At 40.9% G+C, this 144,179-nt stretch overlaps 1 protein-coding gene across 1 annotated transcript; it reads right to left on the bottom strand.

Annotated features, from left to right (window-relative positions):
- Positions 1 to 31,513: 31,513 nt before the first annotated feature.
- On the bottom strand, positions 31,514 to 91,080 carry SH3BGRL2 (SH3 domain binding glutamate rich protein like 2). Its single transcript, XM_084889497.1, has 4 exons — positions 90,838 to 91,080; positions 50,014 to 50,199; positions 39,593 to 39,673; positions 31,514 to 35,712 (listed from the first exon to the last, which is right to left on the bottom strand). The coding sequence occupies exons 1-4, from the start codon at positions 90,880 to 90,882 to the stop codon at positions 35,701 to 35,703; spliced, it is 324 nt and encodes a 107-aa protein (XP_084745623.1). The 5' UTR covers positions 90,883 to 91,080; the 3' UTR covers positions 31,514 to 35,700.
- Positions 91,081 to 144,179: the final 53,099 nt, after the last annotated feature.

The raw sequence follows: 144,179 nt of genomic DNA, 5'->3' as shown, positions 1-144,179 counted from the left end.
TTTTCCCATTTTCTCTCTTCATCAACCCCAACATCCAGTTTCCATCACAGCTATTGGGACATACTGGCAACACAGTACTCTGCACAGCAGGAAAAGTTGGATCAGTGAGCACACTGACATTAAGATCACAGCTCCCCCCAAACAGGATGATACAGGCATTTCAAGAATGATGATTTGTTTTTGTTTGTAGGTAGGTTTCCATTCAACTCCATTAAAAAAAAATGCATACAACTCCCTCGCCTCACCACATTTTAAAAAATAATATTAAAAATGCCTATAAATATAGAGGGGATGTGATGACCAGTGTTTCCTGGAGGGTTATATGTATAGAGAAACACCCATACAATGGCATGTCTGCCACACCTTTTCTTTATAGGCATTGCCACATGAACAGCCTCACCAAATACAGAGCATCCACCCAAATTTCTGGCAAATATGTATTCCCATAACTTACAATAGCTGTGAAACACAGAAGCCTAAAAATAAGAGTGAATAGAAATATTTAATGGATTGCTTCTAATGACAGAGCTCAGGAAAATTTTTAGAACAAAATGCATAGGGCACTTTTAACACCACCAGAATTCTTGAAGTTCCAGATTCAGCTGACACAGACTTTAAAGTCTTCACTGTTATAATTTTTAAATTTTCTGTGTTGGTTGAACATGATATATTGGTATCAATATACTAAACGCACACATGAAATAGATGAGTCTGCCCTACAAAAAAATGTAGTAGGAAGTAATTTTGCCTTGTGGGAAATTTTGCCTCTGCTTTAGGGGAATTTTTTCTGCACCCCTGTAATGTCTTCTGTTCTCAAGTTTTATTTACTTACTTATAAAAATCTAATATTTGAAAATGAGCTAATAAATCCAATCATGCTGAGGTATAAGCCACTGGAAATTGTCTCCCAGGGGTTAAGCCTTAAGCTAAAAAATTCCAATACTGGAATTTTAACCCAAATCATGTTAGCAATCATATTTTAAACTTAAAAATATCAGAGACTGGTGGTTTTGCCCCAAAGCATAAATAATTTCCATGAATAAACTACCTTGGCTAAATTTCATATTTATAAATGAGTATCTAAAATTTTGCTTTGGCTACAGACGATGTGATTAAAATGGCCTGACTTACAATTTTTCCACTCTATGATGGTGTGAACGTGAAAAGCTTTCAGCAGAAATTGTTCTTTGAAAATTGACCGTTTCCCGGGCTAGAGATAGTGATACTCTCTCATGATGTTGGGCAGCAGCAGTGAGCCTCACTCCCCGTCAGCTGCCAGCACCAGGGTAATCAGTGGATGCTGTGCAGAGGACTGTGTTGCCAGTATGTCTAGGGTTCCGAGCATGTTTAAGGTAGCTTAGGCTAAGCTATGATATTCAGTAGGTTAGGGGTGCCTTTTTTGTTACTTTCAACTTATGATGGGTTTATCCTTATGTAACTTCATTGTAAATCTAGAAGCATCTATAATCATTTAAAAATTCTATCACACTTCTATGGTGAACCGAAAGCCATTTTAGAAAAATCTTTGTTCGCAGTGGGATGCATATGATACTAGTAAAATGCAAATGTGTGTTTAGGGCCCCTACAGCAGTGTTTATGATCACAAAAACAAACAAACAAACAAAAAACCTGCAAACAGCTGAAACCGGTTTGGCTCAGTGGTCTTAGCAGGAGTCTGGGACCCAAACAGAAAAGGTCTCTACTTTTTTGTGGGAGTTGGGAACTCGGCTTCCAGTATACCCTATAAAGGGGTTTACAAGTTTGAGGGTATTAGTATTATATTATTCGGTGTTCTAGAAGATATAGGTAATATATTTCCTAGAAGTTGTTTTATTCCCCGGGCTCCTGAAAAGGTGCCACAAGCCCAATTGGCCCTATCTATCTCAAGTCCCATCTGTGAGCAGCCGCTTTGTCTCATACTTATTTGTGAGGCCTCTCATTCCTCAGGGGTGTATTATGTGACCTAGTTCAGCAGCGGTCTGGGGACATTGAGGGAAAAATAACTGTGAAAAAAATCCAAGAGGGGACATCAGATGTGCTTTTAAATCAGGACACACACACACACACACACACACACACACACACACACACACCCCATAATCTTAAAAGCCCCTATGGAGTTTGGCTTAAGATGGCAAATAAGGAATTGTGATCTCTGTCTTCCTTGGGTCCTTCTCTATATTGCTAATCTAAAAAATATGTTGTCATGAGTATCTGAAATCCAAAAGAAAAACACTTTCAAAATCTTCCAAGCTAATAATGGCTATAATAAAATTTGCCTAGTATTTTTTTTATATCCTTGCAATCTTTGTCACAAAATATACAGTGCTCAATAGCTACACATTTAGAAAAAATAAGCCCCAAGATAAAAACACTTTTGAAATAGCATGGCTCTTTGTTTCTATACACACAGACAAGAAAAGCAATTTCTTAGCCCAATATAACCAAGAGCCTCGAAAGATTTTTAGTATTCCAATGATGAAATGCTTTATGCATACATAACTCAACTTGAACAATTTCTGGTTATTCATTATTTAAATGAGAGACTTGAGTGTGTTAACAATTTAGGAGACATTTACATTGAAAGAAATCATTTACGCTTTATAATTATCCAGTCCACAAGAAAATTATAGGGCACTCCTCTGAAAAATACAGAGCAGAACAAATGGAAAGATAACGAAATAGACTTGCCATGATTCGTGCAATAGCTTCTGACTGTTTTTTTTGAGAGGGAATTTTCTGCATGTTGGACGTGTGCATACATCTTTGGAAATGGCTCCAGAACAGTTCTCTCTTGTGATTCTTGAAACCTTACTGATGTGGGGATAAACTCAGAGCCCAAAGGCTAATGTCAAAGGGAGCAAATCTCTGAAAGAAAGGCATGGCCAGACTAGCGCAAGGACGAGGAGAACAGGAACTAGATGGAAAACAGTTTCTAGGTTCCCGCTGAGTAAGCAGTACAGGGACAATAGGGCATTACCCGTCTAAAGGTTCAATTTGGAAAATGAAGGAGTCATTCTTTTTTTTTTTTAATATATTTTATTGATTTTTTTACAGAGAGGAAGGGAGAGAGAGAGCTAGAAACATCAACAAGAGAGAAACATCTACCAGCTGCCTCTTGCACACCCTCTAGTGGGGATGTGCCCGCAACCAACATACATGCCCCTGACCGGAATCGAACCTGGGACCCTTCAGTCCACAGACCGATGCTCTAACACTGAGCCAAACCGGTTTTGGCTGAAGGAGTCATTCTTGAACTTCTTCGTTATTTCTGGGAAAATGTTGCTAAGCCCACAGAAGAGATGTTGAAACAACTGAATGATGATGGATGGGCATAATCACTTGTCATAGTCAGTGATATGACAAAGCTGAAACGATGACAGATACTCACACTGGTGTCAGGCACAAGTCAAAGAAATAACTCCCAATCCTGACACGTGTCCTGTGAAAAGCTCACTTTGAACCTTCCCAGGTTTCACTTCTTTCTGGAAATGTTGCTTTACCCATGGCTCTCTAGGAACTTTGGGAAACTTTTATTCATTCATTTAATTCTCTCCTCATTGATGGAAAACATTGCAAAATGTGTGTATAACAGTGAAAAGACTCCCAAGAGTGGTGGTGTGCTCATATGGAGCTGAATGGTCAAAAAAAAGTTTGAAAGGTTAATTTTAATCTTGAAAGTGCTAGGCAATCCAAAAGAAAATGTGGACCCAAGAGCGTTAGCTTAAAATTTCTCCCTGTTGCACGCAGATTTTCTTTTCTGAGTTGTGTTTTCTTCTGATGTGAAGTTTTAGGTGGGGCTAGTCAAACCCCAAAATATTTGCAAACAGCTAAAATCAGGCTTGAACAATGTAGAGTGAAGTAGCCAGCTTTAAAATTAGTGCTTGAAGATCACACAGAAATTCTGAAGAAGGCTGTTATTATGCCGCATAACAATGAAAGGACCAAAAACCCACCAAAACGGTATCCATGTGAAAATAGCTGAGCTGCAGGACATGCAGAAAGAAATCTTAACTGAAGTTCCCTGACTAATGCGGAGCCTTATGAGAATCAGCTGTCACTGAGGCAACTGTCTTGGGCTCTGGGATATTCCAAAAAAAATTGCATAACAGTTTTATCAGAACCTTCCATCCTTTGAAGCTGTAACTCAGTGCCCTCCCCCTTATTAAGTTTGTGTATAAACCTTTATTCCTGTATGTCTCTGTAGAGTACTCCCAGGTGCATAATCCATTCTTGTCCTGCTGTATGTCTGTTGTCAAGTAATTTACAGGTCCCTGACCATTTGGACTGAAGTTGGTAGGTTAAAATTTTTCCCTTTCAACAACATAAAGAAAATTAGCATTGCGGGGCTGTGGTAGCTCATGGGTTGAGTGCCACAGTTCAATTCCTGGAAGGAGCACATGCCTGGCTTGTGGGCTCAATCCCCAGTAGGGGCTGGGCAAGAGGCAGCTGATCAATAATTCTCTCGCTCTAAAATCAATAAAAATATATATATATTTTAAAAGAAAATGAGTATTTCAATGGAAAAAAATAATCAAATATTAAAGAATGACAGGAGAAATAACTAGAAATGCTGGTCTCACACTGCCAGCAGATATAAAAACAGTGAGGACAAAAAAGAAAAAAAAAAGTAGCTAGGACTGAACTCCTCACTTTTCTTACCAAGAAATGGACCTTTGTTTGAAGCAATGGGTCAATGTCTGTTTTTTTGCAGAAGAAAAACTTTGAGCATTTTTACGGAAAATGATAGAAATTTATGTTGAATTTAGTAGGAGAGACATTTTAGTAAAATTTTTCTGATTGGAGGCATTTGAAAGCTGCTAGAATAAATCCCAAAGAAACCATGCGCAGTACTGCAATTTCTGGAATTTATTGTGAAATTGGATTTTTATGTCTCTTCTGAACTTATACTTAAGACTTTTTAAAAAAAATATCTTTTGTTGACTTTTTACAGAGAGGAAGAGAGAGGGATAGAGAGTTAGAAACATCGATCAGCTGCCTCTTGCACACCTCCTACTGGGGATGTGCCCATAACCAAGGTATATGCCCTTGACCAGAATTGAACCTGGGACCTTTAGCCAAACCAGTTAGGGCTATACTTAAGACTTTTTACTACTATAAGTATAGCTTCATGTGATAAAAGCTTTTGAAATTAAAATTAATAAAAAGTAGTTTTCAACCAACCATGAGAGGGGATAGATTGACCAATTCAGAAAAACATGGATATGTGAAGATCTATTTTGTCATTAAGGTTCGAAAACAGAATGTAATGTTATTTACTACTGTGCCAGATCAATATGAAGAAATAAATATTCCTCATCCCCCGCCAAAAAAAAAATGCATTAACCTTATTAAAATATATTAAGCCATTACTTTTTAAAAATATATATTTTATTGATTTTGTACAGAGAGGAAGGGAGAGAGATAGAGAGTTAGAAACATTGATGAGAGTCATCGATCAGCTGCCTCTTGCACATCCCCTACTGGGGATATGCCCACAACCAAGGTACATGCCCTTGACCGGAATCGAACCCGGGACTTTTCAGTCCCCAAGCCGACGCTCTATCCATTGAGCCAAACTGGTCTCGGCAAGCCATTACTTTTTCTATTTTCTGCAGTATTTTGTTGACTTTTTATTATTTTTTACTGACCTGATTTTATATATATATATATATATATATATATATATATATATATATATATGCAAACAGTATGTGTGTGTGTGTGTGTGTGTGTATATATATATATATATATATATACACACACACACACACACACACACATACTGTTTGCATTTCTTTTGTGTTTATTATTATTACTTGTTTCAGTTTGTGATCATTACTGCAATAGTTTTGTTATGGAGGGGAAGGTGTATGGGAAAACTATTCTGGGTGTCACACACCTAAAGTGAGCCTCCAAATTCACCAGGGTTTCAGCCCCTTCCCCCACTCTGCCCTCCCTAACTTGCCTTCCACCCTCCCAGATTATCCCTCTTCCCTCTGGGCCTCCTCATTTCAATCAGCGAGGCTGAGGTTGGAATGGAACACAATTTAGAACAAGAAAGAGATTCGTTCTTGAATCACTTCTATTGGACTTGATCGTCCTAGATTGGCATTGCTTGATTATGAAAATAAATTATGTTAGGTTAATGGGATACTTTTGAGACTTTCCCTAAAAACATTTTTTTACAATCCTCAGATTTTTACTTAGCTATTGTCTATCTTTTAAACACATCTTATATGCCATATTTTCCGGTGTATAAGACGACCTTTGAACCGAAAAAAAGTCAACCAAAAATCGGGGGCAAAAGACCAGAATTGCACAAAAATTACCTGCAGATCTTGACGGCAAAGTAAGTCTTTTCTTTGAAGTGGGGGGTAGTCTTATACAGCAAATATAGGCCTAAACCTATGTTTTAACTGTAAAATTAGGGGGTCTTCTTATATGCCGGAAAATACGGTATAACGTCAATCTACAGACCCTTAGACACACTTCTAATTATTATTTGAACTAGAATATCAAGGGGATGGGAGTGCTTGGTACCATTTGTTCTCAGAATTGGCCTTTGTCTTCAGTTCTGGGAAACCAGAAAGATATTGATCAGCCCCTCATACCACAACACAATTTAGAGCAAGAAAGAGATTCGTTCTTGAATCACTTCTATTGGACTTGATCGTCCTAGATTGGCATTGCTTGATTATTATGAGTATAAATTATGTTAGGTTAATGGGATACTTTGGAGACTTTCCCTAAAAACATTTTTTTACAGTCCTCAGCTTTTTCTTAGCTATTGTCTATCTTTTAAACACGTAGCTTTAAATTAGACATGTAGAGAAATTTAAAATAAGTCATAATGTAATTTTAATGCACAAGAGAAAAAATAGGATGAATTAACTTCTCTGCAGCTGCTGCAAGATTGACAGGCTATTCTAGTAATGGGAAACTTTGCTTCCATTTCCAGCTGAAAAAAAGATAAAAATTGGTCTGATATGCACAGTGTTGTTTTGCAGAGATTTATACTTATTAAACTAGGTTTAAAAGCTTAAGACTGCATGACATAAATCCTCTCTGAAATCGTTCAGTGTTGCTCTCAGGCAAGTCATATCCCGGTTTCTCCCTCTGTCTGTGCGTCCCCAGGCTAGAAGTGTGAGAGTGCCAGGGCGAAGGATTCTCTTTGTGGTTCCCTCCTGGGAAGGAGGAAGTCATCGATGCAGGACTGCAGATGAGCAGCGGAGGCCGTTTCTTGGTCGATGAGCCAGAAGGCTGGGAGAATGAAAGGCAGCTTTTGTTTCTTCGTTTTAATCCTGTTACTGGGTGGTAATGCATGGACTTGACGTCAACGTGTATTTGATTTTTCTCTGTGTAAGCTAACCCCTTCAGGTGGAGTCCAGGAAATGACAGCGCAGAATGAGAAAGAGAAAAACAAGATAATGAAGTGTATGTGTCTTTGGCTTTGGAAGAGGCTTTATACGTTGTTGTTGAACAATTTCTTTATAACGTACACTGCCTGGGAAGAGAAAATTAGACTCTGTGTGTCTGTTCTCCATTTAAAGACTATGTTGGTTTTAGTTCACTGACACAGAGGCAGGAAAATGAGAAAGCTGAGTTCAATTATGATTGGTGGCTTCCTGAGAAAAACCTTGAAAATTATGCATCTTTTATAACAAAAAACACTATCTAAATTTGATTTTTTTAAAAAGAATTCCAAAATGTTTAAAGACTGATTCTTGAAAGGAAAACGCTTAATTAAAAGATAATATATCCAGTACGGTCTTTTAAAAAAAAAATGTTTACATAATTTTATTGATTTCAGAGAGGAAGGGAGAGGGAGAGAGAGATAGAAACATCAACGATGAGAGAGAATCATTATTTGGCTGCCTTCTGCATGCCCCACACTGGGGATCAAGTACATAACCCAGGCATGTGCCCTTGACTGGAACTGAGTCTGTAAGTTGACGCTTTATCCACTGAGCCATACTGGCCAGGGCCAGTACAGTCTTAATACAGTTGTAAATAACATTTTTTAATTTGGGCTGCACCACCAGCATTGGGCCCTTTCCTTTTTTATCACCTTTTGAAATATCAATGGTTGAGTGAAATACACTGGAACCTGAAATAAATATTTTCACACTTATTTAAGATTGGTTCACAGTCATACAAGTCACAAACATCTTGGATTGAGTGCCTCAAAACTGTTTGTGAAGTGGTTTTTTTTTAATGCCTTTAACCTGCCTTCCAAATCAGTGTTTTCCAAAACTGTAAAACTACAAATAGATGTTGAGTAGAAATAAAATACAAGTTGAATTACTTTTATTAATGTACTAGTGGCCCAGTGCACAAAATTCATGCGGGGGAGGGGGTGTGGTCCCTCAGCCCAGTCTGGACCCTCTCCAATCAGACATCCCTCTCTCAATCTGGGACATTGACTCCTAACCACTTACCTGCCTGATCACCCCTAACTGCCCTCCCCTGCAGGCCTGATCTCACCCAGTCTCTGACCCTCTTTGTTTTTCTCAGCAGTCCTCCAGACCTCCCTACCTCCCTGCCTCCCTCTTCCTCTTTCCTGGCTGAGAGGCGTCGGGGCCAGTGGGGGCCACTCCACCCTCTGCCTGCCCTCCCTTCCATCCAGGCCTCTTCAGGCCCAGTCTGTTTTATTTCCTCATTCTGAGAGAGGCTCTGAGAGCAAGCTCGGAGGGAGGGAAAGAAAGGGAGAAAAGGCTGTGAGCTGGTGGATGCTGTATGTGTCTGTGCGTGTGTGGGGTTTTGAGTGAGTGTGAGTTCCAGCCCCGCCTCCCCATCCCCATCTCTGCTACCACAAATGCCCACCCACCAGAGCCTGCTGCTCGTGCAGCCTGGGCATTAGGTTGAGCTTCCGGTTGTTGTTGATATGATGGACCCAGGGTTTTTAATATATTAGGACTAGAAGCCCAGTGCATGAAATTCATGCATGGGGAGAGGGGGTGTCCCTCAGACCTCAGCTCAGCCTGCATCTTCCCCAATCTGGGACCCCTCTCACAATCCAGGATTGCTGGCTCCCAACTGCTTGCCTGCCTGCCTTCTTGATTGCCCCTAACCACTTCTGCCTGCCAGCCTGATCACCCCTAACCACTCCCCTGCCAGCCTGATTGATGCCTAATAGCTCCCCTGCCAGTCTGATTGCCCCTAGCTGCCCTCCCCTGCAGGCCTGGTCCCCCCCCCCAACTGCTCTCCCCTGCAGGCCTGGTCCCCCCCAACTGCTCTCCCCTGCAGGCCTGCGTCCCCCCAACTGCCCTTCTCTGGAGGCCCGGTCGCCCCCAACTTCCTCCTCTGCTGGCTTGGCCACCCCTAACTGCCTTCCCTGCAGGCTTGATTGCCCCCAACTGCCCTCCCTCGCAGGCCTGGTCCCTCCCAACTGCCATCCACTGCTGGCTATCTTGTGGTAGCCATCTTTAGTTCACTGGGGGCAGCCATTTTTGGCCAGGTGGGGGCAGCCATCTTGTGTGTTAGAGTGATGGTCAATTTGAATATTACTCTTTTATTAGATGGGATAGAGGTCTGGTACATGGGTGAGGGACAGCTGTTTTGCTCTGAGGGAATCCTGGATCAGGGTGGGGGTTCCCTGGGACATGGAGTGCCCTGGGTGAGGGACCTGTGGTGGTTTGCAGGCCAACCATGCCCCCTGGTGACTCAAGCAGAGGCCCCAGTATCTGGGATTTATTTATCTTCTATAATTGAAACTTTGTAGCCTTGAGTGGAGGCCTGGGCTGGCCAGGGTGTGGGGAAAGCTTGGCTTCCTCCATCGCCAGGGGAAACCCAAGCCTCCTATTTGCTCCATGGCCACAGCCATCTTGGTTGGGTTAATTTGCATACTCGCTCTTGATTGGCTTGTGGGTGTGGCTTATGGTGTAGAAGGGTGATGATTAATTTGCATATTGCTCTTTTATTAGATAGGATGGCTGATGGAGTCAACTGAGCCTGTGGCTGGATTTTGTCTGCCCAAAAAGTTTTTCAATTTCTCTCTTCTCCAACAGATCCTAGTCCTCTGGCCACAGGGCTGGGATTAGCCAATCCTAGTGCTTTTTTCTGTTGGCAACAGTGATTGATCAAGGTGTGAGCCTGTAACAATGCAGTCATCATCTTCTCCTGGAGTTGATAAATAAACAGAGGGGGGGAAAGTTCTCTCTTTGTAGCTGGGTTAAGGGAACAGGTTTCCTGATACAAGAAGGTCACTAGGAGAGTGATACCATGAATATAAGACTTGAGAGCTGGGAGGGGGGTGAGGGTGGGGGAGTAAAGAATCCTGGCCTCAGTGATCTCAGGGCTCACCTCTTAGCCCTCACTGCCTTCAGGTTTGACATCCACCCAATTAGTTCTTCCAGCTAGCTGAGCAATAATCATCTCTTTTTTTTCTGTGTGTTTAACAATCATTTGAGTTACTTTAACTTGCAATCAAAAAGTCCAGATAATTATATGCACCATTTTGCAGCACTTATTTTTGACCTTTTTAAAAAAATTTAATTGACATGCAGGAAGATTCACTTTTTTTTTTATAAGATATATTTTATTGATTTTTTACAGAGAGGAAGAGAGAGGGATAGAGAGTCAGAAACATCGTGAGAGAGAATCATTGATCAGCTGTCTCCTGCACACTCCCCACTGGGGATGTGCCCGCAACTAAGGTATATGCCCTTGACCGGAATTAAACCTGGGACCTTTCAGTCTGCAGGTCAACGCTCTATCCACTGAGCCAAACTGGTTTTGGCACTTTTAAAAAAATTTTTATCAGCAGTTATATCAGTTATTTTTTTTTATCAGCAGTTATATCAAGTGCATAGAGTCATGTACAGTCACCATAGCGAGATGTGGAACAGCTCCAACACACCCCAAAATACTGACCTTTTATTAGTCAATCCCTGTGCCCGAACCCAACCACTAGGAACCTATGATCTGTTCTTCATTCCAGTAATTCTGCCTTTTCCAGAATGCTATATGAATGAAACCATATGACACTTAATCTTTTGTGTCAGCTTCCTTCCCTCAACACACGTGTTAACCTAAAATTAAAAAGGCCTTTCAAAGTGAGAGGCAATAAGCATTTATTTGAGATCAAAGAACAGCTCATCGGAACACACAGGGATTGACAAACGTTTTCTGTAAAGGCCCAAGTAGTAAATTTTTTTAACTTTGTGGGCCAAATGGTCTTTGTTGTAACTATTCAACTCTGCCATTGTTGAGTGAGAGCAGACACAGACAATACAGAAATGAATAGGTGTGGCAGGATTTGGCCTGCAGATTAGTTTGCTGACCCCTGACTTAGAGTCATGCATTTGAGATTCATCCTTCTTGTTGCCTGTATTAACAAGAGTTTGTTTCTTTTGGTTGCTGAGTAGTATTACCAAACAAATTGGACAAAATTGTTTGGCTGTACCAGAGTGTATCTGTCCATTCAACAGTTGAATAGTTGGATTGTTGGCAATTATAAATAAAACTGTTACTAACATTTGTGTACATGTTTTTGTATGAACTTAAGTTTCATTCTTTTGGATAAAATATCAAGGAGTGGAATTGCTGGGCTGAATGGCTGTTGCATGTGTAGTTTTAAAAAAAAACTGCCTAACTATTTTCCAGAGTGGCATACCATTTTTGCATGCCCACCAGCAATATATGACAGTTGTACACTTCTCTTTACTAGCACTTGATAGTGTTAGTGTTTTTATTTCCATTCCAATAGGAGTGTGAAATATCTTGCTATTTTAATTTTAATTTCCCTAGTGAATAATGAAGCTGAATATCTTCCCAGGTGCCTATCTCTCTTCTTTGGTGAAGTGTTTTTCAAATCTTTTGCTTATTTTACAGGAAGTTATTTGCTTTCTTTTTTGTCAAGTTTTAAGATTATGTATTTTGGTGCAAGTTGTTTGTCATACGTGTGATTTACAAATATATTCTCTGCGGCTTGTCTTTTCAGGCTATCCACATTGTTTTCGCAGAGCAAAAGCTTTACATTTTTATGAAGTCTGGTTGAACATTTTTTTCTTTTATAGTCATAACATTTAGAATCATAACAAAGACAGCTTTCCCTCATTCAAGGTCATAAAATTTTTCTGAATCTAAAAGTGCAATGACACTCTCAAAGAAATAGTAATGTGCACAGTAAGGTGCAAAACCAAAGGAAGACCTTTGGGCATCAGTAAGGTCTGTTACGCCACCTCTGATTTGTCATTGCGACGATTAACTTTACCATAAAATAAGCTTCATTAAGTAACACAATAAACGCTGGTACAGGGTGAAAAGTTTTCATTTGACATGCAATTATTTAACATGAATATAACTGGTAGTTTCCCATGACGGAAGGATAAAGTCTAGGCACCATAACCTTTCACATCTGGGCTCTTCTTGACATATCTCTAGCCACATTCCTTAGTATCCCTGTTCCAGGCACCGTAATTCTTAAACATTCTTAACCGCCCCCCCAAGCCACTTTAGAGCTGATATTTCTCCTCTCTCTAGTGGAGCCATGAAACAGGAACATCTGTGAGGTTACTATGGGTGACATGACCTCATCTATGACTTCTTTACCAATTCTCTCCTTTCTGTGCCTGCTTCTGTCCTGCTAAACTATTAGCGCCTAGGCAGGGGTCCTCAAACTTTTTAAAGTGGGGGCCAGATCACAGTCCCTCAGAGAGCTGGAGGGCTGGACTATATGAACTACTAATTCCTACTGTAACACCTTGGCTGCGCTCACTGCCCAAAAAACCTGGCGGGCAGGATCAGACTCCCCTGGGGGCTGCATGTGGCCCGCGGGCCGTAGTTTGAAGACCCCTGGGAGACTGGGTGTATTCTTTCTTGTGTGTGAATCCACAGTTCTTAGCACAGGATTTGGGCCATTCACAATGAGTGTCTATCATTTTGTGAATGAATGAATGAATGAATTGAAACACAAAAAGTATTCCTAGAAATGACAGTTTTATGAAGTATTACAGTTTGAAAACATTTTTATATGTCAAGTTCTAACCTTTTGTTTTCAAGCTCTCAAAAATACTAACTGCTGCATTCACTTCTATCAAATAAATAATGAACAGGTTAACTGATGAATTAGTTAGTGAATCCTAACAATAAAAATATGGAATACTTCCAAGTGTGTTTAATAACTACTCTCACTTTAAAATTCAATGAGGTTGCAATTAACTCTTCACCTTCGCTGACATTTTAAATCCATACGCTCACAAACTTAATCCTTAAAATAAATGCAATGTGAAATGTTTAAAAGGTGTCAGGGAATCTGAATGAAAAGGCATGAGCAAATGTAACTTCCCTGTTAGATATTGATTTCGTCATTTCTGACCTGGGGAAATAAAATCAACGTTTAATGTGGCCATGATGACGAATGGTGGGGGCTCGATAAGCTTCCTGGGTGCGTTAATTCTGGCGATAAGTGAAACAAAAGGGACCCGGTGAGGCCCCTCTGTGGCGAGGTGGGTTAAACCCGCCCGCAGCCACAGTGTGACTGGAGTAGCCTGGCATCCACGATGAGTTGCTCCTCTGGATGCCGTTGGCCCTGCGGGAGCAGCAGGCAGGCAGATCGTCCTCGGCTCAGTGATTTTACTGCGTCTATACAATTGCAGTCAAGTGCAAGAGAAAATGCTCCGAATAAGGGCAGCACCGAAAGATAACCAAGCCATAAATAACGGGATGGCTGCTCCAGAGAGAAGCAAGGAACAGGGCAGCTTGATGAGCATTAAGAAAGGAGCCAGGCATTCCGTTACACTGTCAGAGCCAGACTGGAGAAAATCACGTCTCCACTGGCTTCCCAAGCAGACAGGGAAGGAAAAATACAAGCAAATATTCAAGGAGAGAAAAACATGAAAGCACTGTTTTTACATCTGGCTTAGAAGAGGAATTTAAGAACTGTAGGGGAAGGCACTGCTACAGAGACAGAAGATTCAGTCATGTGCTTGTTTTGGTAGTTTTCTTCCCTTCCCCATTCAACAGATACTAATAAGGATCTGGCTAGGCTATGCAGAGAACACAAAGGAAACAGGTCACACCTGAGCTCCCCTGTCCTTATTTCATTAAAAATTCACTTTGCCATAGTGGGGCAGGCCTGGGAAGGGGGGAGGAGAAGGGTGGAAGAAATTAAGGGGGGGGGGCATCTATAATACTTTCGACAATAAAGATACATTAAAATTTTTTCATTTGCCATTATCGATTTGATTATAGTTGGAGGTTATAAATGAAGAGCATCTGGTTCTTGCAGGAACACATTTCCCCACAGAATCCAGACAATTCTGTATCGCACTGGATCCCATTATTGCTATGTTATTATGGAGATATTTACTTTGGGAGGCATTTAGCATCTTTTGGGCTGTAGAAATGTTGTTTAGGAAATTATTTCTTCAAGGGGCTGAGCGTTAGTATCTATTTCTGCAGACAGTAAGAGTTGGGGTGTTTTATTTATATATTCAAATTCAGCAATTTACTTATTTCCTAAGGCTTTTTATTAATTCTCCCAGGCCATTTTAGAAATCTCTTTGAGACATGTCCGTTCAAACTAAATTCTAAAAAAATAAAATAAAATAAATAAAAACTGAATTCTACTTCATCATCAAGAAGACAAGATATCAACATCAGGTATCAGTTACTTATAAAATCTTTTCAACTTTTATTCTAACATAACCATAAAAATAGACGTGAATCCATGAGCTCCTAAGCCCGTGGTCAGCAAACTGTGGCTCCCAAGCCACAAGCGGCTCTTTGGCCCCTTGAGTGTGGCTCTTCCACAAAATACCATGGCCTGGGTGAGTCTATTTTGAAGAAGTGGTTTTAGAAGAAGTTTAAGTTTTAAAAATTTGGCTCTCAAAAGAAATTTCAATCGTTGTACTGTTGATATTTGGCTCTGTTGACTAATGAGTTTGCCGACCACTGTCCTAGGCTAACTGGAAATGGGGGAGGCAATTTATAATACCTTTTGTGGGATCCTGCATTTGTGAGCTTTCAGAGCAACTGTGTGCAAACAGGTTAACATATTCACTTTACAAGTCAAATGTGAGAACCAGAGAGGGTGGAGGCAACATTAGCAACTGTAAGTACAATGCTTGAGGAAACATACCTAAAAAGTTATCATTCAGGCTGATGTCAAATAGTTTGCTTCCTATGTTTTCCTCTAGGAGTTTTATGGCTTTACGTCTTACATTTAGGTCTTTTATCTATTTTGAGTTTATTTTAGCATATGGTGTAAAAGAATGGTCTGCTTTCTTTTTTGCATGTATCTGTTCAGTTTTCCCAGTGCCACTTGTTGAGGAGACTGTCATTATTCCATTGTATATTCTTAAGGCTTCGTATCCAAGTGAACTCAGAGAGAGCCCCAGCTAGAAGCCAGTTCTCCTGGTTTCATGGCTGTATTTATTTATTTTTTTTCTTTTCTCACCATTCTATCCATTATTCTTTCAAGCTGATTGGAGCTCATGCCAAAATGTTGTTTAAAATCATCTCTTTTATTTTCCCAGCAAAGCAGCACTCCTGATCCTATGCTTCCACAGTAATGTACAGGCCCTTGGGGAATTGGACATGAGCTATTACTTGTGGGTGGGATTAGAAATCTCTCCCTGCACTACCAGCAACTATCTTCCATCGTAAACAGACGCAGGTTACAATGCGGTGTCCCTTGTTCGCAGGGGATTCCTTCCAAGACCTCCAGTGAATTCCTGAAACTGCGGGTAGTACCAACCCTTATTAAACTATTTTTTGTCCTATACATACATACCTATGATAAAGTTTAATTTATAAATTAGGTACAGTAAGAGATTAATATCAGTACTACTATTAAAATGTTTCCAATATCTAACCTCTATTTCTGCAGTTGGTCATTTTTGCTAACTCTTAGTTGTGGTGGTTTACTTCCTCTTGCATTTAGTAGTTTTTAATCTGAGTTCATGTTTTCTGGAACATTTCCCGAAACATGTTTCCTCAAGCACTCTCTGGAACATTTTTTTTTTCCATTTCCTACTGCTTGTGACCTTGTTTGGAGCAGCTTGGTCTTGGTCTGAGCTAGTCCCCACCTCTGTCCGGTCTCACAGTCCCTCCGGGTGCCGTCCAGAGAGGGAGATCATCTATCTGGTCACAGCATCCCTGAAGGAGGGCTCCTTTAGATGTGGCACCTCCCCAGGGACTACAGTCAAAGATCAGGGAGCAAAGTCGGAAAAAGGGAACTGACTTCGGTCAGGTGATTATTGTATGACAAGGTCCAACCTGGGTGTTTTTATACCTGATCTATCTTCTAATCTGCAAGCTAGTTATCAAGATCTCTTATCTTGAATCCTACACTCCCACTATTTAGTAAATGACTCCAACAACTAGGAAAGGCTAGAGTGAACTGGCCTTCTGAATATGCTGACCCTTTTAGATACCAACTTGTTTTAAATCATTATTTTGGAGTGAATTTCAACACTAATTTAGCCTCTGAGGCTGCAAGATCCAAGCTTCTCAAAGATCTGCTTATATTTGAATATTACATTATCTGGCAGAATGTTTCAAGTGGCCTGTGGCCATGATTTTAGCTTTGCTACACGGGTTAATTATATTCTTTGAAAATGCCAAAAGTTTGCCTTCATTGCCCAAGGGACTATGTTGATCTGCAGACACATCCAGAGACATTTCTGAGAAATGCCCTAGCACTATTTTAAAACCTTTCTAATCTGGCTAGACCAATCTCCTCATGTACAAACCATCAATATTTCCACAGGATAGTTTCCATATGGGTCATCCTCATGTTAACATATTAAAACAGTGTTTAAGATGAAATATTTGGCCTAAGTGGAGAGGCGTTAAAAACGAAGACCAGCTGCGGTGTCCATAGACTTGGTAAAGAAACAGCTGGAATCTATATACTATTTGGAGGCATGGTTGAAGATGTGCTTTTTGTGAGGAATTTGCCTATGGGAGGAAAAACACACACAAACCTTCTCATCTGTGTACAACTGAAGTGGAAAATAGGGGAGATCCTTGAAAGTCAGGGAACATCCTCAGTTACTCGAGAGAAGTGAATAGTGAAAGTTTTGATCATGGTGATTACAGGGAGCCATGATAAACCATGGGGTTTTAATTAAATCCTGCACATTGGCAGCGGGGCCCAGTCCCAACTTTGTACAAGTTTTAGAAATTGAGTATTAATAGAGCCACTTAGGATATCTAAGTGGCCTGCACATACTAGTATTAGATCTGTGCTTGTCCAGGGTGATAGCACTAGCCATTTGTGGCTACTTAACATTTAAATTAACTGGTTTGAAATTCAGTTTCTTGGTTCCTGTGAGCGCAGTTTAAGTGCTTAGTAGACACATATGGCTAGTGGCCACTGTATGGGACAGCACAGATGTAGAATATTTGCTTCATTTCAGAAAAATTTTTTTAATTACACTGTATTAGATATTCAATAAGCAGATGTTAAATGAATGCATGACTGCCCAACATTTAAAAGGGGGGGGGGGGTGTACTGCTTTTGTAAAATGTTGAACTGATCCTTTTAAAGAAGATGCTATTTGGAGTTCAAATTATGCAGTTCAAATCTCAGTGCTCATAAGTTTAGTTGGAATGACCATCTCGCTTATTCATGTGTTGTCTATTGCTGATTTCATGCTACAATAGCAGAGTTGAGTGGTTGTGACAGAGACCACAAGGCCTGCAATGCTTTAAATGTTTACAGTCTGGCCCTTGATAGGATAAGTTTTCCAAACCCTGTGCTATTTCATCAAGAGTGAGGAAAGGGGTCTGCATACCAGATCTCACAAAACATAGCAGCCAGGAATGGGTTGCAGTAAAGCACAGCTGCTTCCTGGGGAACCAGAACAAAACAGGTTTTAGAAGATTAGAGATGATGGGAGGAGTAGAGAATTTCTTAACAGGAAAAACAAAACAAAAAACAAACAAACAAAACAACAACAACAACAAAAAACCCTCTACATCAAATGTAAACTGCTAAACTTTTTATTGATGATGATGGCAGGAAACTGGGCAGATAAACTGAAAACTGTATGACTTAAGGCAATACAGCATTTAACCTTTCTGAACATCAATTTGACATCACTTGGTTTTTTGTTTTTTTTAATATAACTCACAGGGTTATTTTGAGGTTCAAATGTGTGTGTATTGGTTCTTGATATATAATGTATTTCTCAATGTGGCTCAATGCCAAAAAGTTGGAAAGCCACTGGTGTAGAACATAGTAGGTGCTCAATGTGTTTGCTAAGCAATACTTGCATCATCTGTTGGGGCTCTATAAGGACTTCTCTTCTTTTCACATTTTTCTGATATTATACTGTGATCAGTTAGGCTATGATTTTTGTTTACACTGTCATGCTCCTGACTCTGCCTTAAATCAAGTTCTGCTTTTCACAAGGTCTTATTGCTTCTTGATTTGTGTGGCTTCTGATCATTTTCAGAACATCTACAAATGGATAATGTCATCCATTAGTTCACTCATTTGCTATTATCATCTGCTCAGCATTACTCCTGCCATCTGGCACTAGCCCCCTGACTTTGGCAGGGAGACTACTTCTTCCTACTTCAGGAGGTTCTTGTGGACTTTATTTTAGGATGGACATGTAATCTAGACGGGCCAACATCTTCCTGGTATCTGACACAGGGTCCAAGAGAACCTGGGCTGTTTTTCCTTCAGCATGAAGGACCCTATGTGTGGACTAGATAAGCCTCAAGCAGAAAGCTGGAGAGAAAGACCCCTGGCAATGTGGCTGGAGACCAGAGATGCAGCCGTGCCTAAGGTGTTAACTTCCGTTCCCCAAATCAGTATTTTGTTATTATTGCTTGAATTTAACAAATCAGTTTGGTCCCACTTGCCTTCCATCCAAAGTTATCCTTGGAGTATAGTAGGCCAAAAGTGAGGATTTTGTGAGCTGATAATAGACCCTAGGTTCCTCAGTGAGGTGCACTGATACGGTAAATGAGGCAGGTTTAAGAAAAGACAATGGAAGTTGGATTCAGTACCGGAAAAAAAGACATATAAACTGGGGAAAACAACAGTAAACAAATAGTGTTACCTGAAGGAAAACCATGTATAGGAGGTCTCCCTGTAGGGCCAACAACTGAACTAAACCAATTAGCAGGCAATTTACAGATCTTTCAGGTTTATGGTGTTTTGTTTAAAGAGTAAATTATTATATATAATGATTAAGAATAAAGACTACTACAACTATAATAGTCTCACACTTTTAGTTTTAATTACTTCTTATAAAACACACAAAATTATGGAAACAAAGGGATAGCTTCATATCAATTCTCAGCGAGTTATTTTACAATAGGAGACAAAATCAGACAAAGCCAGTCACCAAGTGTCTGTGAGTTTTTGCCATTCACCTGCACGGAAGCCTTCCTGTGGCCTTTGCTTCCTGAGTAGAACAGATCCCTGGAAGCATGCATTTTGTTGAAGTCACTATAAAACATCTCTCTGTAGCTCACAGACTGTGAGGGATTAAGAAAGTACAAGAACTTGATGAAACCCACCCAGTTTCTGGTGCACCTAGCAGTGAAATGTGGAGCGGTGACAGGAGGCCGAGTGCTTGGAGAGCTTCCAACCCACGGAGCAGCGTGAATAGCCAACTGAGAAGATTAGTCATGGAAGACAATAGGCAGGATGAACTCCATGTACCTGCTCTTAATGAGATGGCACGAAATTGAAGGCTTTTAATGGCAGAGAGAGAGAGAGTCATTTTCTTTTCTTTCACTTATGTCCAACTTCTTCTCTGTTTTCCTTTTGTAAAAATCTTCACAGAGCCTCTATCACATCTGCTCTCCGTTTCCCATTTTTCCTTCTCATTTCTGAGCTCCCCTACTGTAGTTGGTTGTTATAAGATTTCTGCTGAAGCATTCTCCTTCAATGGCTTGCCTGCTCTCATGAGAGTCCTCAAAACCACACCTGCTACTATAAGTCCACTTGCCCCAACTTAGTTCTTTTTTCTTTAGTAACTTTCCACATGCATTTTCTGATCCTATTTCATTCTATTCACGATCTTCCAATTTCAACAATTCTTTCTCATACATTTTTTTTTTTTTGGCATGTAAATAATTAAGGAGCTCACCGCAAACTTCCAGAACGTCAAGTCTAAAGGATGCATTCTAGTGTTTGTTGGATCAGATCTTTCTTTGAGACGCTTCTCCCTCTCATCTTTCCATACAATGAATGCTTTTCCTACTTCTCAGGGCAATCCTTCATTTTCCATTCTCTGGGACTTCCTGAGCTATCTTATCACAGCTACTGTGCTGTTTGCTGGTAAATTTAACTTCCTGGGTATTTCATCTGCACCTCAAATTTACAGTGTACACTGGCAGCCTCATTGTCTTCCCCATTTTTGTCATCTACACTCATTAATCAAGCCAGAAAACGTGGGTGTCACCCTTTACTCCTCCCTTTCCCCACGAGCTAAAAGGACATCTCCATGGCCGTGACCCTGGTTCAAGCTCTCTTATCTCTGAATTAACTTTCTCATTGGTCTCTCAGCCTCAATTCTTTCCCTCATCATCCTTCCCCACACCCCATCTTCTTCTCTCACTGCCAACTCTCTGATTTTTCTAAACAGGCAAATATTATCCTTTGACACTCTTGCTTTACATCCTTTGACACCTTCTAATTTCTACACAGTGCTTCTCAACACTCAGCCTAACACTGAATCACCTGGGAGGCTATTAAGCACGATCTTGCTGCTACTCCTTGCACCACACTCTGAGTATCAGGAGTTCCAATTTCATGTCCAAATATTAAACAGGGACCCCCTTACAGTCTGCTTCCTGCTTAACATTACAGCTGCAGGTCCTGGCATTGCCCGAAGAACTCCTGTGATACCTGTCACTCCAAACCTTCACTCCCCTTCATCTAGAGACCCTCACAGTTTTCCAGCCACATGTCTCATAGCTTTTGTCAGTCAGTAAAATGAGCACCAGCTGGGGATTAGTCTATATTCAAAAGATAAAAATCAAATAAAATTTCCATAATAGCAGGGAAATACATGTGTTACAAGCTCTTTGTGCAAAATGGTTCAATAATATCACATTTGTTTCACATTTCTTAACAATTCACCTTTGAGTCTTTACCATGGTAATCTTTTTTGCTTAATGAAAATCTCACTAAAATTTTTATGAGACCAGTGGTGAGAGAGCAGAACTATATTAAGAGCCTTATGAAAAATATATGTATCTTTCTCTAGATATTGTCTTTTAATATCTTCATTCTAGCTTTATAGCTCGTTTTTCTTTTATCATTAGGAGTGACTAATAAAGAGGTAGATTACAATGCATTTGGCTGTTTGACCAGGGTTGAACATAATTTCCCACACCACTGGGAAGCAGTGTTTATGTGGGAGGAAGAACAAACTCATAATGTAGTTGAGCCATTAGGTTCAGGCTCATCTCCTATCACTTCCAGCAAGACAATCCAACATCTTATTAATCATGGGAACTACTGAGCTATTTTGCATATTTCTGTACTTTTGCATATTCTTTGTGCTCTGCTTACAACTCCTTTTCTCACTCCTGTAGCTAAAGCCTCCTCATCGTTCAGATTCAGGTCAAATGTTACTTGGATGAGGAAGCCTAAATTAATTGCCTCCGCTGAGCTGGCTCCACTGTTCCCTGCAAAAATCACCACCGTTTGTATTGCTTGAAAATCTTATTTATGTGCATGACCCCATCCCCACCCACTCAGAGGCAGGAACCTTCCGTCTCCTGGGCCTGGCGGACACAGTGTTGACTTACAAGGTGCTCCTGGCAGCAGAAGAATGCCCTCCTCCTCCCACAGGTGACCACATCCTAAGCCCCTGTGGCTGTGCAGTTTCACCTTGGCAAAGGGGACTGAGCAGATAGAATTGATGATGTTTACATGGAGGGTTTATTCGAGATCATTATCCCAATGGGCCCAAGAACCCTGTTAAGAGGAAGGCAGAGGTGTCAGAGTCAGAGGAGAAGTGAGTTGACCACAGCCTGAATGATGCAGCCTTTAAGACACGCAGGCAGCCTCAGATGGAAAAGGCAAGGAAATGGATTTGCTCCTAAAATCAACGGAAAGGAATGCATTCCTGACAACAACTTGATTTTAGCCTAAGACTCATTTTGGACTTCTTTTAAAAAAATTATTAGAGAGAAACATTGATTTGTCGTTCTGCATATGTATGCATTCGTTGGTTGGTTCTTCTTTAGGTGCTCTGACAGGAGATGGAACTTTCAGCCTTGGCTTGTCAGGATAATGCTCTAACCAGCTGTGCTACCCAGCCAGGGCCTCATTTTGGACTTCTGGCCTCCTGAGTTGTAAGGTATATTAAGGTTATTTTAAGCCGCTGAGTTCAGGTGATTCATTACAGCAGCAAAAGGAAACTGTTACAGCGCTCAATGTTCTTTTACAGAATCCCTGAACAGAAAATCCTCTGGGCTCATTTTTTCTGTCCATGTATTTTTTCATCCTCCTTTCTCCTTGACCTGCAGGGGACGCTGCAGGTGATGCTCTGAGACCTGGCTGAGGTACCTTTTAGACCCACAGGTGTTTTGCCCCCTGCGTTCTGCTGGTCCAGCTGGGTCAGGGCTGGGAAGGGCTGCCTACTATATCACTCCAGCAAAATGCAAAGTCATGCTTACTTATTTTCTGTCACCTATTGGTGCAAGTCTCTGTGGTTGATACTGAGGGAAATTTCATTTAGTCTATAGTTTAGTATAAAACTCTCCAGACCTCCTTGAAAATGAGTATTGCAATAAGGTAAATTCAAACATAGCACCTTTAGTGATCAGCTTCTGCTCTCCACCAGGGCTCCTGACTGTTCCTGGCTTCCCCTTAGAAGACAGGCCCACCAGTCTCCATTGAAAACCCAGGTTTTCTGACCCACTTAAGTAACTTTCTAAAAAATGCTTCAAAGATTCCCCATCTGTAGGCCTTCATTTCCAATTTGACCCATGAAAATACATACTGAAAAAGTCTTTTTTTTTTTTTTTTTTTTTTTTTTTTAAAGAGGTAGATTTCCTTTACAGTTAAAATGCAACACGAAGTCCTCTTTGTAATTTGTACTCAGCTATCAGGCCTCTAGGTGTCACCACCACCCAAGTCCTGATATCAAAGGGTTCCTGGCTCTGTAAACACCTGCTAAGCATTTAGTTTTTTTTGTTTGTTTTTTTAAGATTATCTAGGAAATATATATATATATATATATATATATATATATATAATCATATATTAATTTATATTTTCACCCATGTTATATATATAATATATATTTTTTCATTCATGTGTGTAAAATAATCACAGAACATGGACATTTTCCTCTGCTCCACTCTAACTAGTTTTATGTGCAAAATTCAAACTAAATGATGTAAATGATGTTCCTAAAAACTTTAAAATGTTATTTTTGTTGCATTTTCATAAAAGCACTGGACCATCCTGGATTTTGTTTGACTATCAGAATATTCATTAAGATACACCCAGTTCCATTGACACACAAGCAAATGGTTTTCCTTGTACAACACTATACCAGTGTTTTCCCTTCCTCTAGATTTGTATATTTTTTTTGAGGCTACTGTGAGTTTATTTGGATTTCAAAGCAGGAGGAAGGCAGCAAACATCTTCGAGTGCCTGCAGAGTTCTGGAAACAGTCTCAAGTTTACCAGTCAATGACATTAGATTCTCCCCCATTCAGAAACTTGACAACTTATAAATGTAAACATATGGTATATTGAATCTGAAGAATGTCAAATGGGAATATTTAGAAGGGTTCAGAAAGGTTGAAACCCTGCTCTCCAGTACTGCTCTTTTCTAATTTTATAAAGTTCTCTATACTGTTAAATTGCCTTGGCTTCAAAACATAAAGCACCAGTTCAGCCCTGGACAGTGTGGCTCAGTTGGTTGGGCATCACCCCATGCACTGAGAGGTGGCTGGTTAGATTCCCAGTCAGGGCATCCTTTGTGTGTGTGTGTGTGTGTGTGTGTGCGCACACACGCGTGTGCAGGGGACAGCCAATTCATGTTTCTCTCTTTCTCTCCTTCTCCCACCTTCTCTCAAATCAATAAAAACATTTTAAAAAATTACCAACTCAGTCATTCTTTTTCTTTATGTTAGAATCACCTCCTTTGTTCACATGTCCTTATTTATACTGTGGCAACCACTTCTGTGGTTCTACGCGTCACCCTTTCCTGAGATTCTTCTTGTTGCTGACATTGTAATTATTACATTTTACTTCTGATGGCTGCATTAGGTCACATCTCATAAGCTAGACCAAAACTTAATTGGCATAACTGGAAAGAACATTCTCTTTAAGGATACCCTTTGCCTCTTTTTAAAAAAAAACAAAATTTAGTAGAATTAAAAATTGAGGCAAGTCGCCCTAACCAGTTTGGCTCAATGGATAGAGCATCAGCTGCGGACTAAAGGGTCCCCGGTTCGATTCTGGTCAAGGGCATATATCTTGGTTGCAGGCACATCCCCAGTAGGGGTTATGCAGGAGGCAGCTGTTAGATGTTTCTCTCTCATTGATGTTTCTAACTCTCTATCCCTCTCCTTTCCTCTCTGTAAAAAAATCAATAAAATGTATATTTTTAAAAATTGAGGCAAGTCTCCATTAAGATATATGTATATATGTGTACACACACAAGCAAAAATGAAAGCTTTCTGAATCTTACATTTAATATGTATACAGTCATTTTCTGACAGCTCTGAATAGAATCAAAGCTATTGTTAGGCGGAGAACTTTGACTACAATCAAGGTTATTGTGAGGCATTAGAACATGCTGTGTTTATATCCACCCACTTGCTCTACCCAAGAAAAATACCGAACAGCAGTTAGCTCATATTAAAGGCTCTATCTGCTTATTGCTAAACTGGCAGAATTCTGTCAAGATTCTAAAAGCAATTCGTACGGAGTTCTGACTTTGGAGCTAAAATTAACTAGGGAACCAGGAAGGCCAGGATTTCCCCTTGAACAGAGAAGCAATCCCAGAGTTATATTAGTGACTAAATTGGATGTGCTAGTTAAGGTATTTTTTGTTTGTTTTTTAAATTGTGTACATAAAAGAATAAGAATCAAATTGAAAAAGTGAGTGGTTATATAATAAAAGTGAGCATCACGTTTTGGTCTGCTTTCATTATACACCTACAGTGACGCTTCCACTGGGCTCTGGAAGAAATTAGAATGCTTAGTGAACTAATATTTTTGTAAAATAGTAAAGAGACCCAAACCTCCCTGGCATATCTACTCACAGGTGAAACAGCCTGGGTTTGTGGGGTAAGGGTAATTGATTCCAGGAATTAACACCAATGTGACTACTGATTTATAGACACCTCTGAGACTCGTACCACGGGACCTCAGAGTGAGAAGGGTGCAGAGGCTGCCTCGCCTAGGTCCGCTCCACCACAGAAACCTCTGCACGTCGCTATGGTGCCACCAACACTGCAAACTCCCGTGACAGAGCCCCGCTGGAAGTTCCTCTTCTATTCCCAGCGCAGTTCAGAATGATGCGGGTGCCCTGAGTCTCCATGTGTTCCTCTTGATTTTGTAAACATGTCTTAACGGCACACAAAACCCTCAAATACAGATGAGAACATGGAGAAAGAAAATGGGCAAACTCAGCAGCAACAAGCCGAGAGGGCACTGCCGTGTCCCGGACTAGCCGTCTTTCGAAGCTAATTACTTTCTCAGTAAAATTAATTTTTCTTTCACTTCAGGCTCTCTACACAGTTAGTAAAGGAAGGATATCCGGCAGCACCATCTATCTCTCCATCTACACTCCCCTCCCCCATCTTAATCACTGGCCACCGCGGACCGAGAGTCTGGGATGCAGAGAATCATTGAATCTAATTGGATCTGGCACCTACCATCTCCTCCTAATAACTTTCTGCTTGTCTTGCATTACAGGTAAGATCTTTTAGGGTGAGTGAATAGATAGACTTTACAGAGACTGTCTTTTCAAGTTTCTATTTGTTAAAAAAAAAAAAAAAAAGATAAAAGAACCAATAGTTAAGTATACCTTTATAAAAGTATTGGGTCCTTGGTATTTATTGCTTTGGAATTAAACAGAAATTCTCCTGCTAGGATAAGACTGATGCTCTAAAAATAGCTTGGTGCATAGCCTCTGAATAACTGATCACATGGAGTCATTTCTGGAAGCTTTAAATATATATTTTAACGTCATGCTTTTTCCTTTGAATAACATCTCAGCAGCTTCCTAAAACTGAGAACCACAAAGAAGACTAGAACGAGCTTTGCATCTTCCTGTGACATTTACGTTTGTGACAGGACACTTCGCCAGCTTAGTTAACAACTGAGTTGCCAGCTCCCATAATGAAGTTTTGGATACTACGTACTTGAAAAAAGCAAGGCAATCAGCATGGTTTGCAAAGCAAATTTTCATTTAAATTACCTATACTCAATAAAATTACCTATACTCTTAATGAGCATGGCTAATTCCAGATGAGAAGTCACCAAGTCCTTGACAGCAGAGGGTGCTGGAGGGACAGTGTAGGAGCAAGGGGCTCTGCTGTGGGGCTTCCTGGGGGGTCTGATGGTGCTGCCTCATCTGGGGGGTCCCAGAACACACGGCTCCTCAGGGCCCCTGCAGCTGTGGCCTGCCCTGGGGGTAGCCTCTTGGTTCTAGGTGCCCTGTCCGCACTGGCACCTGACTCCCTTTCTAAGCACACGCACAGCCAAATGCTGGTCTGCCACTGCCTGAGCTCCAGAGGGCTGCTTCCTGTCACCAGTGACTAAGCCAGCCCCGCCCAGGACGCCGGGGAATGTCTCTGCCATGCAGTGGACTGCAACTACCACTTCTCCCCGGAGCCTGGCCTCCCGTCTAAGGTTGTCCTTCCTTGGGAATTCTTCCTCCATTCCAGGGGCAAATAGAGTTTTCGTCTATCTCACAGTCTTTCACCAGAGCTTAGTAAATCTTTATATTTAACTTCCTGCTTGTGTGTTCCTCTCCTGGTTGGTCACAGACTAATACAACACATTTCACACTTAGCAACTGGTAACTGCCAGCGGAAAAGACAGACAGATTCCAAGTTACTAGTGATACAATAAAAAAATAAATAACTTTTCAGCACATGGCCATGTAGTTAATTATCAAACAGACTATTGAACACATACTAATAGGCCATGTATATCATTTGTCTGTGACATTTATGTTTGTGATAAGACACTTCACGAGCTTAATTAGGGTCTGCTTTTATAGAACAAATCTGTTGTTGAAGTAAAAAAGAGAACATATAAGTAATTCCTCTTTCTTAATGCAAAGCTGACCCAGACCAAATAGTATAAAATAAAAAGCACACACACACACACACACACACACAAGCAGCTTCTGAGATACTGAATAGTAAACATTTAGGCTCACAAAGAGCACTACTCTGTCATGAACATCAGGCAGATATAAATATCAACACCTGGTGTCAACAAACAGAACTGTCTGAATACCGGCCAGGTAAGACAGGGCTTACTGTTCACCAGGTAAAATATACAAGCCGGGGTACAAGAAAAATGACTTAAATAGCACAGAATTCTTGGGCTTTGGTTGGACAGCTTATCTGGTGACTTCTGTGTCTACCACTAGCCACACAAAGGATGCTGTTCTGATCAGCAAAACCTCAGAATGTAAATTAACACTATGTATATTGAAAATACTATCCAATATAAGGCAATCTTCAACAAGAATGACTAATAAACAGGTTTGGTAATGATGAAAACAAATCTCCAACACTTCAAATCCACCCTCTACTAAGATGGCCCATTTTCAGGAAATGCTCTCTTTTGGCAGAAACCACTGCCACCCAAATTCCCCTATCGTTTTCCCTGCTTATCTGTGTGATTCCAGATAATCTGTGTGATTTCTGCCCATTCTCACTGTGGATGTAACTGTTTAGTTTTGGGGTTCCTATAAAGCTGTCCCTAGAGAACAGGGTCACCCTGGTATGGTCTCCCTTGAGGCCCCCTGGCCCCTAAATGAGTCCATGGCAAGGAAGTGGTTTCCTGCTGTTGCTCAGAAACTGTCCGCAACCCAGAATGCTGTGGTCATTTTACCCGCGGAATAACTGCTAAAATTCCGCTTGCCGGGTCATCTTGTGACTAGGACGGAAAACCTGTCAGCACCCAGTTTCTCATCTATGACGGGGATACAGTACAATAATAAGCATCTTTTAGACATGGAAAACACTAGAGTCAGGGGAGCTGCAGTCAGTGATTCTTTCTGGTTGCCAGTCTGGGGAGGAAAAATATCGCTATCGTCAACACTTTTGCTACCCGCTGTACTAGTTGGTTAGGAAGTGGCTAGCAGCAGATTACTTAAGAGTGGTTTACCACTAAAGACAGGAAGAGAGAAAGAAAAGGTCTAGGATAACACAATCATGCCAAATTGCTGTGTGCTCCCTTTCCCCCAGTTAATCGATGTCAAAGTCATCTTTGAGCCTACCCGTGGGCTGAGAACCCAGAATCTGTATGTCAACCTAGTGATGTTATTAGTACATGACATGAAGTGGATTGACAGGGGGAAAAGTAAGTTACAAATATTATCCCAACTTAACAGATGGGATAATAGCATCACTAAACTAAATCAAATTAATGTGGAAAATGTCTGTCTATAATTTATCTCAGACAAGTTGTTCCACCCATCCCCAAAGGCAAAATCCTACCTAGGTGTGGTAGCTCATTAGAACGACAAATAATGAGCCCCGAAGCAACATGCAAAGCAGCCTCAGGAACAGATGGCTGGCTTCTCAAGGCTTGCAAGGGCTGTAGCACAATCATGCTCTTATTTCGGGGAAGGGTCTCTCAACAAAATAATCCCCCCAAATTTTCTTCCACTTAACCCAGTAGTTACCATCAATTATTTTAATGACAAAACAAACACAGGTTTTCCCCCAAAACTGCTTTGCTAAGAAGAGTCAAAAAAAGGAAATGGTTAAACAGCCATGGCCGGGAAAGGAAGGCATTTTCCCTTAATATTCACATTCTGTTTCCATCTGTGGCAGTGAGATCAGAAAGAAACTTTTAAAAAGCAGATTATCCATATATTCTTAGGAGCTCAAATGGATTTCACAGACACAGAGAATTAGCATCTTAGGAAATCTAGGACAAAAATCCCATTAATATTCATCACTGTTATGCAGATTATAGATGGTATCTGTGTGGTTCATTAAATTCCCTCTGGAACGAAAGGAAAAACACAAAAATGCCACCATGACTTAGTTCACAGATGTGGGTCAGTTCAACAGGGGACATCGGCTTCCTAAGACAATAAAGAAATAAGAGGCTGGATGCATAGATGTCCCATATTACATACCATACACAAACATCACTCTTTATTCCAGGGAAACAAGAACCCTCCCCCACTACAAAAATGCTTTAATCTAAAGGGATGAAAAATCGAAAATGAGAAAAGCACTTATCTTGGCAAGCGATACTAGAAAATTATATTCTGAAACATGTTCACGTTTCCTTTGGTAATTACAAATGAAGGAAGGATATTTTGCCCAAACCCTACAAACCTTTTTGAAGGTATTAATTCCTCTGTTGTTAACTTTAGGTAAAGAGGCTGGTCCAGACCAGTACTGTCTAGTAGTACTATAATGCAAACCATAGATGTAATTAAAATATTTTTCTAGTGGCCACATTAAAAGTTTAACCCTTTGCACTCCGAACCATTCTGGACATTGGCTACCAGCTACTCCGAACCATTCTGGACATTGGCTACCAGCTACTCGACGCTACTTTGCGAAACGTGTGTTGAATTAACTCAATTCCCCGTAATCACTAATAAACTGCAATGTCCCCTGAGAGGGGACATCCGAGTGATATGCTAGAATTCCGATGTCCCCTGAGAGGGGACAGCGGAGTGCAAAGGGTTAATATTTAACTTAACCCAATAGATCCCTAAAACTAACATTAAAAATGTAATCGACATAAAAATTATTAGTGAGCTATTTTACATTCTTTTTTTTCATACTAATGCTTCAAAATCTGGAATATATTTTTACACTCACAGCACATCCCAAATTCGACAAGGCAATTTCAAGGGCTTAATAGTTCTTCACGGTTTGTTGGGACCATGCTGCGTAGCACTGTGCTTTACTATAGCTCTCATTTCCATAACATTAATCATAAATATTTGCACTAGAGTTTTTTTTACAGTGGGAAGTTTGGTTACAGTGAATCTCATTATAGGACCAAAAATGATGTATATTTCGAGTGTGGAGTGATGTTTTATAAAAAGGTCTACATCTTTGTGTAATTCATTATAAGCAGTGCCAGATTTTTAGTTGATATACTTTCAAATGCCAGGGTCTTTGATCTATTAAAAATGCTGCCCTCCGTTTAGCAAGGAGCCTCAGAAGACTGCATCATATTTTCTTGTTCTTTTACTAACCAATCCGTTTACATGCAAGAAAACCTACTACTGCCATAACTCACTGGCTTATAGTCACATGATGCTGGTCCTTCTTATTCAGATTAATGATTATTTAATGATGAGTACAGGTCCAGTTCAATTTCCTATGACTTAAATATGTAGTTTAAAAAATGTTCTTTTACCTATAATATCATTTTGGCCTACTGATGTAAGCCTGTTATGTGTTGACATACTAAGAAAATGTGCATATGTAAACAGGCAGTCTATATAAAGATTTCCTTCTGGTGAAATTCTGTAGCAGAAAAACCAAATTATGACATTCATTTCCTTCTGAATAACTGGAATTGATGAGCCTTAAAATAGTTTCAAAGAAGAAAAACTTCTGGAGTGTAGAGAGGTTTCCAAAGTGCATCTCCTGGCTGATAATGCTGACAAGCTGAAAATTAGCACACAATAAGCACACAATATATGCTTTTAACTTTATTTCCCTCAAAGAGAATAAAGTTTCATATGCTTTTCATACTTCTGGAAATGGCTTCAGAAAATTGTTCTACTCTGAGTACAAGTTCTCTTTAATAGCTAAATAAGTATTAACTGATAAGAGATTTAAGGGTAAAGCGTTTTTAAAAATTAATACTTAACAACATAATAGGAAAAAGGTGAAAGACTTGGAAGAGGGATTTCCAAGATGAAACAAGAATTCCCATAATAAAAATATTCAACGTACTAGTAATCAAATATATGCAAAATAAAATCACAATGAGGTATCATTTTGTACTCAGCTTGCAAAAATTTGAGTATGATGATCCTAAGAATTGGTGAGGATCTAGATAACTGGAAATTCTAGTATACCAGTGGGAATGTAAGTTCATACCACTGCTTTGAAAAACAATTTGGCCTTATCTATTAAAGTTGATGATGTGCTGTACTGTATGACACAGCAATCCACTCTTGTGTGTGCGCACCAGAAATCAAATAAAAAAATGTTCATAACAACATTTCCTTTTTCTGTTTAAAAGAAAGATGCAGTTCAAACCTGGCAACAGAAGAGAAAAACTGTGATACAGTCATACAATGAAATGAAATGTAACAGTGAAAAGCAGGAGACTAGGGTACTTGTTTCAAAATGATAATGCCCAAATGAGCAAAAAAGGAAGTGAGAAAAGAGGAATTCCATTTCTTTTATTATTATTTAAGGATACATACATGGAGGTAAAACGATAAAGGACAGAAAGACTATGATAACACAGAATTCAGAAGGGCTCCACCATCAAATTGGGACGGGACAGGGGCAAAGAGCTCACGGTGCTTGAAAGGAAAGGCAATAGCTGCTGGCAGGCAGACAGGGGTTTCTTCGTTACTCTTTACATTTCAGTGAGTACATACGTATTTTCTAGGTATGTACAGGTGTCTATGTTCCACTGAATGTATGAAATAATTTTAAATCGGAGTGGCTGTAACAAACACAGGCAAAGATTACACATCGTGTTTCAGATGATATCCATCACCAGGCGTGCAACTCCCTCACCTCAACTCTGTCCTTCTCCACTGGGCTGTCGCTGCAGCTTTTGTTCCTGTTTTTCTCATCCTTGGGGGTGGAGACTGCCCTGCTTAGACAGTACTGTAACATTCTGAGGCCTCCACGCCTGCTGATCACTGATCGAAAGGATGACTAAACTAACCTGACCTGCATTTCTAGAAGAACTGGGAAAACTCTGAAAGTCAGGGTTACAAGAGGGTGGCTTATGTGGCTTCATGATTTAGCACATTCTGCAAACGTACAGCCTGTTCTCTTTTATCTCCTCCTTCCTCCTCCCTCTGTCTTGGTGTTTAAGGTTTGAAATAGTTTGGTGATGAGGTCAGCTTTAGACACTGCCTTCAGAAATGCTTTCTTCCGCTTTCAGAGGTGGCTGCATCCAAGGGGGCCCCTCTATTAAAGGTGGCAGCCTCACTGTACTTGCTTTCTACCTCCAATTAGAGGAACAAATCTACCAGCTAGGGCTTCGGTGTACTCAGGAAACCATCCCTCTGTTATACCAACCAAGGGACCAAGGGATTTAATGCCATCCTGCCTGAGATGATTCTGTGGTCAACTCCCATCTCTCTCTCTCTCTCTCTCTCTCTCTCACACACACACACACACACACACACACACATACACGACAGCATGTGCATCTCCTCAAATGGTCATATGATATGTCTACATTTTTATAATTAATCTGTAGATATGGGGCTCATGGATGAGAGTAGAAACCCAGCATCCTAACTTAACAGGAAGGTTTCAACCAAACACTGAACTAACATTAAAAAAAGGTGAAAGAAAGGGAACAAACACTCCATTTTCAGAATATGTGTTTTCTGGAATTTATTCCTTTTTAATGTTGAATATAAAATCTGAGATGTCACCAATGCCTTTAGGGACAAATGCATACAAATTGAAATCTAAAAATAACAATTATGCAGATCAAAGTGGCCCTGACACTTAAGGAAAGCTGCTAAATGAAAAGCATTTCTAGGAAAAAACAAATCCCTCTGTAGCAAAATCAAATTTTAAAAAACCAAAACAAACAAACAAGTAAATAAACAAAAAGAGACTTTTGTACCTTTCAATAACAGGAAAAAATAGATTTAGTTATATAAATCCATGTAATACAAAAACATCTATGTGGGAATGTTGAATAAATCTATAAAACAGAAACAAATCTAAAATATATTAAAGTCTGAGAAAAAAAATCTTCCTTTTCTACTCTTTGATTTTTAAGAGAACACCATAATTTGGAGGAGAAAAAAAACACACATTTCTCCCCAACAAAATTTCCTTGTGGAATGCATATACCGCATATAACTAGCAGGATGGCACTGTGTATTTTATCTAATTTTAAAATGGCATACTTGGATTTCTGGCAGCACATTTCCTTTGTCCCAACAAGCCTTCTACAGGAAATAAAAATTCTGTCTTGAAATGCCCTTGATATTACCTCTATGCCTGCAGTCCCACCCACTTTTTCCCTAGGCTTTTAAGACTGTGATTATCTAAATCGAAAGGGAGCTAGGTAAAGAAGGGAACATGAAAACGATTCCATGTTTGAAATTCAGCTGGTAATATAGTACAAGTAAGGACCCAACATTCTCTGAAGACAGTGTGGTTCCACAGGGCAATCCCTCAGTACTCAGCAGAGCCTGGGTACTGTGGTACGGCGTCAACGCCACACAGTGTGCTTCTAGCTCACACATAGCAAGTACAGCCGAGGCTGGTCTCTCTTATTTCCTTGCTGACGAAAAAAGAAGAAAAAAGAAGGTAGGGTGAGGAGCAGATGATGTGTAACTGTGACAGTAATTTAGCACTACTATTCATCTAGTCTGTTTAGAAGAATCGCACTGGGCCTACAATAGCCATAATAATTCAAAAATTTTAAGACAAATCTGAGTAGCTTTCCCTGCCTAGCAAGTATTGTATTGACCCTAAAACCCCAGAACTTAACTTAGAAAGTCTCGATCTTCACAAGTTGGTTTTTGGTGCTCACTGGCAAGAGCAGACAATATATTAAATTAGATCATTGCAACATTCAAAAAAATTTTAATTGCTGTAGCTTAAAAAGAAAGTCTAAGTCTTATCAGAAGACTTGCATACTCAAACACAATATTCAGTTTAAAAAAAAAAATCCTGGATAGTCTCTGGGATTTATCAAATGGATTTGACCCGGACCCTTGTTTCACAACAGCTTTCCTTGGAGGGAAAACTGTGGGTCGTGTTTGTGTTCCAGTCCAGCAGAAATCTGTGGCATGCTTTTCTCCTGAATGCAGTCCTGGGCTACAAATCTGTCTAGGATTTTAGCTTTTGCATTCAACGAGTCCACATATAGCAAGTTGGAGGGTGAGAGCACATACGCAATAGGGCTTCAATTCTTCTGTTCTTTCAATTTCTTATAAATACCCTGCTCAGAATCTAAGCGGAAGGTCCGGCATCAGGATACTGAGAATAGCGAATATTTTAGGTAGCCTGCTGGTAATATGTCCTATTTAAGATTCTTCCCGTTTGGCAACTAAAAACTCTAAAGAAAATGTAAGCAGGGACAAGGATGTAGCCTCTGCCCTAATAAAACAGGCATGTTTAGTGTTTATCAGCATCCACTCCAGAGGGAGTAAAGATTTTGCATGCCAAGTACAATTCAGATTTATCCCCAACAGCCCCTTTCTCATATATGCTGCTCTGGAAACTCACTGAGCTCGTATATGGGATGAGAACATGTATTTACATTACTCTGAAAAATCTGAGACTGTGCATTGGCCAGAAATATGAAGAAGCAAAGTTAAAGAACCAAGGGAAAGTAAGTCAGAAAAAAATTAAATTGTGCAGCAATATTAGCATCTTTTAATATGCCTTATCAAGGGTTCACAAAATATATCTAACCAAGATCTTCCTTTCTCAAAAAAATATAATCCCTTCACAAAATATAATAAGCAGCTGTTAGTCAGGGTAGCTCCATTTAAAAATATATGTGCACATATGTATAAGTTGCTAGAACTGAAAATGCCTTCAGATATGAGTCAAGTACTTTTCCTATAAATTTACTATCTAATTAGTGCACTTCTTAAAATATACTTTTAAACAGTTTTATGCATGTAGGGGGAAATTTCCTCTTGCAAGAGATAAAGAAGCATCTATTTTCCAAAATAGTAATTATTTTCACCCATGTAATTTGATTCTGATCACACGTAGTTGCAACAGTGATTTTTTGGAAACATCTGTGGTGGTTCGAGGATTTATGAGGGTAAGAATTTGCACTACCAAAAGGAGCCTAGGACATCCAACTTTTTCGGTAGGCGTTATTACAAAGCGCTGAAAGTGACATTTGTGATTTTGCAGCAAAATCTTAATTCCTTTGTCAACCAACATTTCTTTTTTCTTTCTGATCCAAAGACTCTAATATCCTGGCAGACTAATTTAAGGATACAACCCAGGCAACTTAAAGAGAAGAAAGTCTGAGCAATAGTGGCATCAACTACAACCTAGGACAGATCCAATGTTTTCTCTCTGATGGTGCCACTCACTCCTCTTTCAGTCTTTAAGGAAGCACACACCTGTAACAGGTTTTAGTACCTCCGGGTGAGTGAGGCAACTGCAGGCAATTCTGAAAATAAGAAAAAAAACCCACCACAGTTCTGATTTGGTTTAAAGTGATCATGCAATCCCATTATACCCATGTCTTCCAAGAACACCTTTTCCAAATGCAAGCAGGGTTACTACTGATGATGCCTGTGGCTCTTGTCACAGTGATGCATTAGGTGAGAGGTGTGGCTGAGTATCCGGGGGCGCTCCAAAATGCATCTCCATCATCTTCCGCTTGTCTTCTCTAAGGTTCTGCCTGTTTAGTAATGATAATTCAAAACAGCCAGTTATTACTGACAACAAAATTCGTCCGGACAGTAGTATTTTAAATGCCAGGAACAGACATGTTGGGAATCCCAATAAATCACCCCCACATGATGGATAAGAACAAATCCTGAGTTTCAGGACGAGAGGCCAGATTTAAATCTCACACACCTGGCCTGCCAAATAGGAAAGCGAAAAGTTTCAACAACCGCCAAGACCCCTCTCAGAGGCACTGTTCCAGTCCCACCCGGGTGAGCAGGATGTGTGTGGCCCAGCCCCTCGGGGGGCTGTGGAGAGTGGCCCACGGTAAAGAACAGCACTGCAGGGCCATACCTCTTTGTAAATAGCGGCCGCCCCAATACCCCGGAGGGCTCCGTGCTTCACCCACCAGACACCTGGCATGCAGGGCCTCCGCCCTGCTCCAGCTCTGGTTGGTTGGTGCCCAGGGTCTACCAGTTGCTATCACTCTGGAAAGGCAGCGATCTCTGAAAGCAGAAACTTCTTCAGTCCCTGCTGTGAGTCTATAAAATAAGTGATGGCTCCAGACAGTCAGAGAAGAAAGTGGGTTTCCCCAGGGTTTCCCTGCCTTTCAACTTCTCTAGAAGAGTGGGAATTTGCTATTTTAAATATTAACAACTCATTTAAATTCTTTTAAAAGTCTTACCCTAAAGGCCACCACGGTGAGACCTCCACCTTCCTCTGCCTCCCACCTTGCCTACTTTGCGAACTGCCGGAGTCCACACTGCACCTGTGCAGTCTGAGCCATAAACGTTCCTTTCCTACATCTCTCTTCTGTCTCCTCACTGTGTAAGAGCAATTACAGATGCTAATGGTGCCTGTCTGTACTCCCTGGCAGGCTTTCTAGACCTGTGCTTTGTGTGTGCACACTGTATAGAGGGTAGGGAAGGAGATGAGAACAGGGGGCTAACCATCTTTTACTGCATTACACCTGTGAATGCTCTCAGGCCTTACAGTATAGACTGTGTAATGAATTACCACCACGGTAAAATGTAAGTAACAAGAAAAGAAGGAAATGCTGAACTGCTCTTAAAGATACTCCTATTTCTCTCCAATGAAGATAAAGGGAGTATGGATTGTTAATAACTCTTCTGGCCCCAAATGGTTCATGTCAACCTGGCCAGTGTGGCTCAGTTCGTTGGAGCATCATCCCACACACCAAAAAGGTTGTGGGTTCAATTCTCTGGCAGGGCACATATCCAGGTTATAGGTTCAATCCCTGGTCAGGGCTTGTATGGAGGCAACGGGTTGATGTTTCTCTCTTATATCAGTGTTTCCCTCTCTTCTCTCTCTAAATATCAAACTCTGGACCATGGGCTTCCACTCTGGTCCCATGTGCTCCTGCTCAGGCACCTGCAAATGGTGGTCTGACTGGGTGGGGACCTCTGAGCCCTCAATCCTTTGGAATGGTTTGCTGAAGTCAAGTAAACATCAATGGCATCAAGACCAACTTTAATAATAAGACTACAAGTCATGTGAGAATGCTTCTTTTATCACAGGTTTCTTGAGAAACTTCTGAGAGAATAAATATTTTTGAAGAGTAGAACAGTCAGCCTAAAGAGTGCCTAAGGAGCCGAAACCGGTTTGGCTCAGTGGTAAAGCGTCGGTCTGCGGACTGAAAGGTCCCGGGTCAATTCCGGTCAAGGGCATGTACCTTGGTTGCAGGCAACTGGTGGGGGTGTGTAAGAGGCAACTGGTCGATGTTTCTCTCTCATCGACGTTTCTAGCTCTCTATCTCTCTCCCTTCCTCTCTGTAAAAAATCAATAAAATATATTTTTTTAAAAAAGAGTGCCTAAGGAATCCAGATCTTCAGGGAAAATAAGAGCAAGGAAGGCAAGCACACATTATTTTCTTTTAAATAAACATACCATTTAAAAAATATACTTGATTGATTTTTTACATAGAGGGATAGAGTTAGAAACATCGATCAGCTGTCTCCTGCACACTCCCTACAGGTATGTGTCCGCAACCAAAGTACATGCCCTTGACTGGAATAGAACCTGGGACCCTTGAGTCCGCAGGCTGACACTCTATCCACTGAGCCAAACCAGTTAGGGCCAGTATTTTTTTTAAAAAGGCTTTTGTATAGACAGTGTTGTCCATTGGATTTATGTATCAGATTATTCCTACCCTAGTTTTTTCCAGTTCTTTGAAGGTACATCTGGATTGTTTAATATCCTTGGATAAAACAGGTTATAAAATACTAGTTTTTTCTAACAAGTATTCCAATGTTCCAACTTTATAAAAATAGTCTTAAGAACCTTTTAATATTATATATGTGGGTTTGCCTCTGTTTAAAATATGTGCATGGAAACCACCCACAACCATCTGTGGACTTACTGATGCAAAAACAAAGGAAGACTTCCCATCAGCTATAAACTACAAGTGCTGGTGTATAATTTATATTATTGATAGTCGCTGCCTTCCTCCCACAGGTGTTCCAAAAATGGTGCAAATCCTACGCAGCCTCAAAAGACCTATTACTTACAGACATCAAAGTTGCCGATAATGCACTTCTATTTCAATCCAGTGTTAAAAATGGTACTTTAGAACTCAGTCTCATTTGAAATACAGTAAAAACTTCAATTGCTAGGTATATAAAGATTTCAAGGAAATACACCAAAAATGTTAATGTGTTTATCTCTAGATGTTGGGATAATAGTCGACTTTTATTTTCTAACCAACACATTTTTGTATGTTCTCATTTTTCTAAATGAGCCTAAGCTACTTTCATAATCAGAATAAAACCAGCGTCACCCTGGCTGAGTGGCTTAGTTCGTTGGAGCATCATCCCACACACCAAAAAGGGTGTGGGCTCAATTCTCTGGCAGGGCACATATCCAGGTTGCAGGTTCAATCCCTGGTCAGGGCTTATATGGGAGGCAATGGATTGATGTTTCTCTCTTATATCAGTGTTCCCCTCTCTTCTCTCTCTCCCTCTGTCTAATTACCAATAAAATAAAATAAATATTGTCTTTAAAGGGTAAATAATCAAAATATTGTCTTATTTAATAAGGAAATGCTATTTTTTAAAAACATGTTTTATTGATTTTTTACAGAGAGGAAGTGAGAGGGACCGAGAATTAGAAACATTGATGAGAGAGAAACATAGATCAGCTGCCTCTTGCACACCCTCTAGTGGGGATGTGCCCGCAACCAAGGTAAATGCCCTTGACCAGAATCAAACCTGGGACTCTTCAGTCCACAGGCTGACGCTCTATCCACTGAGCTAAACCGGTTTCGGCAGGAAATGCTATTTTTTATTTTGAAAGTGAACCCATGTGCTTCACAAAGTTGTGATAATATACATCATTTCTACACCTAAATATTTAAAAACTTGAGCCTTTTGTTCTCTAAAAGACATATGACACACTAAAGCAGCTTTGAAAACATTTTGATTAGTTTAAGAATTGTAGGGTTGTTTTCAATGTTGACTACTTGCTAATGCAGTCCATCTCTCTTTTAAATTAAATGAATTAAACGTGCAAAAGACCTTAAAAATATGGCTTTTATGCTGCAATTAAAAAAAAGCATAAATTATTATAAGCTTGCACTTTAAAATAGAAAGCACCTACCATTTTTTGCTATCTTAAATTCTTCTTGGAAGAAGGGGAAATAAATTATAAATAAATTAAATTATTAATTAAAAACAAACTAATATAAACAATTGAAAACTGAAAAGAAAAAAAAATATTAGGCATCTTTTTATATTTTTTACCCTGGGCAGTCTCTAATTATGCATTTAAACAAACGAAAGCTAAATATTTAGGGTATATGTGCATCCTCTTAACACTTCCAACTTCAATTGAGAACAGCTAAGAAAAATTGAAGAAAAATGCAAAGATTTACTTACCTTTGATGCCAACCGTGACTTCAGGCCTAAGAATGAAAAGACTGTGTTGCTTTCCTTTGATTCAAAGAAACTGTCATAATCCTAAGGGGGGGAAAAAGGGGGGGGGGGGAGAAAATAAACAAAAGCAAACAATTATCTTTGTATTTGGTGCTTTAGGCAATTTTTTTTTTTTTTTTTAGAGAGACTGCTTTCTTCCTTTTTTTTTTTTTTTTTTTTTTTTTTTTGGAAAAACATGTTTTTATTGATTTTAGAGAGAAAGGAAGGGAGAGAGAGAAAAACATCAATTAGCTAATTAGCTGCTGACTGGGGATTGAGCCCACAACCTGGACATATGCCCTGACTGGCAATGAACTGGTGACCTTTCAGTGCACAGGAAAATGCTCAATTAACCAACTAAGCCACATTGGCCAGGGCTTGACAAATGCTTTGTAATTAAAAAAAATTTTCCCCCCTTTATTTTTAGAGAGATAGAATGGAAAGGGATAGAGTGCTAAAAACATATTATAGATGAGAGAAAAACATCCTTGATCGGCTGCCTCCTGCACTCCATCTGCTGGGGATCAAGTCTACAACCCGAGCATGGGCCCTGACTGGCAGTCGGAATCTAACCAGTGACCTCTTGAGTCCTGGATCAATGTTCAACTGCTGAGCCACACCAGGCCTGCCAGGCACACAAATTCTTCATGAAAATAAAAAATGTACCACTGCTCCATCCAGGTCATGGAAAAGCTATATAAATCTACTCATTTGCCCTGCTTTAGCCTAAAAATTTCTTTGAGTATGACGATAAATGTAACAAGTTTTTAATCCAAAGCCTGTGACGGGATTAAAACATAAAACAATGACAAAAGAAATGAAACCTAAACACACTCCCTTTCCTTTGTGGGACAAACTAACATTTATTTGTGTGAAACCACCGTGACCTAAGACTTTATTCTAGCACCTCAATATGGAAGGCTGCCTCCCAATTCTACTCTAGATAGGCTGTTATCTAAGGCTTTTAAAAAGCCTATCACTGGCTGAACAGAAACCTGTAAAGGTCTCCAAGTGTCAATATGAGTGCTGCTATTCTACCTTTGAAGTTGTCCATATTCTTAAAGAATGTGTCTTCAGAGAGAATAAAAAGATCAAGTAAAAACTAGAGAAAACTAAATTCTCTATGACATTTACCTTTGCCTCAGAGGCAGAATCATTTTTCTCTTCCTACTTTCACAAAAAGAAACCATTAAGGAATTCTAGTCAATAAGTTCTTCAATTGTTTCTTTTCCACAGTTTGCATATGTAATACTACAGTTTCTAAGTTGATATAAAGCAGTTTTAAAGTTTGGTAGAGGTCCCTTTTAATAACTTTATCCTGAGTAAATACTGTAAGCAGACAAAGATCAGAATCATATTTAGGCATTCCCTTTGTGGGAGGCACCTTACGATCAATCTATCATTTAATCTCTACCACCACCCACCAAGTAAGACACTGGCTCACAGAAGGAAAAAAAAAATGTTGCCCAAGTTTGACAGCTAATACATGAGAGAGCTGAGATTTGGGCCCATTTCCATTGATGTTGTAACTGATGTTTTTTGTTCTCTATGAAGCTTCTTACCCAAGAAGGAACCACGTGTAGGGCACTCTGTATGAGAGTCACTGAAGCCTAGTGATCCACTGCCAAGCTGAACCAGTGGCATCACAGACACTTTGAAACCTATCTAGGAATCTAAAGGAGCGTCGATGACTTGTGGAGATCTGCTTCTTGCAAAGCATGCCTCAGTTGATGAAAAAAAATCTGATTTGACTCCATGTAGAGACTCTCTTGTACAAATGTTTCAGCAGGGTGAGGTTGGAATTGCGTTTCAAAATGTTAAGTTTGAGAAATTATATGAGATACCCAAGCAGTGACTCTACAGTATTATAGATTTTGTAGAATTTTTTGAAAAATATTACAATTTTTAGAAGAAAACTATGTCACAAATAATGCAGGTCTACATCTGATATGGAATTTAGGCAAAATACCATGAGCTGAAAATGTTAAAAATATTCTTTATAATGAAGATATTTCCAAACAGTTGAATGACATTTCACTGGGTTCAAAAAATAATCCTGTTCCATATATATAGTGTGTCCCCAAAAATATATATACACACTTCTACAGAAATGAATAACTTTTTTTGTCAGTGCCTGTTTTCAAACTGATGACCTTCTGGCCCAGGCACTGCTGATAATTCGAAGCAATGGAATCACAAATATCAGGAATCATTTCATTCAGTATTTGTGTGCCCTCAATCTGTCAACTGTTGCTGGTTTTGTACCATAAACTTTATTATATGTCCCTATAAAAATGTCTAGTGGATACATTTTCTTTATTCAAAGCTTAGCCTAGCTTCACCCATTATTTCAAATCAGTTAAACGTGAAAAGGAGTGAAAATTAAATGAGTTACCAGCTGTTGAAGCGAATATATTTTTGGGGGGGAGACACCCTTTGAATAATGATAAAGGCAGTGCTCGTGTTTGAACTGCATTTTCAAACTTCCAGTAGCATTTTAGGATGAATTTCCTATGTTCAAAGCCTAGTCTGGCTGAAAAGAAAGAAACATCAATTGAGCTATCAGTTGTTAAAGTGTGTATACATGTTTTTGGGACACCTTGTGTATTCTCTAGCTGGTCGTTTGTTGCTTATATTTAATGTAACAAGAGGGAGACGGCTAACCTACAGCCAGATTTATCGCGCCCTTTTAAATATCCACCATACGAAAACTGGTGTATTTGTTCCTCCCCCTACCAAATTCGGCCACTATTCAGTCTAAACTCTTTCCTTAGAGAATATCATTTAGTCATGGCCCTAATTAAAGTCACAACTTTAGCTCTGATTTCTCCTCTCATTTCTGGTTCTATATAATCACTAATTCTTCACAGACTCTTAAACAGAAGGGATTTACATCACAATTCGTGATCTTCCTGCCACACCACAAGATGGGCCTCTAAGAAAATGGCACCACCATCTAGTGGACTCTACCACATCAGAAATCAAGGTACCACACGACTCCTCCCTTTCCTCAGCTAACAACTGTCTTCCATTTCCTTCAACCTCTCCATTTTGACATCCATCTCAGAACCCTAATCTAAGCTAGATTTCTGCAGTAGCACCTCAATTTATCAGCCTTCCTCCAAAATAACCTATTTCTACCCCATCATTCTCAGCTGAAGACAGACTGCTTTTTTAAAAATGAGACGATGATCATATTGCTCTCTTCTTAAATTCTTTCCTTCAAAGCTTCTCATTGCTCTTAAAATACGAATTAAAATTCTTAACATGGCTTAAAAGACTCTATGTGGCCCAATTCTGACTTAGTCAAGAATAAGGAGAAGAGAGGTCCATGTACCAACAACTATCTAGTTCACAGGTTTTGTATGGTATATATGCTCAGTGAACTGTATATGTGGTGTCCTGTGGTCTCCTGAGTTATATGATCTTGATCAACTCATTTAACCTCCTCACACTATTACTTCATTTCTGCGTCAGATACTAACAAAGTCCCTGAAGCCTCATAATTCTTTAAAGTGATGGAGCATTCAGCGGAGTTGCTTTTAAATGGGCGGTTAGTTGTGTCTAGGTGTAAAGTCACCCAAATATTCTGGTTTCTAAAGATACCTATTTAAAAATTTTACCTCTCTCTGATTTCACTGAATAGGAAAAGGAAGAGACAATAGTGGGAGAGAAACCATTAGGACTAGTGACTCAGTTGTCAAAATGCTATTCCCGTTTTGAATTTTGAAAGGCCTTTTTACCTTTCTACTTGATTAATAATCTCTGATGGTCAGTGCGAAATGCAGGAATGAAAAAACTAATAAGGTAAGAAATAAAAAATGAGAGAGAATGCCTGACTCAATCTCTATAAGTGAAGCGTGAATTTTACTTTAAAAGACTGAAATGCTAACATGAAAGTATCTTGCATGCAACAGATCAAAAGGCAATTTACCATGAAAATGTGTATAATTCAGGTTTCACTGTTTATGTTAAAAATCTTAATTTAAAAATAGTTACAGTTCTCCAAATCATAAAACTGGAAATAAGGTCAACTCTCACAAACACGCTTCATACATAAAACAGGACATGTAAAATCTATACATGTAGAGAAAATATGTAACTTTCTAAAGAATCCATTTAACATTCAATCAAAACTATTCTCTACAAAACTGTAAATTTTAGTTAACAACAAAAGTATTTAGAAATTTCAGATATTTAGAAATCTCAGAAGGGCAACATTTTTTATTTAGATTTTTAAAAAATCTTCTTTAACTGTATCTCGGTCATAAATATTATAAGCATTATTTTTAAGAACCTTTAACTCACTACCACATAACTATAGCTAGGGAGTGGGCTTCTTACCCAAATACTGAGTTGGATCCTCCCAAGAGTTTAGAAATTGTCACTTAAGGTAATTAACTCCTTCCAAGTGACAAATGTAAAAAATTGGTAAATTAACTTTAAAAGCAGAATAGTTTAATGAAATAATTTTTAAAAGTCAATGTTAGAAAAGTACCTAACACACCAGGTTACCAATAATACTTGTCAAGTGGATGAATTAGCTGTCTGCTGATTAATGGCTGGTGTGCCATGTTTTAGGTAATCTCATGCTAGTAACATAATTTGAATAAATACAATTTCTACTCTATTAATTACAGGTTTTAAAGAATGATGTACACAATTTACTTTCTGACATTCAAAAGCTTTTGAGTGGTCTGAGGAATCTCAAAGTGTAAAAGGTTAAATTACTTTCCTTGTCATGTTTAGGCAAAGAGTATGCGATTGATAATTTAAAATCTAGGATTTCTGAATAGTTAATACCTCCTTCCAAATATAACAAACAGAATGATGTGAAATAATTTCAGAGTTAAATAGCATTAGAAAATTTTAAATCACATCTTACTGATTAGTAGTATAAGTTATTGTGGCCTTAGGCATTTCCCAATAAAAGAGAAAGATCTGCTTCCTTATCAAATTCATTTCACTTATCAGGCTTATATTTTAAAAAATATATTACGGTTTATACTGCAAACATTAAGATCGCCATTTGTAAAAACTCACTCTCAAGTTGCTAAATAAGCTTGCTGAATTCCTTATAGTCAGACACTCAGAAGTGTTTGTAAATAAACGTCCATAAATGACATATTTCAGGACAATCAACTTTCTGTTAATGATCAGTTAATAGAACCTCTGGCGAAGGGTACAAACACACAGCATATTCAAGATAAAACTGCCTAGTTTCAGAAGCTGGTACATTTTTATTACATTAAAGAAAAAGGGTTAGAAATTTCCTTTGTCTGCAGTGTCAGCTGCTTATGAAAAGAAATATTTCTGGACTATATAGATTATCAGAAATGAGCACAATTATTAATGGAATATTTATCTGAATGTTGCAATTTTAAGAAGAATAAAACAAGCTAAACAGTTGTTAAAAAAAAAAAAAAAAGAACTTCCATCACCTATACTTGTTTGTGTTCAAGTGAAAACCAAGGTTCGAGACATTTATAAGGGCATGATAAAATCTGAACAGGTGGAGTTCACAATGGTCTCATTCTTCCAAAGAGCTTCCTTAAGGACATAAGCCGCACACCACAATGATTGGACTATTGTGTGCTAGACGGGCACTTGAGACAAAGACCTTAAAGTTCTTTGCCCTTTTAATGTCCCCTAAGAGAGCAGTGGGGAAAACCCACAACAGCCACTCTGAAAAGTGGTGCCGCTCCCCACGCTAAGTCAATGACAATTAATCGACAGACCTACGTTATTTCTATATGCCGAGGCCATATCCAAGGCGGAGGTTGCAGGGAACAAGACAACACGAGGCCTACAAGGAAATGGTGGCAGCAATCGATTCTAAATGAGCCCAAGCAAATCTAGTTTCTCCAAAAGATGAAAATCTTTTTAAAATATTCATTCTAAGATGATAAGAGTTACTGCTGCTGTTTACATTGGGCCAAGCTCCTACTCCTTTAAGTTTCAAGCCGGAGGGTATCCTCTGAGCAGAATTCTTGGCTTTGTGGTTAAAGGCAGTACTATATTCTATTTTATGAAATCTTGGTAGAGAAGGAAAAAAACAGTTGGCAGTTCCAATCCTAGTAGGATATATAATATAAGATGCAGTTGTCTAAAACAGCTTCATTCAGCAATTTTTATGCCAAACACTAAAAATATGAGTAAGCCCAAAACTGACTATTTTAAATTCCTAATTCATGTTCAACGTTTCCAACCATACTAGTATACGATAGCAAGGCAAGCAAAAACATGTACCCAAGCACCAATTGAAATTGGATGGAAAATATTTTTGTGCTAAACATAGGAAAAGGAACCAGCAATAAAATTTTAATAACTACCCCGAGGAGTAAGTGAAAAGGCTAAAATTAGTTAAGAGACTTTCTTGGATATTGACATTTGTCATTCCCTTTTACACCACAGGGTTAGTAAAACAGGATTATATATTGCCTTCTGTGACTGCCCACAGAACTAAACAGTTCTGTAGGGAATAGTATTTCTATGTTTAAAACAATATAAATATATGTTTACATATTATTGTATAATAGTTACTATAGTTACAGAAGAGAATTTGACTTATAAATTTTAGCAGTGCTAAATAGTGTGTGCGCATTGTGTGTGTTTAAATCAAAACAGAAAAAAAAAAAAGAGAAATAAGAGAAGTTATAAGAATGCAAATCACCCTGCATCTTAAAAAAAAAAAAAAAAAGTAAACACTGTCTACAGTTAAAGTCAAGGAATATATATATTAGTATATGAAACAAAGTGGTAATAACTTAAGAACCTTGTAAAAGAGGCTACATCTTGGGAATCTGGGGGAGGGCATGTATAAAGAAGGACAGAGAAAAACTGACTCCTTGCTTTGACCCTCCTGTAAACAGGCTTTATTGTCCTAACATTGATATTAACATGGTCTTAATGGTTTTGTTTTCTTTTCATTAATTTTATTTACATAGGCTCAGAAAGAGAAAAAAATTTTAACAAAAATGAAATGGCCAGTTTGTCCGGCCAGTGTTGAGCTTGATCCATGAACCAGGGTTCAATTCTTGGTCAGGGCACATGCTGGGGTCTGGGACTTGATCCCCAGTAGGGGGCATGTAGGAGGCAGCCAATCAATGATGTTTTTATCTCTCTCTCCCTTCTCTCTCTGAAATCAATAAAAAATAAAAAAAGAAAGGAAGGAAGGAAGGAAGGAAGGAAGGAAGGAAGGAAGGAAGGAAGGAAGGAAGGAAAGAAGGAAAGAAGGGAGGGAGGGAACTGCCAGTTTGGATATAAGTTAAAATAGAGTGCTCAACATTCAATTGGGGTGGCCTGAAACTGTCTGGTTGAAGGTTTTCAATATTCACAGCACAAGTTGTTTTTATGACAGATATGTCCCAGGGACTGACTCATCACTGTAGAATACTGCAGCAAACATCTCCATAAGGTGAAAATGGGAGATTAAACAGAAGAAAAAGTGGGGTTATAGAGAAAATGTTATGCTTTGGGGCATACATCTGATCAGCAATCAGTGATAAAGAAGACTTCTCTATCACCCCTTCCCCAACACCCGTTTCCTTTCCTAGTAGCTGGGAGAATGTCGGATACGATTTTTTACAGTAAAATGTCTAGAGGAGAAGATTCTCCTTGATAAGTGATTTTTTTAAACAGGAGGCCTTGGAATACAGATTTTTCAAATTCAGATAAAAAGTTTCCTAAGGAAATTCTACCTGTGGGATATGTGAGCTTCTAATAGAGATGATTTCTGAAATAGATTTCACGGCAAAATTTAGAAGTCTTAATAAGCTTGTTTTTGAGACAGTTGGCTTTGAGTTTTATTAATAAAATGAAAATACAAATGCTCAGAACCTTGACAAGGTTAGACCCAACAGAATGGAGTAGCTCCCTGCTAAGATAAGTTCCAATATCTGTGGAACTACTGACCAGTTCACAGAACCAGTTTTTAAAAATGTGGTCTATGTTCCTAGTGTTCTGACAGGCACCAGATACTAAGATGAACATGCCATGGAGCCTACAGAGAGTGAGCACAAGAAACTCAGGAATCAACTAAAGGCAAAACGTGAAAAGAAAAAAATTCTACGAGATAAATGTCATAATAGCAATAATGAGGCACAGGTTTTCTAGGAATGGGGAGGGGGGTAATAAGCAGAGTCCTAGTTAATTACAGGAAGAGCAATGACATCTTTAAGGACTCAATTATATAATTCTTAGATATAAGGATTTACTGAGCACTTATCTCAGTGAATGAATACTAGCTTATCCTATATAAGGCTAATATGCAAACTGCCCCCTCGGAAGTTCAACCGACCTGGAGTTTGACGGCTCACTATGATGTGCACTGAACACTAGGGGGTAGCACAGAATGAAGGAAGGCCCCGGCCCGCACACAGCCAGGGGAAGGAAGGCCCCAATTGGCCCTGATCACCAGCCAGGCCTAGGGACTCTACCTGTGCACAAATTTCATGCACTGGGCCGCTAGTATAATAATTCAACAACAACAAAAAAATTTAGGATCTCATATATATAAGAAAGAGATCTTAAAAACTTGCATAGAAGAAATTGACAAAAACATACAATAGTTCAAGGAAAATGGCATTAGACTTCTCAATTGCAGTCTTCTCAACAATGATATTGAACCAAAACCATCAAAATTCTTCCCAAGCTAGAATTCTATACCCAGCCAAATTACCACTCAACTACAAGCCCAGAATAATGGCATTTTCATTCCTGCAAATAATAGAAGTCTTAAAACAAAGATCTTTGTTTTAAGACTTCTAGCATTATTTGACTAATAGCTTTATTTTAAAACTATAGTTCGTACACATTTTCAACTGTTACCTTATTTTGGTCTGCACATAAGAATACATTTTCTAGCCGAGGCCGGTTTGGCTCAATGGATAGAGCGTCGGCTTGGGGACTGAAGGGACCCGGGTTCGATTCTGGTCAAGGGCATGTACCTTGGTTGCGGGCATATCCCCGGTAGGGGCTGTGTAAGAGGCAGCTGATCGATGACTCTCTCTCATCGATGTTTCTAACTATCTCTCTCCCTTCCTCTCTGTACAAAATCAATAAAATATATTAAAAAAAATAAATAAATAAAATAAAATAAAAAAAGAATACATTTTCTAGACTCAGAAATTGTGAATGGGATGTACCCTTGGCTACCACATTCTTTCCCTAGTAAAATATGAGATCATGATATAAAAAAAAAAATCCCACAAAACAATAACCTTTATTCTTATTAAGTATTTTAGAAACAGTATCCTATGCAGGTATATAATATCATCTCTTGCTTAAAGATGAGGAAATTTAGGCTTAAAGAGGTGACTTTTCAAATGTGCCACAGACAACATAAAGTAGTAGAACTCAAATCTATCTCCAATGCTATGTTCAGGAGTCTCCTCTTGATATGCATGTAAGAACTCTGTGCACAATATTTATGGCTTAATGTTTTAATATCTTTCTTCCTTTGCACACAGGAAACTGTTTCCTTTTAAATCATCAAAAGCACTCTGTTATCCCTTTTCTCCACCCTAATGACAACCTAGCTATTCATGTCACCTCAAGCACCTGGGCACCGTAGCTTAGCCCCTTGCTCTTTTCCAGGCAATCCTGAAGAACTGGAATATAGGTTCCAAAATAAACACTGACTTACATTCTTAGAGCGCTGGCAAAGGCAAATTCTAATTACCCATGAGAAAGAAACTTGTTGAGCCCAGCCTGTGTGGCTCAGTGGTTGAGCATCAGCCCATGCACCAAGAGATAAACAGCTGGATTCCCTGGTCAGGGCACATGATTGGGTTTGATGTTTCTATCTCTTTCTTCCTCTCTCTCTAAAATCAATTTTAAAAAAAGAAACTTCTTGATTTTTTTTTTTCTTAACCTAAGAGTAAGAAGGAAAACAGTAATTAGACAACAGGGACTTCATATGCTACATACAGCAAGAAGGCACCTAATGTATTTTACATGTTCATAATGATTTTATATATATATATATATATATATATATATATATATATATATATATATATATTGTAGTAAAGGGAAAGGGGAAAAGGCTCAAGAATAATTACTCCTCTTAATCTGCCCCCCAAAACCTATTAATAAAAAATATGCTTTAAATTTTATAACACAATGAAATCATGCACACAGCTTCCCTTTCATCCCTTTTTCTAAAGCAAACAAGAGACAAGAAAATTCCCAGACACACATGCACTCAGACACACACACACTGTCTGTGACCTTAGACTCTTGGCCCCTCCTTTAGACTTGTGGACCTGAATAGGCACCGTATGAAGAGGTGACAGTCCTAACTGAAAAAAACCCTGTGCTCCAGGTGGCTCTGTGATGTGAGAATTGCAAAGAAACAGTGTAATGACCGTCTGGCTACTTACTCCGCAGTACCGGTCACCGTTAAAGATCTGCGGCGGCAGCGGGTTGCCCTGAGCGGGCTTCTTTTCTGGGGGCACGTTCTTGTACATCCACTGCCTCTGTTCTTCCGACATGGTGATGTCCACCTCCTCAAACTCTATCTTGTTGGCTTCCAGAAACCTAACCACATCTTGCTGCTTCTTCTTTATCTAAAAAGAGAAGACACATAAGGAGAAATGCTCATCTGAACAATATATATATATATTTCCAAGTTGAACTAGATTTCACTTCCCATTGTCAGAGGTCACTGATTTAAAAAAAAAAAAAAAAAAAAAAAGCGATTTACATAGGCGCCATGCACTGCCCCCTCTGTGGATATCCAGCAGAGGTCTAAGCCAGTCCTGACACAGTCATTTCTTCACCTAGACTCCCCAGAACGGGGGCACATCTCAGATTGCCTGGAGATTCACACAGTTCTTAGGGGGCCAACTCCATTCCCCCTTCCCACCCACAGGAATTGACATTTATAGTCATGAGCGCTCTCTCTGTTGAAAACTATATATAGCCCATCTGAGAGGTCGGCATTTTATTGATTCCCGGGAGCAGCAACATTTTCATTCCCCTCAGAAGCCTCCTTCGGATATTCCTCAGCTGCAGCCGTGGGCATGAAAGCATCCTTTTATCAGTTCACGAGAGAAAAGTGTTCTCCACTCTGAAGTAAGAGTAAACAGCAAGCACCATTTTATTAGGAACTCTATTTCTTAACCCTTTTCATTCTTCTGATCTTTCATGTTTCCTTCCTCAGTCACTAGGGGTCAGGTGTGTTCATGAAGAGCTGCAAACACATTTGCAGTCCTTGAAATGTTACCAATTTCTTAAGGATTTCTTAAGGATAATTAACCTATATTAATTATTTTAGGTTAATAGTAGGGATACATCACAGATAGACTCATATAGCTTTTTTTCCACCTGTACCTCCCTGCCCTGAACAAATAGCTATCCCCCCCCCCCCCCACACACACACACACACAGCATTTATTGCTGGATTATAATCCTCTACAGCTTAATTGGTCTTTTCTTTCACTGGGTCATACTAGGTAAAATAGCTGGACGTTGCCTGGCCGATGTGGCTCAGTGGTTGAGCATCGACCCATAAACTAGGAGATCAGTATTTGAATCTCAGTCAGGGCACATGCCTGGGTTTTGGGCATGATACCCATTAAGAAGCATGCAGGAGGTAGTCAACTGATGATTCTCTCTCATCATTGATGTTTTGATCCCACTCTCCCTCTGCCTTCCTCTCTCTGATATCAGTAAAAACAAAACAAAACAAAAAAATAGCTGCACCTTGTTCCTTTCACTAAACAATATGTCACGAATATGGTCCCATCATTAAAAGTTTCCAAGAGCATGACCTGCTCAGCATGGCTCAGCGGTTGAGCATCTATCCATGAACCAGGAGGTCACAGTTCGATTTCCAGTCAGGGCACATGTCTGGGTTATAGGCTTAACCCCCGGAGTGGGGCATGCAGGAAGCAGCCAATCAACGATTCTCTCTCATCATTGATGTTTCTATCCCTCCTTTTCCTTTCCTCTCTAAAAATCAATTTTAAAAAAGAGTTTTCAAGAGTATGAATTTTAATGTCTCCCTGGCAACTCCATCATGTAGATGTACAGTTATCTGTTGCTGGATATTTAGTATACTTGTAACTTTCACCACTAGGAATAATACTATATCTTTATTTATAAATCGCTTATTGTTTCTCGCAATACTTTAGGACAAAGTCCTATGAATGAAAGGGCAGACCCAGCATAAATTTCTTTGCAACAAGGCTACATCAGTCAAGAAGTACAGCCTTTCAGTTATAAAATAAATAAGTACTAGAGATATAAACAGCATGGCAACTACAGTTAAAAATACTGTATTGTATTTGGAATTTGCTAAAAGAGTAGATCTTCAGCCAAAACCAGTTTGGCTCAGTGGGTAGAGCGTCGGCCTGCGGACCGAAAGGTCCCAGGTTCAATTCTGGTCAAGGGCATGTACCTTGGTTGCGGGCACATCCCCAGTTGGGGGGGTGCGGGAGGCAGCTGGTCGATGTTTCTCTCTCATCAATGTTTCTAACTCTCTCTCCTTTCCTCTCTGTAAAAAACCAATAATATATATATTTTTTAAAAAGAGTAGATCTTCAGTTTTCATCATAAGAAAAAAGATTATAACAGATGTGGTGTTGATAGATGTTAACTAGACTCATTGTGGTCATATTTTACAATATACACATATATAGAATAATTATATTGTATACCTGAAACTAACATAATGTTGTATGTCAATTATACCTCAATAAAAATACAAGGCCACATCTAATTACATTCCCACTAGCAATATTTGAAAGTATCCATGTCTCAGCACCTCTCCCTCCTTTTAAACAATATTTGAAAGTTGTACTGTAGGAGATTAAAGTTCAAACAATGTGAGGAACTGGAATGTAACTTACTATACTCATCGTATCACAATATATCCATACCTCAAATCATTACATTGTACACCTTAAACTTATACATTATGTCGATTATCTATAATAATCTATAATAACAAAAGCACAATATGCTAATTAGACTGGATGTCCTTCCAGACAAAGTCAGGGCCGTGAGGGAAGCCCGGGTCCCGGGTGCCAGCGGGAAGCCAGTGGCAGCAGCCGGGGGAAGGAAGGCCTACTCTTGCATAATTTCCATGCATTGGGCCTCTAGTATCTCCATAAAACTAAAGGAAAAAGAGAAATGGTTTTTGTTCTAAAAAATTTTCAAATGCATCATGACACACTGACAATGCTCAAGAAGCAAAAGACAGTTCCTCACTGACAATGATAACAACACAGTCACGTAAGGAGTAAAATGTATTTTTTTTTTAAAGGGGCAAGCAAGGGGAGGCATGGCCAGGCATGTGTTTCAAGGAGATCACTTTAATACAACACAACTTAATAAGAAAAAGGGAGAGACTGTTTTACCATTAACACTGTTATGAAAAGATTTCCAAGATATATATTATATGACGTGAGAAAACAAGAGCAGAATTGTAAGTAGACTAAGCACATTCTTCTGAAAAGAAAAAGGGAGAAAAATAGGAACATATTTGTATTTGCTTGTATTTATATTTTTAAAAACTCTTGAAGGTTATCAAAGAATGAACAAAAGTGGTTGCTTAGGGGTCAGGGTAATGGGGACAAAGTGGAGACGAGACTTTTCACTTTCTACCTGTATAAACTTCAGACGTTTGTAAAGAGGGTGAATGTGTCACGGGTCAGAAGGTTAAGCAGAAGAAACCTGTTTTGAGAGCGAACTGCAGGTGTGCCTCACCGAGGGGAGCAGGGGTGCAGGTCAGAGAGAGGCGGTGTTTTACGTAAGTCAGGGCTCCCAGCAGGGCATGAAGCAGGACTCACAGCACTTTGTTATTCATTGGCTCCCATGTTTCTTTACACTTAAAAGAAAGGCCAGCCCTAGCCGATTTGGCTCAGTGGATAGAGAGTCGGCCTGAGGACTCAAGGGTCCCAGGTTCGATTCCTGTCAAGGGCATGTACCTTGGTTGTGGGCACATCCCCAGTGGGGGGTGAGCAGGAGGCAGCTGATCAATGTTTCTCTCCCATCAATGTTTCTAACTTTCTATCCCTCTCCCTTCCTTTCTGTAAAAAAAATCAATAATATATAATATATATATATATATATATATATTATAGAATTTTAGAAAAGGGTTAAGGCTAGAAAATTAACTAATGCGACAGCACGTCACTCAAATAAAAAAAAAAAAGGAGACATTCAACCCAGAAAAGGAGGTTTTCAAGTGGATGTTTGTGACATTAACATCAGGAAGGAAGATGAGTCACGCTGCTGAGCACTGTTTTTCAGATTTGCCTTAAGGTGACTGCAGCCTGGAACTGGGGGAGCCCAGGCTTGAGTGACAGGGGGCCGCCCGCCTCAGGAGGCGGGCCCTTGGGAGCCGCCAAGCCCTGGGTAATGGAAAGGCTTCCTGTGTGGCAACAGGAAGCCATCAAGGGCACTGCGTGTGCTGGGGGCACAAATCCAGGATTCAAATCACAGTAACTTATAGAGTCATTTCCTCAGCACAAAGAGCTCTCTTCTCCTATGTGACTGTTCTGAAACTACGTGTACCTTACAGCCAGGATCAAAATAAATTTGAGAAGCAAATGGAAGAGAAGAATTGTTGGGTAACAGGCACTGCATTCACCCATGTCCATTTAGCCAGGAGTAGAAGGGAGGTCCTTATAACTCCTGGTTGGTTTGTTTCTATTAAACACACTTAGAAACCATGGCACACAGTGCAATTTACCCAGTAGCCATCTCTCTTTCTTAATACAGAAGTCTGGTTCTGTTTGGAAAAGTAATGTGCTCAGCTACAGAATGTGTTCATCCGCACTCCTCTGCAGCGTGGCGGGATCACATGACACAGCTCTGGCCAATCTGATGTAAGGCAGATGCTCCTGGGGATGGCTCCACCATGAATGGAAAGACAAAGTCCATTCTGCCCTTCTCCTTTCCCTGGGAGGTGACGAAACCATTCTGAAAACGTAAAAACAAATGCCCTATGCGAAGGTTGGTCAGAGAGAAGGACAGGAGCCTGCATCCTTGATGACATTTTTCAGGTGTCGCACAGTCTTCTGCAGCCAACTCTAAACCCCTGCGCACTGGACAGACAAACCTCTAATCAGTTAAGCCACTCTGTATCAAGTTTTCTATAGTTTGAATCTAAATGCAATGCTACCTAAATTCTTAATTGCTACTTATAATGTCTTCAGAAATATTGTAGCGTGATGGACTGAAAATAAAAGCTCTTACTGCACAGCAGAGCCTAGAAATAAAAGCTGCAAAATATGAATTTAACAGAAGTGAACTGAATACCTGTCACTGGATGAACAGATGAAAAACAACAACGAAGTTGTTGAACCTACAACAGGGAGATATCTACAGAAGCACGGAAGGTGCCTTCCATCTCACCTACCGTTCAAACATGTGCCCTTACACATCATCCAAAGCTGTTAAAGGGAACAGACACTGCTACAGCCTCAGGCTGCTTCACAGGTAGGCAAGCTATGGCCCATTGGCCAAATTTAGTCTTTATACTTTTTAAATTATTGAAAAAAAGTCAAAACAATATTTCATGACAAAATGAGATTTCATGTATTGTATGAAAATACAAATTTCAGTGTCCATAAATAAGGTTGCATTGGTAGACAGCCTCAGCCATTCATTTACATAATGTCTAAGGCTGCTTTTGCCGCACAATGGCAGTTGAATATAGTTGCAACAGAGGCAGTATCATTTCCAAAGACTAAAGTGTTTACCAGCTGCCCTTTACAGAAAAAGTTTGTCAACCTTGGGTTAGATTACCCAGATCTTCATTTCCAGCTCAAAGTTCACATTCTCAGTAAGTACTTCCCTAATCACCTGATTTTTTTTTTTTTTTTTTTTAACCAGCCACCCTTACAATTTCCCACTTGCCTGCAATGCTTCATTCTTCACCTTAGCACCTAGCATCTGACATACTGTGCGTTTTATGTTCACTATTTGCTTGTCCACCTCCCCCTGCTAGAGCCTAAATTCCAAAGGGCTAGGGATTTTGTCTGCTGGTTTGTTCACTGCTGGATCCCGAGCCTAGAATGGGTGACTGACACATAGCAGATACTCAATAAACATTTGTTAATGAATAGACAGGATTCTCACAAGAAGAAGGATGAATGTAACAGTGGTGCTGACTTCCTTACGATTTTAAATGAGATACCTTCTGCATCACCTCCTTGGAGAGCCCCCTCTAGCCACCTTAGCGGAAGTTTTGTCTAAATCTATTAAAATTTTATTTATCGGTTTACTCATTTTTATAATCATCTCTCTCTCCACACAATGTCCGTTCTGTAAGCAAGGGACTGGCAAGAAGGAGGCCCTCAGTAAATATTAACTGAAGGGATGATTAAAGAATCATCACTCCAGTGCTGAACATCAAAGATTCCCAGGTGATGTTCAAGAGATCACACTCATTGCTAATTTGAGTTAGGAACAAATGTAACTGAAGTTTAGTCAAACAGAAATGTACATCAAATGCTAATATTTCTCAATGGATGCTAAAACTTTATGAGTTTAAAATCGGTGTGTCGAGCATGTTACATCTAACTGGAAATATCAGTAGCCTAAATAATCAGAGGAATCTCTAGGCTCTGAATGCAAAAAGAAGGCTTCACTTCTAACATTGACACTGATATTAAAGGAGATTGTATGTTTAAATAAAAATGCGATTGTCAGTTAATTTTAAGAACTGCAAGTACATACGATAGTATTTTGTTTTGTCCAAATGTATTTTTACTAGTATTAAATTGTTGGTATATTTGCACATTGATGGCAACTGGGAATTAAGCAAATTATTTCCCTGACTCTGCTTTGGACTGCTGCCACAGAATTCTATCACCTGTAAGCACTTCACCCAATTATCTCTGGGAGCTCTGAAGCAAGTGCCTTCGATGTGCTTTGAAGCGGCCTTCTTAGCCACTGCATCAATTAAGTGTTAAGGTCAGGATGTATCTCCCCCAAATTCATTTGTTGAAGCCTAATCCCCAAAGTGATGGTGTTAGAATAGAAGGTGGAGTGAAAAGGCAGTGCTTAGGTTATGAGGGTGGAGCCATCATGAACGGGATTAGTGTCCCTATAAAAAGTCCCAAGAACTCCCTTGCCCCGGTCACCATAGCAAGAAGTCAGCAGTCTGCAATCCGGAAGAGGGCCTTCGCCAGAATCCAACCATGCTGGCACTATGATTCTGGACTTCCGGCCTTTAGAACTGTGAGAAGGGAATTTCGGTTGTTTATAAGCCACCCATTTGTTACAACTGCCTGACTGGACCAAGACAATAAATCTTCACCCTTTCAACTTCAAACCCCTGCAAGACCCACATCTGCTAAGACCCGGATGCCTGAACCACGCCCTGGTGACCCATCCGCACAGGCGCCAGCGCAGGGGTGATGAGCTGCCGGGGCTGCTGTTGCAGAATCTGCTGATGCGGCAGGAACATTCAAGGGCCCCTGGAAACCTGTGAAGATGCTTGAATCTGGCAATCTCCTGGCTCCACGCGTCCCTAGGGACTAGATCAGCAGGCAGGCTAAATAAATTAAATTGCGCTTGACTTAGACTTACCCCCTACTCTGTGACACTGATTTCTAAGTACATTTTAACTCCTCCATTCTCTTCTTGTAGGTTTAGTTCTTTCCAGAAGGCTGCCAGTTAACATGTAATTAAGCAGCCCCTGACAGATTCCTTCCAAAGGCTTCCCAATATGTCTAGTCATGTCTGAATTCCAAGGTGAACACAGATGCTGCAGCACCCTGGGACCTCGGGAGTCACCAGTAAATAAAGAGAAATAATCAATTCGAATTAAGACAGAGTTTTAAAAATTGACATTTCATGTGTGAGCAGTTGTGGGAAAGCAAGCTTAAAGGCAAAACAAGGCACAGATGGAGGGAGGTGAGTTCTGGCCTTGTTGCTTGAGTAGTCTTGGAGAAATTACTCAGCTTCTCTCTCATTCTCAGGTTCCAAATCTGTTAAATGGACCCAATATCTTTTGCTTAATTCCCAATTGCCATTGGTTCATTGGTTCATTGGGAGGATTAACTAAGAAAAGAACAAAGCAATAAGTGGCTCTTGCTCAACTGTTTCATCCAAATGTATTAGCTTTATTTTCTTGCCCTAGATGTAGCCTTCTGAAAAAAATATAGTGACTTCTTGGTACTTTCAAAGGCTTTAGGTATTCTATGCGACAGCTCTTTATTTCACCTACTTGCACACTTTAAATATACAGTTTTCTTTTTTCTGACTTCAGGTAAGGCTAAGGTCTTTCATGTATTTCATGAAAGTCAAAGACAGGCAGAAGAAAGAGGGAAAAAAAAGATTTTCTTATAACTTGACAAAACTTACAGAAGGGTTGAACTAGGCCAAGAGAGGTAGAGGGCCCCAAAATAATTCCTTCTTTCAACTAAAAAAAGAGAAAAGGACTGATAACCTCTCTCTGGTCAAAGACCCCAGAAACTTTCCAGCGATTGAGTAGGGTACCTCAAAAATATACAATATAATTTTGTGGCAAATTCTTCAAGGCTCATTAGGCATTCTATTGTAATAAAGAAGACGTAAATGGAAAAAAAATCTTGTGGCTATTTATGACCTCTCCTGTGAAGTCTGGGAAACTCAAGCCTCAGTTTTCCCATCCACCCTTGCAGCTAGCGCAGTCATGTGACCTAAATCGGGCCTTTTAGGTGTGAGCCCAAGTCTGCTGGGTGGAGCTTCTGGACAAGGCTTTGCTCTCCTGTTGCAGCAGATGGATTAAGATGCTGGGGCCCTTGTCTCTGCCTTTCCTCCCCATACCTGCTAGAAACCTAAGTATAAGGTGCAGAGGCAGCCATCTTAAGGCAATGAGCATCATGAAAAAAACACCCAAGAGAAGCCTAGAAACATAAGCCCTGAGCAAATGGGCCTCCAGACTTACGAGCAGAGATCAAACACATCAGTCAGGTTCTCTCGCACTTGCAGATGAACACGTTCTTAACTAAAACACTTTCTGATGTGCCTCCCTGTTGGGGAGTACGGCCGTGGTGTAGAATAAGAACCAGCAAGCCATCTGCTAACTGTCAACATTCTGATGCTGTTTAACTAAACATGAGATTACACAGAAAGTACTGTATCTCTAGTGTCCATTTCAGTTTATCTTACTTGAAAGCAAATACCAGGTGACCAAGCCAAAGATAACCACGAGAGATGCTGTCATGAAAGAGATTGAAACGAGTTTCAGGGAATCAGAATGTCAGAAAGATGGATTATGAAATGAGCAATTTTGGAAAAACCATTATGATATTTTGTAAGTGAAGCAATACAGTTTTCTAAATACACATTTTATTGTTGACGGTATTACAGATATCTCCCAATTTCCCCTCCCTTACCCCTCTCCTCCCAGGCCCTATCCCCCCCCGCCATGTCTTCATTCTCCTATTGCCTATATCCATGGGCTATGCCTATAAGTATGTAAGTTCTCTGGTTTATCTCTTCTTGTTCCTCGAGCCCCACACAGAGGGATGCCAATTTGTTCCACGCCTCCAGTCTTTGGGCCTTACTTTGATGGTCAATTCATTCTGTTCATTAGATTCCACGAGTAAGTGAGACCATGTTATGTTTGTCTTTGTCAGATTGGCTTATGTCACTTACCATATTTTGCAGGAACCATAAAAATCTTAGAGGAGAACATAGGCAGTAAAATCTCAGACACCTCATGTAGCAATATGTTTACAGATGCAGCTCTTGGGGGCAAAGGAAACTAAAAAATGGACTACATCAAAATAAAAAGCTTCTGCACAGCAAAAGAAACCACCATCAAAATGAAAAGGGAACCCACTGTATGGGAGAACATATTTGCCAATGATACATCTGATAAGCAAATGTATCCAAAATATATAAAGTACTCGCATACAACTCAACAAAAGAAAAATACAAACTAAAAATGGGCAGAATACCTGGATAGACATTTGTCCAAAGAGGACAATGGCAAATGAAAAAGTGCTCCAACTCACTAATCATTACAGAAATTCAAATTAAAACCATAATGAGATATCACCTCACACCTGTCAGAATGGCTATCATCAAAAAATCAATAGGCAATACAGTTTTAATGATGGAAAAGTTTGTCCCTGGTACTTATTAGACACTCAGTATGTTTGTATTAAACAAACATTATTGAGGTTTAATAAATACTTTAAACATATTTTCATTTTAACCAGGTAACATTTTTGGTCCTGTTTTCTTAATCACCTTACACTGATTTCTTTTTTCCATGTTTATAACATTAAGTCATCTTTTTAATTTAAAATTGCTTTTTACTTAAAAACACACAATCTCATCATGCTGAAGTAATTTTCATATTACCTTCCAAGAATTCATCATTTAGAAACATACCTTTACTAGTATAAAATTGCTATAAAACATACATGTTTTATGGTAGAATGTTGTGATAGTGTTATAAATATTTTATAATCTTCAGTTATCTTATTGAGCGTGCAAATTCTATTGAGCATTTATTCTATTTTGAGTGCCTTATACAGACTTTTTTCTTTTATGAAAAGGATAACTGCTCTGAGTGTGCTTTGCATGATGACAAATGGTATCAGTTGTATGCCTCCCAACAGACACTAAAACACAGAATCTCACACAGATACACACACCTTCTTCCTTCTTGATTTGTCCCTTCAAGGCAAAGATGATACTTTATCAAGTAATATTCTTTCTTTTCTTCTTCTTCTTCTTCTTCTTCTTCTTCTTCTTCTTCTTCTTCTTCATAAGAAACAAGTAACTTTCTTGTTCAACTTTTACAAAACGAATTTTAAAGGATGTTTGGTATTATTATTTTGTTAATGAAAACAATACTTGTCTATAAAAATTGTCACTGTGAAAACCTAGTAAGATAATTTTCTAATCTCCTAAAAGTCTTTCACATAAAAATCTTTAGTGAGTTATTTTTTAAACTTTTAAAGCTTTATTGTTGAAAGTATTACATATGTCCTCCTTTTCCCCCATTGACCCCTTCTACCTCGCCCTCCTTCCCACCCCCCCTCTCCCCACCCTTGTCCTAAACCTACCCCCTTCCGGCCCCATCCCATTCCCCAGGCCTTCATTAGTGAGGGTTTTTGTTTTTGTTTTTTAATGTAAAAATATAACATCTTTCAATTGGTTGTCAGGAACAACTAATTGACACCAGGAAAGACAGTCTGATTTTAACTATGAAAATGTTTACCACTGTTACATGATTGATAAATGGGATTGAAAATTGAGTACTACTATTCTTCAATTATAATGGTGCTCATTCTCCATATGCAACTATGTATTTTAGAAAGGTACCTTTTAAACAATTTAAAAATTGTTAAAAGCAGACTTTCAAACTGTAGTATTGGTCATTAGCTTACACCGTTCTGGCTAAGAGAAATTTTTGGAAGACAGAAAAAAAAAATTTTATCATTAAAAAACAAAATTAAGCCGAAACTGGTTTGGCTCAATGGATAGAGCGTCGGCCTGCGGACTGAAAGGTCCTGGGTTCGATTCCGGTCAAGGTCATGTACCTTGGTTGCGGGCATATCCCCAGTAGGGGGTGTGCAAGAGGCAGCTGATTGATGACTCTCTCTCATCGATGTTTCTAACTATCTCCCTTCCTCTCTGTACAAAATCAATAAAATATATATATATATTTTAAATTAAGAATATTGTTTCAATAGTATCCCTTCATTTTAATTGCTATTTTGTGGACACTTTATTATGCAAATATTTTATTAGTACAATGATATATGCCTATAATTTATTTACAATATATAGATATTGTATATCCACAAATAATTTTTTTATAATGGGGGTATGTGATCAAAAAACACTGTAGACCATTGCATGAGAGAAGTGTACGGGCCAGGAAAAATGTGGGTGTGCAAATACACAAGATTATATATTTTTTTTCCTTTATAATGTTTGTCTAAGTAACTTTCAAGCCAGAAGGCAAATCTCTGTTCCAAACATCTGAGAAATCTTGAAGTCTATTGCTCTCATTTTTCAGTTTTTTTCCTTGTATCAGGTTTTAAAAGTCAATTTATAAATTCTTACTTTGCAAAAATAAGGGCAACAAAACCCAACAAACCATCCCACCATATTTTTAAAAAATAATATGTGTAGTGGTGTTTTTCATAACAATGTTAGGCTTTGGCTCTGTATGGCTGATATTTTGGTATTCTTTACCTGAAAGCATTCTAGTATACCCCTGACTGGGAAAATTACTCGGTTCGTAAAGAAATACTTGAAAACTAACCTGGGTTTTGCTGTAAACATATAAGTATACAATACAGCTAATATATTTTCTATTTATTAACAAAAATGTGACAGGGTAATAAATCTAGAGGCAGAAAAGATAGGAATATTAGCACATAGTAATGTTGTGCTTGAATCAGGCAAACTGAAGACATCATAACATCTTGCAATATACTTTCTGATCTGTTTTCTCTTCATATTAATACTTTTGCCCTTGACAATATCACATACTTCCAGAACGTCAACTATTAACCTTTATAAAATAGAACCAAAATTTGCATTTGAAAACTGATCTCTTTCACAAGAGCCGATCCCATACTCCAAAGCCTTTCTGAAAATGTATGCTTAAATGTGTCACCATCACCTCAAACTTGACTGGTAAAGCAAAACAACAGCAATAACATAAACCTTGTTTTCAAAAGGTCAATCCATCAATTCATGATTCACCTCCTTCTCCTAACTTTCATGCTTCTATTAACAATACACCACTTTGTTGTTGACTCAGCTTGACAACAGAACTGCCTATAAATCCAAAGCTTACTTGTTACAAAAATAACCTACCTAAATGAAACACCCTACACACACACATGTACACACACACAATGCACACACTCAAGTTATTGTACGTGGTTTGGTAGTATGAACACAGGGAAGATGTGAAAGTAGGTGAGGAGGCAGGCCTGGCCACTGCAAGCTTTGCAAGCTTGACACAGGTCTGTGGGCGGCCTCGTCTCTGCAGCTTGCCCATGATGGTTAGAGCATGTTGACAATGATGCCAAGGGCAGCGGACTGAGTCTCACCTGGGCCACTTAGTTTTGATTTATGTTCTAGTCCTGACAGTCAGAAAGGGATCATCTAGTGCAAGATACTTATCCTATCAAAGTTTCAATTTCCTCATAGGTGAAATGCACATCATAATTCAGATCAGAGCGTGGTGATGAAATTTAAATGATGTAATACAGAGCTCTTAGCACTTGGCACACCGAAAGAGCTTACACACACACGAGTTACTGTTATTACTATAGTGATCTTTATTCTAAGGCCATAAACCTCGTCCGCTATTGTTCTTTAGCAGGCATACTGCTAGTCACTGGGAGACCTGGTCCCACGACTCCACAGGAATTTGGCTTCTTTCTCCATTCCTTCACTGGTTCACTTTTTTTTTTAATTTCTTTATTGATTAAGGTATCACATATTTGTCCTCATCCCGCCATTCCCATCTCAATCCCCTCCCCACACATGACCCCACCCCCCTGTTGTCCATGACCATTGGTTAGACTTACATGCAATGCATACAAGTCCTTTGGTTGATCTCTCCTCCTTCCCCTATCTTCTCCTACCCTCCCTCTGAGGTTTGACAGTCTGATCGATGCTTCCCTGTCTCTGGGTCTGTATTTGTTCATCAGTTTATGTTGTTCATTATTTCCCCGAGATGAGTGAGATCATGTGATACTAGAAATACACTTACAAGAATGGAAAATGAGACAAGCAATAATGGTTATGCTGAGAGGCAAATGAACCAGTCTGTAGTGATCACTGGTTCACTCTTATTCATTCCACAAGCACATTTTGAGGTTCTAGCAACTGCCAGGCGCTGTGCTAGGCACAGGGGGCACACACCTGCCTCTGCCTTACGTCAGCTCACCCCCGAGAAAGCTGTGAATTACAGGCACCAATAGTTCGAGCGCTGACAGTGCCCAAACTAAGAAACGTGGCTTAAACAGAGAGATAATTCACTCTCTGGGAACATACCTATCCTTTGGTAAGAATGAGTTTCCCTATAGGTATGAGAATAATGCTGTCACACCAGCAGAACATGTTCTGTAAGGATTTATTTCCCACCCAGGCTCCTGCTAACCCAGCCATACCCCACCCCAGCCAGACTAAAGCAGAGTAAGAGTGATGAGGAAAGAAAGGGTCTCCCTGCACACACCCTGCAGTCTTGTCATCAGCAGAATGAAGTCCAACTGCTCCGTGTAGACTAGCCAAACCCAGGAACAAACAGGCACTGTTTACTGTTGAGTGTGCACAAGAGTGACCTTTTGACTTTCCCAGTTCTGCTGCATACAGGGCTAGGAAGGAATGCTAAAGATAAAACCAGAACGTGGAACAAGGAGAACCAGAAATTTCAGCCACATAAAGAGTAATTACAGGGGGGTGAGGGCATGAGGGGGTAGGGTGAGGGGGGCAAAGGGGAGATAAGGACACATGTAATACCTTAATCAACAAAGAAAAAAAAACAAAACAAGAGTAATTAACAAATGTCCCCAAGGCAATCCCCAAGGATTTAAAAGTCTGTCCTGGTGTATCTTCAAACTGATACACAGCATCAATTTAATACCTGTTTATTTTAAGTAGACTCACTTATCTCGCTTTTAGAATTATAGATTAAGATCAAGAAGCTGACATGTAATTAAAACCAATCACTTCACTTAGTTTCCAAACTGAAACTGGGGCAGTTTCAGAGTTTATGGACTTCTGTTCTTGAGTTCAAAAAATATTTCAGAGCAGATCAAAAAGAGCTTACTACTGCCCTGCTGCTGGCAGAATGAAATGAATGAAAATGTTAATGAAAACATTACCTGTATGTATTTTCTCACTGGGAACCAATACTTGCAGAATAGTTTAGGCTACTCCCTTCACATTCCAGATCACAGGTAACTGAAACAATATTTATTTCTAATTTGTGATAGAATGTTAATAGATAGCTAAGTAAGACAATATTAGAAGTGAATCAAAAAAGATAAAGGAGTTTGTATAATCTGCTATCTCAAACATAATATTAGTTTTTAAAGCTACACCTAAATGTTTAAGCCAATATACAGTTGATCCTTGAACAATGCAGGGGCTATGGGTACCAACCCCCCACTAAGTAAAATAAATCCACTTATAATTTTGACTCCCCCAAAACTTAACTACCGTATTTTTCGGACCATAAGACGCACTTTTTTCCCCCCAGAAGTGGGGGGAAAAAGTCCCTGTGTCTTATGGTCCAAATATAGCCTACACATATACTTTAAAAAAAAAGTTTTTTTACTTGCCCGGCTCTGTGTGGTCTCTGTGTGCTTGCCCGGCTCTAAAATGGTTCTAAATGCTGCTGTTTACTTTACAGGGTTGATTACATGTGTTTATGACTGTGATGTTGGGTTTTAATGCACATAAAATATTTTAGGACACTATTTGATTCAGAATCTTTTTTTCTTCATTTCCCTTCTCTAAAAACTGGTGCGTCTTATGGTCCGGTGCGTCTTATGGTCCGAAAAATACGGTACTAATAACCTACTGTTGATTGGAAGCTTTACAAATAACATAAACAGTCAATTAACATGTTTTCTGTTATATGTATTGTATACTGTATTCTTACAATAAAGTAAGCTAGAGAAAAGAAAATAATAGGAAAATCAGAAGGATTTGGAGAACTTATGGGTCAGTGTACACATACAGTTGTCAGGCCAGAAGAGAGTGGCACAAAATATTCAAAGTGATGAAAAGCAAGGAAGGACCTACAGTCAAGGTTACTCTACCCAGCAAAGCAATCATTGAGAACTGAATGACAGATAAAGAGCTTTCCAGACCAAAAAAAAAAAAAAAAAGAAGAAGCTAAAGGAGTTCATCACCACCAAAACCATTATAAGAAACTAGAGGCCTGGTGCATGAAATTCCTGCACAGGGTAGGGTCCTTAGGCCTGGCCGGTGATCTGGGCCAATTGGGACCTTCCAGCTGCCTGCCAGGGCCTTCCTTTGTTCCATGTCGCCCCCTGGTGGTCAGCACACGTCATAGCAAGTGGTCAAACTCCTGAGGGGACACTGCATATTAGCCTTTCATATATATAGATGCTACAGGGGCTTTTTAAGAAGAGAAAGAAAAAAAGATAAAAAATATGAATAATAAAATAGTGGTAACTAAATCTTTATTAATAGTTACTTTAGATATAAATAAATTAAATGCTCCAGTCAAAATACATAAGATGGCTGAATGGATAAAAAAAAACAACCCTTACATATGAGGCCTACAAGAGACTTACTTCAAATTGAAAGACACAGACCGAAAGAAAAGGGTTGGAAAAATATATTTCATGAAAATAAAAACAAACAAAAAAATAGGGTAGCAATACTTATATCAGACAAAATAAACTTTAAAATGAAGGCTGTAACAAGAAACAAAGAAGGACCCAGCATTTTCCACTCCTGGGAATTTATCCAAAGAAACCCAAAACACTAATTTGAAAAAGGCATATGCATCCCTATGGTCATTGCAGCATTACCTACAGTAGCCAAGATAAGGAAGCAACCTAAGTGTCCTTCAACAGATGAATGGATAAAGAACCAAGTGGTACATATACACAATGGAATATTACTCAGCCATAAAAAAGAAATTTACAATCTTGCCATGTGCAACAATATGAATTAGCCTAGAGGGTATTATGCTAAGTGAAATAAGTCAGACAGAGAAAGTCAAATATCATATGATTTCACTTACAGGTAGAAACTGCAAAACAGAATAAGTGAACGAACAAATCAGAAGCAAACTCTTATACACAGAGAACATTTTGATGGAGAGAGTCGGGGGGATGGGTGAAAAAGGAAGGATTTAAGAAGTACAAATTGGTAGTTACGTCATGGGGATGTACAGTATAGAATAGGGAATCTCTCTCTATATATAAAAGCCCAAGCGACCATTACAGCGGAACAACCGGAACGAGTGGTCACTATGATGCTCAACGCAGGAGCTGCCCCCTGATGGTCAGTGCGTTCCCACAGGAGAGTACTGCTCAGCCAGAGGCCGGGTTCGTGGCTGGCAAGTGTATCTGCAGTGGCAGGAGACTCTCCCAACTCCGCAACAGCACTACCGAGCAGCGGCAGCAGGCACAGTAGGCCGGGATGAGCACAAGCAATGTGGTACCTGGCTCCGGTTTGGGCTCCACTCTGGCCATCTGCTGCTTGGCACACTGTTACACCCCCAAGGGATCCCAGATTGTGAGGAGAAAGAAAATTAATACCTAGGTGCATTAGAGGGAAACTACAAAAAACAAAAACACAAAAACAAAAGGCAGAGAACATCTTAAAAGTACGTAGTCAGAAGAAAACCAACAGGTGGACATCCCCCAAGGGGTCCCAGACTGTGAGAGGACGGACGCAGGCCGGGCTAAAGGACCCCCCAAACATCCCAGTGCAAGAATTTCATGCACTGGGCCTCCAGTGGTCAATAGTATAATAACTCTGTATGGTGTCAGCTGACAGTCTTAGGGAAGTTCCCTTGTAGGCCACTAACTGCTTTTCTCTTGTTGCCTTTAAGATTTTCGTTTTGTTTTAACTTTTGGCATTTTAATTAAGATGAGTCTTATTGTAGGCCTTTTTGTGTTTATCTTGTTTAGAATTCTGTGCTTCCTGGGCTTGTATGTCTGCTTCCTTTACCAGGGTAGAGAAGTTTTCTGACATTACTTCTTCTAATGGATTTTCAATTCCTTGCTCTCTCTCTCTTCTCCTTCCGGTTCTTCCATGATATACATGTTGGTATATCTGATATTGTTCCAGAAGCACATAAACTATCCTCATTCTTTTGGGATTCTTTTTGGTTTTTGCTGTTCTGATTAGGTGTTTTCTACTATCTTATATCCCAAATCACTGATCTACTTCATCTAATCTATTGCTGATTCCCACTAATGTGGCCTTCATTTCAGTTACTGTATTTTTCATTTCTGGCTGGTTCTTTTTTGTTTCTTTCTCCATTTTTATGTTTCCTATCTCTTTGTTGAAGTTCTTACCAAGTATCCTTATAACCAGTATTTTGAACTCTATCTGGTAGACTGCTTGTCTCCCTTTTATTTAAATGGAATCTTTGTTTTCTTTTCGTTCACTTGGGACTTACTTCTTTGTCTTCTTGTGGTGTCTGCCTCCCTGTGTTTGTTTCTTTGCATTAAGTAGTTTCTATGTCTCCAGTCTTGGTAGAGTGCCATTATGTAGTAGGTGTCCTGTGGGACTCAGTAGTGCAGGCTTCCTGGTCATGGTCATGTGAGCAGGTACTCCAGGTGTGTCTTTGTGTGGTTTGGTGTGCCCTCCTGTCGTAGATGAGTCAACATATTTGTTTGACAAAATGATAAAACTGAGTTATGGAGGTTAGTTAAGTAACTTACTGCAAATCATTCACTATGTATCGATAAGTAGCAGGAGTTGGGACTGGAATTCACATCTCCTATCAAGCAGCCCACCATCCACATGCTTTACATTTAGAAGACGAGGAATTCTTGTAACATAATATCATTCCAAATGAAAAATGCAATGCCTTAAGCTCCAAATATTATTTCAAGCAACTTGTTTCAAGGTATTAGCAAGGAAGCAGTTAAGATTCAAAAATTAAATATTTCAGGAAACACACAATGCATTATGACCCGGAGCTCAAAAAACAGAAGGGTGGAAAATAAAGCTACACCCAGATATGGCCCTAGCCGGTCTGGCTTAGTGTAGCAGTCTGTGGACCAAAGGGTCCTGGGTTTGATTCTAGTCAAGGGCAGGCTCCTCCTCTGCCCAGGTGCTGGTCGGGGCTCATGCAGGAGGCAACCAATCAATGTGTTTCTCTCACATCAATATTTCTCTCTTGTCTTTTCCTCTCTCTAAAAATCAATGGGAAAATATCCTCAGGTGAGGATTAAAAAAAAAAAGAAAGAAAGAAAGGAAAAGATATGAAATTTAACATAGAGTTGTTTGCTATGTTCAAAGGAAAGAGAGGTGACTAGAAAGTAAGTAGCAGGTGGAATTTCAGCAAACTACAGTTTTCCAAAGCTTTCAGATAAGACATGAGTACAAGTCCATGGCTGTCGGCTAAGCAGTTAACCTCCATATCCTCACACCAATGCTCTCCAAACAGGAATCCCAATTATGAGTAGACAGGCACAGATTACCAGCATCACTATAAAGACAGTGCCTAGGGCACAGATCTTTTTCCACTGACAGAAAATACAAATGAAACAAAATGCACTCTCCGTTATTTCTTAAGGGACAGCTACAAGCATCACCAAATAACAACAAAAGTTACTTTGTGCCAAAGACATTGACATGTTTACAAATCCCAAATAACTCACACATAATTTGAGCAAGTTCTAAAATATACAAATTAAAGTTTTAGCTTGGCAATTTCAGTTCAAAATTATAGTCCCAGGGCAAGCAATGAGAAAAGGTTTGTAACCGGGGAGATGCAGATAATGGGAAGGCTAAAGCCACAGAAATAGTGTGTGTCCCCTCCAAAATGAATACACACTTTAACAACTGATACTGTTACATTTTGAAAATGAAATGTATTTTGCCTGGCTGGTGTGGCTCACTGGATTGAGCGTCGTCCCGTGCACCAAAAGGTCACCAGTTCAATTCCCAGTCAGGGCACATGCCTGGTTCGCAGTCTCGATTCCCCAATAGAGGGCGTGCAGGAAGCAGCCTATCAATGTTTCTCTCTCACCAATATTTCTATCTCCCCCCATCTCCCTTTCTCTCTCTTAAAAAAAAAAAAAATAAACAAACAAGTAAATAAAAACATTTTTAAAACACTGTTTAAAAAACACTGCCTTTGTAAGTGTGTGAACATTTTTTTGGGATATGCTGTAGACCAAAGGACATTAACATACCCTTGTAAAAGTCACTCCCATCTCTAAAATATTCACTGGATTTCCTCTAGGTGCACCTGCTCTTCTTGGAGGCTTTTGAAGCATTCATTCACTCATTCATTCATTCATCTTAAAAATATTTGAGCACCAAGCCTAAGATGTGCCAGGCACTCTGAGATCTCAAGAATCAGTCTGAGTTCATGGTCTATCTGGGCCATACCTAGCCAGTCTTATCCCTTGGCCCCTTCTAGGCACCCTAAATCTAATATGGTCACAGCCTCTATGTTTCTCAGAGTACCAGTGATCATGAACCAGGTGCTCTAATTCTTGTTGTTTCAATGTTCCAACTTGTCACAAACTTATACTTCCAGAAATTGAATGCCCATGTAAATGATATACCAAAGATATACAAAACAGAAGCCTAAAGTTTTCATTTGTAATTTTAAAAAAAATTAAATTGCTCTGTAAACTTGCTATAAAAATGTTTGCAGTGGGGGGAGGGGGGGAGAGAAGGAGAGAGGGTGGGGAAGTGCCTGAGGAGAGGTCAATGAGGGGGGAAAAAGACATATGTAATACTTTAAACGATAAAGAATTTTTAAAAATGTTTACCCTCAATTACAGCACTTATGTCAGTAACAAAGTTTGGTGCACGGATCACACTTTGAATAGCTCTGCTCTAGTTTCCAATGCGGAAACTGACTGGGTCTTTACAGAATGGTTTATTTCCACTAAACCACCCCAATATTGCTCACACTTCCTATCTAAGTTCTATTTATTCTTCACAGCTCAGACCCAAGTCCACACTGTGTTCAATTATGTCTGTACAGTGGTTCTCAACTGGGAGGGATTTTGTACCCACCTCTCCCCACCCCCCTCCATCAGGGGACCTTTGTCAAGGTCTGGAGACATTTCTGGTTGTCACAACTTGGGGCTACTACCAGCCTCTGGTAGCCAGGGGCCAAGGATACTGCTAGCTATCCCATGATATTCAGGAAAATGACCCACAAAAAGTATGACCTAGCCCCCAAAATTAACAGTGCCAATGTAGAAAAACCCCAACTTACACCAACCACTTCCCTCCCAGATCATCTCCTTCACCAAACTCATCTGGGCCTCTTTCCCCAACTCAACGGTAAATTCCTCTGGAGATTGAAGACGAAGAGTGCATCCCACAAGGGGCGCAGTAGGATAGCTTCAGAGGAGCCGCTCATCACATACAGCCCTGTGGACTGATCTATCTCCTTTCCCACTCACTTGGTGGAATATAAATGCCTAAAACCAATTTCTCCATCAACACGTCTATAAAACTATCCTTGGTCACCATTAAACACACACACACACACACACACACACACACACACACACACTCACACACACGTATTACTTAGCAATGTGAAGCTGTAATAAAACATTAGCGGATGTGGGTGGTTTGATTTTATAGTCTTTACATTCCCTGACAAGATTACATGTTTATTTCCTTAACGAAAAAAGTCAGCCAAGTGCAAAATATGTTTAGAATGCCACCATAAAAATTATATATGACTGTTCACACACAGGCTTCCTGTTAATTAGAGGGTTCTTTGCAGAAGAGCTGCTCTGGCAAAACTTGCTATCATAGCCAGATTCTCTACAGCAAAGAGGAAATCCTGCTGAGCATAGTATTTTCCACAGGCAAGAACACAGGACTTCAGCCAAAGGCTGTGCCTTTGCCCACAGCCAGAGATGCTGCGCTGTAACACAGCGGGTTCTGGAATACGTTATTCCCATTTCTACGTCAGTCCATCCTCGAATGTGTGAAAATTATCCTTTTTTTAAAAAAATATATTTTATTGATTTTTTACAGAGAGGAAGGGAGAGAGATAGAGAGCTAGAAACGTCGATGAGAGAGAAACATCGACCAGCTGCCTCTTGCACACTCCCCACCAGGGATGTGCCCTTGACCGGAATCGAACCTGGGACCTTTCAGTCTGCAGACCGACGCTCTACCACTGAGCCAAACTGGTTTCGGCTGAAAATGATCCTTTAAGATGATCTAGAAACTACTTCTACTTACCTTTGAAAAATAACTGGGGGCGGGAGGGGGAGGGGACGACAGGTCATGTTCACAATTACATTTTACAGGGGATCATATAATTAGTTCATATTTCCATAGCAGGCACAAATGATACCTTTAAGAGTGAGTCTGGATGCTCTTATCTGCATTCTATGGGCCTGCCCCCTCTTGGGTTGGCCATGTCATCAGCTTTCTTTGCCCTCCTTGGGCTACTCAGTAGGCCTTGTCTGCTGAAATTCAACCATCTAACTTCAAAGGAACACAATTCTGTTTCACTCCTGCACAAACACCACTAGGAGCTTTTATATCTTCCTCAAATCTCCACAGGAACTCACCCTTTGAACAGATGAGCCTAATTCCTAACACGATAAAGTGTGTTAAAAAGTGCCTCCAAATTCTGGTGTCTGCATCTCAAATTTCTCTATATCTTCAGTATATGATTCTGCATTCCATATTGACTCAAATGATTAAGCAGAGAAATTAAGAAAGGATAATTAGGGAAGAGAGAGAGAGAGAGAGAGAGAGAGAGAGAGAGAGAGAGAGAGAGAGAGAGGGAGAGAGAAAAGGAACACACACACAGAGGGTCAACACAAAGAAAAATCAGCCCTAGCTGGTTTGGCTCAGTGGATAGAGCATCAGCCTGTGGACCAAAGGGACCCAGGTTCGATTCTGGTCAAGGGCATGTACCTCGGTTGCAGGCTCCTCCCCAGCCCAGGCCCTGGTTGGGGTGCATATAGGATGCGACCAATCAATGTGTTTCTCTCACATCGATATTTCTCTCTTAAAGGTCAAGGAGCCTTTGTTCACTCAACAGGTTTTTACAAGACCTTGTGAAGACCTTTCCATGTGCTAGATGTTGCCCTAAGAACTGGGGCAACACAGGTGACAAACAAGGCATTGATCAATGCATAGTCTACTGGAGGTGTGTGGATGTGTGTGTGTGGGGGAGGGGGTGGAGACAGGGCTTGCCAACAAGTAACTTCCATATGAAACTACCAGTAACGTGGACCCAGGCTGTCAAAAGGTGGCACTCTGTGGGGAAGGTGCACAGAGAGGGCTGCAAAGCTACAGCGATGTGTGAAAAGAGAACATGAGTACAGCATCAGAAATATAAAAAGAAGGAATATAAATACCCAGCTCATATGGTGAGGAGGAAAAAAGAGTCTATAAGGGAAGGTGGAGAGAAAGGGAAATGGCAGGCAAAAGAGGAGTTGCAACATGGAGACAATGAGGAGCAAGTAAGTTACTTTCTCCTGGACACGGAGATTGAGGTTTTCTGCATAACTGAAGCTCATCCCTTTAGGCACAAACCTATTACTTTATTTTAAACTACTTTTCGTGTAGGGATCTTTCTAAAACGCACCCCTTGTTCCTGCATTGTTCAGCAGAGCGCATCACACCAAAATATGCCAAACCTGATTTCATCTGATCTGGATGAAGAATCACCATTGTGACCCGTTTTTGTGCTTTGATGTGGTGCCACCGACATTCCCGGAGTCCACTTCCGTGTGAAAGCCTGCTGCTACTCTCTACCAAACTGGGCTTTTGGAAGTCTCCACTCCGGCCTTCCGAAGGCAGCTGTCATGTCTCAGGGCTTCCTCCCAGTGGGGCCCACGGCCACTGTGGTCTCTTTATTTACAGTTCTCTGGGGGAGGCTGGGAAGGACAGCCTGTGAGCCTGCAGAACGTAGAACAGCCCATCGTCTCTTAGTGGCCTGTCTGCTTCCTGCTAGGTCTCCAGCCTCTTTTCACCCGGCGGTTCTAGAATTCTGGTATCTGGATAAGAGAAGTAATGCTCAAACCAAGTGATCTCTGACGACAGATTCTTCATGCCACTTACTTAAAAAGCAGTGAAACAAATCATGTCCCTCACAGCCTTCACACTTGCCAAAGCGCACGTCCATCTGCATGACCTGCTCCAGCCCTACTGCTGTGGTCATGAACTCTTGATATAGCTTTATATTCTTGATATAGTAGAAGCTACAGAAACAGCGTTTTTGTTTGTTTGTTTGTTTTCTTTGTTTTTTCACTTTAGTTCGATAAATACTGTATGTGCCAGGTTTTCCAATAGGAACCTTGGAGGAATGAAAAGATGAGTGGAGTAGTCCCTGACCTCAAAGAACGTAGAGCTTATGGTTCCAACAACCTGGGTACAAAATGATTATAACCAAGGGCGGACTGTATTGAGGCCACAGAGAGAAGTCCACCGGCTGAGCCACGAAGGACTAGGGAAGCAGGGTCCTCCCAGTCTGGAGGGCGAGGGAGGTAGGGGGCAGTGTGGGTGCACTTCATTGGGGAATGTTACTGGCATCAGCGTCTAATGAAAGAGGGGACTTTGACTCGTCCCAATGGAGGGGGAACATGTCGAGGCAAAGAAAATGGCATGAGAAGAGGCCCAGAAGGCAGGGAGAAAAAAGCCTGATGCGTTTGCAGAGCAGTCCAAAGGACAGTGAGAGAAAAGGCTGCAAAGAGAGGTCAGAATCGATCACAGAGGGCCCAAAATGTTAGACTAAATATTTGGCCTGGAAGCTATCAGCTCAGGGATCAAGGAGGTTTTTATGAGCTTTCTGACCTAACACACACATGTACTCTTTTAAAAGGATAAGGGTTCCCTCCCCCCTTAATGGAAAAGGAATTCAAAAGGTGAATTACTAATCATCTTGTTCCTATGAAGTATCTCTTGAACCCAGCTCACTAAAATATCCCTGTGGAATGAACTATAGAGCATCCATGTGTCTTCCCCTCACACTACAGTAAACAGCCATGGACAGGGAGTCATCTCCTCTAGAACAAAGGGCAGCATAGATATACAAATCAAGTTCAAGTTCACATCTACCAAAAAAGGAGCAGGGAGAATGAATGACATCTGCTCCAGGTCACAAGCTAATACAAAATATTTTGGCATAAAAGAGGCCTTTTAACTTTCCAGGGGAGCCTATTACTTAAGGGACATGTTCTAAAATCTTAAAACCAGCCACCTCCCAAAATCAAGAGATGCCCTTTTCTGTCTAGCTCTGAATATGACTTTCTTTGCCCTTATCCAAGCAAACACACCTGCCCTTGAGATACTTTTATCACTGTATTCCACCTGACTCTGTGTTGTCCTCTGCTTTCTGTGTTCGTGTACGTCTCCCCCCTCCCCCCGCCCCCCCTCCCTCCCGCAGTCAGATTATGAGTTAGTTGGGGGGGGGAGGGCCAGAGGTAGAGTAAAGCTATTTATTCCTTCTACATGACTGAACACTCGACAATAGAAGGGCCTCAAAAAATATGAGAACTGATTAACTCTATTAATTTTCAAAATATATATCCTTAAAGACTGGATTCTGTGTTACTTATATTGGCATATGTATGGAATAAAAGAAAAAGAGCCGAAGCCGGTTTGGCTCAGTGGTAGAGCATCGGTCTGTGGACTGAGGGGTCCCAGGTTCGATTCCGGTCAGGGGCATGTACGTTGGTTGCGGGCACATCCCCGGTAGGGGGTGTGCAGGAGGCAGCTGGTCAATGTTTCTCTCTCATCGACGTTTCTAGCTCTCTATCTCTCTCTCCCTTCCTCTCTGTAAAAAATTAATAAAATATATATTTAAAAAAAAAAGAAAAAAGAAAAAACCTCAAAGCTAGAAGAGCTCTTAAAAAACAACAAAAACTAAACCACTAAAAGACAGACAATAACAAGTATTGGTAAGGATGTAGATAATCTGGAACCTTCATAATTACTAGTGAAAACATAAATAAAAATTGCTTTGGAAAACAATTTGGCAGTCCCTCACGAAGTTAAATATAGAGTCACCATATGAACCACCAATTCTACCAAGCAAACTGAAAACATATGGTCACACAAAAGCTTGTACACAGCTAATCACAGAAGCATTATTTATAATGGCCCAAAAGTGGAAACAACTCAAATATCCATCAACTTATGAATGAATATGGTATATTCACACAACGGAATACTATTCAGCTTATATAAGGAAATAAAGTGCTGATGCATGCTACATGCATGAGCTTAGACACATTATGCTAAGTGAAAAAAGCTGGATCCAAAGGGCACGAATTGTATGATTCCATTTAAATGAAATGTCCAACATATGCAAATCTACAGAGACAGAAAGTAGTTGCCAGGGGCTAGAGACAGGAAGGAATGGAGAGTGACAGCTAATGGGCTTGGGCCTGAGGTTTCTTTTTGGGGCTGATGAAAGATTCTGGAATTACATTGTGGTGATGGGCGTACAACACAGTGAACCTAAAAGCCACTGAAATATACAATCGAAAAGGGTGAATTCCACGGTATAGGACATTATGTTAACGGGTCAACAACAAAAACAACGTGAAGAAAAACCGGAAGCCCAGAGAAGCTATGTTTCCTGTCCAAAGATATAAAGCCAATTAAATGGCATCACCAGAACCAGACTCCAAGTCTCCCAACTCCCACCGCAGCACTCTAGGCTCACTGTGTGCTGCTCTAGGAGAACCGGGACAAGCAGTGTGAACTTGAACTAGTCATTAAATGGCTCACACCTCATCATAAGAGGAAGATGGAATTAAATGGTCTCTTCATTATCTTCCAGTTTTAAAGCCCTCCGAGTCTCATCATATTGTGTGTACGTTCTCTCTGCAACTACAGATCAGGGCAGGGGTTCTCAACCAGGGTTGATTTTGCTCCCTGGGGGACATTTGAGAACATCTGGAGAAGTGTGGTTTGTTTTGGGAGGCAGGGGTACTACCAGCACCCAGCAGGTAGAGACCTGCGCGCAGCTCAGTGACTACGACTAGGACAACCTCCAGGCAAAGAGCTGTCAATAGCAACCATGGTGATAAGCTGTGGTTTAGGGTGTGATCAACTTCCCCTCCAAGCTGTTCAAGGAAGTTCTGCCCTGGAGCATAATGACCTCAAACAGCAATTCTGAGAGTGGCTGGGAGGCTAGCACCAAGCACACATAGGAAACAGAGACACTCTGTACCCGCCATGATAATAAACTTCCACAGAGAGTGGAATATCCACATGCCCAAAGCAGTCAGGCATGTAACATTGAAGGAATGAAGCCAGCAAACACCTAATTATCATTTAGGACTATTATTTTCTTTCCTTCCAAAACAAAAAATTTCTCTGGCTCCCATTTTTCATGAAATATACATAACCCTCTCAATGCAATCTTAGTTTTCTCACTTTTGATAAGACATAAATGCCAAGAAATAGTTTTTATAATAAGAAAAATTTCACAAGCCCTGTTAACAAATGGCTCAAACTAGGGAAGATGGTGGGGATGGTGGAGAACTGTGGACACCCCAAGGGTACCTGCTTGGATGAAGGGGCCACCACTAATTAGCTCCAGCAGACCCCTTCCCTGATGGAGGGAGGCACTGGGCTTAAGAGATCTTTGGATGATTAGAAAGAATAGAAAATACTGTGGTGTGTGTGTGCGTGTGTGTGTGCGTGTGTGTGTGTGTGTGTGTGTGTGTGTGTGTGTGAGAGAGAGAGAGAGAGAGAGACAGACAGACAGACAGACAGACAGAGAGATCTCCTAGTAGTTAGAATCTTGGCTAAAAAAATAAAAATTAAAACACAGTATTAAGTTAAAAACAAAGGAGTTCTAGCCAGGAACCTTCGATAACCCTAATAAACAATGTCAGTTTCATATCTTCTTATAAATGCATTTAAATAAAACTCAGGTCCCATTGATTACAGGAACTTTTTTCTTTAAATCTTTTTTGTTTTTTGTTGTGGTTTTTTTTTTTTGGGGGGGGGGGTGTTAATCCTCACTTGTGGATATTTTTTCCATTAATTTTTAGAGAGAATGAAAGGGAGGGAAGGATGGGGAGGAGGGAGGGAGGGAGGGAGGGAGGGAGGGAGGGAGAGAGAGAGAGAGAGAGAGAGAGAGAGAGAGAGAGAGAGAGAGAGAGAGGAACATCAATGTGAGAGTGACACATGAATTGGTTGCTTCCCGCAAGCCCCCAGGGCCGGGGATTGAACCTGCAATCCTTCAGGGACATGGCCTTTCTGGTCCTTCTGGAATCTATGACAAGGCAGCTTATTTAAAGTTTCTAAACTTCAGCAGTTTCCTATGAGAGAGAGAGACAGACAGAGAGACAGGAAGAGAGAGAGAAAGGGAGGATATGAATATGAATGGCTATTGTGCCAAATTATTTTGAGAAATAAAAATCACAAACAAAAAAAGCCCTGAGGACTTCCTGCACACGGTGTGAATGGGAGTTGTTAATGAGAGTCAATGCTCTAACCACTAAGCACACCTATCAGGGCTCTTTAATTAAATATATTTTTTAATGTTTTTATTGATTCTTAGAAAGGGGGAGGGAGAGAGAAACATCAGTTGGCTGCCTCCTGCACACTCCCCACCAGGGATGGAGCCCACAACCCAGGCATTTGCCATGACCAGGAATCAAACCAGCAACCTCTTAGTGCATGAATCCACACTCAACCAGTGAGCCACACCAGCAGGGCTAATTACCTCTTAATAGCTCATTTACAATGGAGAATTCACAAAAAACAAGAGAATTATTGCTGGCTTAAATTTAAACGAAAGTCATGGTATTATTAATGGCTGGCGTTTCATTAAACTATAACAACTTTACCAATGAGGATGCTGAGACCCAGAAGTTAAAAGACTTACTTACTCTGCTGGTTAGGGTGCCGGTTACAATTTATATACCCAGGTCTTGGTGTTCCTAAAATCCGCATTTTTCCCACTTACTACCTTGCTTGTATCACAAACATTTATTCTGCTTACTACAATAAGTTTATGAGGCTCTCTCGGTAAATTACATGCGAAGAAGCTGATCTTTGTGATGTGCATGAACAGTGGCTTTGCATACCCCACTCGTGTCTTCCTGTGGGTATTGATACATTATTCCTTTAACACACAGCAGCCGCCTGCACTCCCACAGGCCCTCCTTTCCCACCCTTCAACCATGGGTAGCCCTGCTTCTGGCCTCCCGCTCTCTCGTTCTTGTTCTGAACTCCCACAGGAGGCTGCAGGATGCTGATAACCTTTATCTGCAGGGTAGGAAACGAACTCATCAGCCCATGGAGAACACGTCCCCCAGGAGTGCAGGATCCAAGATGAATAGAATGAGGGCACACACTCCCACCACTACAGTCTGTCCCAGGACATTAAATATCTCTGCCCTTGACCCCATCCCCGGGTTCCAGCCACAGGACTAACCTTTCCTTCTCCCATATCACCCTATTACACCCCCATCCCTTCCTCTACTCCCTCCAGTTCAACACATCAAGTTAGTTCTACTCAACTTTATCACACGAAGCAAGAGAATCATATTTGAAGCAAATCTGGTTCAAGAAGCCCAACAAAATAGTCCACACTTGCTTCAGAAACACTGCTTATTCTAACTTCTCTTTAATCTCCGATTCCTTCCTCTGGGACAGTGGTCAGCAAACTCATCAGTCAACAGAACCAAATATCAACAGTACGATTGAAATGTCTTTTGAGAGCCAAATTTTTTTAATTTAAACTTCTAATGCCACTTCTTCAAAATAGACTAGTCCAGGCCATGGTATTTTGTGGAAGAGCCACACTCAAGGGGCGAAAGAGCTGCGTGTGGCTCGTTTGCTGACCATGGCTCTGGGACATGGCCATTTGGAAATACAGCAATTTCCTATGAGAGAGGGGGGGGGGGGGATATGAATATGAATGGCTACCATGCCAAATTACTTTTGAGAAATAAAAATAACAAACAAAAAAGCCCTGAGTACTTCCTGCACATGGTATGAATGGTAGTTGTTCTGATGATGATGAGGAGGAGGAGGAGGAGGAAGACGATACATTTGCTTTCTATTTCAACCCATATTCTTTATAGCTTTTACCAGTCTCTGCAGAGTGAAGCCATTGCTTTCACATGCCCTGGGGACAGTGTGCCTAGAATGACTTGTTCAGCAGCTGAGTGGGAACCCCTGGGACTATTCCAGAGGGGTCCTGTCCCTCCCCTTTCTTTAGCTTGAGCCCACACACAGTTACCCTAGCCAGCTTTCTGGGTCAGCACGCCCCAGGTTCTCATTGGCCTCTGATTGTAGGCTCCTCTGGTGGGCAAGTGGCGTAATGAAAGAAGTACTGAACACAAAGAAGTACTGAACACAAAAAAATACTGAACAGGGCTTAGAATATGGATTCACTGAGCTGAATGATCCTAGGCACATTAGTTACTTAATCACTCTCTACCTCAATATTCTCACTTATAAAACAGGTACAATAAACTTCAGTTTATAGGGTCATTATACGTTTAAATAACCTGCAGGAAAAGTCCTGTCCCACTGCTGGGCACAGGTAAACACACATTGTTCACCTGAACCTCACCTTTCAGTGCCCGAGGCTCAGCATGGTAGAGAGTCATGTTCTAGAGTCCACCTACTGCCGTGTCTTCCTTTCTCTCCTGTCTCCACCTTCTTTTCCCAGGAAGCCCCCTTTACCTCACTTACCACCACCCACCTGCCCACCTGCCAGCTTTGAAAGCACCCACCTCACATCACAAGGGTCAAGATTCAGCGTTCAGTTTCACAGTCAAGATAACCACTGTCCTTTCTGCGAAGTTTCATCATCATTAAACACGGAAATCCTGGCCCTTCTCCACCATCCTTACCCCAAAATTTGGGGTGAGGTGTTTGGAGAGGATATTACCCATCAATTCAATTTGGTATCTCGTATTTTTCTCAGACTCCAAATAGTCTACATTCAGTTACACAAACCTGAAAGATAGAGTTCAACTACACAGTCTAAGACAGGGCTGGCATAAGCCCCGGTCCTCACTCCTCTGGTGCCGGAGAAGACAGCAACAGTCAATCACACCACTTGTTTCCCAGACAAGGCTCCAAAACCCCTCTCTCAGCTCTCCAGGCAGCCACCACCCCTCAGTCAGAGCTATCATCTGGATTGAAATCGACTTGCCAAGTTTAGGAAGCTTTAAATCAAGCCAGAAGTCTAAAATCATGCCCTATGTACAGCAAAGAATGGTGTCCATTTGCATAGTAGTAAGCAAGTAAGCACTTTGTAGGCAGTGAATACATATGGTTTAGTGACTCATGTACAACATGTTATATACCTATAAACTGTTCAAAAATTACAGTGGTATGTGTGGGGAATTACCTCACATTGTAATGTTTGTTTATTCAAATTTCAGTGGAAAACTTTTTATATTTAAATTTACTAAAAATGCTCCAAAAATTATACCAGCATGCGCACTCAGCTTAGTAAGTAAGTACTATGTACTGTACACAATATTTTGATAAATTAAAGATATTACATGAGCCGAAGCCGGTTTGGCTCAATGGATAGAGCGTCAGCTTGGGGACTGGAAGGTCCCGGGTTCGATTCCGGTCAAGGGCATGTACCTTCGTTGCGGGCATATCCCGGGTAGGGGGTGTGCAGGAGGCAGCTGATGGATGACTCTCTCTCATCGATGATTCTAACTTTCTATCTCTTTCCCTTCCTCTCTGTACAAAATCAATAAAATATATTTAAAAAATAAAAATAAAAAAAATAAAGATATTACATGATCCAAGGTTATAATTTTTAGTTTTAGTCCTGGTATTACTACTATTGCTGATGATACAATAGAAATAATAGATAACATACATTAAGTACTTTAGGACTCTGGTAAATACCTTATGTGGAATACTTTGTTCATTCAAAGCTCATGCCAATCCTACACAGAAGGTACCACACCTATCCCACTTTTAGAAATGAAGAGGCTGAGATTACTTGCCTAATGCCATATCCCTCATCAATGGCAGAGCTAAGATTTGAGCTCAGTCCCTGCCTTACCCATGAGGGAACCCTGCCCATGAATGATAAAAAAAAAAAAAATAAGTCCATAGCTGGGGCAGAAGTAGGCACCTGGGCTGAATATAAACTGACTCCAGATTAAATAACAGCAGATATTCAATCCAAACACCTACTTTGGCTAGGAAATAGTTTATTATACACGGACAGTGCAGCCCTGGCCAATTTGGCTTAGCAGTTTGAATGTCGGCCCATACATGGGAGGGTCACAGGTTCAGTTCTGATCTAGGGCAGTGCTCAGCAAGTGCGGTTCGTGAACCACATGAGACTCTTTGGCCTCTTGAGTTTTTAGCAAAGGCCCGCTTACGAGTACCCTAATCCAGTTATATAGTTAACGTTTAAAAAACTTGGCTCTCAAAAGTAATTTCAATCGTTGTACTGTTGATATTTGGCTCTGTTGATTAGCAAATTCATCAGTCAAATTCATCAGAGCCAAATATCAATAGTCCAATTATTGAAATTTCTTTTGAGAGCCAAATTTTTTAAATTTAAACTTCTTCTAACGGCACTTCTTCAAAATAGACTAGCCCAGGCCGTGGTTTTTTGTGGAAGAGCCACACTCAAGAGGCCAAAGAACCCCATGTGGCTCTCGAGCCGTAGTTTGCCGACCACGGGTCTAGGGCATGTACTTAGGTTGCAGGTTAGATCCCTACCCTGGTTAGGGCTTATGCAGGAAGCAACCAATTGATGTGTCACTCACACATCGATGTTTTTCTCTCCCTCCTTTTCTTCCTCACTCCCACTCTCTAAAAAGCAATGGAAAAAAATATCCTCAGATGAGGATTTAAAAAAAAAATTATAAAAGACAGTGCAACCCAAAACTCTTATCAATGGGGGATTCCAGGCTTAGAGAAATGGCCAATTTCCCATTCAAATGACTATAATTACCAACACAGAAAACCAGTCAACTTCAATCCACACAGGAATGTCATGAATGAAGAACACTACACTCCCACTCCTTATGCAACTCACAGAAGGAAAACCAATTACTCAGAAGTAATTGAGTTACTGTGTTTGTTGTTACTTTGGGGTTTTTGCGTTGCTTTCTTTTGATTATAATAGTGGATTGGTGCACATCCACAGCTGCTTACTTCAATTCTATTTGCATTTACGAAATATCTCAACTGACTTGTCAAGCAAGTCACCTAACTGGGTCTCTCTTACCCTCAACCCTCCACTCCCAAAGCCACTAGATTGACGACGTCAAAAAGCCATCTCCTGACCTGGGCCATTACCAGTATGAAATGGAAAACGCATCTTGAAATACTGAGAACCCTCTGCCTTCAGTCCCAGCCAGTGTTCCATGTCCGGCTTCTGGAGCTCTGAAGCCATGTTGGCAGAGAGCCCACAGAGGTCCCACAGCAAGGGAGACACTCCCTGATGTGCAAACACCCTACTTTCCCACTTCCTGGGTCAGTTCCAGGAAACCCCCTTTGGGGTTCTGCCAGATACGGAGCCAGCCCGAAGGATTCAGGTCCCCTCAGCAATAAATAAGCTGCCAATGGCAACCGAGGGGCAGATCCGGGGGACCAACCACACTGTCCTGGAGTTTGCCAAGGGCTGCACCAGCCTAAAAGTACTGGTTTGTAGGTTGAGGGGGACCCAGTCTGCCAGCAGCTAGTTCAGCTTTCGCTCTTACAGCAAAGCTGTCATGCGTCCAAAAGGGAAACATTTAATTAAGTGCTTTTCCTAGGTTTGATTTCTTTTCTAGAGTTTAGGGAAGAAACAATCAAACATAAAAGAAATAACAACACTAACTTGAAATTACCACAGTCCAGTTCCGGAGTAATTAGCCAGTAATTAGCAGATAAACGCAGATAAGCCCAAGAAGAAGACAGAAGGGAAATGGTGCTGCCTTAAATTAGACTGGCAAGTTGTACGTGGCTGGTATAGGCTACCAATCTCCCACTCTTCTTCCCAACCCCACTTCTCCCCGCCACCCAACCACCCCCCAAAATTAGGCAATAGTACATACTTATCACTACTGAGCTAAAAAACCATTCAACAGCCGAAACCGGTTTGGCTCAGTGGTAGAGCATCGGCCTGCGGACTGAAAGGTCCCAGGTTTGATTCCAGTCAAGGGCATGTATCTTGGCTGCGGGCATGGAGCACATCCCCGGTAGGGGGTGTGCAAGAGGCAGCTGGTTGATGTTTCTCTCTCATCGACATTTCTAGCTCTCTATCTCTCTCCCTCCCTCTCTGTAAAAAAATCAATAAAATATATTTTTTTAAAAACCAAACACTCAACAGCAAGGTTCAAGGACATGTTTCTAATCCACATCTATAAAGAGGACCCCAAAAGATAATTGTACATAATCAGAAGTGAAAAATTTCCCTCAAATATTAATAAGCATTTGCCATTTCACAGAAAAAGAATCACTAAATTTCTAATTTGGAAAGCTAAGGTCCTTTTTTGCATAATGAATAAGTAGTATAACAAAAAATTAATCAGAAAAATAATGAGTACAGGAATGGCATTTAATTCAGAACAAGTTAATTTCTACTAACTTTACATTTATAGTCATACAGATTAGAGCGATTCCGAGTGAAAAATTGCTAAAATCTGAAAGGGTCTTTGAGTTTAGAGATCAGAGAGTAACTATTTAATAAGTGGGCATTTAACAGCTTAACTAATAATTTTTTATTCTATTTTTAAAATTTGCATTCCAAAATAAAGTATTTTAAACTTTCATATATAATGAACAGTATATCATGCTATTTTTTAATTTTTAAAACTGAATATTCACTAAGACTAGACTTTTTCTAACTCATCACACAATTCTAACTTTGCTGGGGGGGGGGGGAACACACAATTTACTTCTGAAGTTTTTATAAATTAAACATGAAAAAAAATCTAAAGAAATATTTTTTTTGGAGTTAGTACCGCTGCTTTCTACTGCACTGTTGAGGTTCGCGCCCCCCCCCCCCCATCCATTTGTACACCATTTGTACATCTATAGACGAAAGTGGCAGACCTTTTTTAATTAAATTAAAAATATTGTGGCAGTTAACTGGCTATAGTTGTTTTCCTTTTCTATTCTTGATTAAAATTTTTTGAAAAACAGAAAGAAAAAAAAACCCACAAAACTCAAGTAGTCTTACATGTTTGAAATGTGGAAACCACCTTAATATTTGCCAAATTTTCATTTCCTCAAATAGATAGAAATGTTCATTGCAAGTATCCTAAAACAAATTGGCAAAAAAAAAGCCCCTGATTTCATAAAGGAATCCATGACCTTGATTATATTTATATTTACAAGTTTGAAATATTATAGAATGAAAAATATCAAATTGGGGGAATATTGGAATGAACTAGAATGACTGAGGTGAGGTGTTCACTTGGAATATTGAGAAATCTCCCTTCCCAGCAACAGACCTTATACATTGACTACAATGCCATATTATTATATAGCCAACCACTGCCTTTAAGATCCAAGAAATCTGCTCAAAAATCTCCCCAATTAAAGGGGGAAATTCCACCAATTAGTCTATTTCAACCCTCATATGACATACTGATATGGTCTGATTGTGTCCCCAAACAATGTTGAAGTCCTAGCCATGATGAATGTGGCTTTATTGGAAACGGGGCCTTTGCAGACACCACGTTAAGATGAGGTCATTAGAGTGGGCTCTATTGATATGACTGTGTCCTTACAGTACAAAGGGGGAATTTGGACAGAGACAGGCAGGCACACAAGTACGCCATGTGAACATGGAAGCAGATAGCATGGTGATACATCTACCTGCTGAGGAAACCCAAAGACAGCCAGCAAACCACCAAAAGACAGGAACAAGAGTCTCTCGTACAGCTCTCAGGAAGAGGCAACCCGGCCAACACTGTGGCCTTGACTTCTAGCTTCCAGAACTGTGACACAGGTTTCTGTTGTTTAAGCCCCCCATCTATTTTGTTAATTTACCCCAGGAAACTGAAGTAGCCCTAAGAAACTAATACACATGCTTTCCCAGCTTGACCTGCTCTTAAAATCCCCTCCTTTTCCTTGAATCTCAACGTATTTCTGCTTCTGATCATTTCGTGCCCACCTCGTCTTGAACTTGACTCCACATCTTCCCCTGCCAATGCCCTCGGGTACCACTGACATTTTGTAGGGGGCAGTTCTTATGGGGGGCTGTCCGTCATACTGTAGGATATCGAGTATCCCTAGTGCTTTCATTCACCCTGTGTCCACAGCAGAGAAGTTCTGCTCTAGAAGCTTTGGAGCCACTTGCCCACCCGAGTTTGATTCAGGGTCCCACCTTTTACTGTATGTGATCGTATCAGGTCAGTTAATTTTCAGCTTCTTCAACTGTATCATGGGAATAGATAACTACCTTGCTGTATGACTCGGAAGATCAATGAGTTAAAGATGCAAATGAGCTCAGGCTTACTTACCCTTACGAACTCCTTCCGGCATTAGAATCACCTAGGAATTCATGCCCAATCTGTTCTACACAGTCACATCCTGATTTTCACTTGCCTTGGAACTCCTTTCAATGGCTTCCTCAGAAGAAGGAAGCTTCACTGAATACATTCTGTGGAGATGCTTTACTGATCACTGATGTTTACAATAGTTACAAGTCATGGGGAGCTGTTAGGTATGCCTTCCACAGTGGCAAAGAACAAGACAACTACTCTGAGTACAGTTTCTGTGTGTTCTCCCACCACTCTCACCTCTCCTTGAAAACATAGATGCAGGCCTGGGCAAAGCTCCAGTTTTCTGACATTGCTTTCAATTTCTCTGTAGCTTTTGCTCTCGGTAAAGGTTCCTTTCCAACTTCCAGAGACACAATGTGGTCTAGCTCATTTCATCCTGCCCCCAGGCAGTGAATCCCTCTTTCTCCTTGATTAAATGGTTTGCGTCCCAAGTCAGCATTGATTTGTGCCACTAGGGCACAGTTTAAACCTGTTCTCCTGACCATCACATACACACCTAGCGCCTAACACAGAGCCTGGGATTTAGCAGGTTTTCAGTGATGGATGAATGCAAGACTCAATCCATGCATGCATGAATGCATCGCTGAATGAACACACATATGAGTATATTCGGGAATCAGGAGACCTGGCTTCCATTTACCGTTCAGCTCTGCATTAAGTGACATAAATGACCTCAGGGCAAGCCACTAAATCTCTATGCCCAAATGTCCATCCTTGTGAAATTAGGTGGGTGGACTTCACTAAAAATCTCTTTATGTTTTCTTCCAACTCTAACTGAGCCCATGAACCCCCCCCCCCCCCCCCCCCACATTTTGTTTTGTTTTTTCCTTAGAGAGAAAGGGAGAGGGAAAAGAGAAACATCAAAATAAGAGGCTGCCTTCTGTATGCCCCCTACTGGGAAGGAACCCGAAACTCAGGCACGTGCTATGACCCCGATAGGGAATAGAACCCACACACAATCTTTTGGTACGGGGGACAAGACGCTCCCTCAATTGAACCACACTGACCAGGGCGAGCCCCTGGACTTTACCGAGGGTTACAAGACTGGATTTCTTTTGTGAGAAATTTTAGTCAATGCAAGGGGGCAGGGGTGTTTTTCTGAAATCACATACCAGGGTCTCTCTCTGTCAGAGAGTACCTCATTCCCTGGTGACAAAAAGCTCCAGAGAGCATGCAAGCTGCAGATACTGAAGACATCTCTGAGACACTGAGTCTACGGAGTTTGTGTGTTATTATGGGCTTCTTTCAAAAACTTAGAGTCTACTGTCTCCTCAAAAGGGGCCCAAGGGGACCTCTGCTGACTGCTGTCTCTCACCCAAAGCTCCCCCGTTTCCAGGATGAACAAGGTGGGCTTATGCGCCATCTCCCAGGCTCCAAATCTAACTCAATCCCTCTCCCTGCCATCTGCCTGAGGCTCCCACATGCATATTTCATGATTTCTGGCACATTTCCTCCTTATCTGACATCCTGCAATGCATCCCTCTGCTGCCTATATTATTTCTATCTCTGGTAAGAATGTTCTTGAAAGAGGCATGTGTCCTTGGGCTGTACTTGATTAAGGACAGTTTCACCTTTCCTATCTTATCTCCCCACCTGGTCCCCATGTGAATTCCTTGAGGACAGAGACCACACCCTTTATTCTCCTCTAGTTCCCCACAAGACCAAAGCAGCAAACACTTAGAAAATACTTATTGAATGAATGAAATGAATTAATGAATGAATGAATGAAATAATTAACTGATTTCAATGCTTTTAAATTAGAAATTCCTATTAATATATTTCCTGCATAAAGATACTAAGACCTCCCCTTTTAAGTATACAACCAGGATAAGCCTAGGAAAATATAGTATTTTCCTAGGACTGAAATAAAATGTCCTTCACTACAATATGAATGACAGCAACCTTATCAGCTACAAAGAAATCTGGTTTTTCAGGTATCCATACCATAATAAAGTGTCATCATTTTTATTTCCTAGTAAAAGCTGATCTTACCTGGAGCTGGGAAGGGTAAAGGGGCTATATCAGTCTTTTGCATTAATTATTCCAACTACCACTGTTAAGTGTTGAAAGCCAGAGAGTTCAGGGAAATCAGAATAAGATGAGCATTTACTCTAAATAGAAAGTTTGAATCTACTGTTGACTGGGGCAGAGCATCTTTTTAGAAATTCCTGGGACTTACTTAGCTAAGTTTAATTCTAGTCACATTCTTCCCTCGAGGTTTAATAAACATCAGCTAAATTCAAACTGACTCGGGAATCAAATTATCTGTTCTTCCATGCACTTGCTGCTGCTCACCAATGGACATCAAATAAAACCGTGCCAATGGTCAACACACCACTGCTGGAGGGAAAACATGGCAGCGATGGCTTCAAAGCTTCATATTGCTCAATGCTATAAGCCCCATCCGCCTCCCCAGCCCAACTAACTGATTTCAATACTTTTAAATTAGAAATTCTTATTACTACATTTCCTGCATGACATTGTTTAAATTGACTTAAACAACTTCATTATCTCTTGGACATCATCATATATATATATATATATATATATATATATATATGTATATATATATATGTGTGTGTGTGTGTGTGTATACATTATTGATTTTTTACAGAGAGGAAGGGAGAGGGATAGAGACCTAGAAACATTGATGAGAGAGAAACATCAACCAGCTGCCTCTTGCACACCCCTTACCGGGGATGTGCCCGCAACCAATGTACATGCCCTTGACCGGAATCGAACCCGGGACCTTTCAGTCCACAGGCCGATGCTCTATCCACTGAGCCAAACCGGTTTCAGCCATCATCATTCTTGTACATAAAGTTATCATTGCCAAAAGCATCAATATCATGTTACAGAAAAACTGTGTATTGATATAGGAGATAGTACAGTTGGAGAGACTTGATGACTGAGGATTAACTGAGACTTGAAAAAATGGGGTCCACCAAGTGGATAATTAATGTGGGCTGTACATATGTGATCACAGAGCATGTCTTCCAGCTCAAATCAAACCGTGTAAAGACACATACTACCAGGTGGGTGGTGAGAGGACCTGAGACATCACAGTAAAACACCAAAGGAAAAATAATATGTATATTGCTAAAATAAAAGAAGCTGTTGCCAGGGTTTATCCACATTTACCCAATTGTGAAGTCAAAGCATTATAAAGCTAGAGTGTAATTCTGGGCTATCCATCACACAATTCTTCATTCTACAGAGGCCAACTCAGGCAGGATGGTCACCTTATCCAAGCTTATACTACTAGTCAGAGACGGCATTGAAACGTAGGTCTCTTGCTCTGGCCAGTTTAGCTGAGTTGGTTGGACCACTGTCCCATACACCAACAGCAAAAGGTTGCAGGTTCGATTCCAGATCAGAGCACATACCTAGGTTGTGATTGTATGGGAGCGGGCAACCCATCCATGCTTCACTCTCTCTCCCCTGCCCCCATCCCCTCTCTCTAAAATCAACAAACATGTCTTGGAGTGAGAATTTAAAAACAAAAATAAAACACTTGGGTCTCTCAAGTCTAGTGTCATGAGCAAAGCACAGAACATTAAATTGAAAAATTAAAAAGGCACATAGCAGGCAGGAAATAAATATTTGTTAATGGAATTGATATGGGGTTCCAGAACTAACGTGGCAAACTATCTACTAATAGGATAAGCCAAGTAATTGCCTCAAGTTTTACCTATGACTTGTTCAATATAGCCTAGACCTCTTAATACTAAAAGCATCCCTGGTGCAATAAAAAAAAAAAAAAAATGGTAATAGAACAATTATTGAAGCAGGCAAGTTGGTGGTGAAACAAAGACTTTGTTGCATTCTTATGAAGGAGTGCATTTGAAAAAAAAAAAAAAATCTATCCACAAACCAGTATGGGTTTCCAAACACATGAAAGTGTAGCATCAGTGGAGAAGTCTATAAAAAGGCAGGTATGACTAAGCAGCCACAAATAATTATAAACCCAAAAAACTATCAGGAGTCTGGGGACCACAGCATGCCTGCATATAAAGATAAGTTGGCATTTCCCATCCATTGTTCCTACAGCAAAAGGGAGTTCTTTTTATACTGCAGTGTTGATTTCCTCTTAATAAAAAGCCTCAGTTGCTTTCTAAGGATTTGCAAACAACATTCTATTCCGCCCTCCATCCCACCTGTTTCAGAAACAAATTTTGGGATAATTGAGCCGAGTTGCTGGAAAGTCAACTGGCCAGATCAAAGTGTAAGCAATCAAATACTACACTTTTTCATGTATTTATGGGTGTATTACATATCTCACCAAAAAGCCTCTTACACCTGTCGTTTAATCTTAGCTAAGAAAACCAAGTCTTAATCGTGTAGAACATATCGCCACATGTCTTACTCAGGTGGGGGGCTATCAAGTACACTACTGAATTTTCCTTAAAATCTGACATCTGGCGCTTTACCTTCTCTTCCTAAAAAAAATGTTTTCCTTAAACTATTCAAGAATATCAACCAAACAAAATAACTTACAGTAACTAAAGAGACCACCACTTACACATCCCCAAGGTGAAACTGACAACAGCATTGGGGGATTAGGGAGGGGGGAGGAGGAGAGAGAATCCAAACACACATTTACATAAAGCTGTAACAATACTCACAGTACAAAAATTCCTAGTGCAACAGGAAAAACCTGGTTTACCATTCTCTTTGCGCAGGTCTACAACTAAAGCAATGTACAGTACTTGGCAGGGAAGGGTGGGTGGGTAGCGAGCAATCCCCTCTTCCACTTGTTTCATTCATGAGCCAGGTTAGCAAACTCCACAAGCCGGGAAAGCTCCCGCACAAAACTTAACCAGGCTGCAAGTCCCACATCGGGAGTCATCGGCACCCAAGGAAGTAGGACCCGGGGGCCCCCCACCTTACCTTGGCTCCCGCCCTTTCCATTGTCCCAGGGTGTGAGTGGTCACCTGGCGGGGGGCGCGCCCGGACGTCCGCGCGCCCAGACCCGCAAGGGCGAGCGCCGCGCTCCTCCCGCAGGACGCGCCCCCGGCGCCCGGGCCCCGGCTCCCGGGCTCCCCGGCTCCCCGGACCCCGGCCCGCCCCGGTGCCCGCCGTGCTCACCGCCACGAAGCCAGAGGAGGAGGCGATGAACACACGGATGACCATCCTCTCGCCGCGGCGCCGGGACGCACCGTCCGCCCCCCGTGGACTCTGGGCTGGTGCGGACGCGGGGGCAGAACTCTGCGGAGAAGCGCGGCTCCACCACCGGTCCGAAGGCTTCCTCCGGGTAGGACCGCAGGGATCTAGGTCCCTCCCTCCTGGTCTGCAGATAAAAAAGCTCAGCGCCTCCCCGCCTCCTGCCCAGGCTGGGAGCAAGGGGAGGAGAGGAGGAGGAGGGAGGCCGGCGCGGGGCATGCTGGGAGTTGTAGTTCCCGCCTCCCCGGGGTGACGGTGGACGGAGCTCCTTCAGGTGGCCTCCTGGTTGCGCTGTCAGTGCCTTAGGCGTGCCCGTGGCTGCAGAAGGGAGAGCCCGTGGCAGGGAAGAGACGAAGACAGGGGTGGCGAGGATGCCAGGGAGACGAGGAAACATGAAACGAGGCAAAAGGGCTTGGTCCAAAGTCCAAGTTGGGTTGTGGTTGACTGGTTTGCAGCAAACCCACCCAGGTTCATGTGCGTGGGGCGAGCCCCAGGGACCTCCGCGCCGGGGGTTGTGGTTGGGGTGTGTGTGTGTGTGTGTGTGTGTGTGTGTGTGTGTGTGTGTGTGTGTGTAGGGGCTTGGCGGGAGTGCACGGGGCTCGGCGCGCCTCTGTTTTCCTAGTCACTCTGGAGACTGCGGAAAGACGATTCCTTTAGATAAATAGGAGGTTTTCTTTTTTAATGCAGACACTGAAAATTAGAAACCCAGGGGAGAGCACAACCGATATTCTATTTTTCCTAGCAAAACTGTAATTGTAGTAGAGAAAAAAAAATAAATACCAAGCGAAATCAGAATCCTTCTATCAACATTGGGAATCTGGACCCCACCCGCCCCACCCCCTGCCTTACACAATGGCTTTGCCTCTGTCCACCTAATATTTACAGCGGAGCCAAATCTGTGCCTTTTTGAGACCTGTACATTCCAGCGTGGGCTCCCTGGAGGATGCCCTTACATAAAAAGCCTTTATGTAGTTGCTAATGGTTTAGGAATAGTTCGTTAGCAAGTGCTTTTCTAGTTCACAAAAGCGCCAGCCTCTCTGTTTAGTGGAAATGAACCAGTTTCCCCCTGCAGTACTGTACTTACTTTCTTCCTTTCATCAGGGGAGCCTGGCAGAGTTCTCGGAAAGATGGTAATTAATAATTCTAGAAACAAAGAAAATGAGGTCTCTTGGAAAATTTCTTACGCAAATACTATTGTAATTGGTTTGGGCCATTTGTTTTTTTAGAGCGATTTTGAATACTTTAAGTTTATAGCCTTTCCTATTACTTATCTTACATCATTTCTGTATGATTCCTTTTTAATTTACTATAATAACGAGATACAATCTTAATGGGAATTTATTTCTTCTTAGTATTCAACAATTTTAAATAAATTTTGCTGTAATTAGTAGCTCTGTTCACATATACTTTAATTTGGCTACCATAAGTGTGGAAATAAATGTTTATAAAAACTTAAAACATTCAACATTGGGAATGTATCTTAAAGGTAGATACTAATTTCCTGTATAAATGCAACTTTATAACAGTCAGCATTTTCTTCAGTTTGAAGTTATATAACTCTGAAGATATGGTTAAACTCAATAATAGGAAATCAGAATCTATTCTTTGAAAGGCACAAAATGGATGAAAAGATGAAAAAGTCATTTTCTCAGTCAGCAGAGCACCTATTGTCTGCAAAAGAAAAAGGTACAGAAATAGAGACAGAACAAGAAATGCAATACCTATGGAGTGTTGTATGGATATAAAAGAAACACAGGGGAACTTTGGAAGAGACTTTATGGGTGAGTAGAATTGCCTGGCTGGAGTTGCTCAATGAGTATCAACCTATGAACCAGGAGGTCATGGTTTGATTCCTGGTCAGGGCGCATGCCCAAGTTGTGGGCTCCATCCCCAGTGGGGAGCAGACAGCAGGCAGCCAATCAGTGATTCTCTCATCACTGATGTTTCTCTCTCTCCCTTTTCCATTGTCTCTGAAATCAACATGTGTGTGTGTGTGTGTGTGTGTGTGTGTGTGTGTGTGTGTAAAATCTTACATATTATATGTATAGATTAATAGATTAAAGATGAGTAGAATTTCTGCTGGCAGATAGGGGAGAATGCAGGGTGAGAATTTGCAGAATATGTGAGAATTGCAAAGAGTCAGTTTTGCTTCAAAAGGGAAGTAAGGGGACTTATAGAGAATAGGGCTGGAAAAAAAAAAAAAAAGGTTTGAATGAATACAGCAAGGGACTAACCTGGGTTATCTGCCTAGTTCCTTGCCCTTTTCTGGAATCTGTATCTCCACTCTGATCCAAGAGGTTATAATGATGATGGTGCCCCCAAACCCTGTCCATACAGCAAGACCCAGACGATTAGCCATAGTAGATTGGTCTTGGAGTGAGCGCCTGGCCCAAGCAAGGCCAGGAAACATTCCTACCCTAAGGATTTGGAATTAAGACAGACAGAATTAAGAGAGAGAATTTGACCTTGAATGTGTAGCATGGAAGATCAGAGCTTTCAGAAGCCATGATCCAACCTAGAACCAGAAAAGCTACAGAAGGTAGTCAGTAGGAAGAGAACAACAAAGCAGACATGTGGTGCATGGCAGAAATAAGTTTCAGAGTGTCCTGGCAATCCTTTAGTCCAGGGGTCCTAAAACCTGTGTGTCAGATCCAGCTGGTTGTCTGTTTTGTAAATAAAGTTTTATTGGAACACATTCTTTTTCATAATGTCTATGGCAGAATAATAGACACTATATGGCCTGAAAAGCCTAAAACATTTACTGTCTAGCCCTTTACCAAAAAAGTTTGCCACTCTCTGTTTATGGTTCAACCTATTTCTTTATCCCTGCTATGGAGGCCTGTGTAATATCACTGTATCTATATCACAAATTCCTCATCTTATTGGTACTTAAGCCACTTCAACTTTTCTGCAACCAAAATTGCCCTTACTGAGAAGTCTGTACTTTAATTTGTAAGCATTTTGATAAAGAGAAAAATATGATCAGAGCTATCCTTTAAGAATTGCTCTGGTAATAATTATTAGCTATGTTTTCTCCACCCTGGGTTGACTAGAACTTGTGTGCAGGACAGAGTGTTAGCAGTCCAGGAAACCTCAAAGGCCAGTATGGAGTTGAGACTCAGAGTTAGTAAAGTGGAAGAGTGACCAAGGGTAGAAAGCAATCTGGGATACAAGCTAAAGGTCCAAGATTAACACCAGGGTATCATAGCACAGAAAAGATTAGATGCCCATCTGACAAGTAGAGGCTGCAGATAGAGCAGGCAGCTGAAACTTAAAGACAGAATGCAGAAAATTGAGTAGGTCATTAGGTTTTAGGGAAGTTGCCCCTGCATTGCCTAAGACTTGATCTCCTTTACAAGTCATGATGGACCATCCAGCTAGAGTGGCTTTTCCCCTTAGCTTTATTGAGATATAATGGATATACAACATTGTATCAATTTGAGGTGTGCAGCATGATGATTTGATATACATATATATTGTGAAATAATCATCATAATAAGGTTGGCTAATGAGCAAAGTGTTTTAAAGCAGAAGTTCTCAACCTTTAGCAGTCTGGTGAAGTCTGTGGTCCCTTTCTCAAAAAAAAAAAAAATAGTTTCTAAATATGGACAATAACTCTGGCAGCGTAACTCAGTTTGTTAGAGCATCATCTGGGTCCACCAAGGTTGTGGGTTCTATCTCTGGTCAGGGCACATTCAAGAAGCAACCAAGGAATGCATAAATAAGTGGAACAACAAATCGATATTTCGCTCTTTCCCCCTTCCCCCAAAAAATCAATCCATCAATAAAAATAAATACAGAAAATAAAAGAGACAAGATTACAAAAGAAACTACTTGTATTGCAGTTGCCAGCAATGGGTGTGAGAAGCAGCTGCTGGCCCCAATCACTCCTCAGGAGCAAGGGTAGGTGGAGAAGCCCTGAGGGGCAAGCAGGGCTGGTGCTGGCAGCAGGCGCCAGGCAGGAAGGTGGCCTGTGGGAACAAAGAATCTTCAGTAACCATCAGAGGATTTCCCTGATGCCCCAGGGCCCCGATTTGGTCTGGCACTCCTGCTCACCTTCTCCACCATCCCACCACTGCTGACGCCCGCCATGTTTCACCTATGCTCTCTGGTGGTCAGCACACATCATAGCGACCGGTAGTTCGGTTGTTCCGCCGTTTGGTCTATTTGCATATTAGCCTTTTATTATATAGGATTGCTTATTATCATTACTGACCTTTGCAAGAGCACTCCCAGCAGAGGGGTGGAAGCAGAAGCCAGATTGGAGTGGCTGGAGGACTAGTAGCTAGTGAGGTTGTAGATGCAATGATAGAGTCTTTTCTAATGAGGTCTTGAGGGGTAATGCCAGGGGACAAGCAAGGACAGAAGTTTGAAGGGGAATCAGAGAACATGAACGTTGTTCATTAAGGTTTAGCCACAGATTAAATAAAGAGCTCTTTCAAGCACTCTGGAGTATCAACTGTCCAGATTTTATTTATGGAATGGAATTGAATCTGATTGGTAATTCTGTGCTGTCAGAGCTGCCCTGTTCTTAACAGCACTTAATCCAATACTATCTGGTTCCCCAAGGATTTAAGGAACTTCAGCCACCACAGCATGCCTGTCACCATCCTGCCTTGCTCCAGGCAGTAGATCCTCCAAAAGCTGACTCTGCACATTTGGCTGTGAGTGGGTGGCAGATTTGTGGGAGGGGAGGTCAGAAGCCAAAGGGCAGGGCTAGGTCAGAGTCGTTAGGGAAGGAGGATTCCTAGCTGGACTTGTATTAATGTCACAGCGGTATGACCTTCCTAAGGCAGTTTACTTCACTTGCTGATAATTCACCCCCCTCATTGTTGGGGGCCTTAATGGAGAAGATGCATATAAAAGGCCTTCTCACACAGTTAGGACCCAGGAAGCATGAACTATTATTAATCATGCAAAGTAAAGCTGGGGTGGCCTTCATTTGCATAAAAATACAGTAAGTCCAATAAACATTTCTGTTTCATGTCTGTGATTTTAGCCTTCTAAATAACAAGGATCGGGTTATATAAACCTCTTTGTACAGTGTCATGGGCAGATAAAATACTTAACAAAAACTCTTTGATGTTATGAAGTTTGGAGGCCATTTTTAAGATAAAAGGAGCAGTAGTGAAATGAAACAAGCAATAAAGTCAAATAATGTAGCTTGAATTTCCTAAGAGAATTCATCCACTGCTTTTATGTTGCTGCTTCAGCCCCCTTCTGTTTATTCTTAATCACATAAAATATTAATTAACTGGAACCATACTAAGTAATCCCTGCACTGGATGGAACTTTTAACATTCATGTTAAAGACCTGGAGGCAAATTGTAAAGTGAGGATTAGGCATGAAACCAACATTCACACTTAAGTCTTGAATCAGTTCACATTCACCCCAACCAGTAGGGTTCCCCATCCTCTCAGAAAGGAGAAAACACTGTTATTTCCCCAATATCTCATTCCCACTAGATAAAAGGTATGAAAAGAGAGAGTGGCACAAGCCACCATCTTAGAACTCGTATCAAGGAGGCTTTGAGATTTGCTGGTAACCACCGGATAAACTGAAAGCCTTGTGTGCTGTTTACTCATTTCTTGCAGTTATATTCATTCACAGTGTGCCAGATGCTATACGAGATGCTGGGGATCCAGCAGTAAATCAAACACACTCCCTACCCTCATGGAGATTATGGCTAATTGGGAAGAAGAAAACTGAACAAGAGTATGCTAAGTGCTTGAAGGAAAAGTCTAGATTTTATTGTTTGGCTTTTTTGTTAATCTTGTAGGACTTTCCTAATCAAATATATAAAATATATAAAATATATATATATATATATATATATATATGTGTGTGTGTGTGTGTGTGTGTGTGTGTGTGTATATATATACACACACACACTCACACACACACACTGCGTGGCCAAATTATTATGATCTCTGAACACATAATAATCTGGCCACTCAATGTGTGTGTGTGTGTGTGTGTGTGTGTGTGTGTGTGCGTGTACGAAATTTGTGCATGGGGCCGTGGGGGAGGGGTGTCCAGCCTTCACCCTCTCCAATCTGGGACTCCTTGAGGGATGTCCAGCTGCCAATTTAGGCCTGATCCCACCAACAGTCGGACATTCCTCTCATAATCCAAGACTGCTGACTCCCAACTGCTCACCTGCCTGCCTTCCTGATTGCCCCTAACCGCTAATGCCTGCCAGCCTGATTACCCCTAACCATTCCCATGATTGATGTCTAACTGCTCCCTTGCCAGTCTGTTTGCCCCCAACTTCCCTCCTCTGCCAGCCTGGTCACCCCTAACTGCCCTCCCCTTCAGGGTTAATCGCCTTCAACTGCCCCCCTTCCTTGCAGGCCTGGTCCTCTCAATTGCCTTCCCTTGCAATTGCCTGGTGCCTCCCAACTGCCCTCCCCTGCTGGCCATCTTGTGGTGGCCATCTTGTGTCCACATGAGGGCAGGATCTTTGACCACATGGGAGCAGCAATCTTGTGTGTTGGAGTGATGGTCGATCTGCATATTACTCTATTATTAGATAGGATCGAGGCCTGGTACATGGGTGGGGGCCAGCTGGTTTGCCCTGAAGGGTGTCCCGGATCAGGGTGGGGGTTCCCTTGGGGCATGGGGTGGCCTGAGTGAGGGGCCTGTGGTGGTTTGCAGGCCAGCCATGTCCCCAGCAACCCAAGCAGAGGCTCTGGTATCTGGAATTTATTTACCATCTACAAATGAAACTTTGTAGCTTGGAGCTAGTGGCCCATTGTACGAAATTTGAGCATATTAAAAGGGGATTAATTAGAGGAAATAATTTAATATTGCTGTTTGCCCTTTTTCTATAATAGAAGTGTCAGATATGAAAGAAAATTAGTAAAATGTATATGAAAACCTTCCTCCTGTCAGAGTCTGGGGCTTACGGCAAGACCCAGAGTCAAGTCCCCTCCCACCCACATGTGGTTCAAAATCGCATGAGACCCAGACCTGGCTGCTCCCCGCCCCCTAATAGGGCTAGATTCAGACCCAGCCAGTCCCACCCTTGTCAAGCCCTGCCAGGCAGGGGGCATAGCCTCAGGTCCCCTGGCCCAGTGCCAGGACGGGGGGCGTGGCCTAAGGTCCCCCAGCCCAGACCAGGGCAGGGTGCATGCCTTGAGGTCCTCTGTCAAGTCCCAGTGCGTTGGGGGCATGGCCTGAGGTCCCTCATCAAGCCCCACCAGCGGGGGAGGGGGGGTGGGGGTGCGGCGGCGCAGCCTCAGGTCCACCATCAAGTCCCGCTGGGTGGGGGGCATGGCCTGAGTTCCTCTGACCTAGCACTGGGGTGCACCTTGAGGTCCCCCGTCAAGCCCCACCAGAAGGGAGGTATGGCCTCAGGTCCCCTGGCCTGGCCCTGCCAGTTGGGGGATATAGCCTGAGGTCTCCTGTCAAACCACCCAGGAGTGGGGAGGGGGGGAAGGGGGAGGGGGTAGCCTCAGATCCCTGCTGATTGTTAAGGCTCCTTATGGGAACTTGGCCTCAGCTGTAGGTGTAGCCATCTTTGTGATGGAGTGATGGTCAATTAGCATACTCCATCTTTATTAGATAGGATATCGATAGACATATAGATAAATATAGATATAGATATAGATATCCCCAACTAGACTACATCATAGGTCAGGAGATGACATCGCCATAACAAAATAAGGGTTCCAAGTTGATATTGCTTAAATAGCTCTAGGCAACATAAGTTAGAGGAACTAGTAATACTCTACAATATTTTGGTTATCAGGTCACTACTTTATAAATAGATTACCAATATTATAATAAACTTTTACATTAGGTTATGGTTGAATTCTGAAACATTTTGATTTCTTATGAATACGTTGCTATGAGTCTTCTCATTATAATTTCTCATTATGCTAGGTAAAAAGGCCATTTAGAGTAATTACAACAAAGGAAATATAAGAAAATGTCTATAGCCGAAACCGGTTTGGCTCAGTGGATAGAGCGTCGGTCTGTGGACTGAAAGGTCCCAGGTTCGATTCCAGGCAAGGGCATGTACATTGGTTGTGGGCATATCCCCGGTGGGGGGTGTGCAGGAGGCAGCTAGTTGATGTATCTCTCTCATCGATGTTTCTAGCTCTCTATCCCTTTCCCTTCCTCTCTGTGAAAAATCAATAAAATATATATATTAAAAAATGTTTATATGTAACTACAACTAGAGAAAATGGAAGTCAGTTTAAACAAACATAAAATGTTATTGTTGTAGCAGTTATTTTTATCATATTTTTTTCCTATAATTTTGAAGGGCCTACTGAATGGAAATTACAAACATTTGTGTTTAAGTACTTTTTAATACCTTGAACCATAACTTTTTAAAATAATGATTTTGTAAAGGTTTTACCTTTAAGTTTCTCAACTCTTTTCTAGAAGTGAAATTACTAGAAAAAGATGAGAATAACTATAAAGCACTTTAAGATTAGATTCCTGGTTCTCCTCCTCCGCTCTCTGCTGCTTCATTCTGAGCAGCTTCAGCTGCAGGCATCGCTCTGCAGCACCTGGGTCTCCACTGCAGTGAGAGCCTTTGGGTCTAAACAGAATCTTCTGAGAAGGGAAGCATTTTTGCACTGAGTGAAATTCCACTCAGAACGGATGCCAGGGAGCAAGACTTCTTTATGAATGCAACTTACTGTACTCAGAAGCCATGAACGGGCCAACATATCACCAAGTTTATGACAAAGTAAAGTACTTAAGAGTGGAATTATAACCCACCCAGTACTAATTGCTCCCTGGTTGTAAACCAGACATATTTTAAAAATTCATTAAATTCTTCTTGCCCCAGGAACAGCGTAGTGAGATCCCTTAATTTTACCTTAAGCACAGTTTACGTTTGCCCAGCACATGTCATTTTTAAAAGCCCAATCCATTTGGTTCATTTTATTTGTTGAACACCTGCTCTCTATCAGTAACTTAGCAAACTTCATCTCTTCAGCAATTTGCATTTATTTAAAACAATAATTATGAAGAAAGAATATCTCAAGACCAGAAAATTATTAAAATGCCCTTGTAATTCCTAAGAAACCTGTGACTTTGATAGCTATTCAATAGAAGGGTCTGATGCTATTTTAATTCCTTACTAAAAGCATTTATCGAATGTGTTAGGCACTAGGCACTCTATTAGATGTGGGGAATAGGAAGATTCATTAAGCAGAGAGTGTGTGGTAGAGGTGGGGGCGAGACTATTTCAGACACAAACTGAAGTCCTGGGTGGGAGTGCAAAGCTCCGTGAGTGAGTGGTTGTGTGAGAACCATGCAGAGAGGCATGGAATAGGGTCCCTTCAAAGGAGTCTCTGTAGTATGACCTAAAGTATGATCTCCTTGCAATATGTGTCATCACTTTTCCTGGTGTAGGTATAAAGTAGGATTTGAGGTATAAAACCTCATCAGTGTCTGTTTTCCTGTAATTGGCTACATTTTGTCTTTGTTCCTCGGTTAAGCGTAACAACTGTATGCTGGTGTCAAGGTTGAGGGTGCCGGTGCTGGAGGAGACAGTTCTCGTCAGCAGCCCGTCAGCTTAAAACCAAGGCCGCCTGCCCAACACCCACTCCTGTCCCCATACCAGTTGATATCAACGCAGTTCCAAGCTTGGCCACCCCTGACACGTTTCTAGCAGTAATGGTGATGTTGGATTATTTCACCAGAAGCGTGCAGGGAGGTGAATCCAGACGATGACAGCAGTCCTCAAAGCCCAGGGCACGCACTCTCCACTTTCCACTTTGTCGTCTTTAGCATGACTGCGCTCTTCCTGGGGCCGGTTGCTTCACGGTTGCACTGAGGCTGCCACAGCGCCAGGATGGCATCCTCACACTGCCATCCCAGTAGGAAGAAAGAGAAGGGCATGCAGGAAACGTGCTTTCTTATTATCATAGAGGAAAACCTTTCCCAGAAGCCCCCTCGCAGACTTCTCCTTAAACCTCCTTGGGTCAGAACTGGGTCACATGCCAAGCAAAGGAGGCTGGAAAGTGTATATTAGGAAGGAGAATGCAAGAGCCAAGATGGATTTGGGTCTGGTATCATTCATCCCGTAGGAATAGAGTGGAGTGTGGGCATATTGGCAACGCTAACTGCCGAGGTTCTGTTAGCAAGGAAGGCAGTGGGGTGTAAGTGACAGCAGCGATGCTAGTTGTTTGCCTAGTGTGACCTTGGGTAAGTTTTTTAGCACCTGTGCCTCAGTTTCCACATCAGTAAAATGGAGATAATAAATGAAACCTAATTCCTGGGCTTGGGTGAGGATTACATCACATAATTATGCCAAATGCTTAAATAAACGAGTGGTACGGGTTAAGCACGCATAAATATTAGTTGCTAATAAAAAGAGGCACCGTATTTCCCAGAGAGCGTGATTTACAACAGATTCCTCAGATTCCCTGAATAGCACCCTGTGCAGAAATTATAGAACTGGAAACCATGCTTCCAACCCTCAGAGAATAGTTCTTTCTACCAGACCTATGTCTCTGAGATACATTTTTATATGTATTTTTATTGATTTCAGAGAGGAAGGGAAAGGGAGAGAATCATCAGTGATGAGAGAGAATCATTGATTGGCTGCCTCCTGGATGACCCACACTAAGGATTGAGCCCACAACCCAGGCACGTACCCTGACTGGGAATTGCATTGTGACTTCCTGGTTCAACCATTGAGCCACGTCGGTGGGGCTGTCTGTGATGCATTTTATTTTATTTTATTTTATTTTTAAATATATTTTATTGATTTTGTACAGAGAGGAAGGGAGAGAGAATTTAGAAATATCGATGAGAGAGAATCATCGATCAGCTGCCTCTTGCACACCCCCTACTGAGGATGTGCCCGCAACCAAGGTACATACCCTTGACCGGAATCGAACCAGGGACCTTTCAGTCCCCAAGCCGATGCTCTATCCATTGAGCCAAACCGGTTTCAGCCTGTGATGCATTTTAGATGACCCTTTTGATTCTTTCTCTGCAACACCCCCATTTCTCTCCCTTGCTCTCATTCTCTTCTTTCCCTCTTCCCCACTTTTCCCCTTCCATCTCCTTTTCCCATGCATGTTTCTTTCCTGTCTGGTGACCCCCACCCCTTCCTTTCAGGCCAGGGAATTCTCACTGTTTCACCCTGCTCCTGACTTCCAAAGGTAAAAAGGATGCTGACCCTTACAACACAGCATTCTCCAGGTTCCTGGAGACAGTTAACCTCAAGGACTAATGGGTGATATATTCAGCGCTGGCTTAATGTATTCTGCATGTGCTAAAGCATACGTAATTCACAGGCCAGCTGACAGGCACGCACCTAGCATGTGTGCATTAGCTCACAAGCACACCTCATTGCATCGATTTATTTACTTATTTTTTTGCCATACCACTCTCACAAAGGTCAGAAGAAAATCATGTAAGCGAAAGGCAAAAACATTTTCATTGAGCCAAATTGGTTTATTCACCTTCTTGAAAAAGGGTAGGGCAGAAATAGGACAAACAACTTAAGAAACGAGCTGTGAACAAATAGTCTTGCTAGAGAATTACCAGCAGGAAAGGACGTTTGTTTATCATCTCAAAAAAAGGCAGCACCTGGCCCATGTGAAATTGATGAATGGTATGTTGTAGCAGAAAAAGAAAACCAGACAATGTGTGTGTTATTAGCTTTGAAAAGGAGCTGGGGGGGGTGGGGCGGGGGGAGGTGTCAACATATAGAGAACTCAAGTGCACTGTATTTAAAGCTGTTCTGAGAAATCTGAAACATTTATTTTTGAGAGTGGAAGCTCAGCTTCAGCGTGCCATAAAAATATTTCTTCAACAAAATGGAAAGACTTCTGAATGTTAGTAAAATCCCATGTTTCTTTTTTTAAAAAAAAATGCCTTTAAATTAGCACAAGAAGGAAATCACTCCCATTTGTGCCTAGGGGACAAGGGAGAGGGAATAGAGGCAGAAGTTGAAACCAAACCACGGGAAAGCCACACCCTGCCCTCGGGTATCACTCCCAGCTCTCCGTCTAAACAGGAAGACGCCCGGGGTACCTGGGGCTGGGTCTCAGGGAAAAGAGCAGCAGTTCGGTTCCTGTTTACCTTCATCTCCACCACAGGCAGGTGGGTGGATTGATGAGTCCTGTGGAAATCAACTGGGCCTCCCATTCCTGCCTCCACTCTGAGGGACAGCCCTTTGCAGAGGTCAAAACCTCAAATGCCTGAGAGGACCAGGAGGGTGTAAACAAAGGCAAAAAGGGCCACCAGCAAGAGTCTACTAACAAAACTGCTTGTTTTGAACTAAATAACAACAATATAGCACTGCTAAATAAAATATGCAGGGACAAAAAAGAATGAGAATGATACATACTTACTTTTATGATTCTCAGGGATATCCTCTATAATAAAAGCCTAATATGCAAGCCAACCAAACACTGAGCAGAACTTTGCAAAGTGACATGTGAGAGGTGGGAGGGACCATGGAGGTCATCAGTCCCACCACTCGGTGTAACCACGAGGAGGATGGGGGCTGGTCCCTGAGCACAGTTATTGGTGCGAATTCAGGCCCCGCCTCCTGAGGCTTTGTTCTTTCCAGCAAGAGAATGAGCTCCGGCGTCAGGCGGACGTGGATACAAAGCCCCTGGTGTGATCTCAGGAAAGTCACTCAACAGTGCTGAGACCTGTCTTCTCCCTTTATCTTCCTAGCAGGTTAATAAGCCACCTCTCACTTGAGGACCGAGTGAGAAAAGCGTGTCTGATGAGCCTAGAGCAGAGCTGCCTCGTAGCCAGGGGTCCCAGGAAAGGTCGGTTCTTGTTATTCTGGCCTCCAGCCTCTCACGGCCCCCCAGCTTGCTCCTTCCTCTAGCTTTTCAGATCCATCTCCCTCGGGCGTTCAGGAGAAAGGCCCGGTGCAGGACCATCACACCAGGGTGCTCCTTGCAGCTCCCTGGCCTCTGAAGGCAGCCGAGCTGTGCCACTGTGCTAAGGAACAGGCATGAGCGGCTGTTCAGGGCCTCATGCCTCCGCCGCCCGACAGAGGAAGGTGGCTTCAGGGCACGTTCTTACAAAATAAAACTCTGAAGAACTCAGGGGTGGTTTAAAACAGATTTTTAGAAAAGAAATAGAAGGTGCTAATAAAATACAAACTTGGAAATCATTTGACGATAAACAGGTAGAGTTTATTGTGTGCTACGAGCCTGGGGCACCTGAAGAAAAAGTAAATAGCTACGACGACTACGAGTGGAGTATTTAGTATGTGTCGGTTGCTGCCCTGGGCCCTTTACACGTGTGATCATACTCATCGTCATAGCAACTCTGAGGGAGCCGTGATCCCCCTGGCACATTCTGCCCGGTAAGCTGCCGAGGCACATTCGTCTCCGGGTCCCCGCACTTTCATTCACCAGCGCGGTGCTGCAGGCTGTGGCGTTATCCTGCTCAGAAGCGGCCTCAAGGAGGTCACTGGCGGTAGCTGGCCTTCTGACCAGGTACAGTAAATGCGTAAACTCTTGAAGTCGTCCAGCCCACTTTGCTGATTGGCTGAAATCCCAGCTCCATTTGAGGCCCTCGCTCTTCTCACTCCAGGAGCTGTGCTCTCCACAATGGGGTTTCTGAACTTAAAGCCACCTCAGGCCTCAGGGCCTCAGGGCCAACCAACCCGAGAGTGTCTTCATGCTGGTGCCGAGGCCACTGGCCACTGTGGATGCTAATAGTGAGTCCTCTGGACTGGCTGCGTCCAATCGGTCCCTTGTGCCAGCAGCCCCTGGGCCGAGCCCTGAGAGGGGACCTGGGCACGGCCTACTTGGAGCAGAACTGCTTCCCAGGATATGAACCTCCAGGCTGCCTTGAGTCACTATTATGATTCTGTTTCTGCTCCCGGAGTCAGAAAGTGGCTTTCAGCCCTCCGCTTCTCCTGTCTGTCTGACTGTGAATCCTGTCCGCTTCTCCAGGCACCTGGCTGCTCTCTGTCCTCATTGCAGTCCCAGTCCTTCCTAAAACCACCCTTTGCCTCTACGGTGGCCCCTGACCTCCACACGGCCAGGAAATGCATACTTCCTTCCATCCCCAGACCTGGTTCCGGGTTTGTCTCAGTCTGAGTCAGAGGCTTTTGTACACAATGTGCCAAATGCGTGCTCCTAAGCTCCCCTGAATCCTTCCGGGAACTGGTTCAGTAAATAAATGAGGAGCTACTCTGTGTAAACCTCTGCTGCTCTGGCTTCAGATAGCGCGCCTTAACATCCAGCAGAAAGTCAGACCAAGGTGGAAGTGATTACAGCGCGAGGCCCAATGCAAATACTGTGAGAACAGCACCAAACACAAATGTTATTTGCGTTTCAGGCAAGGCCTTGTTCCAGGTGGGGAAAGTGGAGTGGAGGTCATCAGAGTCGGGAAGCATAGACCTATAAAGTCTCTCGTCGGAGGGATCGTCCAAATGGGTTTGTAAGGGATCAAGGTTGGTGTCAGGAAGTCCAGGGATGAGGTCTTCACTTCAGAGGGGAATAGGTGCAAGGATTGGAAGATGTTGTTACAAAGAAGGACAGAAGGTGTGCGAAAAGGACAGATCGCCTCTCCCCTGCTCTCCACACCCACTGCACCTTCAGTGCTCTGGCCACCAAAAGCTGGAAACATAAACTTTGTTGGTTGGCTGCCTACTCACAATCCTTCCCTGTCTCCTATTGCTTGTGGAGTTTGTGTGCGTGTGCGTGTGTGTGTGTGTGTGTGTGTGTGTGTGAGAGAGAGAGAGAGAGAGAGAGAGAGAGAGAGAGAGAGAGAGAGAGTGCATATGTGCGTGTTAGGACACAGAGAGCTTCATGTTTGGGCCTCACTGACCTCCCTTCCTTTTACGCCCTCTTCTCACCCACCTCCACTGCACCTGTTTCTGTCCTTGCCTTGGAATCGGCTGTTCTTTGTAGCTATTGGCTGTGTGACTTTAGACAAGTCACTTCATCAGTCTGAGTTCTATTATCTCTCTAGCAGTATTTTTTAAACTTCAAGTCATGACCCAATAATGAGTCAAGACCACTTTAACAGGTCAAAACAAACATTAGAATATGAAATAGAATAAATAACAGTCATATGAAATAGACTATATAGCACATATGTGTGTGTGTATATGTGTGTGTCAATACTGGGTCATATATAAATGTAATTCTTACTGTAGATCATAGTCTAAAAAATTGAAAGTGCTTCTCTTTAGGTCCCTTTCAGCTCTAAAATTCAAGATGTGTAGAATATTTTCAACTTTCCAAAGCTACCGATTCTTGCTGATACGACTCTCTGTTCAAATGTACATATGCCAGAAATAGTGTTTCTTCTATTATATTATCTAGTTATCAACTTAATCTTTACTTCAAGCTTTTACGTGAATAGACCTGCACTTTGGGGGCCTTTGCTCCCCCTTCCCAGGTTACATCAGAATCTGGGAGGGAGGCTGACAGAGAGCTAAAAGTGATGAAAACTCCTCCAAATGTCTTTGATGTAGTGTCTGTGCCCTCGTTAGCTCAGACTGCTATAAAAGATACCAGAGACAGGGTGGCTTACACAACAGACGTGTGTTTCTCACGGTGCTGGAGGTTGGGAAGTACAAGATCAAGGTGTGAGCCATTCGCTTCTTGATGAGAGCTCCCCTCTTAGCTCCAGAAGGCCACCTGCGTGCTGTGCTCATGGCCTCTCCTCAGTGCATGCTGGGAGAGCACCCTGGTGCCTCTTCCTCATTTTATGGGCCACTAATCCCATCATGGCATGACCCAAACCTAATTGCCTCCTCAGGACCCCACCTCCTAATACCACAGTGGGGTTAGGATTTCAGTGTATGTATGAATATTGGTAGGACACCCATATTCAGCCCATGACTCGGTGCCAGCACCACGTGGCCCCAGGCCCAGAGTCATGTGATTGTGCTTCTGCCACGTGTCGGGCACACATGCTATCCACCTGAAGCCCTGTGCCCTCTTCAGAACAGAGCCCCCCATTATTGCACAGCTCCCAGCAGGGCCCCACAGTGCTCTTCCTTCCCCTGGGCAGAGGCCTGGGAAAATCCCCTTTTTAATCTAGGCCCAGGCCTGCTCTCCCCCCGATGTCTCCAGGCCTCTCTCTGCTTCTCCCGCAAACCTCGTCCTCTCCCATGGGTTTCGATTTTGGAGAACAAAACCCAGAAGGGCCTATAGACCCTTGCCCTGAGCCTTTTTTGAGGCAATGAAACTGGAAAGGGGAGAAGAGAGGGGGCGAGGAGAACAGAAAATGTTCGTGGAGAAAAGCACGTAATGGTTCATCCTATCAGTCAGCCACAGCATTATGCATAGTCTCTGCTCAGGGCAGCAAGTGTGGCTTCTCCCTCTCACTGCCCGCTGCTGGGCTCTGGTCACAGCTGCCTGTTTCATGTCACCTGATGCCCACACTCAGCTTCCTCAGGGATGGCACAACCCTGTCACTAAAAGGGACAGTCACAATGATTTGCTTTTCAGGAATAACTGAGGTAGAGTTATCTGACAGGTGGTGGTTTCAAAGTTCATGCAAACAAAAACCTTATTTCTAAAGTTTACACAGAGCTTATCTCTAAAGGACAAATCCTGTCAGATGCTGAAAGGAACTGTAACTCCTTCTCTGTATCATCCTCTCCCTCCTTCCCCCCCTCCCCCGCAAAAAAAAATAATATCCCCAGAAACTATCATATATAATAAAAGGCTAATATGCAAATTGTCTGCTTGGGAGTCTCACTGGCCGGGAGTTCAACCGCTAGCTATTATGTGTGCTGACCATGAGGGGGTGGTGCAGAAGGAAGGAAGGCCCCAATCGGCAGCCAGGCCTAGGAACTCTACTCGTGTATGAATTTCGTGCACCGGGCCTCTAGTGGATTATAATATACTATGAACTAAGATATAATATTTATTTATCTATTTTTTTAATAAGTTTTTATTGTTCATATTATTACAAATGTTCCTTTTTTCCCCCCCACCATTGCTCTCTTCCACCAGGTTCCCACCCCACCCTCTGCCCTTTCCCCACTCCCCGTTGTCCTCATCCATAGGTGCACAGTTTATGTTCAGTCTCTTCCCACATCCCCCTCTCGCCTTTTCCCCAAGAATCGTCAGTTCACTCCCCTTCCATACCTCTGATTCTATTATATTCAACAGTTAATATTGTTCATCAGATTTTTTAAATTTCCTTGGTTTTTAGATTCACTTGTTGATAGTTACGTATTTGTTGTTCATAATTTTTATCTTTATTTACTTTCTCTTCTGAAAGAACCCCCTTCAGCACTTCATATAATTTTGGTTTGGTGTTGATGAACTCCTTTAGCTTTTTTTTATTAGTGAAGCTCTTTATCTGACCCTTGATTCTGAGTAATGGCTTTGCTGGATAGATGATCTTTGGCTGTAGGTTCTTACTATTCATCACCTTGAATATTTCTTGCCATTCCCGTCTGGCCTGCATGGTTTCTGTTGAGAAGTCAGCTGACAATCGTATAGGTGCTCCTTTATAGGTAACTACCTTCTTTGCTCTTGCTGCTTTTAATATTCTCTCTTTGTCTTTTGCTCTAGGAATTTTAATTATGATGTGTCTTGGTGTAGTCCTCTTTGGATTCCTTTTGTTTGGAGTTCTGTGCGCTTCCTGGACCTGTATGTCTAATTCTTTCACCAGGTGGGGGAAGTTTTCTGTCACTATTTCTTTCAGTATGTTTTTGATATCTTGCTCTCTCTCATCTTCTGGGACCCCCATAATTCTGATGTTGGTTCGCTTGAAGTTGTCCCAGAGGTTTCTTACATTATCTTCAATTTTCTGGATTCTCTTGCCTTCTAGCTTCTGTGGAGGAGTGTCTTCTGGTTCTTTATGTTCCAAATCTTTGACTTGATTCTTGCGATCTTCCATTCTGTTTTTAGGACTCTGTATAATATTATTTATTTCAGACAATGTATTCTTTATTTCTTGTTGATCCCTTATCATTTCTTGATAACTCCTTATTAATTCTAGTTGATTTCTTTTCATATCCTCATAGGTCTTATCCATCTTTTCTAGGAAATTCTTGAAAAATCTTATAAGCATATATTTGAACTCTATATCCAGTTGCTTTTTGTCCTCCATTTCTTTCGTTTGTGATCTATTTCGTTGTCGCATTTCGCAGTTACATATGGGTTGGGATTTCAGGGTGGAGCCTACAGCCTTGGCTTCCATCAGCCCCGCCCTATGCGGCTCCTGGGTCTCAGGGTCCTTCAGTACTCGCTGCAAAGCGCCTCTGAGAGATAGGTGCCCTCAATTTTCGCCTGCTGCCAAACAGTCTATGCTCTCCCCCAATGAGCCCGGTATTGGGGTTCAGTTCAGTTGGAAGTGGCATTGGATGTGGCGTTCAGAGCAGACTGGAGCCTCAGTCTCCTTCCGGCCAGGGCAATCCTGTGGCACAGCCGACCATCCCTTCTCTGCACGCAATGTGCGCGCCACCGGGACCTCCTTTCGCCGCTCCCCCGGGGTTCCACCTTACAGCCCAGCTCCCTATGGATGAGCCTGGGTCCCCGGGGTCTGGCCTAGAACTGGGGTTCAGAGCAGTCACAACTGGGGCCCAACACAGTTGGAATTTTATCTCCTTCCCACTAGGGAACGCCAGCCAGACACTCAGCCTCCCTCCTCTCCGGCTCCGTCCTCTCCGCGCGCCGCGTGCTCCGTACCTTGGGCTTTTACAGCTCCTCCACGCTTCCTTCTGTTTTTCTCCTTGCTTCTCATTGTAGAATTTCCAGTCAGTCGACTTTCCTGTAGTTCTGGGTAATGTCCATTTTATATTTTAGTTGTATTTTATTGAAATTGTTGTGTGTGGCTGCGGCTAGGTGTTTACCTGGGCGCAGCCATCTTGGATCTTCTAAGATATAATATTTAAAGATGAGCCTGTTACACTCACTTAAGTGGCTGCAGCTCTTTCTTTCCCTGGGTCACAGCTCACCTATTTCAGGCATGATAGGGACAAAGGCCGACTTCAGACACTCACAGCTGGGTTTTGATGTGGGTTTTGTTGCCAGATTGAGAGTGAGGCGAGATGCCCTTCAAAACTGCCCTCCTTTGAGGTGCAGATTCTTTTGATTTCTGACTCTGAAGAGAACATATGGCCCATCTTTTATTAGCTTCGGTCTAAATCTAAACCAACTGCTGCTTGCCTTAGGGTTAACCGTCCTGCAGGTATCTCCAAGCTGCAGCCTCTGCCTCTCTGGGAATGAAGGTGCCAGTACATCTGGCCTTCCTGGGGGTGGGAGGGGAGTCTGAGGCCCCCCAGCAAAGCTGGAGTCAGTGGGCAGCAGTCATGTCCCCGAGGGCTGCACCCAGACCCCTGATGGCCAGGAAGGGCACAGATGCATGTGAGTGGGACTGGCCAGTGCTTGCTGAATTCATACATTTCCTGTGTGAAGAGTAGGATTTCCGTGGCAAACATTTAACATTGAGAAAGGTGAGCTCCTCCGAAAGTGGGTAGGTTTTGGAGCCGCCTCTTTCTGGTTTCAGTTGATGTGAGCTCAGGAAATAGGAATTGATTTTAATTCATGGCAGAACTTAGAGGAAGTTTGCTGTTGAAACATCCTAAGCTTCATTTCAAAGTCGAATCAAAATGATTTCTTAATTGCTCACTGGTTTTGGATTACCTGGATGTACCAAGCTTATATTTTAGCAGCATTGAGACAAGGAGCAGGTTGCAGAACTATCTTTATGGATGGGACTGGGTTAAACTTTCTCACCCACTTAGCAGATCCTTGATAATAATGGGGAAGTTCCTGGATAAAGTGGGTGAGCGGAATAAAACCCTCCTGGGGAATGCTGGCAGAAATTATTGTAGGCTGCAGTTGGGATAATGGAATTTAATAGACTACACATGCCTGTTCTTTCCTGTGAATGGTGATGTTATTAAACACACACACACACACACACACACACACACACACACACACAAAACAGGGCCTAGCTTTGCCTAACAGCATGGACTTGTGAATATAGCTAGCATTTTTTGAACTATCGCTGTGCCACATTCTTTATATGCAATTAATTCAGCGAGAGAAGCATAATGCTCTATGCTTACACATGAGGAGACTGCAGTTCTGAGTAGTTTAGTGACCTGTCCAAGGTTACACAGCTAGTCAGTGGCTGAGCTATTATTAGAATCTAGATTTACCCAACACTGGAGACCTTGACTGAATATTTTCAAACTAGTGAACTGAGGTATCTAGAGTTAATTTAAGGCCAACTGACTTAGCGAAACCCATTTGTTAAAAGAGGAGAGGAAACGCTGCTGTTTAATAATGAAAACGGCAAGAGCTCTCATTTGTTGGGCTCCTTCCAGGTGTCAGGAATGTTTCAGGGTACCTCGTGTCCCTTGTTTCATGTCAGCCACAAAACAGCCCTGGGATTGTTGTGCACCTTCGTGCATGAAACTTAAGAGAGGTTGCCTAGCACTCTTTTGTGGAGCAGTTCAGGGCATCAGCCCCAGACAGGAGGATTAGGGTGTGGATCCAAACGGTGGGCAAGTAGGATATAAAAATCATAGAATCTTAGAGCAGAAAGGGGTAATCAAGATGACCTAGTTTAATTAATCTATTTTACGTGTGGGAAAACAGGCTTAGAACCTTGCCCTAAAATACATGGTGAGGTCTCCTATCTCCCAGATTTAGGACATTTTTCTGTCAGATCTTGTGTAGCAGACAGGTCATGGGGCCGCAGGTCATGAAGTTCACCTCTACCTCTGTAGGGGATAACCCTGCGCCTAAAGAGTAAAGAGAACAGGTCATGACAGGGTTGTGGAGGGAATTGTGTTCATTCATTCATTCATTCACTTCCCATTCACACACTGTACCTCTAGAAGGGTCCTACTTGTATGCCAGGCACCATTCTCTTTTTGAACTGTGAAATATGACAGATGTTCACACAACTCCTAAACTCTGTCAGACCTTGTGTAGAAGGCAGGGCATGTCTGACGTTGTGTAAGAAGGCTGTGTGGTCAGGACACACGCTTTAAGTCATGGGACTGACCACAATTAGTGAGAAAGCCCTTCTGCCTGCCCCTGAAGCCAGAGGGGAGAGATCAGACTGGAGTATGAGGTATATAACTTGATCCTAAATGTGAGTGTCAAAAATACCATTCTGACTTACTTTTGGGGTGACTTGTCCTGCAAGAAATGAAGTCCAAGCCTTTTTTTTTTTTTAATATATTTTATTGATTTTTTTATAGAGAGGAAGGGAGAGAGATAGAGAGTTAGAAACATCGATGAAAGAGAGTCATCGATCAGCTGCCTCTTGCACACCCCCCACTGGGGATATGCCCGCAACCAAGGTACATGCCCTTGACCGGAATCGAACCTGGGACCCTTCATTCCCCAAGCCAACGCTCTATCCATTGAGCCACACCGGTCCCGGCAAGTCCAAGCCTTTTGACTACAACCTTGTTGGATGATTTATTTTGATGCAGTTAATAAGAATAACGAGAAGCATCTGTTTCTGTAACAGGGGGCCGTATTCATCAAGTTCATGACTTGTGGACTGCTAGGGGCATTGATGGAGATAAGAGCATTCCCGCTGTGCATAAGACAGGCACAAGGTATAGCTTCAAGGACATGGGACCTCTGTCTCCGCAAGCCAAAAGCATGAACTCCCAAAGCACTTATAAGATGCTTTAGGCTCAAAATATTTGCACATTATTGAAGAAATGTATGTCAAATGAAAAAAAAAGTTACTGAGAAAAGTGAGCTCAACAAGTTAAATCACCACTCACGGTTACATATAACTAATTAGCAGCAATCTTGGGCTTGAAGCGTCCATTCAATTTTATTACATTCTCCCAATTTGCTTTTTTTTTTTTTTTGGAATCTTTCCACACTTTAAAAAAGGATAGTAATATCGTGCCTTCCTCGTTTTCAGAATAAGAATGTGAGCAAAATGTCTTACAATCTTAGAAGAAGCAAATGTAAAGTCAATGTATAGAAAGGCAGGCATTATCTCAGGAGCAGATCTCTAAAACTAATACAGAGTGTATAATGACATTTCTGAAACTCTCTAATTTGACATTGGAAAAATGCTTCCCATGTGCAGAAATGCAATAATAATTCTATTTGCTGCGCTACATGAGAAATGAGACTTGAATGGTCTGCTTTCTTTGCCTAGATAAATGGATGAGAAGATTCTAGCCAGCCTCTTCTAACTCCATGTCCATGGGCGTATTTGCTGCATTAGTGGTAAACAAGACTGTGTTTGCCAGAAAGGCACCAAGGCTGACACATGACTGATTCAGTGTTTTGGAACCCTTGACAGCTAATGGAAACATAGCTATGTGACTGCTTGCATCAATATGACTCGTGGATGAATGAACTATTAATAATTGCTATAGGAAAAAAGGGTTCTGCCAACTCAGAAGGCTCAGCTGATTTAACTGTGCTGTGGGACTGGGGTGAATGAGGCTGGAAGAAAGGTGAGGAATGAAAGACAGAGACTCCTCTAATTGGGAGGGTCAGCTGCCCGTCAGCAGGAAAGAGGGCAGGGCAGTGCGGGGTCAGGACCCTGGGCCTGGAAAGGTGGGGCACATTCTTGAATCAAAGCCAGTATCCGTATGGCCATTCCTCCTCTTCTGGTCAAACCTGTCTGGATGTGTCTAAGCACAATGTCTGTGGTAGGCAGGCCCAGACTTTTAAAACAGTATGTGCTTCCTGCTCTTTATATACATTTTCCCTCATAAAACTTTCATTTGGCAGCCAATCCTACCTAATTGTTTTGACTCAGCACATCAACCTCAAATACATATTCCAATGTCCGAGGTCACGAATGGGAGAGGAGAGTGTCCCACAAGGGAACCTTCTCTTGCTTACCAGTGAGGAGGTGCCTCTAGTACCAACAGACAAGGGGTGTTTAGTGAAAGTGCTCACCTTGAATCTCCACCCTGTCCTGCTCCAGCCCTGATAGGGAGACCAGGAAGCACTGCACCCCAGTCCTGCCAGCAGTGGGGCGGGGTGTGGAAGATTAGTCTCCCCACTTCCTCTCTGCATGGCAGCATTCTGTGGGGGCAGTGTACCCAAACCTTGCCAGGCATGAGACCATTACCTAGGCAACTTAAAATAAGTGCATATTGCTGAAACCGGTTTGGCTCAGTGGATAGAGCTTCGGTCTGCGGACTGAAGGGTCCCAGGTTTGATTCCAGTCAAGGGCATGTACCTTGGTTGTGGGCACATCCCTAGTAAGGGGTGTGCAGGAGGCAGCTGGTCGATGTTTCTCTCTCATCAATGTTTCTAGCTCTCTATCCCTCTCCCTTCCTCTCTGTAAAAAATCAATAAAATATATTTTAAAAATAAGTGCGTATTTTCCAACTGTATCCCATATCTAATGAATCAGAATTGGTTGTGAAGGGGGATGGGGTTGGAGGCAGGTCAGCTATATAGTTCCAGCTAGCACTCAGGGGTTCAGTTCGATCTACCACCAGGATTGGAAGTCTGATTTTTAGGTTGAATTCAGGGGGGGGGGGGGGAATGATTTTGTAGATCATAAGACAGAATGCTAACTGCTGAGACACCCCCTAGGAATCTTTGTAAAGTCATGGACCAGTATGACTTATGTTCCTTCTGCCACTGCCCTTAGTTTGAATTGCGATCTTTGGGGAGGGAGCTCTGGGTCCTATGAAGTCAGAACTTCTTGCACGCCTACCAGGAGCCAGGCCCTTCGGGAAACACAGAGAGTTAAACATGTTTCCTGTCGACAGGAAGCTAACACTGAATCTAGGCTGTGGAAAACAAGACTCCCGTACAGGGAACAATCACATGATAATTCCAGACCTACTGAAGGGATGATCCTGCCGCATCTTGGTCCAGGCCCTGCTGGTAACTGTCCTCCTAGGAGGCCAGGGAGACCCCTTTTCAGCCTCCAGCTTCTTTCTCTTTCTCTGGACTGATGAAGCATGGTGTGTGTGTGTGTGTGTGTGTGTGTGTGTGTGCACTCCGTGAGTCCTGGGCGCCGCTGTCCGATTGGCTTAGAGTGGAGCCTATGGAAGCACCTCCCAGTGTCTGAGGGAAGAAGTGAAGGAAGGCTGGAATAGCCAGGAAGGCCTAGATTTGTGAGGTAAGGACTGAACAGACTGTGGGTTTAAGGGAGGGAGGGAGGTGGAGATAATGAAGGCAAGAAACATAAATGAGAAAAGCTGGGAACTGCCTTTTGTCAGGGACCTCGGGAGCTCAGCATGTGAAGTTTGCCCAGCTGTGCTTTCTGACCCTAATATTCCAGCGCTTTGCTTTCCATTCCTGGATCTGGCCATCAGATGCTAATTTTCTTACTTATGCATGCTCTATTGCAAGGCGAATGCTCCACTGCTGTGATTTTGAAGCTGCAGGGAATCAGCTGCGGGTAGAAGGCTCCAAACTGCAGACAATTTTAAGATCCACTGAGCCAAACTCCATCAACTGAGATCGCAATGAGACCGGGAGGAACCAAGGACTGTGTACCAAAGGGTGTGCTGTGAGATCAGCTTCCTTACTTCCTCCTAAGAGAGTGCTGGAGGGAAGGACGGCTGGGTTCTGCTAGTAAAGTCAGCAGCGACATCCTTTCCAAGGCCTGGAGAATTCTAGAAACACACTGTAGAGGGGCGCTTGTTTCTCTCTATTCTCACAGAGAAGCAACGTGTATTTTCCTCCGAAACAACCAGAAAAAAATATTTATGTCCACGTCAAAACTGGAGCCCAGCGTTTAATTTTGAAAATAATGAATGTCTAGAAACTGAAATAGTTTTCTTAAAAAAAAAAAAATATCATAGGAGGTAACAGCGTTACTTACACAATGTGTGTTACCAGCAGAACTTTCCATCCAGATTTTAGAGTGTCAATAGATGACCAGAGTTGTTAATTTATATAAACTCAAATGTAAAAGGACATTGTCCTGAGCTTAAGGGACAAAAAATAAGGTAGTTAGTAAAAAGAAATAGAATGTAGGTTTCGGATTTCTAAAAGGCCAAATACCAAATTTCCTTGACACAGTAAGCTGTGACTTTTTACCCTAAAAGCAAGTGGCTTCTCAAGGTCTACCAGCCAGCCAGCCAGGCACCGAGGGTCAGATTGTTTTCAGTGATATATCTGGTGGAATCCAGTTATCACCGCCTGCAGTGCTCAGCAGAGTAGGGGAAATGCAATGTAACCATTCTCGTGGCAGCAAGAAAGTCCAGATTCTTCAGCAAGAACATTTAATGCCCAGCATGAAGGAAATCAGTTTTCAGAGACCTGAGAAGACAAAGAAGGAAATTAAGATGGACTAGAAGCCTGATGCGCGAAGATTCATGCTAGCATGGGCTTTCCTTTCTCTGGCTTCAGGCATAGCCTTTCCACTCTGGCCCAGCCCCTTTCGCCTCATTCAGCTAAGGCCCCACCTTCCCAGCCGCCCAGAGGCCCTGAGAGATTGGGGCTGGGGCAGAACGCCTGCGTTGTCACCATGGCGACAAAACAAGCATCCGCACCCATCACTCAGCGCCTGTGTATGCAAATTAACCGCCATCTTTGTTGGGTTCATCTGTATATCATTGATTGGCTGGTGGCGTAGCAGAGATATGGTCAAGTTACATGTTTGTCTATTATTAGGTAAGATATGACAAGGAAGAGTTAGGAAACACAAAATATACGCCCCTCCCCCTCCCACCTGCAGTGGTTCTCAACCTTCCTAATGCCGAGACCCTTTAATTCAGTTCCTCATGTTGCGGTGACGCCCAACCATAAAATTATTTTCGTTGCTACTTCATAGCTGTAATTTTGCTACTGTTATGAATCGTAATGTAAACATCTGTGTTTCCTGATGGTCTTAGGCGATGCTGCTAGCAGTTTCAACCTTGTGGGTTACAACCCACAGGTTGAGAACCGCTGCTGTAGAGCCTAAGACCAATCATTGGAAAACACAGATATTTACATTACGATTCTTAACAGTAGCAAAATTACAGTTATGAAGTAGCAACGAAAATAATTTTATGGTTAAAAGTCACCACAACATGAGGAACTGAATTAAAGGGTCTCGGCATTAGGAAGGTTAAGAACCACTGGTGTAAGGATTGTCCTGAGCCTTGAGTAACAACCAGAGATCTAAGCAGGGCACACTTGTTCTGTTCATCTGCAGAAAGGATGCTTTGCAGTCCCCACCTGGACCACTGGGAGCGCCCCTCAGCCAGCAGCTCTACCCGACCACCTCCCACCTCTGGAAAGGCCCTTTCTTTCCATCCTCTTAGCATCATCAGTTTCCTAGCTTGCAGAGTCAGGTTTTGAAGATCAATCTTGTAATACTGTAAAGTTTCATTACATTGTTGTTTCTTTTAAATTAGAAGCTTCTGGATTCTTTCCTGTGGGGATTAATATGATGAAGTCAGCAATCTTATTTCCAGAAGAAGAACTAACTCAAGTAAAACTTGCCACGAAGATGATATTTCCAAGTGACATGTGCTTCTTAGTGACCAGCTCTGCCATAATGCTTTCGGACACTTGTTTTCCTTCCTGACCTGCTCAGCAGAAAAAAAAATTCTCTGTAAAATGTGTTCACTCAAACTGACAGTAATACCCACACACGTCCAAAGTTTTCTTTGCAGAGCTTGCATTTCGACTCTTGCGTGTTGAGTAGTGCACCAAAGTCAATGAATGATAACAATGCTGTTCAGCTGCTTGACTGCCCCATATTGGCACCTAACATTTGATTGGGAGTTTATTAAAATAATTCTCCATGTTTTAAAATGTACTGTGAATGTTACAGCTTTGTCCCTCCATTGCAGATTCAACGTGGTTTAGGGTAATAATACTCTGTGAAGAAAGTTATGGCCTTAGTACAGGGATAACAAACATTGAAATTAATAATTATTCAAAGTGTGTATACACTTTTTGGGGACAGCCTATATTTTTGTCAGAGTAATTCCTCATGCAACTTCAAGGCAGGCAGTGGAAAATTCAGCTATCACGGAAGATTGGAAAAAGAACCCGAAGGCACAGGAAGTCCTTCACGCGGTTGATAGGCTCGGTGACAGTAAGCGAAGTGGTCTGTAGTGAAACCAGTTTTTTACCATGGGCTCATTGATATAAGCAAGCTTTAAGTTCCTGTAGTATTTCATCAACATTGCAATGAAAAGGTGTTGAATGGAAGGATGTTATTATACCAATGTCACCCCAGTAAATCTATAATAGTAAAAGGGTACTATGCTAATTGGACCAGGTGTCCTTCTGGGCGTCATTCCGGAGGTCCTCCTGGATGAAGCTGGGGATGGAGGAAAGAGCCTGGGTCCCAGGTGCCTGCCGGCAGCCAGAGGGAATCCCGGGTCCTGGGTGCCAGAGGGAAGCCGGTGCCAACAGCAGGGGAAGGGAGGCCTACTCTTGCACGAATTTTCGTGCATCGGGTCTCTAGTTCAATAATAAAATAAGAGAGGGTATTATTGTGGGACCTGCTGTATTCATTCATATGCTTCATAGTTTAACAATTTATTTTTCCTCACAATGGATTGTGGGTTACGTGATTCTCCTGCTGACCTCTCCTGGCATCGTTCACGGGGTGTTGCCCGCCTGGCAGATTGGCTGGGGTTGGGCTCTCAGCCAGCAGGCACAGTGATCTTACCCCGTGTGGCCGCTTCACAGAGCCACCGTGGGCTTTCTCGCCATGTGGTGGTCTCAAGGCAGCATTCCAAGAGTTTTAATTTCGTCGCTAACTCGAGAAGAAAGGTATTTGTTGGGAAACCCGGGTAAAGCCAGGCGAAGACACGCTAGGTGAGGTAACTCACCTGAGCTATGTGGCTAAATGTGTGGGTGGGAAAGAGGACGGTAGCTTTCAGTGTCTAGCGTGGATAGTCACTGGGATAGGGGAAGCTGAAAGGAGGTGGAGAAGCTGAGTTATCTTTGGACGTGTGGCTTTTGAGGTGCCTGCAGGAAATCCATGGGGAAGAGCTTAGAAATGATTGGCCTTCCTGAGACCCTAACATTTACTTTCCCAGGGAAATTGAGAAGCCGTGTAAGTGTGAAACGGGCAAAATCCAACACCTGCCAATTCTCATTTGTGGTGATTGTTGTGGGCCGTGGGTAGGTGGATGGTTCAGGGCTGTGTTTTCTGCCAGTGGTGATACAACAATTCTTTATCACAGTTCCGGTGACCTAGCACATGAAAGCTAGGTCAATGGATTTTGAATATTCTCTTCTCTATGTCTGGGGCAGTATGTTCTTTGCACTTAAAAGGAAAATTGATTTTTGATCAAGGGAGAGTCTCATTTCCTTGTAGAGGACCGTTCTTATGTTTTAGTTTGACCTTTGGTTTATTTGTAAATCAATTGCAATTTAAAAATATTTAAATGTATAACTGCTGTGACATTGCCTAATTGTGAGTTAAATGAGAACAATAGTCCCCGGAGGACACTGTGGTACTTCCGAGATCCCTCGGTGCTCTCGGGGGAATCGTGCTTGCATCCCAGAGTGCTCCACGTGGAGGGAGACATCAAGAGCATTGTGTAGTGCTTCGTTTTGATGTACCACCACCCTTTTTAAAGATAACAAAAATAACTGGTTCCATTGTTCAGTCCATTTTAATACTAAGCATAGCTACCAGGTTATATAACCCTTTGGTGTAAGGTGGGCAAGAACACAGATGGTATAGTAACCATAGCAACAACACTTGGGCTTGTTTTCTGCCTGTCAGCTTTTTTCAACATCATATTCCTTTTAAAGCAAAGGCGCTGTCTCTCTCTCTCTCTCTCTCTCTCTCTCTCTCTCTCTCTCTCTCTCTCCCTTCTCTTTCCCTATCTCTTTCTCTCTCTCTCTCTTTCTCTCCACCCTCCACCCGCCCCTCCACTATTTCCATTTCCCCCCTTTCCCCTTGCACTCTCTCTCCCTCTGACCCTTTCTCTCAGAAGACTGAAAAAGAACAAAGAAATTTCATATAACTTCCTCCTGGTTTTTCAATCTCTAAATTATAATACAAATCTTAATACAAATCTGAATTACAATGTTTCCATTATAAAAGTGCATTTCTTATTTGTCTCTCTTTTCCTTAAATAGGACATGTGGGAGGAAAAGCAATGATAAAGCCCAAAGTTACTAAAATGAGACCATTTTAGTTCAGGCAAAATCATAGGAGCCCAAATAGGTAGGCATGCACCCTCAAAGGCTCTTAGAAGCAGATTCTGCTACATCTTTAAGTTACATCTAACCTCTAGCTACCCTCCTGTTAAAAGTCTTCCTTGACTCTCAATGCCAAGGGCCTCATACTTAGAGGTATTTTAATTAAAAAACCTGGAGCCTGTATTCTAGTTCACCAGGCAGGATATCTGACAAGCACACTTGGAGTTTCGTAAGCTCAGAAGTCAATCTTCTGTAGGAGTACTTCAGGCCCTGTTCTCCTCTGAAACATCTCTGTGCAGAAAATACATCTTATCTCTTGTATTTTAAATGTTAACTCTTTTCTTCCCACTGGGTTATTCTCTTAGTTCCTCGTATACTTCCTCAATTGTAATTTATATTTATTTGCTTAATTACTTGTTTTTTGCCTGTCTCTCGAAAATAGACTCTAAGCTCTTTGAGGGCAGAGATCATTTTTGAACTGTTTAACATATTATTCCCAGTATCTTATGCAGGATTTGGCTCATTGTAAATAGTAAATAAATACTTTTCAAATGAATGAATGAATGTTTCTTCTTGTATAAATTCTGTTTAGATTTGGCTGTAAAACAAAACCAATCTTTTATTTATTTATTTATTTATTTATTTATTTATTTTTATTTGAAGCATTGTTACTATTTCCCTTTTTACTTTGGCTGCTAGGAAGCTCAAGTTAGATTAGTGCTCCATCAGTGTAGTTGTATTTGCTACTAAGCTAAACATGTTTATTTCCTTTATTTAGTAGGGCTTTTCTTTTACTGTTGTATTATTTTTATTTTAAGTCACCTCAAAATCTTCTTGAAAGCAACTACCATCCTATCTAATAAAAGAGTAATATGCAAATTGACCATCACTCCAAGTCACAAGATGGCTGTCCCCATGTGGTCAAAGATGGTTGCCCCCATGTGGACACAGGATGGCTACCACAAGATGGCTTTAAGGGGAGGACAGTTGGGGATGACCAAGCCTGCAGGGGAGGACTGTTATGGGGAACCAGGACAGTAGGGGAAGGCAGTTAGGGGTGATAGGACCAGGAGAGAAGGGCAATTGGGAGAGACCAGGCCAGCAGGGGAGGACAGTTGGGGAGCGGGGGCAGGCCTACAGGGGAAGGCAGTTGGAGGGACCAGGCCTGCAGGGGAGGACTATTGGGGGGGGACCAGGACAGCAGGGGAAGGCAGTTAGAGGTGACTGGACCATGAGAGGAGGGTAGTTGCGGGAGACCAAGCCAGCAGGGGAGGACAATTGCCGGGGGGGAAGGGGGGGAGAGGGGACAGTCATACAGGGGAAGACAGTTGGGGGGGGGGGGGGCAGGCCAGCAGGGGAGGGCAATTGGGGGCGACCAGGCCTGCAGAGGAGGGCAGTTAGGGGCAATCAGGCCAGCTGGGGAGCAGTTAGGCATCAATCAGGCTGGCAGGAAAGTGGTTAGGAGATGATCAGGCTGGCAGGCAGAAGTGGTTAGGGGCACAGGCAGGTGAGCAGTTGGGAGCTAACAGTACTGGATTGTGAGAGGGATGTCCAACTGCTCGTTTAGGATCGGGCCTAAACATGCGGTTGGACATCCTTTAAGGGGCTCAGATTGGAGAGGTACAGGCTGGGCTGAGGGACAACACCCCTTCCCCCATTCATGAATTTTGTGCACCAAGCCTCTAGTATAATAATAAATATATACTAGGTCCTTCATAGTAAAATAACTTTTCAGGAGAGAGAATGATGTATACTATGAATGGTTAACTCTTAAGTATTGACATGAACATGAACAGTAACCACAGAAACTTAAAATAGTAGAAAATTGAAAAGGCTTTTTTCTTTTCTTTTCTTTTTTTACTCTTCAGCTATGTTACAGGGCACTGAGTGAGAAATGAGTAAACATTACATATAAAACTAATCATATTAATCAGCAAAATATTTGGATTTGTAAAAGATAAAATCCACTTGAAATGCAGAAGTATTACTTTACTGCATATATAATATAAAAAATATATACACACATATATAAAAATATATTTTATATATGTATGTAAAATAAATTCTTGCGAACCCACTTAAAACACCTTTTTGGGGCCCATATGGGACCTCGCTGCCTTTTTGTAGAGAAGAAAAACCTATCTGACCATCATGATTTCTGTTTTTTCCACCTTAAATAAACAGTGTTGCCAGAACATCCAAGCCTGCAGCTTCAGGACATGAAGTCCTTCCTCTGACTCCGATTTGTCTGCAGTTGTCGGAGGGGGAGGAGAGGCAGCTTTAGAGGGACTCCTGGGGCACTCTTCCGTCTCTGTGGCCAGAAGGGGAAGCAATGGTGGGGTAGCCCATCGGTGACATAGTGTCACCTGGGAAGACAGCGTGACAAGGGAGGATTTATTAATAGAAAGGACAACTGAGGAAATGTCGCACAAGAAAAAAATGATTAGTGTCAAGAGAGGCTGGGAACCACTTCAGATGAAATAGGGGAGTCCTTTTCCCAGGACTGTGAGAAGACAGATAGTACCTGCTTCTGTGCCTGAGGGAACAGGGATGAAAAAAGGCAGTTCAGTTGATTTTCTCCCAGGCCTCCAGGTGAGTGGGTGGAGAGTGGAGAAATGGTTAATGTGGATGAGGCAGGTCCTGAGCCAGTTTAAGAATGGAAGGTCCAGGCTTCCTCTGTCCCTCTCCCTGATGCTGTGGGGCAGGAGGGATAGAGCCAGAGGACAAATGGAGAGTGATCTGCCTACTGCTTCTTTTCCTCCTTGCATAGCAAGGGTAAGTGTCTTTCACCTTATAAAGCCCCATCTTACACCTTGGAAAACAGTCACCAAGCCCCCTTCTCTCTACTCTGACATTATTTCTATGAATCTGAGCTCATGCTGGGCTAATAATGGAGTGCATTGCTTTGTAGAAGTTTGAGGGAGGGAGTTAGCTAACGCAACCATATTCCCTTTGGGTTAGGAACTTATGGGGACAAAACCCACCCTAGTGTGTAGAGGGTATTTGCTTTGTGGTATTGGTGTTTGTTTTTGGACATTCCTCTTTCCTAATAGCACCCAGTTTCCATACACAGAATGTCCTCTGCCTCATTGTGGGCAGTTTCCATGGGACAGTTGGTAAGGTACCTGCCGAGTGCCAGCCAATTGCATCCATTCTACAGGTGATGGACATTGGGTGGTGCCAGTCTTTCATGGTTATAATAAACATTATTGCACCTGCCTCCTGGTATTTATGTACAGAGAGGGGATTTTCTAGGAGTGGAATTGATAGATAACATAGTCACTCTTTTTATTTATTTTTTATTTTTTTATTTTTTTTTGTTCTTGATCCATTTCCAGCACATTTTCTTCAACAAATATTTACTGAGCTCTGTCATGTTTAATCAGGCATATTAGGTGCTGGTGACAGTAAACAAAACAAAAATCTTTGCCATCATGACACATATCTCCTAGTGTGATGAGACCAAAATAAACAAAGCAAGTTCATTTATATGGTATGTTTCAGGCAGTTTTATGTTGTGGGGAAAATAAAGTAGAGGGGGAGGATCAGAGGATGGTGAAGGAATGGCAGTCAGGCCACCTCCTTGTACAGTTGTGTCCTGCACGAGGATGTTTGAGGAGGCCGAGGAGGGGCTGAAATCCAGCCCCCTGCTGGGGAGAAAGGTGCATTTTTCTAACTAATCAAGGTAGGGATTCAGGAGACTGCAGGTGGTGACCAAAATATTTGTCTTTAACAAGGATCACATGATCTCACTCATATGTGGAATCTAATGAACAAGATAAACTAATGAACAGCATAGACCTAGAGACATAGAAGCGTGGAACAGACTGAGAAATCTCAAAGGGAAGGGGGATGGGGTTTGGAAGGGATTAACTAAAGAATTTATATGCATATATGCATAACCCATGGAGACACACAATAGTGCAGTGAAGGCAGGGGGGGGGGGCAGGGGAGGAGGAAGGGGAGAGGTAGAAGGGAGTACATGGGGAGAAAAGGGAGATATCTGTAATATTTTCAACAATAAAGATAAATTTTAAAAATAAAATAAATGGAGCACTTCTAGAAATGACCTTCTGGCAATATTGAGATCTTGAGCTTTTGAGCTCTTTGAATACAAGCCTTTACCTAAGTTTACAAACCTGATTACTATAACTCTAAATCTTTCTTGATGATGAAAACAATCAGGTATTATAGAATTAAAATCTTGTTCAAGTCCATGGCATTGCATCAGCTGCATTCACCTTATCCACGTAGCCTGGCTGGCTGTCACGGAGCAGTAAATGGGTTTCATGAGCTTCCTTTCACAGTCAGGCTAAGCATTCTTCCACTCGTGGCAATGTTGACATTTTTTCATTGATTGTGTGAAGATTAAATCCAGTATTTTTCTGGGACTCTAAGTGAAACTGAATTACTATAATTTGCGGGGACAGTTTTTCATGGAAAAAGAGCATATATAACTTTTGCCCTTTTCAAGCATAGTATATATGTACTGACTTGCAATGTCTTTTAGTAAGAGCTAATTGCTTGGCATTGTAGGCTAATTTCTTGAATATTTTAAGGTGCATGCCAATTAGTCCTCCCTGTATAAAGCACATTTCACCATTTTCTTCCCAAGGCAAATCAGTCTTGACTTGTCTGCCATTCTCTGGCTGCAGACATGTATTAAGCAAACTTTTAATCGACTTAGAGATAACATTATGGAGTATGACATGTTAAAGGAAGGCAGTATTTTCACTGCCCTTCTTCTTTCTCTGGATATCATTAATATTTTATTTTGATCTTTTATTTTCCTTGCAGTTTGTTGGATTGCTTGAGTCAACCGATTTTGTCTTCTGTGTCTCTACTCTTTCTTAACGTGTTGAAAAAGTGCCAGATGGTTTTCCATAGTGGTCATACCATTTTATATTCTACCAATAGTGCATTACTATCAGTTTCTTCATATTTTCACCAATTTATTATCTGTCTTTTGATTATTGCCATCCCAGTGGATGTGAAGTAGTATCTCAGTTTTGTTTTGATTTGCATTTCTCTCATAGCTAGTGACATTGAGCACCTTTTCATGTGTTTATGGGCCATTGTGTGTGTGTATGTATGTATGCATATAATATACATATGTTATATGTATATATGTTATATGTATATATAGTATACATATGTTATATAATACATTTCTCCAAAAAAGATATACATATACATATCTATATGCAGACATTTTTCCAAAAAAGATATACATATACATATGTATATGCATATGTATATATTTTTTGGAGAAATGTCTGTTCAGATCCTTTGCCTGTTTTTAAAATTGGGTTAACTATCTTCTTATAATTGAATAATATAATTCACATACAAGTTTCTTTTTAGATAGAGAATAGCAAAAATTTTCTACCATTTGGGGGGTTGTCCTTTCTTTTTTAAAAAAAACATATTTTTATTGATTTCAGAGAGAAAGGGAGAGGGAGAGAGCTTGAAACATCAGTGATGAGAGAGATGCATTGATTGGCTGCCTCCTGCACACCCCCTACAGAAGATCATGCCCACAACCCAAACATGGGCCCTTGACTGAAATCGAACCTGGGACCCTTTAGTCCGCAGACCAACACTCTATCCACTGAGCCAAACCAACTAGGGCTGCTTTCACCTTCTTGATCATGTCCTTTGAAGCACAAAAGTTTTCTATTTCGATGTTTAATGTATCATTTTTCTTATTGTTGCTTGTGCTTTGGGTGTCATATCCAAGAAACCATTGATTAGTTCAAGGTCTTGAACATGTATGTCTATGATTTCTTCTAAAAGTTTTATAGTTTTAGCTCTCAAATTCACATTGACCCATTTTGAGTTAAATTTTGTATGTGGCATAAGGTTGGGGTCCAACTTTATTGCTTTGCATGTGGATATCCAGTTGTGGCAACACCATTTCTTAAAAAGCCTATTATTTTTTCCATTGAATTGTTTTGGCACCCTTTTTAAAAATGTACCAATCCTAAATGTGAGGGTTTATCTCTGAACTCTCAATTCCATTCCAATGATATATGTCTCTCCTGTGCCAGTAATGCATTGTCTCAAATACTTCAGCACTGCAGTAAGTTTTGTAATTGGGAAGTGTGAGTCTTTCAACTCTGTTCTCTTCAGGATGGTTTTGGCTATTCCGGTTCCTTGAATTTCCATATGAATCTTAAGTTCATCTTGTCAATTTCTGCAAAAAGCCAGCTATGGTTTTAATAGGAATTGCACTGAACCAGTAGATCAGTTTGGAGAGTACTGCCATTTTTACAATAGTAAGTATTTCAATTAATGAACACAGAATGTCTTTCATTTAATTTAGGTCTTCTTTTACTTATTTCAACAAACATAATTTTCAGAGTATAAGATTTGTATTTCTGTTAAATTTATTGTTGAGTATTTTATTTTTTGATACTATTGTAAATTGATTTTTTTCTTAATTTTATTTATAGTTTGGTCATTGCTACTGTACATGATTGATTTTCATATATAGATTTCATGTCCTATAACCTGACTGAATTCATTTGTTAGTTCTAGTAGTTTTTAGTAGCATTAGTTCTAATAGTTTTTGTTAGTTTTTACATTTTCCTTTTTTTCTTTTTTAAATATATTTTATTGAATTTTTACAGAGAGGAAGAGAGAGGGATAGAGAGTTAGAAACATCGATGAGAGAGAACCATCTATCAGCTGCCTCTTGCACACCCCCCACTGGGGATGTGCCCGCAACCAATGTACGTGCCCCTGACCAGAATCGAACCCTGGACCCCTCAGTCCGCAGGCCGACGCTCTATCCACTGAGCCAAACCGGTTTCGGCAGTTTTTACATTTTTTTGTACACAAGAAAGATCATCTGCCAATAGAGATAATTTTCTTTCTTTTTTTTTTTTTTTAAGATAATTTTATTTCTTACCCTCCCGCCCCCCCCCCAAAAAAAATCTGGATGCCTTTTATTATTTTCCTTGCCTAATTTCTCTGATTGAAACAGCCAGTATAATGTTGATTAGAAGTAGTAAGAGCAGACATCCTTCTATTGTCCTTGATCTTCAGGGGAAAGAATCAAGTCTTTCACTATTAAGTATAATGGAAGCTGCGAGTTTTTCATAGATACTCTGGGGAAGGCAGAATGTTTCTTCTACCTTTCCAGATTCCTCCAGCTGGTCTAATAATGAGATCACCATGTGACAGATTAACAAGAGAGAATAATCAAGTTTAACTATATACATACCTATGGGAATTTCACATACACGAGGGAATCAGGCTCCACATACATGAGAAGTTCAGAGACAAAAGTTAAAATGAGATACGGTATGTATGGCATTCTGAGCTAAAGATGAGATAAGGTGCCTTGGGGCTGGAGAGGGGAGTAAAGTCATTCACAGCGTAAGGAAACTTCCAGTAGTTAGAAGTTTTGCCCTGTTCTACAAATAGGCGACTAAAAAGTTATTTCTGGTGATAACTCTTATTATGGAAGGGCCCCTAATAGGGGAGAGATAAAAATGTCTCATGAGCCCAGAGTGTCTCAGTCCCCTTCAGCTCAAACTAATTCACAAATCAAAGGGGCACATCTTAGGGGAACTTGTTCTAAATCTTTTTAGTCCCACCCTTGAAACTTCCTGAGAAGTTTCACATTCCAGAAGTTGGGTTGATAGATTGCTTCATATCTCACTAAACCAGTGTCAGTCTGAGAAGAGGTCAGTGAGTTAAATAGTGGTGTCTCATTTCAGAAGGTAGTGATGTGGGTGGGTTCCCAAAGTTAGGCCCATGGGGCAAGCAATCGGGTATTTAAAAAGTATTTAATAGGAGACATCTATAGAAACCGAAGTGAGCCAAAGGTTAATGATTGAAGCAGATTTCAATCCTAGTTCTGAAGTCAGCCAGTCGAGATTTCTAGATATCTGGCTTGAAGCATCTTAGATGGACAGAATCCAGTCAGCGACAATCTGCTGGATGTTCCTGGCTTGCATTTTGAACATCTCCGGTAACCCTTCCGCAGCAGACACAAAGATTGCTCAGATGTGAATGATTCTGCTGATTTTTCTCATTTATATCAAGTTGTCCAACTTCAGCTCTCATGGCTTTGGGCAAAGAGCAGTTTTCGTTCTCAGTGATTCCAAGTCAAAAGCTAGAAGAAAAACTGGAAATGTTACTTGGGGAGTCATAGCTAGATATTGGAGGAAACTAGAATTCAGTATCTAGTCCAGTTTATAGGTAGAAACAAAACTTAAAAAAACACACACACACACACACAAGAAAACACCTGAGAATAGCACTAGAATCTTACTTTACAAAGGTGTATTTCTGAAACATTTCTCTATAAAACCACCCTCTCTTTCCATGCCTTTATGTTTTAGATGTGCCTTTTACAAACAAACAAAATTAGCCCGATTAAAAAAAATTCAAGTCTGAAAAGCCTTGTTTCTAATTAGAGCTGTGAGAAGTTTAAAGATATTTTTGTTTAATTATTCATATATTTTGTTTATTTTTACTATTTGATATCATGCTCATTATTTTTCTGTTTTTATCTTTTCTTTCCTCTTCTCTCCTTTTTTTTCGTACTTTTTCTTACTCCATCCCCCTTACTGCTTTTTTGAAATGTTATACACTCATATATATTTTAGTATTTACCCTTGCCATTTAACATGCATAAAGTCAAAAGAGTCAATATTTTTATCCTCCTCCATAATATTGGGTCTAGTAATAATTAATGTTGTTTTCTAATACTTTTTTAAATCGAATTTATTTAAACAATACAACAAAATTTAATCAACAATATAGTTGCCATTGTTTTCTACTACTTGTGCCCAACGCTCAGGAAGCATTTTAATCCCTCTGTTGTAAAATTATTGTGATTTTGATGCAAAAAATTCGGTCAATGCATTTTTGAGGCATTCTTCATTATTAAATTTTTTTCCAAGAAGAAAGTTTTGCAAAGAACGAAACAAATGGTAATCGGAAGGGGCAATATCAGGAGAATATGCAGGTTGAGGGAGAACTTCCCATTCCAACTGGCGCAGTTTTTCAGCAGTGATTCTTGCAGTATGCAGTCGTGCGTTATCGTGGTGAAGAATTACGCCCTTCCGATTAATCAGCGCGGGTTCTTTTTCTCTTAAGCTTGGGCTAACCTTTCCAATTGGGCACTATACACTGCACTTGTAATGGTTTGGTTAGATGGTAAAAGTTCATAATGAAGAATTCCTTTAAAATTCCACCAAACACACAACATCACTTTTTTCGCATGCAAGTCAGGTTTTGGCGTGGGCTGCAGAGCCTCATTTTTGTCCAACCATTGAGGCCGCCTTTTCAAATTAACATACAGCACCCATTTTTCATCTCCGCTAACAATTTGCTCTAAAAACGGCAAACGGTTTTGACGAGAGAGAAGCGAACTGCAAATTGTGACTCTTTGATTATGGTTGCTGTCGGTCAACTCATGAGGAACCCATTTTCCAAACTTTTGGACTTTGCCAAGTGCACGCAATTGATTGGAAATTGTTTTTTGTGAACAATTTAAAGTTGTCGCAAGCTCTTGTTGGGTAATTTGAGGATTTTGCACCAAAAGAGCTTGAAGAGCTTCTTGATCAAAATTGGACACAAGGCCTCGACCACTCTTGTCATCTAACGAAAAATTTCCCTCGCGAAATTTCTCAAACCAACGCTGGCATTTTCTGGCGCTAACTGCATCTTGACCAAGAGCACTACAGATGTTTTTTGCAGCCTCACTTGCTTTTCTTCCTAATTGGAACTCGTAAAGCATGCAGTGCCGAATATGCTCTTCATCCGCCATCTTCTTAGCCCTAGTTCTGCAACAAAAACCAAACCAAACACAAACTTTTTCAAGCAAAACTTGTTAATTGCACTTCACACGTTCTGTAGATACCACGTGTTTGAAGGTTATGTCAATACAAGTCAACGCCAAGCAAGATTTTAAACAAATGTTGGAAAACGACATTAATTATTACTAGACCCGATAATATGATTTAACTTCTATTACCCACATGTCAAGTCATATGCTATTATTGTTCAGTATTTTAGCTTTATCCTGTTTAACTTTCATAAATTAGACATTATGGTTATTATTTAGCTACATTTATACACATACTAGAGACCTGATGCACAGATTCATGCACTGGTGGGGTCCCTTGGCCTTGCCTGCAGAGATCAGGCTAAAAATGGCTTTCAGACATCCCCCAAGGGGTCTCAGATTGCAAGAGGGCACACAGGCCAGGCTGAGGGATCCCACCAGTGCACAGCACCAGGCCTCCAGCATCCCCCAAGGGGTCCCAGATTGCAAGAAGGCGTAGGCCAGGCTGAGGGCTTCATGCGCCAGGCCTCTAGCATGCATATAAGATCTTTGGTTAATCTCTTCCCACCCTCTCCCCTCTCACTTCCCTCTGAGATTCATCAGTCTGTTCCATGTTTCCATGCCTGTGGTTTCTGCTCCTGCATTGAGCGTCTGACCCCTAGTGGTCAGTGTGCTTCATAGCTATCGGATGGTCTGTAGGTCGGCTGGTCTGCCAGTCAGCCAGTCTATGGTCAACCAGTCACTTAGGTTTATATATATATAGATCTTTGCTTGCCATTCCTTCTTATCTCTCATGCAACCCATTCAGGATCACTTTCTTTCTGGAGCATATTCTTTAGAATTTCTTACAGTTAAGGGACTATTGGTGCTACTCTCCTAGTTCATGATGACTTGATTAATGTCTTATTTCACGCTCATTCTAGAAATAAATTTATAAATCTTTATTGATACACTTTGAAAGAGACCTACTAATAATATATCACATGTGTAAATACAAAGACTTAAACATAAAGATAGCAATTTTATTTCAAATTCAACACAATTCCAAATTCTACCAGGTTTTTTGTTTTTGTTTTGTTTTATTTTATTACACCTTAAGCTAACCCTAAATGAAAGATTCTACTAAATGGAGCCTCTTCCAGATATAAGACTTATAGAGATGTGATAATTAAGATCATGTAGCTTTAGCAAAAGAATAAAAAAGAGAGGTAGAGAAATGGAAAGAATATATGTCCAGAAACAGAGCCAAGCACATATGGGAACTGGATTTTTAATATCAGAGGCATTGTGGATCAGGAGGGAAAGATAAGCCTTTCAATAAATGCAGCTGGGATAATGGATATCTATATAGGGGGAAGTGAAACTGGATTCCTAACTCATCTATACACAAAATCTACATTATGTGGAGTAAAAACAAAACCTTTAGGATATTTTTATGCATTCAGGGTTAGGAACTATTGTGTTATTCAGGGGAAAAAAATTTAAACCTTTAAGGAAAAGACTGTGAGTCAATTAGATCGTGTTAACATTTAAAAACATCTGTGCAGTTACACATTATTAAAGTAAACAAATTTGTGATATATCATGTACTTTTTATTTTTAATATATTTTTATTGATTTCAAAGAGGAAGGGAGAGACAGCGAGAGTGAGCGAGCGAGAGAGAGAGAGAGAGAGAGAAAGAGAGAGAGAGAGAAACATCAGTGATTAGAGAGAATCATTTATCGGCTGCCTTCTGCATGCCCCACAATGGGGATTGAGGCTACAACCCAGGCATGTGCCCTGATTGGGACTCGAACCGTGATCTCCTGGTTCATAGGTCGACACTTAACTACTGAGCCATGCAGGCCGGGCTATTGTGTGCTTTTTATTCATTCATTTATTTATTTAAATTTATTTATTTATTGTCTAAATTTTTACATATATCTCCTTTTTCCTCGACTGACCCCCACCCCAGCCATTCCCACCCTGGGCAAGCCCCACCACTCCAGTATCTGTATCTATTGGTTATGCTGATATGCATGCATACAAGTCCTTTGGTTGTTCTCTAACCTCTCCCTTCCCAATCTCCCCTGCCACTTGTCTCTGGATCTATTTTTGTTCATCAAATTATGTTGATCATTATATCCCACATCTGAGTGAGATAATGTGATATTTATCTTTCTCTGACTGGCTTAGTTCACGTAGCATAATGCTCTCCAGTTCCATCCATGCTGTTGCAAATGGTAAAAGTTCCTTCTTTTTTTATAGTCACATAGTATTCCATTGTGTAGATGTACCGCAGGTTTTTTGCATCAATTGATGTGATTATGTGATTTTTGACTCTCAAAATGGTTTGTGTGCTGTATCACATTTATTGATTTGCAGATATTGTAGTATCTTTGCATCCCTGAAATAAATCCTACTTGGTCATGATGTATGATCTTTCTAATGTAATGCGGGATTTGATTTGCTAGAATTTTGTTGAGGATTTTAGCATCTATATTCATCAAGAATATTGGCCTGTAGTTCTATAATATTTTTTTGTGGTGTCTTTATCTGGTTTGGGAATTAGGGTAATCTTGGCTTCAAGAAAACAGTGCCTTCTTCTTGAATTTTTTGGAATAGTCTGAGGAGGATAGATTTTAGTTCTTTTTTGAATGCTTGGTAGAACTCCCCTGTAAAGCCATCCAGACCAGGGATTTTGCTTACTGGAAGATTTTTGATTACTGCTTCAATTTCTCCAATGGTTATCAGCCTATTCAGGTTTTTAGATTCTTCCTGATTGAGTTTTGGGAGCTTATATTTTTCTAAATGTTGTGTGCTTTTTAAATTGAGGCATTGAGTACCAATATATACTGCAGATATAATAATCATAATTTGAAAGTACTGATGAATATAAATTATATTTGGCAATATTAGTAACAATCATAATGTTTACTGGTCTCCAAGTCATAGATGATGCTTATACTATTGTGGTTTGTTGTCTATGTTCATTTCTAAAGAAAATGCTAAGTTCTGGTTAGACATTTATGAAAATAATAATAGTCCATAGATCAGACCAAGACTAGTATGAAGTGAGTGAAGCAATCATACTCAGTCAGCAAATTTAATGATTACTAAAAACTCAATTATCAAAATATTTTAATGCAATACTTTAAAAATTAAGGCAAAAAATCAGAATGAACAAAATATCAAGATTTTTAAATAAAGAGAGGATCAATATAGAGGTCCTAAATCCTAACCACATTCCCTAGGGTTTCTATCCATGAGCCCCATCTCTAGCTTAAGAATTCCTACATTTTAGGCAGGTTGTCTCACTTTTTTTGTAACGAATTATTTGGCATTGTTTGAGAAGAGCCATCAAAAATCTTCCAATCTCATTTTTGCATTAATAATCCTTATTTATGACTAGGAATACAAATAGGTTTTTCTATGTTACATAAATTCCTCGTAGTAAAATAAAGTTTCAAAATCCAATAATTCTTTCTCGGTGCTTTGACATTGTTGAGAAAAATTAGAAAAACAAATGGAGAAAATAATTTTGACATATTACAGTTTCTGTGTCATCTACTAAAGGCAATTCGTTTTTTAAAATAATTCTGATATTTCTCTTATGAGATTTTTTTTTTTTTTTTTTGCTATAAAAATAAATTTCAGTGGTGGTATCCCTCTCAGGAGCAAGAGGAAATGTTCAGGAGAACATGCTAACAGGTTAGGGACACTTCTCGCCCATAAACTGCCTTGTAGATACGCCATGGGAGACAGAAAACCAGCTTTCATGTGCTTTCACTCTTTGTTACAAAGCCATGCTCTTTTGAGAGTTACTCTTCAACAAGAGACATATTTGTATATTCAGCTGGCTCCTGTGCAGGAAGAACAACAGTAGCAAAACAAGTTTTTCAACACGGTGTTGCAATTCTTTGTGGGATTTTCGGAGGACCTGGACTTTATTTTCAATTGTTCCTCCATTTGTTGCCACCAGTACTGAAGCTCCACCTAGGGCCCCTTTCTGTAATTACATTCATACTCATTAAAGCTAATCTTTAGGGCAGCCACGAGGAAAAACAGTTATGCAAATAAGAGAGAGCGGCTGTCTTTGCTTTGCTCCAAGTCTGTGTCCAGCACATACAGATTGGACCTGGTCACTCACAGGAACGCTACGACAGTGAACCCGCGGGCTGCTGGCCGGGCAAGGATGCGGCCAACATCTTCTCTCTGGCCTTGGAACGCTGCTCCCCAGGAATGCAGCCAGCTAACCTTCCTAACAAGGTGGTCCCGGCCCAGGAAGGGAGGTGAAGTGGAGGAACAGTAACCTCCTTGTGCATGGCCGGGAAGGCCAGCTGGGGCAGGTGGGAGAGGCTGAAGTCATTTGAAGGCAGGGCGAGATCAAAGGGCCGGCCTGAAGTATTTAGTTTAGCAGTTGCGGTACAACTCTTAAAATTTTGGTTGTCTCCCTCAACTTTCATATTTCTGTTGGTTGGATTGTCAGTATTTTATGCCTAGTCCCCTGGGTGTTTTTGTGGGTTTGTTTTTTTTTGTTTGTTTTTTTTTTTGGGGGTGTGTGTGTGTGTGTGTGTGTGTGGTTTTTTTTTTTTTGTTTTTTTTTGTTGTTGTTTTTTGTTGTTGTTGTTTTTACTCCCTCCATCTCCAGCAGCGAGAGAGGCGGAATGCTTTGAGCTAGCACCCCAGAGTGTTTTGACTCACACCTGCCATCTGTCTGCTTAGTCACTGTGCAACCATATTCTCCTCACTGATGATTTCTATTTGATGTAAGAACTGGCAGGAGGCAGCGGTAGTGTTAGGAGATGGTTGGATTCCGAGTTTTCTTTATTCTCGTGGTGATGCAGCAGGGCGCATGGATGTTTCAGATCTTCACGTGGCTTTTTCTGGGAGCTGCCATATGTTCCTAAGGATATACAGCGTGGGGGAGAGTCGTAAAAAAGAGGGGGAAAGGGATTCCTTTTGAAAATGTTATTTAAAAGTGGTAGACATGTAGACCACTCAGCACAGAGCAATGGAGATCTCCCAAATTATGTATATGCAGACTCCATATGAATAATCTCAGCTCCTAATGTCAGCAAACTACCCTCACTTTCTGCATGTTCCCATGGACAGTCTTGCTCTGTAGAGTTTGGGGAGTAAATTCTCTGTGAAGGAAGATAGAGATGTAAAGAATTAACTGTTTTTACATATACGTAGTCATTGAGACCGAAGCAGAAATTGTGCTTAAAGAGACCACTCTAGGTGTGTAGCCATTTAGGCAAACAAACCCAAATTTAGCATCAGATTACAAACCAGAAGGATGTTTATTTAGTTAAACATTTATTTCATATGCTAACAAAGATTTACATTTTAATTATTTTACATATGTAAAGAATGTAGTGTATATATATGTATGTATGTATAAGTACAGTATGAATAAGAAAAATAAACATTGCTATCCACCACTCGGTTTAAGAATGAAACTGTCATGTTTTGAAGTTGCTTCCGTGTGCCTCACCTAGCATTACCACCCTCTTAGCATACTCCAGTCCTTGCTTCCTAGAATTATGGGTTATCATTTATTTTTTTTTCTTTCCCTAAATAATGTTTGTTGGCTTTTGTATGTTTGGATCTTATATAATTGGTACTGAAAACTATATATTTTCTGTCACTTTCTTTTTCATCAGCATTATGTTTCATTTATATGGGTGTATAAAACTATAGTCCTTTTATTTTCACTGCTATATATAAGGATTCCATTTACTGTGTATCTACCACCACTTATTTATCTCGTCTCCTGCAACAGTCCTCTGGGTTGGTTCCAGCTGACTATTAAACCAGTGCTGCGCTGAACATTTTAGTACCTCTGTTCTGAATGTGAGATTCCCCGTAGTTGAGGGTATTGATCTAGAACTGGGAATTGCTGACTGTTAGATGGATGCATCTTTAACTTTCTTAGATAATGTCAAATTATTCCCAAAGAGGATCAGACACATTTACCCTCTCATTAGCAACATATAAAGGTTCCTGTTGTCAAGCACAGTTGATATGCCAGGCTTTAAAATGTTTGCCAATATTTTGGATATAAAATGATATTTCAGTCTTTTCTTAATTACAAGTGAAGTTGGACATATTTGCACAAATTTACTAATCATTTTCCTCTTCTATGAAATGGGTATCCATGCTTTTTGCCCATATTTTTATTAATTTGCATGTTTGTTTTTTACTGGATACACAAACACATATACATACTAGTACACATATACATATACTAGTACATACACAAAGTAATATATATATTAGAACAAATATGTATAATATATATATTTATATATTTATATTATAAATATATAATTAGTTTTTCTTAGTTAGAACCAAGTAATATATATGTAATATATATTACTTGGTTCTAACTAATATATGTCAGAAATTGGAACACATAAGTTTCCCACCTTACCTCACCCTGGCTGATGTCTTGTCTTTTCACACTTTTAAAATGGTGTCCTTTAATAAACAAGTTCTTATGTTAATTGACTTGTATTTACCTCTTTTATTTTATGAATACTACTCCTTTTGTGTATTAAGTAATCCTTTTTGTAACACAAAGTTGCAAATATAATCTCCTATGTTTTCTTCAGAAAGTTTAGAAACTTATATGTATTTAATCTATCAGGAATTCATTTTTTATTAGAATAATAAATATCCATATAGAAAACAAGTTATCAAGGCATTATTTATTAAGTGGCTCATTCCTTCCATATTTTAAAAATTATTGCTCTGACTTCTTTCATATATGTAAGGGTCTATAACTGAGGTTTCTGTTTTTGTTTCATTGGTCTATTTTTCTATCTGTACACCTGTAACATACTAGTGAAACTTGAAGTAATCCTGGAAATACGGTGGGAAAGTCTTTCATCTCCACATGTACATTTTTTTTTTCGTCAGTAGTATATTAGCTATTCTTTTTTCTCTTTGGCTATTCTTGTTCTTTTGCTATTTTGTATAAATTTTACAATTAGCTTATCATATTCCACAGAAACAATTTAATAAATATGTCATGCTGGTTTACTTTATTTAATTATAATTTTTCCATAACATAACTAAGTTTGCACAAATAAGTTAAATAATTTTAAAGGGGTGCAGAATGATTAAGGAATGAGTTAACTCAGTAACATTAATCCTAAAAATTTAATTTGTGAGATTTCATTTTTGTTAACAAAATGAAACATCACAGCCTATAAGAACCCAGCTATTATAAATGAATGGAGATCTTATATATTCTATCCCAGCCAGCTCATTTTTGAATCAGCTATATCTTGGAAAAATCTAAGCTTTCAATAAAATCAGTGAATAAGTATTTATTCATAAGCAATTATAATGTGCCAAGCCCTGTTCTAGATAACATAGAAAATATATAAATGGTGTAAAATATGATTTAGGTCTTCCAAGTATTTATAATCTATTGTGGAAACAATTGATTATCAACAAAATTCCAAACTTTGAAGTTCTGACCATGAAGTAGTATGAAACTTATTCAGAAAAACGAGAGAACAGTGTGAATTGAAATAATCAGGATACATTTCATAATGAAGTAGGATTTTTAAAAAGCAAACAAAGAAAGGAAGAACAAGGTCTGGTACATAATAGACATCCAATAAATATTTGTAAAGTTAGTGACATCAAGGAATAGTTCATCAAACAGGTACAGAAGGTATAAATGGGGGTCCAGTGGGAAATTCGCGTGATAGGTTAGAGGGCAGAATGAGTCAAGGGAAACCTGAGCCTCAGGGAGCTGATGAATCCAGTTTTAAGCCAATAGAGGTCTGAGGAAAGTGTCATGGCAACGTGAGAAGAATGTAAGTTAGTGAATTTAAATATTTATAAAAGGATCAATTAAATTAGTGATGGATTAGGTCACTGATTAGGAATTATCAACATAATAATTAGTATCTAATCAGAGAGATTACCTCAAATTTTCTCACCTGGGATTCATGAAGTATGACTACACTACTGATTCCTCCACTAATTAAGAACTTGGAAGGACTTTCCAAAAGGTTTGATGGGAAAGAAAATACTTTTGTTCTGTACACACTGAGTTTGGGACAATTGAAAAATATAAGCAATTGGAAGCATGGGGTAAGAACATAGTTGAGACATCTGCTATGTTTTTATTTTATTTTATTTTATTTTTTAAAATATATTTTATTGATTTTTTTACAGAGAGGAAGAGAGAGGGATAGTTAGAAACATCGATGAGAGAGTCATCGATCAGCTGCCTGTTGCACACCCCCTACTGGGGATGTGCCCACAACCAAGGTACATGCCCTTGACCGGAATGGAACCCAGGACCTTTCAGTCCCCAGGCCGACGCTCTATCCACTGAGCCAAACCGGTTTCGGCCTGCTATGTTTTTAAAAGCTAACATTATAGTGGGGCCTCCCCGCCTGAGAATTTAAATAGGGCTGTGCTTGGATGGGACACTTCTGAGTGTATCTAGAGGTCATCTAGTGACTGCTGCTTAATTCTGGAGGTTTGTTTAATGTATGAATTCAATGCAATTCCAACCGCAGACATTTGACACCAGCAATAAGCCAGGTCTCATTCCTCAGAAATCCCTGTTCTCATGGAATCTAGACTCTGGTCAGCACTGAGATGCCCTCGGGAAGTAACTCATTCTAAGGGAGGAAGTGCTGCACAGGTTCTGAGAGGGGAGGAGAGAGCCCTCAGCTCCTTCGTTCCTCTACGTCCATCCTCCTCACTCCCACACTCACCGTGATGCACCACTCCTCTTACTCATAGGTGCCATAGGAGCATGGAGGAAACACTCGAGTTCTGAGAAATAGGTTGTGCCAGTGGAGACTGGAAAAGCACTGGTAAATAGGAAGAAGCACCAGCAATGAGGACCTGGGCACCACTGCAGAAAGCTGAGGCAGGAAGACGGAAATTTGCTGCTGCCGCATGGGAGAGGAGAGGACCATTGCATGAGCACATGGGAGATGCTCCCTAGAGACTCCCATAATTCTCAGGAGAGATTTATCAGGGAGAATGAGTTGTAGATTTCTCAAATCTGCATTATTCCAATGAATCTCATTCAATTAGAGACAATGCCATGTTCCAAACGGGAGATTGTAATGTGTCTAGGCATTTTCACTTATTACAATGACTTGTTGGGACCAGGGGTGAAAAGCTAATGCAAAGCTCAGGACAGTCTCACACAAGGAAACATTTTCTGCTCAGAATGCTGACCAATATGCCTTTGATGAGAAACTGCATATAATGACACCAAATAATATGATAAACTATAAGTTGTGCTCTATTTCTCTTTCTTCTAGAATATGTAAGATATTTGATAAATGGCAAAACAGCTATCGTTAATGAGCATTACTTTTCAACTCAAATATCATGGCAGAAGTAGTGAAATACATGATTTTCAAACTCAAGGAAAGTATGCTAATGTTGAATTTTTTTAAATATCTAAAAATTGGGAAAAATACAGTGCAGTTTTATATCTTTATAATTTCTACTGCCACATAAAACGGTCATTGTAGGAAGCCTAATTGTTATTGTACTCATGTTTTAAAAAGATGAGAATTTTCTCTTTTCTAAATCCCCAAAGGATGGAGATTAAGAGGAAATACAGAGAATAAAGGATTTAAAAGAAATTTATCATCTGTGTTCTATGATTCCAGAAAAAAAAAATACCATATAAGTCATCCTAATGATAGAGTTTTCTTTCCTTTGTGGAAGGAAAACAAAGAGCAATTATCTTAGCTGAATGCATTTCTCCCTTCCTAGGCAGGTTTAAATATCTTATCCTCCTGTTGTTGAAAATCCGTTTCTTCCTTGTTCTCCTGCCAGAGAAAATTCCGTTTCATTAATCTACAGGGGAATTTTCTGAATAAAAAGAGAGATGAAGCTTACCCAGAAAAAGTGGAAGATAGTAAGTCAGAAGCAGCAGGAGTTATACTAAGAGAGCATTGTGGGTCAGATTTCAAAGAGAGTTCACCTTCAGTAGCACAAACTGCTGGAGCACAATAATTTCTTCTCTCTTATAATTACAAAAGTGGGAAAGCATATTCTAGCCCTTCATACATAATGTATCATTCTGTCGCCCATCTTGAATATTAAAAGGATTCAGGTCTGTAATGCTCTTGTGTATTTCTTGAGAGTCAGTTACACATGATAATATAGTATACTGGTACATTTTATTTTAAGTAAAGTAACTCATCAATTGGAAGGCTCTCCTTATTAAAAGAATTTGGGAAAGTAGGAAGAAGGGTTGAGTAGTAATTTTGAATTCAGAGAGCCCGAGATCAAACCCTGGATTTACTACTTACTTGTTTGGGAAGATAGCTTTGGTTGCCTCATCCATAGCCTGAGATTAGTATTTTCTAAGAAAATTCCATGTAGAATTAGTAAAAGATGCGAACTATGGTATGCAAATTCAGAGGAAGTATGCATTAATGTCGAATTAAAACAGCTAAAATTTGAATAAAATATACTATAACTTATATTCTTAAAATTTCTTCTGCTTGGCATAAAGACCACTGTCTTCTAAATTCTATCTACAAACTGAACAGGTTCTTTAGTTCATCTCTCTCTTATAGTGCTTTCTAATACACAGCTCGCAGAAACCAATTGACCCGGGATATCTCTTCAGTCACTTTCCACAAGTTTATTAGGTATACTTCCTTTTTTAAAAATATAGATATACTGTCTATCTTCCGAAGTTACCACAGGTGGCAGTTTTAAAAATTGTTTCTCTGCTATGCAACTTGAGCCACCATTATTTCAACCTTCTATGGTATCGATAGTTTACTTATCGTTCCAGCCTTCACTACTGGTTTGCTCAAAAAAAATGTTGCAGTCTTTGCTAATGGTTTTCTTGCTGTACTATTCTAGACTTAGCTAGCAGCCTTGGACCACAGCTTTTCCAGTTTCTACTTGCTGCCTAGTCCTAAATCCTCTGTCACACTTCAGGTATCTGTTATAGCAACACCCCACTTACAGAAATAAATTTTTGTATCCATGTTTGCTTAGAACAAGCCACTCCAAAACATAGACTCTTAAGAGCATAATCATTTCTTAGCCCACAAATCTGTAGATTAGCAATCTTGGCTAGACCTCTCTGGATGATTCCACCTGGACTCACTCGTGGCTACATTCAACTGGCCTTGCTCACATTCATGGTGGTGGCTGGAACATCAGGGGCAGTCGCATCACATGTCTCCAACAGGGAGCAGGCTGGCCTAGGCTTCTTATTGCTTAGTTCCAGAACCAGAAAGAGAAAGAAAGTTTCCATGTGTAATCACTTTTCAAGTCTTCGTGTCCCATTTGCTACTGTCTCACTGGTTAAGCAAAACCTCAGTGTGGTAGGTGACCATCCATGGCCATGGCATGAGTATAAGGGGAAATTTTGAGAACAATCTGTAACAGGTGGTGATGCCTGACCTTGGTTTTAAAGGACACATAGGATTTTACAGATAGACCAGTGAGAGGGAAATTTCATTTCGAAAAGAAGAAGCATTACATTGAGAGCCATAGAATAAACATGATAATCAATTCTGAAACATGTGTTTTTGCCCTTCCTGCATATTGCCACCATTCAAGCTTGCATATTTAAACTTCAAATTAAGAACTCAGATTTTATGTGTGTGGTTTTTTTTTTACTTTAACAGTTTTTAATGAAAGTTGTATCGAGCCTTAGCCAGTTTGGCTCCGTGGATAGAATGTCAGCTTGAGGACTGAAGGGTCTCTGGTTTGATTCTGGCCAAGGACTTCGGTTGCAGACTAACCCTTAACCCTGGTCGGGGTGCATGTGGGAGGCAACCAATGGATGTGTCTCTCTCAATCTATGTTTCTGCCTGTGTGTCTCTCCCTTCTCCCTTACACTCTCTCTAAAAATCAATGGGAAAATATCTTCAGGCTAGTATTAGCAACAACAAAAAGTTGTATTACGTTATTCCTGTATCTTCTCAATTATTTCTCCCTAGTATTGCCCTTTTCCTTTCCTGCTGGGAAAGATTTGGCTTTACATTCAAGGATCTTTTTATGGTCTTTGTCCAGCTTCAGTCTAGTGATGACCACCTTGCTGGGGCGAATGCCCCAGGGAAAGTTGTATCATTAGTTTTCTTCTGCTGCAGCACTCGTTTAATATAGATGACACATTTCTTCCTGTAGACCGGACCACTTTGCCAATTGGCTGCCCTCTGTAGTGTCCTCATACTGTTACAGAGAACCGGAATAAATCAAGCAATGCTCAGAGAGTTTGGAGTCACTCTTTATTCACCCTGGTGGGCTTAGAGAAAATGAATTCAAATTCTAAGCAAAACTACAAGCAGAACTTCCCTTTTTATTAAAGAGCCAGTCCTTTGTGTGCTTGGTCGTTATCTTGCTGCTGGCCTTAAAAACAACACAGTTCTATCCAATTAAAAAATACATCTGGTATGGCATTGAGAGTATGGGCATATCTAGTCTCTGGCCTACAAGGTCAGACAGCTAAGTTTATCTTCCTAATTATTCAAGTAGAAAGCAAAGTTGTTTTTTTGTTTTTGTTTTTTTTAGAATAAGAGGCCATCTAAAAAAATAAATAGCAGAGAATTCTAAACAATAGTTTTACAAAATAGAGGTTAGCCTTCTCAATACAACTGAACTTCATCATTCTTTCGGATGGGCATGGATCAAATCTTGTACTTCTGTGTCAGCTCTTTGGAAAGAGGAGAAACGTACTCTTCCTGCAAATGTGGGGAGGTGCACTGAAATGCCTTCATGGTCCTTGCTTCAGTCAGAAATCACAAAGGGATCAAACTTCATTTTGGCCACTGGTGCTTCAGCAATGGCTACAAACGGGAGAATTCTGATTATATTTTAATGTCAAACTTTAATTTAAACCAATTTGCTTATTATCCTTAAAGAAGTTGTCTTAAACACTATGAAAAGAACAGTAAAAATACTGTAATTCATATAGTTGACCCAACTTGCCTTTCAGACTTCAAATTATCATCACTTTTTAAATATGGTAAAATTTTAAAAATTCACCCCTCACCAAAATATAATGAAATGAATCAATATTATTTTCACCCAAGACATTCTGATTGGGAGTGGTGAGCAGTACATGAAAACAGTAAGCACACCAGTGGAATTCCTTGAAACAATAGACATTGTTGGCTATGATGGATTTTTGCATAGCTGGGTAGAGGAGAGCCAATGAGTAAGTAGTTTGTTGGAGGTGGTCACTTTTACACAGAAAATGTTTAACCAGTGATAGTAGTTGACGTGTTATGTTACACACCCAGGTCTGTGCTTAAATGACATAACACAACTCTCCGTATTTTAATGTTCTAAAATTGAAAGAAACGTGTGTAGATGATGCATTTCACATTTAACTGTAGGGGTAGAAAAAGTTGCTACCAGATGTATTTCATGACACTGTCAAGATGTTTGTTTTCAGCATTTTACCTCTGTGATCTAGATCAGTGTTTCCCAACCTTCTCTCATGATGAGAATCACCTGGTGGAGTTGCTAAAACACAGATTCCTGAATCCCAACTAAGAAGTGCTAAACTAGAATTTTTGGGAACATATAGGTAAAATTGCATACCTAACTTAGTGCTCTGTATATAACATCTGTGTTAGAGCACTAGTTAAGTATACAATTTTACCTATATGTTCCCAAAAATCCTAGTTTAGCACTTCTTAGTTGGGATTCAGGAATCTGTGTTTTAACAACTCCACCAGGTGATTCTCATCATGAGAGAAGGTTGGGAAACACTGATCTAGATGATAAAAACTGACGTTCAGAGCGGTTATAACCTAACTTTGTATGTTTGTTCTCTCAAGACCTATCTGATAGGACAGTTTCAGAAGAAGAATGTCATACATTTAAAAATAAGTGAATTACTAAACTGTTACATATGAAGTCTTTGGTTAATCTCTTCCCATGCCCCCACCTCCTGAGATTTCTCAGTCTATAAAATCAGAAACAAAGGAAGTGAAGTAATAATTGACACCGCAGAAATACAAAGGATTGTAAGAAACTGTTACAAGCAACTATATGCCAACAAATTGGACAACTTGGGTGAAATAGTGTTTTCATTTTTTTAAAGTAAAATGACTCTGTCTAATGAATGGATTCTGTGCTTTAAATATCCTTAAATAAAATTCTTTCAAAAAGGATTTTTAAAATTACATTTATAGTATACATTTATGCAACCATGGAATGGTGGTTTTGAGGCCAGGATCTAGTGCTATCGTAATGTATACAACACCCTAAGCCATTGCCTATTTGTTTGACCCTCCTGTGTACGGATGACCTGTGCCCAAACTGCTGATTCTACAGTCCATCCATCTCCAGAGCTGAGCTGTCTAGAGGAGTTGCCCCAGCAGACTGCACACATCCTCTCATCTGTTGTTTCTTCCCCTGGCTGTCTCCTCCTTTTTGCCCGTATTGCTCATACAAGCGAAGCTCATTTAACCCTCATAACAAAACAAGGTG

Source organism: Pipistrellus hanaki (genome assembly GCF_964339955.1).
Source record: "Pipistrellus hanaki genome assembly, chromosome: 7".
Taxonomy (NCBI): Eukaryota; Metazoa; Chordata; class Mammalia; order Chiroptera; family Vespertilionidae; genus Pipistrellus; species Pipistrellus hanaki.
This window is presented reverse-complemented; position numbering and strand designations above follow the sequence as displayed.

Excerpts from the sequence above, each read along its gene's own strand:
- SH3BGRL2 (XM_084889497.1), bottom strand. The coding sequence starts at position 90,882 with ATGGTCATCCGTGTGTTCATCGCCTCCTCCTCTGGCTTCGTGGCG. Across the intron at positions 50,200-90,837 it reads CCTCCTCTGGCTTCGTGGCG|ATAAAGAAGAAGCAGCAAGA; the intron begins GTGAGCACGGCG and ends TTCTCTTTTTAG. Across the intron at positions 39,674-50,013 it reads ACGGTGACCGGTACTGCGGA|GATTATGACAGTTTCTTTGA; the intron begins GTAAGTAGCCAG and ends TCCCCCCCTTAG.